Source organism: Amphiura filiformis, chromosome 3, assembly GCF_039555335.1.
Source record: "Amphiura filiformis chromosome 3, Afil_fr2py, whole genome shotgun sequence".
NCBI classification, from domain to species: domain Eukaryota; kingdom Metazoa; phylum Echinodermata; class Ophiuroidea; order Amphilepidida; family Amphiuridae; genus Amphiura; species Amphiura filiformis.
In genome coordinates this window covers 15662678-15806856 of record NC_092630.1, presented here as the reverse complement: position 1 = coordinate 15806856, position 144179 = coordinate 15662678, and the positions used below count along the sequence as shown (strand labels likewise).

Here is a 144179-nt window from a genome sequence, read left to right as displayed (position 1 = left end):
GGAAAGCCAGAGAAAGCCAAGGAAAGCCAGAGAAAGCCAAGAAAAGCCGGAGAAAGCCAAAGAAAGGCAAGAAAGCCAGAGAAAGCCAAGGAAAGCCGCAGAAAGCTTAGGAAAGCCAGAGAAAGCCAGAGAAAGCCAGAGAAAGCCAAGGAAAGCCAAGGAAAGCCAGAGAAAGCCAAGGAAAGCCGGAAAGAAAGCCAAGGAAAGCCAAGGAAACCCAAGGAAAGCCAAGGAAAGCCAAAGAAAGGCAAAAGCCAGCGAAAGCCCAGAAAAGCCAATGAAAGCCAAAGAAAGCCAAGGAAAGCCAAGGAAACCCAAGGAAAGCCAAGGAAAGCCAAAGAAAGGCAAAAGCCAGCGAAAGCCCAGAAAATCCAATGAAAGCTGCAGAAAGCCTAGGAAAGCCAAGGAAAGCCGGAGAATGCCCAGAAAAGCCAGAGAAAGCCAAGGAAAGCCGCAAAAAGCCTAGGAAAGCCAGAGAAAGCCAAGGAAAGCCAGAGAAAGCCCAGAAAAGCCAGAGAAAGCCGGGAGAAAGCCCAGAAAAGCCAGAGAAAGCCAAGGAAAGCCAAGGAAAGCCAAAGAAAGCCAAGGAAAGCCCAAGGAAAGCCAAAGAAAGCCAAGGAAAGCCAAGGAAAGCCAAGGAAAGCCAAGGAAAGCCAAAGAAAGCCAAGGAAAGCCAAGGAAAGCCAAGGAAAGCCAAAGAAAGCCAAAGCCAAGGAAAGCCAAAGAAAGCCAAGGAAAGCCAGAGAAAGCCAAGGAAAGCCAGAGAAAGCCCAGGAAAGCCAGAGAAAGCCAGAGAAAGCCAGGAAAGAAAAGCCAGAGAAAGCCAAGGAAAGCCAAGGAAAGCCAAGGAAAGCCAAGGAAAGCCCAGGAAAGCCAGACGGAAAGCCGGCCAAGGAAAGCCAAAAGCCCCGGAGAAAGCCCAGAAAAGCCAGAGAAAGCCAAGGAAAGCCAAGAGAAAGCCCAGAAAAGCCAGAGAAAGCCAAGGAAAGCCGCAGAAAGCCAAGGAAAGCCAAAGAAAGCCAAGGAAAGCTGGAGAAAGCCCAGAAAAAGCCAGAGAAAGCCAAGCCAAGGAAAGCCCAGAAAATCCAAGGAAAGCTGCAGAAAGCCTAGAAAGCCAAGGAAAGCTGGAGAAAGCCAAGGAAAGCCAAAGAAAGCCAAGGAAAGCCAGTGAAAGCCAAGAAAAGCCAAGCAAAGCCAAGGAAAGCCAATGAAAGCCAAGGAAAGCCAGAGAAAGCCAAGGAAAGCCAAGGAAAGCCAAAGAAAGCCAAGGAAAGCCAAAGAAAGCCAAGGAAAGCCAAGGAAAGGAAAGCCCAGAAAAGCCAGAGAAAGCCAAGGAAAGCCAAGGAAAGCCAGAGAAAGCCAAGAAAGCCAAGGAAAGCTGCAGAAAGCCTAGGGAAAGCCAAGGAAAGCTGGAGAAGCCCAGAAAGCCAGAGAAAGCCAGAGCTAAGGAAAGCCAAGGAAAGCTGGAAAGCTGCAGAAAGCCTAAAAGCCAGGAAAGCCAGAAGAAAGCCAAGGAAAGCCGTAGAAAGCCAAGGAAAGTCAAAGAAAGCCAAGGAAAGCCAAAGAAAGCCAAGGAAAGCCAAAGAAAGCCAAGGAAAGCCAAAGAAAGCCAAGGAAAGCCAAAGAAAGCCAAGGAAAGCCAGAGAAAGCCAAGGAATGCCAAGGAAAGCCAGAGAAAGCCCAGAAAAGCCAGAGAAAGCCGTAGAAAGCCGGAGAAAGCCCAGAAAAGCCAGAGAAAGCCAAGGAAAGCCGCAGAAAGCCAAGGAAAGCCAGAGAAAGCCAGAGAAAGCCAGAGAAAGCCAAGGAAAGCCAAGGAAAGCCAGAGAAAGCCAAGGAAAGCCAGCCAGAAAGCCAAGGAAAGCCAAAGAAAGCCCAGGAAAGCCAAGGAAAGCCAAGAAAAGCCAAGGAAAGCCAAAGAAAGCCAAGGAAAGCCAAAGAAAGCCAAGGAAAGCCAAGGAAAGCCAAAGAAAGCCAAGGATAGCCAAAGAAAGCCAAGGAAATCCAAGGAAAGCCAAAGAAAGCCACGGAAAGCCAAGGAAAGCCAAGGAAAGCCAAAGAAAGCCAAAGAAAGCCAAGGAAAGCCAAGGAAAGCCAAGGAAAGCCAAAGCCAAAGAAAGCCAAGGAAAGCCAAGGAAAGCCCAGAAAAGCCAGAGAAAGCCGGGGAAAGCCCAGAAAAGCCAGAGAAAGCCAAGGAAACCCGCAGAAAGCCTAGGAAAGCCAGAGAAAGCCAAGGAAAGCCAGAGAAAGCCCAGAAAAGCCAGAGAAAGCCGTAGAAAGCCGGAGAATGCCCAGAAAAGCCAGAGAAAGCCAAGGAAAGCCAGAGAAAGCCAGAGAAAGCCAAGGAAAGCCAGAGAAAGCCCAGAAAAGCCAGAGAAAGCCGTAGAAAGCCAGGAGAAAGCCCAGAAAAGCCAGAGAAAGCCAAGGAAAGCCAAGGAAAGCCAAAGAAAGCCAAAGAAAGCCAAGGAAAGCCGTAGAAAGCCAAGTAAAGCCAAAGAAAGCCAAGGAAAGCCAAGGAAACCCAAGGAAAGCCAAGGAAAGCCAAAGAAAGGCAATGAATCCCAAGGAAAGCCAAGGAAAGCCAAGGAAAGCCAAAGAAAGCCATGGAAAGCCAAGAAAGCCAAGGAAAGCCAAAGAAAGCCAAGGAAAGCCAGAGAAAGCCAAGGAAAGCCAGAGAAAGCCCAGAAAAGCCAGAGAAAGCCAAGAAAGCCAGAGAAAGCCCAGAAAAGCCAGAGAAAGCCAAGGAAAGCCAAGGAAAGCCTAGGAAAGCCAGAGAAAGCCAAGGAAAGCCAAAGAAAGCCAAGGAAAGCCAAGGAAAGCCAAGGAAAGCCAAGGAAAGCCAAGGAAAGCCAAGGAAAGCCAAGGAAAGCCAAGGAAAGCCAAAGAAAGCCAAGGAAAGCCAAGGAAAGCCTAGGAAAGCCGGAGAAAGCCCAGAAAAGCCAGAGAAAGCCAAGGAAAGCCAAGGAAAGCATAGAAAGCCCAGAAAAGCCAGAGAAAGCCAAGGAAAGCCGCAGAAATCCTAGGAAAGCCAAAGAAAGCCAAGGAAAGCCGGAGAAAGCCCAGAAAAGCCAGAGAAAGCCAAGGAAAGCCAGAGAAAGCCCAGAAAATCAAATGAAAGCTGCAGAAAGCCTAGGGAAAGCCAAGGAAAGCTGGAGAAAGCCCAGAAAAGCCAGAGAAAGCCAAGGAAAGCCAGAGAAAGCCCAGAAAAGCCAGAGAAAGCCAAGGAAAGCCGAAGAAAGCCAAGGAAAGCCAAAGAAAGCCGTAGAAAGCCCAGAAAAGCCAGAGCAAGCCAAGGAAAGCCGTAGAAAGCCAAGGAAAGTCAAAGAAAGCCAAGGAAAGCCGTAGAAAGCCAAGGAAAGCCAAAGAAAGCCAAGGAAAGCCAAGAAAGCCAAGGAAAGCCAAAGAAAGCCAAGGAAAGCCAGAGAAAGCCAAGGAAAGCCAGAGAAAGCCCAGAAAAGCCAGAGAAAGCCGTAGAAAGCCAGAGAAAGCCCAGAAAAGCCAGAGAAAGCCAAGGAAAGCCAAGGAAAGCCTAGGAAAGCCAGAGAAAGCCAAGGAAAGCCAAAGAAAGCCAAGGAAAGCCAAGGAAAGCCAAGGAAAGCCAAGGAAAGAAAAAGCCAAGGAAAGCCAAGGAAAGCCAAGGAAAGCCAAGGAAAGCCAAGGAAAGCCAAGGAAAGCCAAGGAAAGCCAAAGAAAGCCAAGGAAAGCCAAGGAAAGAAAAGCCGGAGAAAGCCCAGAAAAGCCAGAGAAAGCCAAGGAAAGCCAAGGAAAGCCATAGAAAGCCCAGAAAAGCCAGAGAAAGCCAAGGAAAGCCGCAGAAAGCCTAGGAAAGCCAAAGAAAGCCAAGGAAAGCCGGAGAAAGCCCAGAAAAGCCAGAGAAAGCCAAGGAAAGCCAGAGAAAGCCCAGAAAATCCAAGGAAAGCCGCAGAAAGCCTAGGAAAGCCAAGGAAAGCCGGAGAAAGCCCAGAAAAGCCAGAGAAAGCCAAGGAAAGCCAGAGAAAGCCCAGAAAAGCCAGAGAAAGCCAAGGAAAGCCGCAGAAAGCCTAGGAAAGCCAGAGAAAGCCGTAGAAAGCCCAGAAAAGCCAGAGAAAGCCAAGGAAAGCCGTAGAAAGCCAAGGAAAGTCAAAGAAAGCCAAGGAAAGCCGTAGAAAGCCAAGGAAAGCCAAAGAAAGCCAAGAAAGCCAAGGAAAGCCAAGGAAACCCAAGGAAAGCCAAGGAAAGCCAAAGAAAGGCAAGGAAAGCCAAGGAAAGCCAAGGAAAGCCAAGGAAAGCCAAAGAAAGCCATGGAAAGCCGTAGAAAGCCAAGGAAAGCCAAAGAAAGCCAAGGAAAGCCAGAGAAAGCCAAGGAAAGCCAGAGAAAGCCCAGAAAAGCCAGAGAAAGCCAGAGAAAGCCCAGAAAAGCCAGAGAAAGCCAAGGAAAGCCAAGGAAAGCCTAGGAAAGCCAGAGAAAGCCAAGGAAAGCCAAAGAAAGCCAAGGAAAGCCAAGGAAAGCCAAGGAAAGCCAAGGAAAGCCAAGGAAAGCCAAGGAAAAAGCCGGAGAAAGCCCAGAAAAGCCAGAGAAAGCCAAGGAAAGCCAAGGAAAGTCAGAAAGCCCAGAAAAGCCAGAGAAAGCCAAGGAAAGCCGCAGAAATCCAAGGAAAGCCAAAGAAAGCCAAGGAAAGCCGGAGAAAGCCCAGAAAAGCCAGAGAAAGCCAAGGAAAGCCAGAGAAAGCCCAGAAAATCCAAGGAAAGCCGGAGAAAGCCCAGAAAAGAAAAGCCAGAGAAAGCCAAGGAAAGCCAGAGAAAGCCCAGAAAAGCCAGAGAAAGCCAAGGAAAGCCGCAGAAAGCCTAGGAAAGCCAGAGAAAGCCGTAGAAAGCCCAGAAAAGCCAGAGAAAGCCAAGGAAAGCCAGAAAGCCAAGAAAGCCGGAGAAAGCCAAGGAAAGCCGAAGGAAAGCCAAGGAAAGCCGAGGAAAGCCAATGAAAGCCAAGGAAAGCCAAAGAAAGCCAAGGAAAGCCAAGAAAGCCCAGAAAAGCCAGAGAAAGCCAAGGAAAGCCAAGGAAAGCCATAGAAAGCCCAGAAAAGCCAGAGAAAGCTAGGAAAGCCAGAGAAAGCCAAGGAAAGCCGGAGAAAGCCCAGAAAAGCAAGAGAAAGCCAAGGAAAGCCAGAGAAAGCCCAGAAAATCCAAGGAAAGCCGCAGAAAGCCTAGGAAAGCCTAGGAAAGCCGGAGAAAGCCCAGAAAAGCCAGAGAAAGCCAAGGAAAGCCAGAGAAAGCCCAGAAAAGCCAGAGAAAGCCAAGGAAAGCCAGAAAGCCTAGGAAAGCCAGAGAAAGCCGTAGAAAGCCCAGAAAAGCCAGAGAAAGCCAAGGAAAGCCGTAGAAAGCCAAGGAAAGTCAAAGAAAGCCAAGGAAAGCCGTAGAAAGCCAAGGAAAGCCAAAGAAAGCCAAGGAAAGCCAAAGAAAGCCAAGGAAAGCCAAGTAAAGAAAGCCAAGGAAAGCCAGAAAGCCAAAAAGCCAAGGAAAGCCAGAGAAAGCCAAGGAAAGCCGCAGAAAGCCTAGGAAAGCCAAAGAAAGCCAAGGAAAGCCGGAGAAAGCCCAGAAAAGCCAGAGAAAGCCAAGGAAAGCCAGAGAAAGCCAAGGAAAGCCAGAGAAAGCCCAGAAAAGCCAGAGAAAGCCGTAGAAAGCCCAGAAAAGCCAGAGAAAGCCAAGGAAAGCCGCAGAAAGCCTAGGAAAGCCAAGGAAAGCCAAGGAAAGCCAAGGAAAGCCAAAGAAAGCCAAGGAAAGCCAAAGAAAGCCAAGGAAAGCCTAGGAAAGCCAAAGAAAGCCCAGAAAAGCCAGAGAAAGCCAAGGAAAGCCAAGGAAAGCCAGAGAAAGCCCAGAAAAGCCAGAGAAAGCCAAGCCAAGCCTGCAGAAAGCCTAGGAAAGCCAGAGAAAGCCGTAGAAAGCCGGAGAAAGCCCAGAAAAGCCAGAGAAAGCCAAGGAAAGCCAGAGAAAGCCCAGAAAGCCAAGGAAAGCCAAGGAAAGCCGGAGAAACCCCAGAAAAGCCAGAGAAAGCCAAGGAAAGCCAAGAAAAGCCAGAGAAAACCCAGAAAAGCCAAAGAAAGCAAAGGAAAGCCAGAGAAAACCATATAAAGACGCTAAAAGACACCGAAGGATACTAAATGACATACAAAGACATATTAGCATAATAAAGACACAAAAGGACAGTATTGTTATGTATATTATATGAATAAATGTATATAATTAAATAAAATATGAATAAATGTATATAAATAACCTTTAACCTTATGTATTATGTATATATTTGACCTTTGAACTCATTTACATACTTGTGAATTCTGTATGGGCTTTGGCTATATACCGGTAGTCTCATGTCGTGCGTCATCTTATGAATAATAATGAGAATTTTACCAAGATCGGGTTTATATGACCTAATAATAAACTGGCAACTTAGTCAAATAGGACCACCAGTATACAGGCGCACACCACTAAATAATCATTCACACTGAAATGCCGGTATATTTACCTTGAAAAATACCTCTCGTTTGAAACGTAAAGGAATTTAGTGTTATAATACCATAACAATGCTATGCGGCGCGCATCTTTAAACTTTGGCAGTGGGAAATAATTAGACTTGCCAAAGTCGTCTTGTTTATTAATTTGATAAGCATGCTAATCTATATTATTTCAATAAATAAATCTTAAAATAAATAAATATATAAATTTTTAAAAAGAAAGAAAGGAGAAAAGAAGGAAGAAATAAAGAAAGTTTGTTTTCTTAAATTGTATCGAGATCCATAAAATAAATAAATTATACAGCCTAAATATTAATAAATAAATATTAACTAAATATATAATTCAAAATGTAAATAAATCCAAGTAAGGTAAATCATCCACGGTAAAGTGCTCAAGCAAGAAGGGAGCTGAATATATTTAAATGTAGGCCCTACTTGGTATCAAAGTAGGGCCTACATAAAGTATTGTTGTTTACGTCACTGACAGTGGCGTGCGCATGAGGGGGGGGCAGGTGCGCCCCCCCCCCCATTTTTGTTGGTCATTCGGAGGATAACGCTAAAACCGCACCTTACACACCCAAATCTGACTCCATTGGGGAACTGAACAACCTGCCCAACCCCCCCTCCCCACTTTCAACAAAGGTGCGCACGCCACTGGTCACTTTACGACGTTGTTTCATGAAGGTCAGACAAGCAGGCTATCAGAACATAATGCAAAATATACCATGGTAGTCTCATGTTTTAAATACTCGGTTCCAGACGGCCCGCCAAAAGGGTATCTCATGCAGTCATGTTATGATGATAAAAACTGCGAGGTGTTCGGTGCAAACTGTTTGTCTCATGTCATAAGTGTGACATGTTTAGACGCTCAGGTAGTAGGCCTATGTTATTGATAATGAAAAGGGCAAAACTCTCAGGTAGTCTCGCGTCGTTTTTTAAAAGATTATAGGCCTAATATAAAGAGCTATCAAGATTTATCACGGAAATGAACCCCTATATCCCCAGTAGTCTCACTCATGTTATTGATAATAATCATAGGCGTAGATCTTGCTAGTGAAGATGGTCCATACAGCCCCCCCCCCCATGTTGACGCCAATAGGCCCTAAGTGGGTTTCTGAACAAATTAACCTCATAATGGCTATTTTAACCTGAAAAAACCTTTTTGCGCGCCTCGCGCGCATTTGTTCAACTTTTGTACCATATTTCACCAGTTTAGCTTCAATATGCCATTTTTTTTCGCGCGCAAACCATAATTATACCATAAACTTATTTTGTCGCTAAGGTGCGGATTCACAATAAATTTTCCAACTCAATGAACCCCCCTCAGCTCCCCAATGTCAAAAAGAAATCTACGCCACTGACTATCGCCCGGTATAATCTAAAGAAAATGAAAAAATATAAGAATATATCACGGACTATAGAAGACCCATCACTAGATCGCCTAGTTGTCTCATGTTAACAAGAGGTCCAAATCTCTCCGTTACTTTTAAAGAAGCCCCTCCCCCCTAAGCCCACCATAATATTTATTATATAGATGTATCACGGACCGTGTTAGAATTATTGATAATAAAAGGTCTCAAACTTCCCGGTAGTCTCCTGTCGTTTAAACGAATCCCTCTATGCTCTATAACATACAGATATATCACGGACATCACAAATAGACAAATCGCCCGGTAGTCTCATGTTAAAGAAAAAGAAATATATCACGGACATAATAGAGGCCCCTATATCACCCGGTAGTCTCATGTTAATGAAAAATAAAAATACTCAAGGACATGATAGAAAGACCCCTATGTCACATGGTACATGTAGTCTGTCTATGAAAAAAATATCACGGACATGATAGAAAGATCCCCTATATCGCCCGGTAGTCTCATGTTATTGAAAATAAGCTAAAATAAGAGGTCCAAATATCTCCGGTAGTCTCATGTCGTGTGTAAATGAACCCCTATGCACACGGACAAGATAAAAAGAGCCCCTATGTCACCCGGTAATCTCAGTGAAAAAGAAATATCACGGACATGATAGAAAAACCCTATATCACATGTTAATGAAAAAATATACAACGGACATCGTAAAAGGCCCCCCTATATCACCCCATAGTCTCAAGATATAACAAAGACACTATAAAAAGCCCGGTAGTCTCATGTTAATGAAAAAATATATCACGGACATGATAGAAAGACCCTGATATCGCCCGGTAGTCTCATGTCAATGAAAAATATCACGGACATGATGGAAAGACCCCCTATGTCGCCCGGTAGTCTCATGTTAATGAAAAAAATTATTATAACAAAATATTATACGGACATTATAGAAAGACCCCCTATATCACCCGGTAGTCTCAAGTCAATGAAAAAATATCACGGACATGATAGAAAGACCCCCGATTAGGCCCGATATCGCCCGGTAGTCTCATGTCAACGAAAAAAATTATCACGGACATAATAGAGAGACCCCATATATCGCCCGGTAGTCTCATGTTAATGAAAAAAATATTATACGGACATGATACAAAGACCCCCGATATCGCCCGGTAGTCTCATGTCAATGAAAAAATATATCACGGACACGATAGAAAGACCCTATATCACCCGGTAGTCTCAAGTCAATGAAAAAATATCACGTACATGATACAAAGACCCCCGATATCGCCCGGTAGTCTCATGTCAATGAAAAAAAATATATCACGGACATGATAGAAAGACCCACTCTATCGCCCGGTAGTCTCATGTCAATGAAAAAATATCACGGACATGAAGGAAAGACCATATGTATAGGTCTTTCAAACTGCCCCTATTCAAATGTTAACTACGGAAAAAAGTTAGCCTCCCGGTAGTCTCATGTCAATGAAAAACTTTATCACGGACATGATAGAGAGACCCTATATCGCCCAGTAGTCTCATATAAAAAAAAAAAAAATATTATACGGACATGATAGAAAGACCCCTATATCACCCGGTAGTCTCAAGTCAATGAGAAAAATATCACGGACATGATAGAAAGACCCCAGATATCGCCCGGTAGTCTCATGTCAATGAAAAAATATATCACGGACATGATGGAAAGACCCCCTATATCACCCGGTAGTCTCTTGTTAATGAAAATAAAAGGTCCAAAATTAAACTCCTGCAGTCTCATGTCGTGTGTAATCTATGCACACAAATCTATCACGGACATGATAGAAAGACCCTCTATTATATCGCCCGGTAGTCTCCTACACACGACATGAGACTACCGAAGTCTGGTCCTCTTATTTTCATTAACATGAGACTATCATAGGGGGGGTCATCTATCATATCCTTGATTATATTTATTCATGAGACTACCAGGCGATGTACTGGTCTTTCTATCATGTCCGTGAGTATTTTTTTCATTAACATGAGACTACCGGGATACTGGGGTCTTTCTAACATGTCCGTGATATATATATCTTTAAATATAGGGTGGGTGGGGGAGGCTTCATAATGTATTTTTACCCTGCCTAGCAAAGATATTGTCTTCTTTTACAAACTACATCAGACTACCGGAGAGATTTGGACCTCTTATTTTCATAACATGAGACTACCGGGCGATATAGGGGGTCCTTCTATCATGTCCGTGAGTATTATTTTTTTATTAACATGAGACTACCGGTCGATATAATGGGCTCTCTATCATGCCCGTGAGTATTTTATGCATCCACCGCGAGGCATACTGTTTTTGCAATGTCCGTGCTTCCGTCCGGATGCCATATCTCGGGCATGGATGGGCGGATTGACTTCAGATTTTCAGGATAGGTGGGTCATGGTCAGAAACTTTTTTGGGTGAGGTTCAAGGTCATATGCTGAGGTAAAGGTCATTTGAGGTCAGGGGCCCATTTTCCTTATTTACCTCTTTTCTTGGAGACTAGGGGTCGCATGTTCCTCAAACTTGGTGGCCGACGGTGGGTGCATCTTGACCCCAGGCAGAACAAGTTTATATTGGTTAGTGGGTCAAGGTCACCTGAGGTCATGCTGGGGTCATTTGAGGTCAAATTAGCAAAACTGTCATATGGCCATGAAACTGGGTAGGTACAGTCAACATTTAGAGCAAAATTTTTGGAAGGTCATTTTGGGGTCATCTGGGGTCAAATTAGTAAAGACTGTCGTAGGGGCATGAAACTTGGTAGGTACAGTCAACATTTAGAGCCAAATTTTGGGAAGGTCATTTTGGGGTCATCCAAGGTCACCCAGGGGTCATCTGAGGTAAAATTATTAAAAACTGTCGTAAGGGCATGACATTTGGTGGGTACAGTCAACATTTAGAGCCAAATTTTTGGAAGGTCATATCGGGGTCATCTGAGGTCATCCAGGGGTCATCTGAGGTCAAATTAGTAAAAACTGTTGGATGGGCATGAAACTTCGTGGGTACAGTCAACATTTAGAGCCAAATATTTGGAAGGTCATTTTGGGGTCATCCGGGGTCATCCAGAGGTCATCTGAGGTTTTGGTAAGGAACTGTCGTATGGGCATGACATTTGGTGGCTACAGTCAACATATAGAAATGTTTGGAAGGTCATTTCGTCAAAATGTCCGTCACATATTGGAGAAGGCTATTTCTCGGAAGTGGTGTGATGCACTTTGGTGGAATACAATTGTTATGCAGTAGATTTCGGCGCAAAATATGCAAATGAAGTACAGCTAATTTGCATAATGTGCTAATGTACAGTGATGGGACTTGGTGAAAAGGTGTATTGGGGTCAGGAAATTATAGATGCTTTTTTTTGAAAGGTCATTTTGGGGTCATCTTAGGTCAAATTCTAATATTTGTCCTTTGGGCATGAAACTTGGTGGGTATTGTTACCATTTACCGCCTATCATGTCCGTGATGTTTTTTCATTAACATGAGACTACCGGTCGATATAGGGGTCTTCCTATCATATCCGTGATATTTTATTCATTGACATGAGACTACCGGGCGATATAGGGGTCTTCCTATCATGTCCGTGATATTGTTTTCATTAACATGAAACTACCGGTCGATATAGGGGTTTTCTATCATGTTCGTGATATTGTTTTCATTAACATGAGACTACCGGTCGATATAGGGGGTCGTTCTATCATGTCCGTGAGGTTTTTTTTTATTAATATGAGACTACCGGGCGATATAGGGGTCTTCTATCATGTCCGTGAGTATATTTTTCATTGACATGAGACTACCGGTCGGGGGACTTCCTATCATGTCCGTGATATTTATTTCATTGACATGAGACTACCGGGCGATATAGGGGGTAGAAGTTCCTATCATATCCGTGATATTTTGTTCATTAACATGAAACTACCGGTCGATATAGGGGGCTTCTATCATGTCCGTGATATTGTTTTCATTAACATAAGACTACCGGTCAACATAAGGAGTCTTCCTATCATGTCCGTGATATTTTTTCATTAACATGAGACTACCAGGCGATATAGGGGGTCTTCCTATCATGTCCGTGATATTGTTTTCATTAACATGAAACTACCGGTCGATATAGGGGGGCTTTCTATCATGTTCGTGATATAGTTTTCATTAACATGAGACTACCGGTCAACATAGTGGGTCTTCCTATCATGTCCGTGATATTTATTTAATTGACATGAGACTACCGTGCGATATAGGGGGTCTTTCTATCACGTCCGAAAGTATTTTTTTAATTAACATGAGACTACCGGGTGGATAGCTGTCTTTTATCATGTCCGTGAGTATATTTTTCATTAACATGAGACTACCGGTCGATATAGGGGGTCTTCCTATCATGTCCGTGATGTTTTTTCATTAACATGAGACTACCGGTCGATATAGGGGTCTTCCTATCATATCCGTGATATTTTATTCATTGACATGAGACTACCGAGCAATATAGGGGTCTTTCTATCTTGTCCGTGAGTATTTTTGTATTAACATGAGACTACCGGGCGATATAGGGGGTATTCTATCATGTCCGTGAGTATATTTTTTCATTGACATGAGACTACCGGTCGATATAGGGGGTCTTCCTACCATGTCCGTGATATTTTTTCATTGACATGAGACTACCGGGCGATATAGGGGGTCTTTCTATCTTGTCCGTGAGTATTTTTGTATTAACATGAGACTACCGGGCGATATAGGGGGTATTCTATCATGTCCGTGAGTATATTTTTTCATTGACATGAGATTACCGGTCGATATAGGGGGTCTTCCTACCATGTCCGTGATATTTTTTCATTGACATTAGACTACCGGTCGATATAGGGGGCTCTCTATCATGTCCGTGAGTATTTTTTTAAATTAACATGAGACTACCGGGCGATATAGGGGGTCTTCAATCATGTCCGTGAGTACATTTTTTCATTAACATGAAACTACCGGTCGATATAGGGGGCTTTCTATCATGTCCGTGATATTGTTTTCATTAACATGAGACTACCGGTCGACATAGGGGTCTTCCTATCATGTCCGTGATATTTTTTTCATTGACATGAGACTACCGGGCGATATAGGGGGTCTTTCTATCATGTCCGTGATATTGTTTTCATTGACATGAAACTACCGGTCGATATAGGGGGGCTTTCTATCATGTTCGTGATATAGTTTTCATTAACATGAGACTACCGGTCGACATAGTGAGTCTTCCTATCATGTCCGTGATATTTATTTAATTGACATGAGACTACCGTGCGATATAGGGGTCACGTCCGAAAGTATTTTTTAATTAACATGAGACTACCGGGTGATATAGCTGTCTTTTATCATGTCCGTGAGTATATTTTTTCATTAACATGAGACTACCGGTCGATATAGGGGGTCATCCTATCATGTCCGTGATGTTTTTTCATTAACATGAGACTACCGGTCGATATAGGGGTCTTCCTATCATCATGTCAGTGATGTTTTTCATTAACATGAGACTACCGGTCGATATAGGGGGTCTTCCGATCATATCCGTGATATATTATTCATTGACAGACTACCGGGCGATATAGGGGGTCTTTCTATCTTGTCCGTGAGTATTTTTTTATTAACATGAGACTACCGGGCGCTATAGGGGGTATTCTATCATGTCCGTGAGTATATTTTTTCATTGACATGAGACTACCGGTCGATATAGGGGGTCTTCCTACCATGTCCGAGATATTTTTTCATTGACATGAGACTACCGGTCGATATAGGGACTCTCTATCATGTCCGTGAGTATTTTTTAAATTAACATGAGACTACCGGGCGATATAGGAGGTCTTCTATCATGTCCGTGAGTACATTTTTTATTTAACATGAAACTACCGGTCGATATAGGGGCTTTCTATCATGTTCGTGATATTGTTTTCATTAACATGAGACTACCGGTCGACATAGTGGGTTTTCCTATCATGTCCGTGATATTTTTTCATTGACATGAGACTACTGGGCGATATAGGGGTCTTTCTATCTTGTCCGTGAGTATTTTTTTTATTAACATGAGACTACCGGGCGATATAGGGGGTCTTCTATCATGTCCGTGAGTATATTTTTTCATTGACATGAGACTAGACTACCGGTCGATATAGGGGGTCTTCCTACCATGTCCGTGATATTTTTTCATTGACATTAGACTACCGTTCGATATAGGGGGCTCTCTATCATGTCCGTGAGTATTTTTTTTTAAATTAACATGAGACTACCTGGCGATATAGGGGGTCTTCTATCATGTCCGTGAGTACATTTTTTCATTAACATGAAACTACCGGTCGATATAGGGGCTTTCTATCATGTTCGTGATATAGTTTTCATTAACATGAGACTACCGGTCGACATAGTGAGTCTTCCTATCATGTCCGTGATATTTATTTAATTGACATGAGACTACCGTGCGATATAGGGGGTCTTTCTATCACGTCCGAAAGTATTTTTTTTAATTAACACCATATAGGGGGTCTTTCTATCACGTCCGAAAGTATTGTTTTAATTAACATGAGACTACCGGGTGATATAGCTGTCTTTTATCATGTCCGTGAGTATATTTTTTCATTAACATGAGTGATCGACTACCGGTCGATATAGGGGGTCATCCTATCATGTCCGTGATGTTTTTTCATTAACATGAGACTACCGGTCGATATAGGGGTCTTCCTATCATCATGTCCGTGATGTTTTTTCATTAACATGAGACTACCGGTCGATATAGGGGGTCTTCCTATCATATCCGTGATATTTTATTCATTGACATGAAACTACCGGGCGATATAGGGGTCTTTCTATCTTGTCCGTGAGTATTTTTTTATTAACATGAGACTACCGGGCGATATAGGGGTCTTCTATCATGTCCGTGAGTATATTTTTTCATTCACATGAGACTACCGGTCGATATAGGGGGTCTTCCTACCATGTCCGTGATATTTTTTCATTGACATGAGACTACCGGTCGATATAGGGACTCTCTATCATGTCCGTGAGTACCGGTATTTTTTTAATTAACATGAGACTACCGGGCGATATAGGGGTCTTCTATCATGTCCGTGAGTATATTTTTCATTGACATGAGACTAGACTACCGGTCGATATAAGGGCTCTTCCTACCATGTCCGTGATATTTTTCATTGACATTAGACTACCGTTCGATATAGGGGCTCTCTATCATGTCCGTGAGTATTTTTTAAAAATTAACATGAGACTACCTGGCGATATAGGGGGTCTTCTATCATGTCCGTGAGTACATTTTTTCATTAACATGAAACTACCGGTCGATATAGGGGGCTTTCTATCATGTTCGTGATATAGTTTTCATTAACATGAGACTACCGGTCGACATAGTGAGTCTTCCTATCATGTCCGTGATATTTATTTAATTGACATGCGACTACCGTGCGATATAGGGGGTCTTTCTATCACGTCCGAAAGTATTTTTTTAATTAACACCATATAGGGGGTCTTTCTATCACGTCCGAAAGTATTGTTTTAATTAACATGAGACTACCGGGTGATATAGCTGTCTTTTATCATGTCCGTGAGTATATTTTTTCATTAACATGAGTGACTACCGGTCGATATAGGGGGTCATCCTATCATGTCCGTGATGTTTTTTCATTAACATGAGACTACCGGTCGATATAGGGGGGCTTTCTATCATGTCCGTGACATTGTTTTCATTAACATGAGACTACCGGTCGATATAGGGGTCTTCCTATCATATCCGTGATGTTTTTTCATTAACATGAGACTACCGGTCGATATAGGGGTCATCCTAACATAACATAACATAACATAAAACTTTTGGTGCGCTGTTCCTTATGACAAGCTCGTAGCGCTTACAAAGTAAAAATAAAAACATCTTAAGGTACACAAAGCAAAACCTTAAATAAATAACATTATAGAGTACAATCCTTAAATTTACATAATACAAGTCATAAAATATAAAGATCAACAAAGTAAAACACATCATGGAAAAAGATAGGTCTTAATTGACTTTTTAAAACTCGCGATGGAAGAGGATTCTCTTATTGTGATAGGAAGTTTGTTCCATTCCCGTGAAGCACATAAAATAAAAGTCCTGTCTCCTGCTCTAAGGTGAGCCTTGGGGTAATCCAAACGAAGGAAATCATTGACGGATCTGAGATTACGGGTTGGATGATAAATATGAAGACAAGTATTCAGATAATCTGGTGCTAAGTGGTTTAGAGTCTTGTAGACGTAGAGGAGCAGTTTGTAGATAATACGCTGTTGGACAGGAAGCCAATGAAGAGCAGACAACAATGGTTGCGAATCGTGCTTGCGAGGTACATTAAAAACAAGTCGAGCTGCCCAGTTTTGAAGACGTTGAAGACGAAGGACATGTTTATGTGGAATTGAAGACAAGAGACCATTACAGTAATCCAAACGGGACAAAGCAAGTGAACGAGCAGCATGATTACAAGTATCTTTATCAATATATTTCCGTATTCTAGTTAAATTACGTAGATGAAATGTAGTTGTTTTGCATAAATTAGTGATGTGCGTTGTCATAGACATATTTGTATCAAAAAATGAACCAAGATTACGAACCGACTCTGATGGCAAGATGGTTGAATCTCCCATTTTGAGCGAAACATTGTTGATAAAGCGTGTGTTATGAGGAGACGATGCAATGAAAAATTCAGTTTTATCATTGTTGAGTTGTAATTTGTTTTGGATCATCCAAGTTTTGATTTCATATATACAGTTTTGAAGTTTTGCAATAGCATTATCTAATTCACCAGGTATCTTAGGATTACAGGAGACGTAGAGTTGGGTGTCATCAGCGTAGACATGGTAGGACACTTTGTGTTTACGGGCAATATCACCGACAGGTAGTGTGTATATTGTGTAGCCAATAGGCCCAACAATTGAACCTTGTGGTAATCCAAATGTTGCAGTTACTGGTTGTGAAAGTTCTCCTGCTACATCAACGCGAATGGACCATCCAGTGAGGTAGGACTCAAACCATTTGAGAGCAACACCTTTGACACCAAGGCGATTTGAAAGGCGTGAAAGCAATATTCCATGATCGATGGTGTCAAAGGCGGCAGAAAGATCTAGAAGCACCAATAACACAACTTGGTTTGAATCCAACGCAAACATAATGTCATTTTTTACCTTAATTAAAGCAGATTCTGTGCAAGAATGTGATCTGTAGGCTGATTGGAAGGGATCAGCAAGGTTATACAAGTTCATATGATCGGTTAGTCTGGAACATGCAATTTTTTCAATGATTTTGCCAATGAATGTCAAATTGGCAACAGGTCGGTAGTTCTTAAGGACATTCCTGTTGAGTGATGGCTTTTTCAACAGTGGTTTGATTATAGCATTATTATTAGTCTTGCTGCATTTGGAAAAGTACCAGTTGAAAGTGACGAGTTTATAATGTTAGTGATCAGAGTAAGAAGATGTCCGTTGCTCAACAGTTCTTTTAGAAACCACGTTGGAATTGGGTCAAGTCTGCTAGTTTTGCTAGGAGATTTGCCAATAAACTTTCTAACTTCCTCTTCGGTGGCAGGTGTGAGCATTGAAAGTGTGTGAAGATCGGCATGATTATCAGCGAATGTCACATGATTAATTGTAGTACTCGTAGTAGTAGTAACATTGCTATCCAGATTTGAGCGGATTTTCACAATTTTGGAGACATGTCCTATCATGTCCGTGATGTTTTTTCATTAACATGAGACTACCGGTCGATATAGGGGTCTTCCTATCATCATGTCCGTGATGTTTTTTCATTAACATGAGACTACCGGTCGATATAGGGGTCTTCCTATCATATCCGTGATATTTTATTCATTGACATGAAACTACCGGGCGATATAGGGGTCTTTCTATCTTGTCCGTGAGTATTTTTTTTATTAACATGAGACTACCGGGCGATATAGGGGTCTTCTATCATGTCCGTGAGTATATTTTTCATTCACATGAGACTACCGGTCGATATAGGGGGTCTTCCTACCATGTCCGTGATATTTTTTCATTGACATGAGACTACCGGTCGATATAGGGGACTCTCTATCATGTCCGTGAGTACCGGTATTTTTTTTAATTAACATGAGACTACCGGGCGATATAGGGGTCTTCTATCATGTCCGTGAGTACATTTTTCATTAACATGAAACTACCGGTCGATATAGGGGGCTTTCTATCATGTCCGTGATATTGTTTTCATTAACGTGAGACTACCGGTCGACATAGGAGGTCTTCCTACCATGTCCGTGATATTTTTTCATTGACATGAGACTACCGGTCGATATAGGGGACTCTCTATCATGTCCGTGAGTACCGGTATTTTTTTAATTAACATGAGACTACCGGGCGATATAGGGGTCTTCTATCATGTCCGTGAGTACATTTTTTCATTAACATGAAACTACCGGTCGATATAGGGGGCCGCTTTCTATCATGTCCGTGATATTGTTTTCATTAACGTGAGACTACCGGTCGACATAGGAGGTCTTGCTATCATGTCCGTGATATTGTTTTCATTAACATGAAACTACCGGTCGATATAGGGGGGTTTTCTATCATGTTCGTGATATTGTTTTCATTAACATGAGACTACCGGTCGACATAGGGGTCTTCCTATCATGTCCGTGATATTTATTTCATTGACATGAGACTACCGGGCGATATAGGGGGTCTGCTATCATGTCCGTGAGTATATTTTTTCATTGACATGAGACTACCGGTCGATATAGGGGGTCTTCCTACCATGTCCGTGATATTTTTTTTCATTTACATGAGACTACCGGTCGGTATAGGGGGCTCTCTATATGTCCGTGAGTATTTTTTTTAATTAACATGAGACTACCGGGCGATATAGGGGTCTTCTATCATGTCCGTGAGTACATTTTTTCATTAACATGAAACTACCGGTCGATATGGGGGGGGCTTTCTATCATGTCCGTGATGTTGTTTTCATTAACATGAGACTACCGGTCGACATAGGGGGTCTTCCTATCATGTCCGTGATATTTATTTCATTGACATGAGACTACCGGTCGATATAGGGGGCTTTCTATCATGTTCGTGATATAGTTTTCATTAACATGAGACTACCGGTCGACATAGTGGGTCTTTCTATCATGTCCGTGATATTTATTTCATTGACATGAGACTACCGTGCGATATAGGGGTCTTTCTATCACGTCCGAAAGTAGTTTTTTTATTAACATGAGACTACCGGGTGATATAGGGGTCTTCCTATCATGTCCGTGATGTTTTTTTCATTAACATGAGACTACCGGTCGACATAGGGGGTCTTCCTATCATCATGTCAGTGATGTTTTTTCATTAACATGAGACTACCGGTCGATATAGGGGGTCTTCCGATCATATCCGTGATATATTATTCATTGACAGACTACCGGGCGATATAGGGGGTCTTTCTATCTTGTCCGTGAGTATTTTTTTTATTAACATGAGACTACCGGGCGATATAGGGGGTCTTCTATCATGTCCGTGAGTATATTTTTTCATTGACATGAGACTACCGGTCGATATAGGGGGTCTTCCTACCATGTCCGAGATATTTTTTCATTGACATGAGACTACCGGTCGATATAGGGGACTCTCTATCATGTCCGTGAGTATTTTTTAAATTAACATGAGACTACCGGGCGATATAGGAGGTCTTCTATCATGTCCGTGAGTACATTTTTTCATTAACATGAAACTACCGGTCGATATAGGGGGCTTTCTATCATGTTCGTGATATTGTTTTCATTAACATGAGACTACCGGTCGACATAGGGGGTCTTCCTATCATGTCCGTGATATTTTTTTCATTGACATGAGACTACTGGGCGATATAGGGGGTCTTTCTATCTTGTCCGTGAGTATTTTTTTTATTAACATGAGACTACCGGGCGATATAGGGGGTATTCTATCATGTCCGTGAGTATATTTTTCATTGACATGAGACTAGACTACCGGTCGATATAGGGCTCTTCCTACCATGTCCGTGATATTTTTCATTGACATTAGACTACCGTTCGATATAGGGGCTCTCTATCATGTCCGTGAGTATTTTTTTAAATTAACATGAGACTACCTGGCGATATAGGGGTCTTCTATCATGTCCGTGAGTACATTTTTCATTAACATGAAACTACCGGTCGATATAGGGGCTTTCTATCATGTTCGTGATATAGTTTTCATTAACATGAGACTACCGGTCGACATAGTGAGTCTTCCTATCATGTCCGTGATATTTATTTAATTGACATGAGACTACCGTGCGATATAGGGGGTCTTTCTATCACGTCCGAAAGTATTTTTTTAATTAACACCATATAGGGGGTCTTTCTATCACGTCCGAAAGTATTGTTTTAATTAACATGAGACTACCGGGTGATATAGCTGTCTTTTATCATGTCCGTGAGTATATTTTTTCATTAACATGAGTGATCGACTACCGGTCGATATAGGGGTCATCCTATCATGTCCGTGATGTTTTTCATTAACATGAGACTACCGGTCGATATAGGGGTCTTCCTATCATCATGTCCGTGATGTTTTTTCATTAACATGAGACTACCGGTCGATTTAGGGGGTCTTCCTATCATATCCGTGATATTTTATTCATTGACATGAAACTACCGGGCGATATAGGGGGTCTTTCTATCTTGTCCGTGAGTATTTTTTTAATTAACATGAGACTACCGGGTGATATAGGGGGTCTTCTATCATGTCCGTGAGTATATTTTTTCATTCACATGAGACTACCGGTCGATATAGGGGGTCTTCCTACCATGTCCGTGATATTTTTCATTGACATGAGACTACCGGTCGATATAGGGGACTCTCTATCATGTCCGTGAGTACCGGTATTTTTTTTAATTAACATGAGACTACCGGGCGATATAGGGGGTCTTCTATCATGTCCGTGAGTATATTTTTTCATTGACATGAGACTAGACTACCGGTCGATATAAGGGCTCTTCCTACCATGTCCGTGATATTTTTTCATTGACATTAGACTACCGTTCGATATAGGGGCTCTCTATCATGTCCGTGAGTATTTTTTTAAATTAACATGAGACTACCTGGCGATATAGGGGGTCTTCTATCATGTCCGTGAGTACATTTTTTCATTAACATGAAACTACCGGTCGATATAGGGGGCTTTCTATCATGTTCGTGATATAGTTTTCATTAACATGAGACTACCGGTCGACATAGTGAGTCTTCCTATCATGTCCGTGATATTTATTTAATTGACATGCGACTACCGTGCGATATAGGGGGTCTTTCTATCACGTCCGAAAGTATTTTTTTAATTAACACCATATAGGGGTCTTTCTATCACGTCCGAAAGTATTGTTTTAATTAACATGAGACTACCGGGCGATATAGGGGGTCTTCTATCATGTCCGTGAGTATATTTTTTCATTCACATGAGACTACCGGTCGATATAGGGGTCTTCCTACCATGTCCGTGATATTTTTCATTGACATGAGACTACCGGTCGATATAGGGGACTCTCTATCATGTCCGTGAGTACCGGTATTTTTTTAAATTAACATGAGACTACCGGGCGATATAGGGGGTATTCTATCATGTCCGTGAGTATATTTTTTCATTGACATGAGACTAGACTACCGGTCGATATAAGGGCTCTTCCTACCATGTCCGTGATATTTTTTCATTGACATTAGACTACCGTTCGATATAGGGGGCTCTCTATCATGTCCGTGAGTATTTTTTTAAAATTAACATGAGACTACCTGGCGATATAGGGGGTCTTCTATCATGTCCGTGAGTACATTTTTTCATTAACATGAAACTACCGGTCGATATAGGGGGCTTTCTATCATGTTCGTGATATAGTTTTCATTAACATGAGACTACCGGTCGACATAGTGAGTCTTCCTATCATGTCCGTGATATTTATTTAATTGACATGCGACTACCGTGCGATATAGGGGGTCTTTCTATCACGTCCGAAAGTATTTTTTTAATTAACACCATATAGGGGGTCTTTCTATCACGTCCGAAAGTATTGTTTTAATTAACATGAGACTACCGGGTGATATAGCTGTCTTTTATCATGTCCGTGAGTATATTTTTTCATTAACATGAGTGACTACCGGTCGATATAGGGGGTCATCCTATCATGCCCGTGATGTTTTTTCATTAACATGAGACTACCGGTCGATATAGGGGGTCATCCTATCATGTCCGTGATGTTTTTTCATTAACATGAGACTACCGGTCGATATAGGGGTCTTCCTATCATATCCGTGATGTTTTTTCATTAACATGAGACTACCGGTCGATATAGGGGGTCATCCTAACATAACATAACATAACATAAAACTTTTGGTGCGCTGTTCCTTATGACAAGCTCGTAGCGCTTACAAAGTAAAAATAAAAACATCTTAAGGTACACAAAGCAAAACCTTAAATAAATAACATTATAGAGTACAATCCTTAAATTTACATAATACAAGTCATAAAATATAAAGATCAACAAAGTAAAACACATCATGGAAAAAGATAGGTCTTAATTGACTTTTTAAAACTCGCGATGGAAGAGGATTCTCTTATTGTGATAGGAAGTTTGTTCCATTCCCGTGAAGCACATAAAATAAAAGTCCTGTCTCCTGCTCTAAGGTGAGCCTTGGGGTAATCCAAACGAAGGAAATCATTGACGGATCTGAGATTACGGGTTGGATGATAAATATGAAGACAAGTATTCAGATAATCTGGTGCTAAGTGGTTTAGAGTCTTGTAGACGTAGAGGAGCAGTTTGTAGATAATACGCTGTTGGACAGGAAGCCAATGAAGAGCAGACAACAATGGTTGCGAATCGTGCTTGCGAGGTACATTAAAAACAAGTCGAGCTGCCCAGTTTTGAAGACGTTGAAGACGAAGGACATGTTTATGTGGAATTGAAGACAAGAGACCATTACAGTAATCCAAACGGGACAAAGCAAGTGAACGAGCAGCATGATTACAAGTATCTTTATCAATATATTTCCGTATTCTAGTTAAATTACGTAGATGAAATGTAGTTGTTTTGCATAAATTAGTGATGTGCGTTGTCATAGACATATTTGTATCAAAAAATGAACCAAGATTACGAACCGACTCTGATGGCAAGATGGTTGAATCTCCCATTTTGAGCGAAACATTGTTGATAAAGCGTGTGTTATGAAGAGACGATGCAATGAAAAATTCAGTTTTATCATTGTTGAGTTGTAATTTGTTTTGGATCATCCAAGTTTTGATTTCATATATACAGTTTTGAAGTTTTGCAATAGCATTATCTAATTCACCAGGTATCTTAGGATTACAGGAGACGTAGAGTTGGGTGTCATCAGCGTAGACATGGTAGGACACTTTGTGTTTACGGGCAATATCACCGACAGGTAGTGTGTATATTGTGTAGCCAATAGGCCCAACAATTGAACCTTGTGGTAATCCAAATGTTGCAGTTACTGGTTGTGAAAGTTCTCCTGCTACATCAACGCGAATGGACCATCCAGTGAGGTAGGACTCAAACCATTTGAGAGCAACACCTTTGACACCAAGGCGATTTGAAAGGCGTGAAAGCAATATTCCATGATCGATGGTGTCAAAGGCGGCAGAAAGATCTAGAAGCACCAATAACACAACTTGGTTTGAATCCAACGCAAACATAATGTCATTTTTTACCTTAATTAAAGCAGATTCTGTGCAAGAATGTGATCTGTAGGCTGATTGGAAGGGATCAGCAAGGTTAGTCCAGTAGGATATGAGCGTATAGTATGGAACATGCAGTTTTTCAATGATTTTGCCAATGAATGTCAAATTGGCAACAGGTCGGTAGTTCTTAAGGACATTCCTGTTGAGTGATGGCTTTTTCAACAGTGGTTTGATTATAGCATTATTATTAGTCTTGCTGCATTTGGAAAAGTACCAGTTGAAAGTGACGAGTTTATAATGTTAGTGATCAGAGTAAGAAGATGTCCGTTGCTCAACAGTTCTTTTAGAAACCACGTTGGAATTGGGTCAAGTCTGCTAGTTTTGCTAGGAGATTTGCCAATAAACTTTCTAACTTCCTCTTCGGTGGCAGGTGTGAGCATTGAAAGTGTGTGAAGATCGGCATGATTATCAGCGAATGTCACATGATTAATTGTAGTACTCGTAGTAGTAGTAACATTGCTATCCAGATTTGAGCGGATTTTCACAATTTTGGAGACATGTCCTATCATGTCCGTGATGTTTTTCATTAACATGAGACTACCGGTCGATATAGGGGTCTTCCTATCATCATGTCCGTGATGTTTTTCATTAACATGAGACTACCGGTCGATATAGGGGTCTTCCTATCATCATGTCCGTGATATTTTATTCATTGACATGAAACTACCGGGCGATATAGGGGGTCTTCCTATCTTGTCCGTGAGAATTTTTTTTATTAACATGAGACTACCGGGCGATATAGGGGTCTTCTATCATGTCCGTGAGTATATTTTTCATTCACATGAGACTACCGGTCGATATAGGGGTCTTCCTACCATGTCCGTGATATTTTTCATTGACATGAGACTACCGGTCGATATAGGGGACTCTCTATCATGTCCGTGAGTACCGGTATTTTTTTAATTAACATGAGACTACCGGGCGATATAGGGGTCTTCTATCATGTCCGTGAGTACATTTTTCATTAACATGAAACTACCGGTCGATATAGGGGGCTTTCTATCATGTCCGTGATATTGTTTTCATTAACGTGAGACTACCGGTCGACATAGGAGGTCTTCCTACCATGTCCGTGATATTTTTTCATTGACATGAGACTACCGGTCGATATAGGGGACTCTCTATCATGTCCGTGAGTACCGGTATTTTTTTTAATTAACATGAGACTACCGGGCGATATAGGGGGTCTTCTATCATGTCCGTGAGTACATTTTTTCATTAACATGAAACTACCGGTCGATATAGGGGGCCGCTTTCTATCATGTCCGTGATATTGTTTTCATTAACGTGAGACTACCGGTCGACATAGGAGGTCTTGCTATCATGTCCGTGATATTGTTTTCATTAACATGAAACTACCGGTCGATATAGGGGGTTTTCTATCATGTTCGTGATATTGTTTTCATTAACATGAGACTACCGGTCGACATAGGGGGTCTTCCTATCATGTCCGTGATATTTATTTCATTGACATGAGACTCCCGGTCGATTTAGGGGGTTTTCTATCATGTCCGTGAGTATATTTTTTCATTGACATGAGACTACCGGTCGATATAGGGGGTCTTCCTACCATGTCCGTGATATTTTTTTCATTTACATGAGACTACCGGTCGGTATAGGGGGCTCTCTATATGTCCGTGAGTATTTTTTTAATTAACATGAGACTACCGGGCGATATAGGGGGTCTTCTATCATGTCCGTGAGTACATTTTTTCATTAACATGAAACTACCGGTCGATATGGGGGGCTTTCTATCATGTCCGTGATGTTGTTTTTTAATATAAGACTACCGGTCGACATAGGGGTCTTCCTATCATGTCCGTGATATTTTTTCATTGACATGAGACTACCGGTCGACATAGGGGGTCTTCCTATCATGTCCGTGATATTTATTTCATTGACATGAGACTACCGGTCGATATAGGGGGGCTTTCTATCATGTTCGTGATATAGTTTTCATTAACATGAGACTACCGGTCGACATAGTGGGTCTTTCTATCATGTCCGTGATATTTATTTCATTGACATGAGACTACCAAAAGTGCGATATAGGGGTCTTTCTATCACGTCCGAAAGTAGTTTTTTTTATTAACATGAGACTACCGGGTGATATAGGGGGTCTTCCTATCATGTCCGTGATGTTTTTTCATTAACATGAGACTACCGGTCGACATAGGGGGTCTTCCTATCATGTCCGTGATATTTATTTCATTGACATGAGACTACTGGGCGATATAGGGGGTCTTCTATCATGTCCGTGAGTACATTTTTCATTAACATGAAACTACCGGTCGATATGGGGGGGGGGGGCTTTCTATCATGTCCGTGATGTTGTTTCCATTAACATGAGACTACCGGTCGACATAGGGGGTCTTCCTATCATGTCCGTGATATTTTTTTCATTGACATGAGACTACCGGTCGACATAGGGGTCTTCCTATCATGTCCGTGATATTTATTTCATTGACATGAGACTACCGGTCGATATAGGGGGCTTTCTATCATGTTCGTGATATAGTTTTCATTAACATGAGACTACCGGTCGACATAGTGGGTCTTTCTATCATGTCCGTGATATTTATTTCATTGACATGAGACTACCGTGCGATATAGGGGGTCTTTCTATCACGTCCGAAAGTAGTTTTTTTTTATTAACATGAGACTACCGGGTGATATAGGGGTCTTCCTATCATGTCCGTGATGTTTTTCATTAACATATGACTACCGGTCGACATAGGGGGTCTTCCTATCATGTCCGTGATATTTATTTCATTGACATGAGACTACTGGGCGATATAGGGGGTCTTCTATCATGTCCGTGAGTACATTTTTTCATTAACATGAAACTACCGGTCGATATGGGGGGGGGCTTTCTATCATGTCCGTGATATTGTTTTCATTAACATGAGACTACCGGTCGACATAGGGGGTCTTCCTATCATGTCCGTGATATTTATTTCATTGACATGAGACTACTGGGCGATATAGGGGTCTTCTATCATGTCCGTGAGTACATTTTTCATTAACATGAAACTACCGGTCGATATAGGGGGGCTTTCTATCATGTCCGTGATATTGTTTTCATTGACATGAGACTACCGGGCGATATAGGGGTCTTCCTATCATAGGGGGGGCTTTCTATCATGTTCGTGATATAGTTTTCATGAACATGAGACTACCGGTCGACATAGTGGGTCTTCCTATCATGTCCGTGATATTTATTTTATTGACATGAGACTACCGGGCGATATAGGGGGTCTTCTATCATGTCTGTGAGTACATTTTTTCATTAACATGAAACTACCGGTCGATATATAGGGGGGCTTTGTATCATGTCCTTGATATTGTTTTCATTAATATGAGACTACCGGTCGACATCATGTCCGTGGATATTTATTTCATTGACCATGTTGACATGAGACTACCGGGCGATATAGGGGGTCTTTCTATCATGTCCATGATATATAGATCTGTGTGCATATAGGGATTCATTTAGACATGAGACTACCAGAGAGTTTGACATTTAATTATCAATAAAATAAAGGGGTCTTTCTTTATATATCTTTAAATATAGTAAGTGGGGCTTCTTTATAAACAATAATTATGAAATATGAGACAGTCGACATCATATGGGGTCTTTTTTATTCGGCTTAGCAATCTTCTACACCAACAACCCGAGACTACCAGTGAGTCTGTGAGCTCTTATTATTTGGCCTATTATACCGTATAAAATATTTGTTTGTTTAATCTTGTATATGGTAGGTAGGCAGTTTTATAGAATAATGAGTGATTATGAAATAACATTCGTAGAAAAATGACCGGGTACTGAAAATAACAATTCGATTTCAAAGAGGAAAATTAGTTTCATTTATTTATTTTAACTACTTCAATGTGGCAACATCCACATCCTGACACGGCCTTGAACGTCTACGCGAATACAAGTTACACGACAGTTAGGGACGCACCAATAGATATCAATGGGGGACTGTCGACTGGGTAGGGTAGTTGGGTCGATTTGTTTAGCACCCCGGTTAGCACCTCGGTGAAGCATAATTGGAACACCTCGGTGAAGCAATTTTTGTTTGGGGGGGTTTGAACACCTTGGTGAAGAATTTTTTTTCATTAACATGAGACTCAATTTTTTGTTTTCATCGTTATTGAATAGTGAGTTCTCTATTTTCAGCCATTTGTGTGCATTGGTTAAACAACTTTATAATGTTGTTTTATATTTGCCGCCTAAGTCTATATTTTTACCATTTTAACGTTTTATATAGCACCTAAATTCTCATGTGCCGTAAAAAGCAGTATCTTTAGGTTAAATGATATAGGCCTAGTGCGTGAGTTTTTGTGCAGAATTTTTTTCAAAGGATAGGCCCTATCCATGATATTGAAAAATATATAACTCTGGTGCGTAAACATCTAGACGTATCCCCTTCTATAATCTGTGATATACATCATCATTCATGCTGACATCCTCACATCCAAACCCAGTAGGCTCGCACCAGTGCCGTGTCCGCATCAAGATTGACTCCCGTGGATTAGGCCTATCATACATGTAGGCCTATGAGTATGCTGGAACAAATTCGCGCAAAGCGCGAGAAAATATGCATTATTTTAAGCCAAACTAATAAAATAGGACGTCAATAATTATTTTCCTTAATTAAACTGTAATTTTTTCCTACCCTTGACATGAAATCTTTTCTTTGCTCAGATGGCGAGACAATTTTTTCCATAAAACTATCAAGCCCTCCCTTTATATCTTATGGTGCGTCCCTTATTGGTCTTCTCTTGCATTCGTTGCAGTGACAGAAAACAATTTGAGCCACAGTTGCAATTTTATTGTTTCCCCAAAATTTTACTACAGCCTTATTATCACCAAACATGTCAGTTGACCTAAATTAGTAAGATAATGTCAAGAATATTTCTGGGCCCCTCCCATGATCACATTTAGGCTACCGTAATTACTGGGTTTTACCAGGGTTTTACGTAGCCTACTGTATACCACGTACGTGTGATGCCTGATACCATCATGGGCACTTCATGCCAATTTTAACTGCTCATTGATTTGTGCGAGCGAGCAGCGAGGGAGAAAAATATCGTGTCAACTCTTCTAATTGTCTCTACCAATTACCTTGTAATATTATGAACTATTATTTTATTTCTAACCAAAATACCCAGCCAGAAAAACCCACTCGGAGACACCCCAGCCATCGCGCGCCATACTGTACTGCCCAGTGCCGGAGTGGTTTAATATGCCACTGGCTGACCCGAAAGTGGCCCTGATATTACTCATTAATATTCATATTAACACAATGACGTACAGCATGAGACTACCGGTATAGGGGAAGGTGGGGCATAACGGAACACTTAACTTTGAGGATGCTCTGTGACGTCACCATAAGTAATATGACTGTAAAAAGTATATGTTCAGTTGAAGTTTGTATTTACCTTTAATATACCAGTAACCAATATAACTTGAATCTTACAATTTTTTATAAAAATGAAGAAATATTTTCAACAAAAAAAATCCGTTTTGCCCCACTATCGGGGCAAAACGGAACCCCCCTATGGGGCAAAACGGCACCCTGGGTGCAAACTTATATCAGTTGTTCCATCGGTAGGCCCTAGGCCTAGTTATATGTAGGCCTATATTCAGTTACAATATTAAGTGGGCCTACCATCTCTGTGGAGTGAGTGGTTAACTTCTTATAGGCCTAGTAGGCCTATAATATGTATGACCAATATTTGATTAGAAAGAAATATTCAGTAGGCCTACCATCTCTGTGGAGTAAGTGGTTAACTTTTAATCATTAATTCTATCTGTAGGTCTAGTTATATGTCTATGTTTCAGCGAAGTGTTTACCATGTTCGAGTAGGCCCCTAGATAACGCCTACATTTCCTTGAGTGAAGACAACTTATGTCCAATTGGGGCAAAACGGAACCCATCTGTGGGACAAAACGCCCGGGGCAAAACGGAACCCTGTTCCGTTATGCCCCACACCTAGGGTTCCGTTTTGCCCCCATACCCGATTTTTTAGAAATAGGTTGCATGCATAATACATCGTAGCATATAGGCCATGCACTTAATACAGCTCATGGCTAGTACCTTCGTGTTTACAATATACACAATTATTTGGGAATCTGATATATTGAAGTAAAATTTCAGCGCATTAAACATCTACATATCTTACACCAGACGGGTAGTAATTTTTTGACTCGATCTTGCTCGAATGTCAGTGGATTGTTTCAGATAAAATTTTTGTTGTAAATCCTCGTAGCCATACTTGTGTTCCTCAATATAATTTGCATAGGCGGCAGTATTGCCAAGGCCTATTTTTCCAGGTGGTTCCGTTTTGCCCCGGGGGTCCGTTATGCCCCACCTTCCCCTATAGCAGTGTCGATTCTGTATGATACATCTACCCGAATGTTAACCACAGTCACCGTGGCACAGCATAGGCACAGGGCCGCGACACTCCGGCACTTGTTGGAAGACATCTAGTACAGCAGACAGTACATGTACAATGTGATTCTCTCATTTATAATTAGGATTACGTCATTGCCAGAGCTTGTTTATTTGTTCATTAGAATGATTGACAGCGGTGGGCGGACTATACTCTAAAAATGTGATTTTCGCATAAATTATAGGTCACTAGGTCAATTCGGACCGTCTCTTCCTCAGACCTCTATGTAGGACTCTATGGTATCTTCTCATTACACGTTCGTAGTTAGTCCGAGGTGCTCTGACGATAACACTCCGATCGCCAGGCAATCTACGTTATTGCCAGTGGGACAACGAAAACGCTACGTGAACGAGCTAGTTCGTAGTAAGACTTGGCCGGCGACGACGCTTGCGAATTACATGTCTTCAACTGCTGTATAGCATGGTATAGGCAGTTTGTACAGAGTGTCGCTTCTCTATCTTTTTTTCTCGGATAGGCATCTTTAGCATTCAGTGAAATTGGCAGTGGTTCGAACCCCGGTGAAAATTTTAGTATTTTTTATTCTTTTTACTAATGCGCTGTGCCGTTTTACAAACACGCCCCTGAATGAAACTCATGGGCATGTACCCTTAAAACATTTACCCCGTTTCGGTCAGGCCCTGGTTTCGGCTGTTAAGATTTTTAATAACGTGCTGTTCATGTTTCTGAAGTTTGCTCCAAGGCGGATCATTTTGCAAGATCAAGAAATGTTGTTGAGATTGGCAATCAGCAACTTGAGTACATATTGTACATATTTTGCGTACGGTACTTAGCATCTGAATAAGCTTGTATTTGAGGTATCAACATATGCATAGGACTAAAGACGTGAAAAGCAGCAAGAGATGAGACTGAGTGAGAGGAAGCTTAAAACCATGTCCATGTCGGGATAAGAGTCGTTACTACGCTTCGACTGACTGTCCGACTCTTCTCTGCGAACATGAATTGGGTTGGAGGTGCCAGGTAAGAAACAAATTCAGAATATTATTATAATAAATAAAGACTTCTTTCAATCTCTATTATGTTTAAAGAATAGAAAAGTTCTGGGTCTTGGTCTTGGATTGCTCCTGGACCGGGCCTGCTCCTGGACCAATCTTTATCCCATCATGAGACATGAGTCATGACCCATGCATGATCCAGTTCTATCTTTAGGCCATTGATGAATCATGCTGAGGCTATAGGTCCATTCATACTACCACAGCATTTGCGATGCGATGCAGTGCGTTGCCGCCCCAGTTGGTTTTTGGCGAGGGGGAAGAAGAGACAACTTTTTTTCTCGGGTGCGGTTTTGAACCCCGACCCTTCGGGTGCCACGCCAGTGCACTGGCCTACCTTGCCACGGGGGAGTAGCTTGCCCGGCCAAGCTTTCCGTTGCCATTTGACTGTTCGCATGATGATGCAATAGCATCACGAGGGATACCTGCTTGTGCCTACGCTTTCTGAATTGAGGTTTTTTGATGTTTGGTAGGGTTCTTGCTCAAGGTATGTGCTTGCTCAGTGGAGCAAGCACACACATTGATTGATGGTAGTAAATCCCAGCACAGTTACAACTCAACATTGTCTTGCACATTGTGAAATGAGCATACATGTTTGCCTAGAAATGATAGACATAGAAATGCCAATATTTGAGAATTATTTCAGTATCAAAATCAGTACCGGGTACTTATCAGAACAGAAGGTGTACAATAAGAATACACATTCCAGGAAAATGTTTAATTCAGTTGTTTGTTCTAACATTCTGTATTTCCACAAAACTATCAAATTTTTGTCTCCAAAATCCTATGTTACAAATGATTTTCAACGCTACACAGAAATGAGAAATAAAAATATTGTTCCCTTGGCGCAACTCGCATGTAATTGACCAAATGTTGTAAAATATAATCCGATAACAATAAGCTACAATAGCTATCAATAAGCCGTTTCCATTCAGTCCCTTTATACACGGTCCCTGGTTAGGGTTAGCAATAGCATAATTAGGGTTAGTGGTAGGGTTAGGGTACCGTAACTAATTATTAGGATTAGATTTATGGTTAAATGGTTTGGTTATGGATAGGGTTAGGATTAAGGGCTTAGATAATTATAGGTTTGTGTGAAGTTTAAGGTTAAGGTAGGGTAATGATTATGGTTTATATTAGTAGGCCTGCCGGTATTGGGTTTTCAAACATGTCGGTCGTCGGACTAATGACCCTTTGATTCAGACTGTCAACCTATAATTTTGTTCTTTGCAGTTGAATCCAAAGAATTTTTGTATATTCCTTACATTGCAGGAGTCGTATAAAGATGAAGGATGAGCTAACAAAACAAAAGGTAAGTATTGGTATTCCAGGTCAAAGTTCACTACTCAATTTTACTTCGAAAAGTTAAGACTAGAGTAATTTGTAAGGGGCTGTGCAATAATTATGATCCCTGGGGGGAGGGTAAAATTGGGGTGGGGGCAAGTAAATTGGGATCCCTAAAATTTGGCATGCGCTAGGGGGGGCATAGAATTTCTGGTGGGCTGAGAGGGGGGCAAGCGATTTTTGGCGAGCCGTTTGGAAATTTTTACCCCTGGGGGCTCATAATTATTGCACAGCCCCTAAGTCATTATTTTGATCATTTGAAGCGTATTTTATATAAAAACATTCAGTCTCATAATAACATGCTGAAATTACGGTGAAATGTGAAATTAATTACAACCAGCCTGTTTCCACAAAACCCAGAAGTTTGAGATTTGGCTGTAAAGATTAGAAAATAAGGACTAAAATTACACCAAACTTGTTTTTTTACCATTTACATGTTAAATGTTAACTATGTCAGTAAAATGTTGTCTAAAATTTGCTAAATATGTCACCGTAATTTGGACCTCTGTGCCGGAGGAAGAACATAGGTATGGTATGAAAGTTTTTATTCCCTGGATTGATAGGATGAACAAATTTTAATCTTATTGCCCAGCCTCTGAAATCTTTAAGTGTAAATCGTAGAAAGAATATTTTGTATAAAAAATCACTAAATAAACCAACTGAAGGTAATATCCAAAAGTACAAAATGTACAGAAATAAACTAAATAGTTTACTTAGATTGGCGAAACAAAATTACTTTAGAACAAATAAAAAAAAAAGAAAAATACAATATGAGAAATACATGGAAAATTCTTAACTCAATTATTAGGTCTTCACGAAAATCAATTTCTGATAAATTTGTACAAAATGGAAAAACGATTACAGATCCAAAACAAATTGCTAATGAATTTAACAAGTATTTCGCTAACATAGGTCCTTCGTTATCTTCTAGTATCAAACATACTGGAAGCGATTATAACACTTACCTTAAGAAAACTTATTTCAGTGCTAATTGTTTTATAAAACCAACGGACGAAGATGAAATAACTAAAATAATAGGTAAACTTGGAAGCAAAAAGAGTCCGGTCATGATAATATAAAATCTGATATTGTAAAACAAATTGCAAATGAAATTTCCTACCCCTAAAAATACTTTTTAACCAATCTCTTGGTAGTGGAGTTGTTCCAAACGATTTAAAGATAGCTAAAGTTGTGCCCATTTACAAAAAGGACAACCCTGAAATATTTGGTAATTACAGGCCTGTTTCTGTGTTACCGTGTTTTTCCAAAATTTTGGAACGTATTATGCACAATAGATGTTATGATTTTTTGACCAAAAATAACATCCTGTACAAAAAACAATATGGTTTTCAAACAAGCATGCTACATATATGGCTGTTCTGGATTTTGTAAAAGACATAAGTGAGGCTATAGATAATGATATGTATACACTAGGTATTTTTATGGATCTATCGAAAGCCTTCGATACCATAGACCACGATATATTACTCAGTAAGCTGTATCACTATGGTTTTCGTGGCGTATCACACAATTGGTTTTCAAATTATCTCTAATAGGAAACAATATGTATCGTATAATAATGTTGTGTCATCTAATGAAAATGTAATTTGTGGTGTGCCCCAGGGTTCAATACTGGGGCCATTACTTTTCATAATTTATATGAATGATATTTGTTTTACATCCAAATTATTATCATTTATTTTATTTGCTGACGACACAACTGTATTTCATACTGATCGTGATGTAAATGTGCTTTATGATACAATGAACTGTGAGTTAAAAGAAGTATGCAATTGGTTCAAATGCAATAAATTATCACTCAATGCATCAAAAACAAACCTTATGCTTATAGGAACAGCATATCGAACAAAACACGCTCAAATAAATGCTGATATTCACTTAGATGGTTGTAAATTAACTCGTGTTTCTACTGCAAAATTCTTAGGTATAACAATTGATGAGAATTTGACGTGGAAATCACAGATAAATGAAATTTATAAGGTGTGTTCGAGAAATATAGGTGTCTTAAATAAAGTTAAGCACTTCTTGCCAAACCAATCATTGTATCAATTGTACTGCTCCCTAATTTTGCCTTATATGACCTATGGAATATTGTTATGGGGTAATGCCAGCAAAGAGTACCTTGTGAAAATTTTTCAACTTCCAAAAAGGGCTTTAAGAATCATCTCTAATAGCTCTTATCTTTGCCATACAAAGCCTTTGTTTGAAAACTACAATACCTTAAATATTTTCGAATTGTACAACAAAGAACTGGGTATATTTATGTATAAGTATAAAACTGGTTTACTTCCTCAATCATTTGATAATTTATTTACGGAATTGGAAAGTATTCACAAATATGATACGAGAAACAAAACTGATTACAGACTCGAAATACACAAAATTAAATCTGTATTAACTTTGGGACCGAAACTTTGGAACTCGTTCCCCCGTGATATTAAAGTGGCTCGAAATTTAAATTCTTTTAAAAAGCGTTTGTCGTCTTTTCTCATGGAGAAAAATCTAAGCATATAATATATCTTTGTTGTAAATTATGTATCAGTATGTGGTACATGTATATAATTGGTTTAGGATTTGTTGAAACTATTTTTCTTATCACATCCGAAATTCTGACTTATTGATCAAATGATTTATTTTTGTGAGTTATTTTCCTACATTACCTTGCTTTTGTTGTTTGAGACATCTGTTTGTGTGTGTGTAAATGTATTTGAGTGTAATTCTTAATTTCTGTAATTCTAGTATTATATTAATTAGCCTAATATTTCTTTTAAGGTGGTGTAACGCTCAATTCAGGCTTTTGCCTTTTGTTACATCTCCGCCATCTTTTTTAAATTCTATTTTGCCGTTTTGTTAAATTTGCTTGCATGTATTTTGATATGATGGAAATAAATAAAATATGTATGTATGTATGTAAATCAGTACATTGGGTTATTCCAGTTGAAATCCATTAACCACTGTGGAGAAGATTTTGGAAATATCTTCCACAGACAGTGAGAGAGGGAGTATGTTTTGCAAATGTATTTAATCATTAATCATTTTAAAAATAAAAAAATAAAATGTAGACATTTATATAGCGCTTTATGCCGTAAACAGCCTCTAAGCGCTTTACATTTATTCCGCCGTCATTAGAATATGTCGGAACCACGTTTGCAGCCTACAAGTGGCGCAGGGTCCATCAGTACAACGACTGTGACTACCCCTAACAGCTTCCCATTGCACCTGGGTGGGGTGAGGCAAGCGAGGCAAAGCGCCTTGCCCAAGGGCGCAACACGGTGGTGGGACGGGGAATCGAACCCACGCACGTCGAGCAAGGCTCCCAGATTATGAGTCCAAGGCCGTAACCACTGAGCCACCGTGCCCTCATACTCCCCCTGTATTATGGCTTTACCTATATCTTCCACAACTGGTGTGAATATTTCAAATGGAAGTTACTCAATTATCTATTGTATTCAAAACTCATACTCCTCTATGGGAGACTTTAGCAAAATCTTCCACAGGGGTAATGTGGATTTTAAATGGAATAGCCCATTTTTATAATTGGATAACCATTTATTTGAAACAGGAATACTTTGAAAAGAAACGGTATCAGAATAAAGTAAGCAGATTGGAAAAACCAGCTTCACCGTCTAAGAAACGCAAACTATCTCTGAGCACAGACTTGCTCTCATTACAAGCAGCCAGTTTTAGCGCCAAGAAATTTAGCACAAAGGGTAAGAGTTTAAAAAAATCATCACCACTCGCTTAAATTTTGCAATTGAATATTCAATCTTTTGCCGATAGTAGTTTTCAACAATTGCGTTCCGGTGCCATTTGGCCCATTCTCCGATAAAGCGTCCAAGTTTGGTCTCGCAAATTGCAAAATTCCAACCACGAAGAATTCATGAAAATCATTCAGAATCGTAAACTTTAATAGTTTCAGAGTACAAAACAATGCATGGGTGATTTTTCAACAATACTTAATTTTTGAGCAATATTACTTGTACGCATTGGTGGTAACGTATCAGTGGTAACGTATCTGTGAAGCCTTTTCACACATTTGTCTTAATCGTGCAAGTGTAAAAACTTACCGACTTAATACTCATACTTGATCAGTCATCACCCAAAGTACTAAAGTCTAGTATGGTATTTGGTTTCATTTATCACAGCGTTTTTTCCGAGGGGAGTAGAATTTAGGTAACGTATCTGTGACGACATGAACGTAACGTCAGGATTTTTTGCCGTTAATAGACCTGATTTTTTTTACTTTGAAACCATTGTGTTATGTACCACATATATAATATAACTATGGAGCCTGCTTGACCCATCACTTATGAGAACATTCATATAGCTAGTTATTTTGACAGATTGCTATCCATTACAAATATGGTAACGTATCTGTGAACAATATTGGCGACATAGTCTCAAAGACCTGTTGGAAAAATTTAATAACCTGCGTTGTGATGTTTTATACTTTATAATTAGGGCATGATACCAGCTAATGAAAAGTACCTATAATCCAATATAATGCGCGCATGTATAGCGAACAGGGACACATTATACGGAACGCACCTTGGCTGGCGACATGGAGGAAAACAATGGATATGCATAATCAGCTTTATTGTTTTATACTTTCTAGGCATGTTAGAACCTCTAGCCTCACACATTTTAGAAAGCAACTCCTAAGTATTAGTTATATTAAAAAAAGTCATTTCTTTCAGACGAAACAAGTCTGAATACGACTTGAAACTATGGGCGACACAAATTTGGCTTTTTGAACGCTTTATCGGAGAATGTGCCATTTGTGATTGTGATCTTTCCCCTCTTCCCGGCTTCCCCCAAACTTTTTAGATTCTTGAGCACACTGAGTAAAAAAAATTGGGGTTGACAATTTAGATAGTGAAGTTAGGACAAATCTTTTCTGATTGAATATTCATTTGAAAGGATTTATTTTCATTCTTTTTCAATCTTCTGCGGACTGAAGTTAGAACAATAGGACAAATCATTTCCAATTTTAAAAAAAATCACTCTATAAAGTTTGAAAAAGCAAAAAGCTCAAAGATTATTTGTAATGCTTAGTGAAAGATATGATTTCAGAGAGAGAGGGAGAGAGTTTAATCTCACAATTTTATTTTATTTTGTTCGTTAGCAGATTCGTCAAGACCAATCAGTCAGAAGAAAGTAACAAAAGTTGATTTGGATCATTCACGTAGTTCTTTACTACCATTTCGAAGATTAGATGATGTTGAGTTACCGATGTCACCTGGGGCACCATCAAAACTCTTGTTGCAGGAGGCAAACTCAGGGTAAATGAACCAGATATAATGCGCAAGGAATTCCTGATAATTTTAAAATAACAACTTTACCCCTGTATGCCTTACCCCACTTTTCAGTAATCTTCCCTGAAATGGGCTATTCCAGTTGAAATCCTGACTCCTCCTGTGGAAGTCATGACCTTTTAAAATCTCCCACACAGGAAGTGTAGATTTCAAATGGACAGTCAGTCAGTCACCCATTCAAGTAAACCCCATTTGAAATTCACACTCCCTGTGTGAAAGATTAATGTCTTGTCATCCATAGGGGGTGCATGGATTTCAACTGAAAAAGCTCAATAAAGGAAAAGTGGGAGGACATATGACATTGACTGCTCAGTGCCAGAAGTGGGTAAGTGCAATAGCTGCCATGTGTAGATGAGTGCATATACTGTGTGTTAATTACCAAATGTTCACAGGGCAGGTATTTGCACTTCTGGCACTGAGTATACAGTCGACACAGGTGAGCTAATCACTTTCTGCTAAATTCTGGTAAACTTTCTGCTGAATCAATAAAGCAACATGGTTTTTTTTTCTTGTTTTTTTTTTTTTTGTCAAATCATTTTAAACTTTTGTTTTGTCACAGGCCAGTGGTGTAGTGTCTACTGAGGGCCCGGCATTTTGAGACTTGGTCCTCCCAAAAACTAAACATTTGAAACTTTCTTTGATTAAGAACAAACAAAAACTACTAAATCAGTGAAGTTAATGAAATTTTTCGATATATTACAGTACTTGTAATCATGGTAATATGCATTTTGAAATGAACACAAACTTCAAATCACAATTTAATGCTGGTCTTTTATGTTTTGTTCCTGCAGTATGAATGAAGAAGCTGTAAGCAGCCGCAAGAAATTTGAACCGCAATCTTCTTTCCTGATGACTCAAAAGGTACAATCTGTTCAATGTTCTGCGGCACCAGGATTCTTTTTTTTGGAGGGGGAGGGGGTAAAATCTGAAGGGGAGAATCAGACAATCTTTCCCAAAATAGTCTGGAATTTTCTGTAATCTTTTTTGATCTGACTGGGGGAAAGTCTAAGTTACAGGGTAAAATCCCCCAGATGGTCATGCCACTTTGCCCTATAAATGAATTTTGTTTGAAGTTAAACTCCCTCCCCAACTGGAATGAAACCAAGTGGAACAAAGTTACATTTCCGTTTTAAGAGTATAGAAGAAATAAAACATGTTGACCCCAGTATTGTGATTTAGCTTAGTAGAGTAGCCATGTTTCTCAAAGTTCTTCTTTTTTTCTTCTTTTCAGCATCTCTTTGAAAAACAATCTTTTCAGCAGATTTGTGACACAGGATCTCAACAACCAATATCACAAATGTCTTCAAGATTATCAACGAAACAAAAAATATGCCCAGAAAAGTTTGAAAATAGTCATGTCAACTTATCTGTAAAACATCAGACTGAGAAGAAACCAATGCCTACTCCATGCCACTTCTATGGTTCACAGCAGCACTCTTCATTGACAAGGACCTCAGATTCTGAAGAACAGTTTCCAAACAAGTTACTTCACATGAGGGCATCGGAAAATCTATTCTTTGAATTTCTCCCACAAGCGATGTCAACATTGAAAAGGCCATTGCAAATGGACGAAGAGAGTGCAGAAACATTTGAGTGAGTCTAATGTTAATAGGTTAAAGAAATTGTTTGTTGTTGCTCAGATGTGGCCTCAGTTCTGGACAATCTAAACGTTACACTGGTCCATATTTTGTGACATTTTGTTAGACTTCAGACTTGCAAGTCAACAACATTGAGTCTATCTTGCTAGTTTTGGTGACAAAATTCCACGTGCTCACATGGTAGCTTCTCAGCAGGCCCACAGTGATTTTTGCAGGCTAAGCTCACCTTAGGTTATTTCAAGCCCTGTCACTAATGATGGAAGTCATACATTAAAATGATTGAAATTACCATAAATACAGTTTTATACAAATGTCCAGAGTTAACGTATCTGCAAAGAATAAACAAAGAAAAACAAAACAGAACTACTTTTACACGTCAAAGGGTTATAATGAATTCATGGTAGGAATATACTTCTTGATATTATGATAAGTGTTTTAAGACTTTTGAACAGAAGTCTTTTTGAACAGGAGTCTTAATCACATTTCAGACACAAATATAATGACAGTCCAGCAATGTCGCACAAGTCTGACACCAGTTATGTCAGCTCTTACCAATCCACTCTGAGTCAAGATGAAGACTTTCTTGTTCCACAGGTAAGAGCAAAAACCAGATTCACAGTCAGAGCATACAAAAATTAAAACTATCTTGTTGTTAGAATAAGAATGTTTTAAGTACTTTTTGAATATAAATTGATTATTATGCAAGGGAAGTTAGAACAATTTTTTCCATCAAAATGTGGATGGTCACTCTCATAATATTGCCAGATTGATATGCAGCTGCTTTTAACAACTGGAAATCTGGAATAACCATGTATTCAAAAAATGCACGAAAATTGTTCCTGGGTTAATTTTTCTGCATATCTTTTTTTGCTGCCATATTGTTCATGTATATTGCTGTACTGTGTTTTGATGCTTCTTGGTTTTTTTAAGGCGCCGTAGAGTACCCTATAAATATGTGGGCCATTGGGAAATGTCTGTAACATCATTGTGCACATGACATTATTCTGAAAACCTGAACATTATCATGATAAGGTTTACATTGAGCCAGATTGAAAAAAAAAAACTGCAATGGTTAAAGTTTCTGATACATGTCAGTAAAAATTACCTTTTTGCAAACTGTCACCATAATTTGGACCTTTGTGCCAAGTGGCATGAACGAATTACAGAACACAGGTATAATGGCGTGAAACAAAGTTTCTTAGTTGCCCAGCCTTTTATACTTAAGTGTAAACTTATACACTGTTATCATTATCTGAATTGATTTGTAAGCCTCATACTCTTGGATATTGTTAACATTACAGGGAAACCCTACATCACCGGCAACAACTGCATCAAGTCCGTGGGAAACGGGGAGCATCTCAAGCTATGGAAATATTTCATCAGATAACACGGACAACAAGGACATCTATATGATGAGGACAGAAAGTAGAGGACCTGAATCTAGGTGCACTACATCTACCGGTGGTGAGGATACGCCTCATCAGTCCGACTCCAGTCTCACCACTTTTAGACAATATTACAGGTATAGGGTTTGCCTTGTTGAGAACTTCCCCCCCCCTCAAATAAACGCCCCCACCACTTTTTTCAACCAAGATGTTTCAAAAATTCCGATATTTCCATGCTATCTTGTGTAGTAAGCTTACCAAGTTGCTCACATGGTTGATAATAGCAGCAATAAATGGCGAAAATCTGCATCGGCAACCCGGAAGTGAACCAAAAGTCAGTGTCAAAAGTTCATAGTTCGTCATTTTAGCGTGACTTTTAAGCTTACCTAATGATTTTAATGGGAATTGTGCTAAAATGACCTCTAATAAATGCCCCCCCTTGGGAAAATACGAAATACGGTATATAAATGTAACAATATGCACATACATATTATTCCTACTGTTATTGCCTATCAGTTTTTTGATGTTTATTGATAAGCCTGCTTCTTCAATATGATCCTCTTGAAATGCACAGGATTTATACTTTATGCCGGTATGTAACATTCATCTATAAATAGAGTTGCTATCACTGAAAACTGATGGGTACCAATCATTTTGATACAGCCTGTATGTGGCTTGGTATCACCTATTCTACTTGTGAATCAATATCTAAATTCCAAGCTATCTGGTGATTAGTAAATTGGATTGTTTTTTAACACCCTGATAATAACATGATGAGTTTTCTTTGTTACGAACCACTGATCGAAATGATCACAACACAAAGCCTATGGCATATCAAAATTCGGAACAGATGAGCCCAGGCTTGAACCAGTAACCAATGGTTACTACCAGTAACAAATGGTTACTAACGTGCTCCGTGCATCACAACAGCGAATTGGCTGTAGTTCTAGAATGTTTGTTTTCTTTTCACTTGTTGATTTACTCACTTGCCCAATCTTTATCTATTTCATTTATTAATTTATTAATGTGATCAATTATATAGTATGAAATCTTTCTACTACATATTTAACACACCATCATATGCTGTGCAAGGGCCTAAAGGTGATTTGCATTGCAACTGCTGTTTGCAATTGGTATAATGTTCTTATTCCAGTCTTGTATTTTGTCCCATTGTGAACAGGAAAAAACTCAACAAGCATGCAAAGCCATCTACAGATCATACCAACAACATTTCCAGAACCCTACACATTTCAAGAACACCAAACCTGCACTTACTACATCAAGAAAGATTTGATCTTAATTGTCATGAAATGATCTCTCCAATACAACCTGTGGAAGACATCTCTCCAGTGCAACATGCATCCAAAGACAAGATAGATAGATCCTTTGCACATGCAAATAAACTTTGGTTAAAAACCAACGGTGCTGATGATAGTGATGAAGATGTACAAGTGATAGGTACTCACAGAAGCAGCTTCGAACAGTACCCTGATTACAATCAAGGAAGACTTTTTGCTTCTACAAAGTCAACTGAAGTCTGTGAAGTGGAGAAGAGCATAGAAGGGTCAGATATAAGCAGAGGAACAAACAAGATAAAGAGACTGACCACTGCGTTGTCACCTGTTGAACAAGGAACAGAGCATGGCAAGTACTTAAGGATTTCCACTGATACCAAAAAGCCAGAGGATGTCAAAGATGGAACAGAGAGAGATGTGCAAAGGAATGATGTACAGATCAATAACATTGACAATGAAATGGCAACAGAATGGATGTCATTCATTGGAGGTATGTTTTAGATGGAATTAAATTACGGAAAATACCAAGATCTGTATATATCCAAAATCAGATATTTAGCTATGCATTACTAATGATCACTTTGAGTCAAAGCAATGCCAACAAATTAATATAATTGTATAGAAAGTTTATAGAAAGTAAAATTAACAACACCCAATACAACCTCCTGACCCCCCACCCCCTGGAATCATCAAGGAGGCACCACAGCATCTTGTTGTTTGACATCATCTACACCTATGTCTCAACATCACTAAGCAGCAACAAATTTTCAAAGCAATAACATGCGCTGAAGATGCCGGTTGAGCCAGTGAAAGCAAAGTGTACCAAGAAGTTTGGAAGTTTAATTTTGCTTTCTATTAAACAAATTAGTAGTACATGTAGTTCGCACTCTTATAGAGGGGATGGGGCCCAATAGCTGCCTCTCAGTTGTTGGTACTGTGTTTACTGATGTGAATTTTTTGTTAAAATGTTAAAAATGAGAATTTAATGTCTCTCCTTTAGGTGTTACAGAACTTGAGAAAGAGACCAGTGGCACAGAAGATGAGGAATTGATGACAGCTTCCCCAAACTCTGAGGATGAGGACTCACAAGGGTATGCTTTTCATTTTTTGAACAAAAACTGGGACTCCATTCATTCTGAATTTCTGTTCTTAAAACCTTGTTTATTTTTCTGTATTGAGATTGATTTTATGCAGGAAAACTTTATAATCTTTTCAATACAGCCAGGTATGTGCACATGATTCTGTAAGTTGAGAAGACAGGTTCAAAGTCTCAATTCCCATTCCGATACAAACTGGGTGCATGAGAAACCAGGTACCAACTAAATTGATATCAAGGGTGTTGGCTCTTATTAAAGTTGTTCCTTGTTATGCAAATGAGGGAGTTTACGCTCTGTAGCTTTTACACAGAGATTTTGGGGCTTGCGCTTTGCTCAAGCCCATTTTTTCACAGGTGAATGAGCATCGTAAAAAGTGTCTACAGCACGACGACTTGGTGCGGACTAAATATCACATTAGTGTACTCAGGGAATGTATGTTATGCAGCAAATGATGTAAACAACCTCAAATCCCCCTACTGGGTGTGATTTAGGAGGGTGAAATTTGCACATGTCACTGCCAATGGTAAAGACTTTAACTGAATTAAGAATGTATAATTGAGTTAGCATTTTGGTTCTAATTTAAATCTGGAGGATCAAACATCATGTTTTAAGTATAATTGTAAAGCTCATAACTAGTAACTCCTTTCTCACAGATAAAATGTATTACTAAATTCTAATGGCAACAATCTTTCTCTCAATTTTGATAGGTCATGTGCAGCAGAAGATGAAAATAGACTGAATATAACTAGCCAAGTCCTGTTTGAGGTAAACATTGCTTTATACACAATATTTGTTTATTATGGTTATCATAGTTGGTAAATGGTAAGACTAATGTCATCTGAACTTACTGAAGATAGCACTTAATTTTTGAGCTATTACTAAGCAGTCCATTAGTAAGACATACTGTCTCCTGAAGATAACACAAATGTTAACAGCAAGTATCTACTTCTGTTAGTAAAAAGTATTCCAACAGGTCCTGTCCACTAAAGGTCCTGTCTTCTGAAGATAGCATTATTGTTTTTAGTAAGCACTCCAGTTCATTTTGGGCTAAAATTGAAATTTATATTTGTTTTTGGTGCAAATGTCAATCTAAAAGAGGCACAAATATACGTCACCCCTCTAAATTTCAATGCTTCCACCGCCACTGGCAGCCGTAAATGGTGATCCAGCTTGAGTGGGGCATTTTGCAATTACTGCTCTACAAATAAATGTTGTTATCAATTGCAGGTCATGGAGCTGGATAAGAAAATTAACCAAAGTTTAAGTGATGCCAAAATGAATGAATACAAAATGCAGGACAAAAGTCTGGAAGAATTTGTAAGTATTCAGTAACATTCAAACCACAAGTACTTAAAATAAGTGTTATTAGAGTGCAATGGTGGGTGCATGGGAGACCTGGGTGTGCCACTATTAGCCTTTTCAAGATATGGTGGACACAATAGGATGGCGTTGCACGAAATGGGTAAAGTCTTTTGAATTTGCCGGGTTTGATCCATATTGAAGACTGCCCTCCTATTGTGTAGGTCCTACGCCATTTCTCGAAAAGGCTAATGGATCGTTTAGACATGGGTAGCCTTTGTAAATTTTCCAATAAATTTAAAACTAATGTTTTACCCCAAATCCTGTTTCTAGGTGCTAAACTTGTAAATCTGTCCCTATGTAGGAGTTGAAGTCATGTCTTCCACAGAGGGTGTACCAATTTCAACTGAAATTGCCCTATGCATCTGCTTTGCTAAGAAAGCTTTGCAATGGAATATTTTCATGTTTTGCTTTTTTGTTTTTATTTTTCATATATAGGATTCGCAAACACTTCACCAGCTACAAGCAAAAAGGTCCGTTGTAGACAGTTTGAAGATGGATACTCTCTCTAACACCAATGATGCAAATAAGAAGCATACCAATTTGACAACCATCAGGACAGAATCTATAGATATCAGGAAACCCAAGGTAGACTTGGATAAGATTATGCAAATCAAGATGTCATCAGATGCGAAGATAAAAAGTGATTCACATCATAATTCCAGTGATGCGGAACATGGTATATTGGAGTCAAAACAAATTCAAGATCCAAATGAGAAACATGTTCAGAGTGATGCGAAAGGGTTAGTAATGTTTTCAGATAGAGAAGATTTGGTCCACTCCTCAGCTGTGGTTAACAATAACAACTGTATACCCCAAGCAAAAGATACTGAAATGTGTTGTCTTGAAGCTAGCAAAACTTTGAGGATGATTGACAAAGATGATAAGCATCATGTGATAAATGACAGTGATCAAAGTCAGAAGGATCCATCACCAGCGAGCAACCTTAGTAATTTTGAAATTCAGTGCCCTTCAATTCTTGGTATGGATAAGGAAATTCAATGTCAGTTGATTCCAGATTCGAGATCAAACACACAAGGTGCCAAAATTGTAGCATCTGAATCAGAAATTAATCAAGGTAAAGGTGTTACTCATACTTGCACACAGACTGATATGGATCGTGCTACCAGTTCAACGAAAGCTAATGGTGTAGATGTAGGAGTTCAATGTTTGCCCAATGAAAAGAGTCTAAAGGAGCTTGTTGACTTTGGAATTCAATGTGATATGTACCAATCCATCAACCTGACTAGGAGACAAGTTCACTCATACGCTGGTGGTAGAATTAATGGAAGAGAACAGCAAGCATATGGACCAACAGATGCATCAGATATTTGTTGTGTGTCATAGAACAAAATGTTCAAAGTATAAAATATTTTGGTTCAATATTTTAATGCAGAATTTAACTGTTTTTGTAATCTTACATAATTAAAATTTTTAGAACTCTGCACAATGACAGCATAGCTGGGCTACGGTTCATTATTCCAAAAGTTCACTACTCGGAATTTACGGTAAGAATCATCATTCTGAAGGACTGTTATTCTAAAGATTAATGACACTTCTGAGTAATATAGTCCAGTCAAAGTGGGTTTTGACTCACCACTAATTGCAACAGAATTTTGTTTACTGCTATGAATGTCAGAGATGTCCCCTGAACAGCATACAAAAAGAATACCAAAATATACTTGGTGGAAAGGTAGTTTTTGGTGGGAAAAGGTCATACAGGGGTCAAACTTCAAAATCGCCCCAATCATTTTAAAAACCATACCAAATTATTCCTCTAGTCATAAGGATTCAGAAAAAATATAGTTTGCCTTATCTGTGATGTACGGTTCTTGAGTTAGAACCGAAAAGGTCAAATGTTGGGTTCAACAGAGGTCAAAAAACTAAAAATTGTCTGATTTAAACCAAAATGGTCTCAAATTGTTCGTCTTGCAAACATGATTCATTTAAAGAATATTTGCACTGTTTAGGTTGTTTAATTACATGCGTAACATCGAAAACTAGGTCGGGGTCAATAGAGTTCAATGGTCAATAACCTCTTTTACCCTGCTACCTTGGTAACGAAACATCCAAGATATGGCAAACTATTCTTATTTTGGAGTGTTTTTAAAGGACGAACACATTGAGACCATTTTCAAGGAGATCGGAGCATTTTTTCAAAGTTGACCCACATGTAACCCAAAATTTGACCTTTGACCTTTTTGCTTATAACTTGAGAATGGTACATCACAGATATGACAAACTATACTTTTTCTGAATCCTTAGACTAGAGGAATACTTATAAAATAGATAGTTTTTAAAAAGATTTGACCCCTGTATGACCTTCTCCCGTCAAAAACTACCTTTCCACCAAGTATATTTTAGTATATTTTTGATATGATGTTCAGGGGACATCTCTAAAATGTATAAAAGTGAAAAAAATTCTGTTGCAATTAGTGGTGGGTGATACCACAAATTTGTTTAGATTGACTAGACTAATAACAGTCCTTCAGAGATATGATATGGCCCGAGCGGATTTATTGGTTGAAAATACTGCAATGTTAACAAAAAAAGGCTTCCCAGTAACAAGGGCTTAACAAAACATCAAACATGCAACATTTACTCAAGATCTAATTTGATGCATGGTGTGGATGATAACACATGCTATAATTGCCACACCATCCATCATTTCATAACACCCATAACATTAAGTGCACAACATGACAGGGACTTGTCAGTGTGGAAATGGATTTCGTATTTAATGATGGTGTACTTAATTTATTCTTACAAGCACATCAGATTATTTAAGGTTATAAAAAACATTTGAACAACATTTGCAAAATTTGTAATGATATTTGACTGTTGACAAAAGATTTAAAAAAATAATATGGTAACTTTTGTGTATAAACCTTTGTAAATGTTGAAGAAAAAAATGTTTAAAAACATGTTTAAAAACATTTTGCTATGAATCTTTCAACAAGACATTTAAAGTTATTTAAACATTTTAAAACTTTGTAAAGTGTTCACTAGGTATGTGCTGTAGGTATGTGCACTGCTTATACATTTCCTTGATCAAATTGATTGTATTAAAAATCTATAGTGTTGGTAAATTAAAATAGAATATGGATCAGATTTGTCAAGTAGATAAAAAACATCTCACCAATTATAAATGAAGATGATTTTAGAATTTAAAAAATTAATTGCATTTTCAAAATGTGGTATTCAATAAAAACAAAAGTGTAACAGCAGCACCCAAGTCTGAACGTCATGATTTACTATTGATGTAGCGTGTTTTATGGACTTAGGAAAAGTTTCAATTTATATTGTACCCATATGAAATTCACACACCCCCAATGACCTTCCCACACAGGGGGTCTAGAACTAGATTTCGCCTATTCAGGTAGCCCCATTTGAAATTCACACTCCGTGTTTGGGAGGAGATTAAGGTCATGCCTGTCATTGGGGGGTGTATGGATTTTTAAATGGAATATTCTCATTTCAAAGTTTACTAGACTCCGAGTTAGCCCCGGCCCACCAACTCAACCCAAAAATGGCAACCATGAGAGTTACCAAATAGTGCAGAAAAGGGGTAATTTTTTCACCAGTAGCAAGCACCGCGAAATTGGCAAAATGGGGTATTTAATTTGTACTGTCCATGAAATTTGACCGTGAAATCAGCAAAATAGGGGATATTTTATTTGCACTGTCCGCGAAGTTTGGATAAAAGGGGTACTTGAGAAAATCCGGTAATTTAATGTCTATATTTAGTGTCATTGAAAAGAGGGTGTTTTAAATTCTAGTCATTGAAAAGGGGTGTTGAAACTCTAGTACAAGAAAGGGGTTGTTTTTGGCAAAATTTTGTCCTCGATTTTGCATGAAAAAGGGGGGGGGGGTAAATTTGATGAAAAATCATTGCAAAGGGGGTCTTTGAAAGGTTTTTTTTACTCTCATGGTTGCCAACTTTTTTGTTGAGTTGGGGGCCAGGGAGTTAGCTTCCTTTTCTAGAGCTTGTGCTACAAAGGTGGATGGCTATAAATATCTTGGCCAAACAGTGAAGATGGAGGACAACAACAGGGAAGTCTTCATCAGAATCAAGGCAGGTTGGAGTTTCTTCGGTAGATAATCTATGCGATAAGTTTTTTAAATAGGAACCACATACAAACAAACAGAACTGTAAACATGCCATCAATATTACATTTTACACTGCATTTTATTACACTGAAATGATTGACATTTTGTTCTATTACAATGCAGATTTTATACAATTTTGATACATATGTAATTATTGTTCAATTACTCAGAACAAGTTTTGTGCTTGATATCATGATACTTGGGAACCACATGAATTCAACCTTGAGAAGCAACTGAAGGTACAAAAGCTTGCAATATGATAATGTAAATGTAAACAGGATGAGCTTGTGTTCACAGGCTGGACTCTCGAGTGCCCATCTCTCTTTCGAAGCCATTGGGCCAGACTCCATTATAATGTAGCTGCGGGTGAAGGCTACATCTCATCCACAGCGAGTTGGTTATCTTCCTGGTATTAAACAAAGCTGGTATCTGGGTGGGGAGTGGCAATAGGGGTGAAGAGCCTTGGCTAAGTTTTCAACATGTTGATGCTGCAGGGACTCGAATCCACAACCACAAGCTACCTTGCAATTATAAGTCGAAGTCTTAAGACTGCTGCGCCACTGTGTGTCCCCAATGTGATGTATATATGCAATATGATGTATATTAAAATATTAAAAGCTCCCTAATATCACAATTTTTGCAGTAATCAAGCTTATGCACCCAGTTGACCTGTGCAGTCATAAACCATGTCTACTCTTATAATTATGTGAGTAATGTAAATATTGGAAGCTCTTTTGGACATGAGCTAGTTTGAAAAGATTCCTCCCCTTGAAAAAATTCACATCAAGGCAACACTCAAAAGCAAAGAATTGTGAAGAACTTGCAGATATTTAGCACTTCTGTTCCGACCCTGTATAATTGAACTCTAACCCTGTGAAATGTTCGTCACTGGAATCTCCTCTTAAGCCTAATTCCTCTTTTTTGGAAATTTCTCTGAGGCAAAATTTTAGCTTTTTCTTCATTTTCAGCCCATTTTGAGCATATTTCAGTGCTTTTCCTCCTTTTTCAATAGAGGTCACTCACACCCCTGCACTGATCTTTGCACCATAAGTCTTAATGAAGCAACTCAACCCCTGCTAACTTTCATAAAGATCCACAAACCAACTCTTCAAAATCAAATCCAACAGCTGCTTTACTTCAACTATTTATATCATGTACATAACTTTAATTACCTACACATTTTTATTATCCGTAAACAATACATAGAAAAATATACATTAACCTCCCTGCCCAAACTTGATCAAAATTTCATTAATTTCATTACATACAAAATCACAAATATGTGGAAGTTTTATATAAAATGATGCACACTTGGTTAGGCTTTGGAGTTCACCAATTGATTTATAACATACAAAGAAGGCACCACTCTAGTACAACTGGTTTTGATCTTACACGCTTGCAAAATGGGAAATTTGTTTTTGTCACAGTACTTTTTACATTGTGTAGCAAGAATTCTATTAATATTGGTCTACAGACTACATCAGCATATTATTGGGCTATTACAGCTGAAATCCATAAACCCCTATGGAAGACATGACCTTTATCTTCTACACAGGGAGTGTGAATTTCAAATGGGGTTACCTGTATGGGCGATTCCAGTTGAAATCTACACTCCCTGTGTGGGGGAGATTAAGATCATGTCTTCCCGGTCTCAATTTTGTTAAGGCCACTGGGCAAAGACAAAGAAGGGCACCAAGGCCAACAAGTAATGAAGAAGTTGACAAATATCTGAGGGCACCAAGGCCAACACTGAAAAAGGGCAGGCCTTGGTGACCTCCCGGAGTCCCTGGAATTTGAGCCCTGATGTCTTCCATAGGGAGTCTTGTGGATTTCAACTGCCATAGCCCATTATGATTCCAAAGTTCAGTGGTCCTATACAATTGATTTACCTACATCAATTATCCGCAAAGATGCAAGATGAATGAAACACCTGCCTGCTGAATTGATGTAATACATAGATCAATGTAGTAGTTTGGTCCTGGCATGCACCTATGGTCCTGGTAACGGCTATTCCAATTGATATCCATACACCCCCTATGGAAGATGTGACCTTAACCCACAGGTGAAGTCGCCCATTCAGGTAACCCCAGTTGAAATTCACACTCCCTGTGTGAAAGATTAAGGTCATGTCTTCCATTACAGTGGGTGTATGGATTTCAACTGGAATAACCCAATACACCAGCTTAATTTCATTTTAAATTCAAGAACACAGTGTCTAGTCACATACCAGAATTAATGTAAACTGGCAATTTAGTATGAGACTAGAATATCGTCGAGAATCTGAATCAAAATTATCTTGCACAGATTTGCATGAACCAAAATTGTTCTTGTATGTTCTTATTTTACATGGAATTAAATGGTACAGACAAATATCTTTTGCAAGAGTCAATTTTTGATTCAGATATTGTAACAGAATTCTACTACTGTCGTAACTGGCCTTATGGAATACATGAAATTGTCTGCTGGCTCTTAAAGATGCACTTCCATTCACAGAAATGCTGCATTATACATTGCTACAAAACAAATAGTTTGCATTCAAATAAATTAAAATACTATACACCAATCCGAGAAGCGTTTACTGTATTTGGCCCTCTATTGACGGCAACACAGATGTACCAGAGCGGGAGATTTAATTCGTAATTCAATACTCATGATTGTGTATTGAATATCACTGTTGTGTACAATTCCGGGTACAATTCTGTATAGCACACAATAAATAATGGATAGAACCCCCGACCTCGGGACACCGCAGTTTTACATCGGGGACACCGCAGTAATGGCGAAGTCGGATAGGTGTATATTGTATTTGTATAGTATTCACTATATAATCTACTACTCTACTTTTAATATAGATCTTGGATCTGTGTTGTTTTTAAGCTGTGGTCTACAGAATGCAAAAACAAAAAATTATTATCAATATTATCTCACAACACATTTGTCCAGTTCCATGCGATTACAAGTTAAATACAATTCACTGTATGAAAACTGTGGCAATCTTATCTTATACCAGTATAACACACTTTCTTTTTATAGCTTGACAAACACAACTGTTAAGCTGAATTTATACCTGATCGCTTTTGCAGTAGAAAAGTGATTCTCACGCATGCTCAGAATTTATAGTTGACTTGCTCTATGAAAAAGGTGATAAATCCAGGCCTGATTACTGGTAATTATCCCCTTTGGCCAATTTTACTCACAGCTGGACAAGTCCACCCCAATGATAAACCACAGTCGACAATCCAAAAGATAGAAAATTGTTATGTAATAATGTTACTGTTGGCACACTTTTGACACCATATTGATAGCTCTATGATAGGGTATCAGCAAGGAATAATTGGAGGGATTGGTTTTGATAGTTATTCCTTTTTCGTAGAGCAAGTAGGGTATACTTCCGTTTTCAGAACGTTGAGGCAATCAATTGGTACCCATCTTTTTTGCAAAAACAATGTCGCTTTTGCAGGTTGAAAAAATTTCAACTCCCGAGCGATGCCGCTTGTCACATGAATGCATCAACCAATCATTTCCAACCAACTGGATCTATTATTTTGCTCATCAATTTACCTTTCTCGAACCACTGAATTTTGGAGGTGAATTAATTCAAAACAATAATAATCATTGACATAAACCATAACCATAAAAGCCAACCATCACCTTATTACGCTTCAATGCCATCTGCAAAATAACACCACTCCTAAAGGACTACAAATAAAAGTGAATCTTTCTACAAATTGAAATAATCATTGACAGTAATGGATGCACAAAAAATGTATTTTATGGCGTTAGAATATTGTAGTTATTGTATGCAATTACGATCGCTGCGATTAGTATAAATGCAAAAGCGACAAGCGATGCATCACTAAATCGCAATCGCTCATCAAGCAAGTAAAAATTTAGCTTTACAGTAGTGTACAGCTTTATTCCATGACTTTAATGATGTCAAATGTGAAATAAGACAAGGTTCCCAAAAATTCTTTTCAAGAAGCAAGTGATAGGATCTTGTCCACTCTGACTGAAGTCAGACACTTCAAATTTCAAATATAGCAAAACTTAGGAGTAGCTATCATAGTAAATGAGGATTTCGTTGGCTGTTTCAAATAAACGACGTGTCAACATGTAATAAAGTATATATGTTGATACGTCGTACGTAAAACAGCCAACAGTTTGGCCAGTTTATAGATTATCCCTATTTGTTCCTGCAAATGTTTCACATGATATATCATTTCAGTTCTTTGGTGATATCGACTTATTTCAGCGTTAAACTCCGAAATGTCCGAAGTATGACAAATGAATGATGTTGCCAATGAAAGCACCTATGATCTACCCAAGACCATAGCTAAGAGAGCCATGCGTACATACATTCCATACTCTGCTTGGCGGAAGTAGGCAGCTCGAGGGTCAGAATCCACAGCAGTACTGGAATGAAATGAAAAGAAAATATTACTTGGATACTTGATTTAGTTTCTAACTTAAGGGATCTAGAATGAGCGTTATATGCTTTCGACAGTATTTTTTGTGGGACATGAGAGCACCTCAGACGATGTCGAATTGCATTCTGAATACTGAAGCATGTCTTTCTGATATCAAATAATTTTCATTTTTGAAATTCATGATATAATACAAATTTTATAACAAATTATTAAAATTTGATATTTTTCAAAAAAAAAAATTTCGAAATAAATTTTATAAATCTAATGATATATTCTTAAAGTGTATGTAGCTGGGAGGAAAAGCAGGCGATCAATTGAAAATTTTGACCTTTTATATTGAAGATATGGATTTTTTTTTCCCAAAAGACCTATTTTTTTTGGTGTTTTTGGGAAAAAAAATCCATATCTTCAATACGAAAGGTCAAAAATTTCAATTGATCGTCGGCTTTTCATCCCACCTACATACACTGTAAGTATAAATCATCAGATTTATAAAGTTTACTTCAAGTACTGTTAAATATCAAAAATATCAATTTTGAATGATTTGCCATAAAATGTGTATTACATTGCGAATTTCAAAAAATCAAAATTATTTGATATCAGAAGGACATTCTTCGTATTCAGAATGCAATTCGATGTCTGATGTGCTCTAATGTCCCAAAATAAATACTGTCCAAACGTTCATACCCCTTCCCTTAAATAAATCTAATAGAAGAGTAACCATTACCATTTCATTTAATCCCATGAGCATTAACTGCCAATTATCAGCCTCTAAAAACCATTTTGATGTCTAGGGTTCAAATCCAGAGCTTTTTTCTCTGGCTGATCTGCCAATGCATGTCATGTTTCCATTGTCATTTCATGTTAAATTGTGCTAGTGTGCGATGCGTGGTTCTTCTTTCCTCTTGTGTTAAGGATTACGATTAAGCATCATTAGTTTGATCTTGTGCGCTAGTTGGTAATGTTTGAATGTTTCTATGTTCCAGTGTACGATGTGTAAGCCTCTTCTCTTGTTTATTTTGATTGGGGTTAAACTCAAATGTCCGAAGTACAAGGGGGCTATATCATGTAAGAATAGTCATTTAGAGATTATGGTGAAAATTGTTATCGAGTTATGAGGATAATATTGCAGTATTTTCATAGGCAGTAATATTGCCCATGCATGCTTAGTGAATATATGTAACTTTGCCTGACTTACCTGATTTCATTGATTCTTGGCAGAGGATGCAAGACTATCATGTTCTTCTTGGCACGTGTCATTATATGGGGAGTCAAGATGTAACGGTTACAAACCTGAAATGATTAACAAGGAAATATACATAAATCTCAATAACAGATTCAACAATATAATCACAAATTTACAGCTTTTTGGGAATGTTTTGGAAAACGTGTCCAAAAAAAACTGCAGTGTAAAAAAACTGAAGTGTAAGTGCAGTTAACATGGTAGTAATTAAAAAACACTGTTATCAATGCTGAATTTCAAAATCAAGATTAAACAGAAATCAACAGAAATCAACAGCATGAAACGGAAATTTATGTAAAATAATGGTAATCCCATTATATCATTATTAATCAACTATCACAACAAAAGAATAAAGGAGCATTTCGTGATCCAGTCTCATCCCCCACTTTTCTAAATAAAAAAAGGTAAAGATTTTTATACCATCGGAAACTTCAGGCAATTCGCTGTCGTAGTGCACATTAGAGTATGACTGTTTCTAGGTGAACTGGATCACCCTTTCTTTGTTACGAACCACTGATCGAAATGATCACAACACAAAGCCTACGGCATATCAAAATTCGGAACATGTGTATGAGCCCAGGCTTGGAGCAGTAAACAATGGTTACTAACATGCACTACAACAGTGAATATAATGTTTGTGTCCAGATTCATTTGCTTGGCAACAATATTGTTTATGTTCTGTTAAAGAAATTACAACACATTGGCCTATGGAGCATTGTGTAATACACATAATCATGCATCACTTGCAAATGCAAAATTGGAATCAACTGAAATTCTACTGAAAGAGGATGTTGGATTCACAAAATACCCCTAAGGTGTGCACAATTTGAAAATTGCATTTGCATACCCTGCTTGTAAGCAAGAGATCCAATTTTTAATCTTACGTTAATTGAATAAAGATGTAAAGAATACACAAAAATAAAAGGCAGCAAGTTTGACAATTGTCCAATCCAGAACATTCCAAATCACAGGCATGGTATCAAACTGCAGCAAATTAATTTTTCCCAGATGTTTACATCAATCTTAGTATTTTTAAAGTCCAGTAACACAAGAATAGAATTTTTTTACAGAGTTTATGTTTGGTATTATAAAAGAGTGTGTTTCAAATTGAGACAAACACAAACAAACTCGCACATGGTGCTACCCAGAAATGTGGAAGTTAGTTGTTAGTAGAAAATGAATTCATCATGAGGCTAAGTTAGCACCTGCCAACATTGTAAAAATAAAAATCTGTACAGGGTGCGCGCGACCCGGGGCGCGCGAAGCACAAGCTCACCCGTAACGGCGCATACTTGCCAACCTTTGGAACTAAGCGGTGTCTAATTAGAGTGAAGTGAGAAGCGAAACAAAACTTTGGAAAAAAGAAGTTATAGACCCTAAATTACTTGTTATTCAAGGTTGGAAAAAATTTACATTTTTTTTTAATTAAATTTTTTTGTGTTTGGCAACTTTAGAGAACCACTGGACCTATTCTGAAGTGCTAAGATCATTCACAGGTAATTTGAAAAAAAATTGAAAAAAAAAATTTCGAAAAAATTACAGTTTGTTAATCCTTAATATGTATCACATATTATAGATGCATTGGTTTTCCATGCATTTATAATATGTGCTACATAAAGAGGTAAAAATTGATTAATGGTTTGCATATTAAAAATAACAACTGTAATTTGTTCGTAATTTTTTCCAATTTTTTTTAAAAATTAACTGTGAATGATTGTATGAATTTTTTTTTTTTTTTGCATTTTCAAAAATCGGATTTTCCCGATTTTTGTGACCTTTGACCTCAAAAATCGGAACGGTTGGCAGGCATGAGTTAGTTACACTGCCAGATACCTATTGCTGCCAACCCCAAAGGTACACTGCTCCCCAACTACTTGGTGGCTACTCAAGAGCACCAGTGCAATACCAATCCAGTACCAGAGTAAGCACTGTACATGCATGATTCCGATGTGTGTACACACACAGGTACTCAATTGAAGTAGCTAGGAAGCAGTGTACCTTTGGGGGTAGCAACAATTTTAGGTATCTGGTAGTGTATGATTAAATTGAAATGCAACACCATAATAAAAAGAGGCTGTTATTATCTATTCCAACTACAGTGACAACTCATTAATTTCCCTGGACCTTTGGATGCATTGAAATAGGTAAATTTAGCAATTTTCTTTGAAAAATCAATATAACTAGGCTGCAGTGCTAGTTTTCACACCCCTCCAGTGAAAATAGACCTAATCCTACCCAGGAGCATATGCATGAGGTGTCACTGGAATTAAGAACAGATAATAGTGATGTTTGATCAACGACAGGCACGCTCAGTAGTCATTACCTTCTCATCACCACCACCATTTACCATGCCTGCAAACTAAACCATAATCAAACAGGCAATATCAATGAGATTATTCAAGGATATGAGCAGCTTACTAAAATCTGGGAATGAACAAGTAAAGCGAACATGCCAAACACTTGCTCGGGCGCAATCGTCTTAGGGAACATGAGGGAACACAGGCCACAGGAATCTCACCCACTACAAATTTTTGTTTGCTCTTTTTATGATGTAAAAAAAAACTAGATGGACCGCGGTTCTCGGATGTCGCGGTTTTCGACGCATAGCGTCGACCGTGATGCCTCCACCAAAGGAAGTGATGTGGCACTCACAAGTTGATACAAAGCTTCAAGCCTAAAAGAAGAAACTGAATTTGACCTTAGATGACCCCAAAATGACCACCCAAAAATTTGGCTCTAAATGTTGACTGTACCTACCAAGTTTCATGCCCATATAGTAGTTTTCACTAATTTGACCTCAGATGACCTCTGGTGACCCCAAAATGACCTTCCAAAAATTTGGCTCTAAATGTTGACTGTACCCACCAAGTTTCAAGCCCATACGATAGTTTTTACTAATTTGACCTCAAATGACCCCTGGATGACCTCGGATGACCCCAAAATGACCTTCCAAAAATTTGGCTCTGAATATTGACTGTACCCACCAAATTTCATGCCCATACAACAGTTTTTACTCATTTGACCTCAGATGACCCCTGGGTGACCCTGGATGACCCCAAAATGACCTTCCAAAAATTAGGCTCTGAATGTTGAATGTACCCTCCAAGTTTCATGCCCATACGAGTTTTTACTAATTTGACCTCATATGACCCCTGGGTGACCCCAGATGACCCCAAAATGGCCTTCCAAAAATTTGGCTCTAAATGTTGACTGTACCTACCAAGTTTCATGGCCATATGACTATTTTTGCTAATTTGACCTCAGATGACCCCTGCATGACCTCAGGAGACCTTGACCCACTAACCAATACAAACTTGTTCTGTCTGGGGTCAAGATGCACCCACCCACCAAGTTTGAGGAACGTGCGACCCCTAGTCTCCGAGAAAAGAGGTAAATAAGGAAAATGGGCCCTCTGACCTCAAATGACCTTTTACCTCAGTATATGACCTTGAACCTCACCCAAAAAAAAGTAGCCAGAGTTTTTGACCATGACCCACCTATCCTGAACGTCAATCCGCCCATCCATGCCCGAGATATTGCATCCGGACGGAAGGACGGATGGACGGACATTGCAAAAACAGTATGCCTCGCGGTGGAGGCAGGCATAAAAAAGCCTAAAAAAAATAAAACAAACCCAGAAATCCAGTTTAATCCGAAAAATGTACATCCCAAATCCTTTTTAGCATAGTAACAAACAAGGGATTGAGCATTGTGCGATGTAAATTTATCTCATTTGGGCATAACTTTTAAGGGATAAGGTTTGCAATCGTGCTACACAGCTTACTCAGTTAGTTGCTCCCCCCCTCAATACCCTGGTGAATGGGCTATTGACCCCTGACCTCATTGGGTGGCAAAAAAACCTGTTTTACAGACGAACAAGCTTTTCAATTAGGATCAGCCAGTCTGAATTTTATTCCTCAAATGACCCTAAAATATCACCAAAAGCTTGAAAAATCTGAGAAAAAATTTTGGTTTTTTGCAAACATATTTTGAAAATTCTGATTGTTTCTCAAAATCAATTGTGGCTCAAAAGTGGCTGATTTTACATGATTTCAGAATTTTTTTACAAAATTCTCCCAAATTCAATATCTGTGTCAGTTGGGCCTGTTTTTTGTTGTTGTCTTAACAACAGTTTGTTGCTCAATTAGGTCAATTCAATTAATTTCAATTCATCTTCCTAATTTACCAAACCTTTTGTTTCTTTCTGAAATCAAGAATAACAAAAAATAAGCAACTATGTGCAAAGTTCTTTTCTAACATCTAAGCATAACCTTACCTGATTGTATTTCTCCGCAGAATCAAAGCGTTCCTTCTGAATACGAGTCACATACAGCACATCTGTATCTGGCAGCGCATCTTCTATAGTAAAGTACTCCTCCTATAAAAGTGAAAATATCAATAAGTGTCAATATTCATTCACCAGTTCAAATCATTTTCCTATCAATTTGCTCTTGCCCCCATTTCCCCACAATACCAATATACATCATATTTAGAAGCTATTTTTTGATTACACATTCCACCCACCTGTGCAATGTTGCGATCTCTGACGTAATCCTTCACCTCATCTGGCATGCGTAGTTCCTCTGGAGACACATAGCGTAATGTCACATTGTACAATGTCAGAAGTCGTGCCAAGGAGTGCACAGTGCGGCCATTTTTGAGATCCCCAACCATAGTGATCTGAAAAATTGTAATAAAATTTTGAAAAGGCACACTGTTACTTCCAAAAATTGAATATGTAATGAACAATTTACTCACTATTTCCGTCACACAATCAACAGCCTCATCCCCCATTTTTATTCATCAAAAAATGAGATTTTGGGATCAGAAGAAAGCTTATATTTTTATCATTACCCCCGTGAAATTTAACGCCCGAGATATGTTTCGTTTAAATGGTGTGAACAAAAACCTAGTGATTTGTGGTTACCACACCGAAAGTGTATGTACTATCCTATGGGGCATTGTTCTACACGTTTCTTCTCATATCAAAACCGCTGCAGCAATGCAACTCAAAATTTGGAAACATATTGTTTTAGTGGTAGGCCTCAATCTCAGATAGATAATACATGAAAAATTGGACCACGCCTCTTTAATCCCTGTAAAACACATTTGAGCTCCCACTAAAATTTTCCTTCCTTTCACACACCACAAACTCTTACAAAAACCATTTGGTCACCTTTGAAGCAAATTAAAGGAGGATTTCGTGATCCTAGCATCCTCTTTTTATGACATTTTTCAGTAGATATCCACGAAAAAAGCTTATTTCCAAAATTGCAGTTGATTCCGATTTTGCGTTTGCGAGTTATGCATGATTATGTGTATTACCCTGCTCCATTGACAATGTGTTGTAATTTCGTTCTGGTGCACCAGAACGAAATTCAAATTTGGCGATATTTTTGCTAAACGAATTAATCTGCAAGAAATATTTGGTACATAAACATTATGTAGCCAGAGGTATCCAGTGGTGTAAAAATCTCAACTTTTTTTGGGTCTACTCGGGGATGAAGCTGTGGATCACGAAATGCCCCTTTAAGCAAATTCTTTTCAACCGACAATACTTACAACAAGATTATTGACTGTACCAATCTCTTCCCTGATGGTGAAGATATCCAGCAGGGCCTGCGTGGGATGCTCCCCTACTCCATCCCCGGCATTGATTACAGGTTTACGACACGCCTTGGCAGCATTCTCTGCCGCTCCAGGAGATGGATGGCGATATACAATGACATCCGCATAACCTGACATCGTTTGCACAGTATCTGTAAAAAGTCAGAAACATACAGGCATCAATTGACAACTGTAAAGTCAAGTAATATACCCTTTCTATTTTAGTTAGGTAAATTGGCATGCAATAATGCATTGCATTTTTATATCATTTAAAACCATACAGGGCTATTCCAGTTGAAATCCATACACCCTATGCAAGACATGATCTTTTCTTTCCCACACAGGGGTGTAGATTTCAAATACAGTCAACCCATTCAGGTGACCCCATTTGAAATTCTCACTCCCTGTGTGAAAGATTAAGGTCATGTCTTCCATAGGGGGTGTGTGAATATCAACTGAAATAGTTCAATGTCATGTGGTGTAATGGAAAAGAAACTTGTACCATCTCATTCTAAATGCTCAATTCTCATGCAATTGACTAAATGAACCTATGCATCTTTACAACTATCTCGCTTTAAATCAGGGAGTGTGAATTTTAAATAGAGTTACCTGAAATGGGCGACTCCGTTTGCAATCTGCACCCACTTGCCCACTTGTGTGGGAGATTAGGTCACGCCTTCCACAGGGGTGTATGGATTTCAACTGGAATAGCCCATTCCAGACAATGTATTAATACTCACCATTCAGTGTTTCTCCCTTCTTGTGTGATGACCAAGCCTCATTAAACTCAATCACACTGCCACCGAGACGATGCATTGCTGCTGCAAATGAACAGGCTGTACGAGTACTTGGCTCATAGAACATATTGGCCAAAACCTTGCCCTGCACAAGAAAACAAGGTTTACGTTATAGTAGGCAGAAAGTAAAAAAACTGTTGTTTGTGACTTTATTAGAAATGTAAGTGTCTAGAATGCGTCCGCTATTTTGAAATGAAAAAGTTTATCTCAAGGATTACTTGCATGGTTCTGTTTCTCTTTTCATAGTTCGATTACATTGTACAATTTTTAATATTTTGGCTGCTTCGGTCTCAAAATCCCCAGACAATTTGTCATGACATTAAAAATAACACTCAAATTGAGATAAATTGATGTCTAACCTTGAGTACATGATCCACAGTCTTATCTTTCTGTATCATCAGCTTCATGCTGTGAGCCACATTGAACAGATGGTGAAGCTGAAAAACAAATTCAAAACTTAAAACATGTTTAAAAGCACCCATATTTTTTCTGGGAGGAAGATTTTATTATATTATTTAAGCCTGCATAAACTGAAAAACTACTCCACTGCCAAATATAAGGTTGGTCTTGAAAACTTCGTCAAAAGTATGTAAAAATATACAAAAGTATGTAAAAATATACATACCGGTATTAAGAATTGCAAACACTTGACAAATCCATCTGTGATGTCAAATTTTGGTAAAAATGCTCAGTTTTGGAGAAAATGCAAAAAAAAACCAAAAAAAAACACCCATTTTTTTTTACCCCCAAACTTGCTTTTATTTTTTCTGGTACTTTTTTTTTAGAAAATGTTTTCAAAGCTGTAAATTGCATTGATAGATGTCTTGGCACATTCTGTAGACCGACATTTTCTTTTCTTTTTATTAATTTACTTATTTTGCACACACAAAAAACGGGCCTATTTTTAGGTTCAATCGGGTTACAACAATTTTTTTTGTCTAACAAAAATTTGATTATGTTACCTGATCCTTGGTGAGATTAGCAGCAGTAATGATGGGCTTGCCAACCAGTGTGTGTGTCCCCAATGGAAAGACCGGTAATGCTGCTGCTACACTCTCCATGAAGGTATGTGCGGCGGGTGTGGTGCTCTGTGATGGTGGTGGAGTACCGTGATAAGATCTTGACCCTGTGAATGGCATAATTGGAGGAGAGATGTTCCCATCTGACAAACAAACAAATCAATTGAGTTCATTTAGAGCATCGTGAGAAGGATGAGTTAACTGAATCAGGAAGAAAAACATGTTACGTATAAATATTTTTCACTTTCTTCTTGTCTTTCCTTAAATAAATTTTTTAAATGATAGTAAGCAATCCATATAAAATCACCTCCAGCAGCTTCTTGGATCCTGTGAACCTTGGGTGGCAATTGGAACTTATCCCCGCGTCTTGGTATCCCTGGTGATCCTGGAGCGGAGGTAGGCGCTGACGTTGGTAGAGGATGAGTGGTGAATGAAATCTGTGGGCTGGATCTGTACTGTGAGTGGCTCGTGAAGCTGAGGTGGTACTGGGATCATGCCATCTGGTACAGTACGGGCATCACGACCAAACCCAGGGGCTACTAGCACCTGTAAATACAGAAAAAATGATAACATGTATGCTTTTACGGGTGCTTGTCCTGATTCCAAAAGTTAATTACTCCAAGGTTAATTACTCAAAAGGGGCATTATTCTGAAAGGTCAATACTCCATTCGAGGGGTCATTACTCACAACTTTTGGAATAACGACCCTTCAGAATAAAGACCCTTGCCATAGTGACCCTTTCGTAATAATGAACCTTCGGAGTAATGAACCTTTGGAATAACGACCCCTCGGAATAACAAACCATAATCGCTTTTACCGTAGACGGCTGGAAATTTTGGCCAGATATTGTCAAGTTTCATGTTAACATATTAAATCCATTCGGATAATGTACAAGACAAATGATCTAGCCATTATAAAGATTGTTATTAAACCATGTTGATAATAATTATAAAAAATATTCTGCCTAAGGCACTAGATTTAGTTGAAAACTATTTGTTAATCTGCGATCCCATCTGATCCACTCAGTAGGACATTTTGACATTTCAGTTCATATCATTATACTAACTAATTACCTAAGCTTAACAATTTGAAATCCCTCGGTTCCTGGCATACTGACTGATTTGTCCCTGGCATACCTGCTTGCAAAACTTTTTGTATGTCCATTTTCTTATATTTCATATTGCTTTTTGCTCTTCATTTTTGCCTATATCTCAATTTCATTATTTCCAACTTTGGTCTGTTTGGATCAGATGTGTCACATTGTAGAATTTAAGCAGTAATAAATATTCAGTTTATAGTGGGCTATTCCTGTTGAAATCCACACACCCCCTATGAACGACATGACTTTAACCCTAACAGGGGGTGCAGATTTTAAATGGAGTCACCCATTCAGGTAACCCTATTTGAAATTCACACTCCCTGTGTGGGAAAATAAGGTCATGTCTTCTACAGGGGGTGTATTGATTTCAACTGGAACAGCCTGATGTGTAAATTATCAATTGATGTCAATTACTGAGGTTGACGACAAAGCGCACATGACTCAAACAACAAATCGTAACAGAACAAATTTAAACTGGAATAATTTGCACCATCATCAATTAACAATACCATTTCATTACAATATACTGCACTTGTACCAGGTGATTATTTCATGCATGTTTCTGAAGCCGCTACTATATGGCTAACAAATACACAGATTGGCTTCATAATACTTTGATCGCATCATGCAATGAGCTATATTGTACAATATGTGATATACAGTCAGCATTTAGAAGTAATGCTATAACCCTTGTGATATGAGGCCTTTGTGAAAATAGGCAACTACAATTTTATAGACATGCATTTTTTAAATGTCTATGAACCCTGTAACCATGTGGGACTTATTACTAGGTTACACTGTTAAGGATCTATAAATGGAAAGTAGGGCTGTTGTCGAGTAGAATTTTCATTGTCGACAATTATCAAATCGCAAGATCTGACATCAAAAGCAACAAAGCAATACATCAATGAAGACAAAAATATTATGTTCAGAATATTGGGATTGTAATGGAAAGATAATCTGCACCACTTACATGTCCGAATGAAAATAGGAGACTGCTGCAGTTATTTCATGGTAAATAATGGCAATGTTAAGCTTATCTGTAATAACTAGTTTTTGTCGACAATTGATCCATGCTTGTCGACAATCAGGCAAATTGTCAACAATATTGTTGACAACCGGCTCGTCGACAAACAGCCCTAAAGTGAAGTAATGATTTATAATATGAAATACACATTAGGTTACTTAGTATATATAACTAAGCAACAGCCTCTAATTTGAATTAATATATGTAATTGTTTAGCAGTGGGTAGATATAAGAATACATTTCTTTGCATTTGATCAAAGCTAATATTGTGCTCGAGTAAATGTGGGAAACATGGATAAGCATGCAAAGAAATATTTACATAACAAGTAACCTGTAACCAAATTACTGAATTCTAACAAAGAAGGAAACCTGAACAGATTGATCTGTAGTAGGTTTTTAGCTATCAAAGCAAACTAATAATAGCTCATTCCAGTTGAAATCTACAAAACCCCTATAGAAGACATGACCTTAATCTCCCACACAGGGGGTGTAGATTTCAAATTTCATGTCTTCAACAGGTGTATGGATTTCAACTGTAATAGCCTAATGATGAATAGCAGGAAGAGGGAACCAAGGTAACACAAACAAATAAAGATTGCAATAAGACAACAGTGTGAACCTTAGATGGCGCATCTCCGGCATCCATGCCGCCAGCAATTACTCTGGCATCTCGGCCAAATCCAGGCTCAACCAACACCTAGGTGGTATAGATGGGGTTAGAAAGGTAGAAATGGGAAGAGTGTATACATCACTATTACAGACAGACACAAAAAGACTTCTGGCTCACTAGCTAGGTACTTGGGGTGAGCGGGGCAGGGTTTAAAGAATTTTAATGGGTCTAAATTATCAATTTTCCTCAACAACAAATTTAAAAAAAAAACACCCCTGTCAATTGAGCAGACGTTACTCAATTTGCAGCGACTAGTTCAGAATGGGAGGGAATCATCACCACTTTTTTCATTCAAAACTAATTTCACAAATTTATGAATAGACACAAAATTAGGCAAGTAACGAATACACCAAAAGAATGAATACAAAGTTGTTTATTGTCTTTTTCAGGGTACAGAATGTTGTTTTTAATTCTACCAAGAAATTGTAAATTCAAAAGGTTTGGTCAAGAAATTTCAGAAGTACCTAATGATCTTCTGCAGCAGGGCTGGTAACTTTTATGAATAAATAAAAAAGGGGTTTGAGGTAAAACCTTCTAAGGTCTTCATCACAATCATCTGACAACTTTGGCAGAACCTTTTGCCAATCAATTTTGAAAACTTTCCCACAAGTACCTGACCTGCATCATGGTTGGTAACTGTTATAAATAAATGGCCCCTCAGACTTGTGTCCACATAAAGGGTTAAGGTATAACCATCACTTCACAAGGTCTCCATCACAATCATCTGAAAACTTTGGCAGAAACTTTCGCCAATCAATTTTGAAAATGTTCCCACACATCCTCTCACCTGTCCATCAATGTACGCCACTTCTCCTCTCAAGACAACACGTCTGACAGCGCCCATCACACGGCGACCTGCAAATGGTGTCCACTTGCTCTTGGTGTATGTCATGTACTTGGGAATGGTCCAGACTCTATCCAGATCCACTTCTACGTAAGTGTCTCGCTGCTCGGGAAGTCCAAAGATGCGTCGTGGGTTGGTGTACAGGCGGGCAACGATATCCTAGCATGCAAGGTACAGAAGTATTAGTTAAATTGATTAAATTTACACTGGGAAAAAAAGAGCACAGCTTATATTGAAGTTACAGTTATGTTGAAGCTACATAAGTTTGTCTGAAATTGCTCCACATAAAACAACCATTACACATATTCAAGTGAGAGGAAAGATTGTCTAAAAGAACTCAAGATCTGTTCATTGAAAAACCCATTGAACTCAAGACCTGTTCATTTACCTGTTCAAGTTGAAGTGTTCCAAGTTTTTCTGTTGGGCTTTTGTTCAAGATTGAGGTCATTTTTATGGCGCTGGGTTACCAAGTTCTTGGGACCTTTTTGGACATCAAGACGCAGCACCCTGGATCACTTTTGAATTAATTTATTATTAAGACAGAAGTGTGCACCTAAATGGCATCATCAACTTTGAATTAACTGGCTGTGGTGTTACAATTTTTTTTTTAATAATATGGAATTTCTTTCTTACCTCAATGGTCAGTTTGCCCTCATTGACAGCTGTAAGCAGCAGAGGCAGCATGGTCTCCAGTCCTGGGTAGCCTGGTGGTGCATTGTCACCCTCCTTCTCCTCAACTGTGTGGGGTGCTATAGTAGTAATATGTCCAAGTAAAAGGAAAGCCATCATTATCACAAATCTTTTGTTGTTTTTGAAGAAATAACCGAAGCAATATATGGCTCAGAATAAAACATGTTACATATATTCAAGTGACAGAGAAAAAATTGTCTGAATAAAAATGTGTTCAAACAAAACCTAATTTCAATTGAATGAACGTAAACAATCATATTTCAAAGGACAAAATATGGGCAGGGCCAAAATATTGATCAAACAATATTATTGGGCATATCAACCACTCTTCACTTCTATGTCATGCAGGCATTTGTCACGCTGTGTTCATAATGAGCTATTGAATTTAAAATCCACACTCCCCCTGTGGAAGATTTTGGAAATAAACTGGAGGGAGAATGAATTTCAAATGGAATTAGCACATTCGGCATTTCATACACCCTCTAAGAAAGATTCAACCTAAATCTTCCACAGGGGTAGTGTGGATTTTAAATGGAATAGCCCATTTAATTGAAATTCTTACTGCAGACAACACAATCTAATTAGAACCTTTTGGGTACAGCATATTATAGCACAGAAATCATCCTTACCATGGTCGGTGGCAAAACAGTCTATGACATCCAAGTTTTCCCATAATGCCTTCTGGTCATCTAGTGTTGCAAGTCGCGGTCTAACTTCAATCTTGGATGAGCCCAGAGTAGCGATGTCATCATTGGTCAGGAATAAATGATGCGGCGCCACTTCACACGTAACCTGCACCCCAGACTGTTTGGCCAAGCGTATAAGCTCAACCTGAAAACAATGGTTGGTAAATTATAAGATTTGACTTGCAACTGAGAAGCAAAAAAGTCATTCCTGATTGCGACTCCCAACAGGATTGAAAGTTCAGCAGTAATTCATTTTTTTTTTGCAATTAGTCCCAGAACAGGATTCAAACATACATGTGTTTGCAGTTTACTCCCGACAGAAATTGAAAAAGCACAAAAATGGTATGTGTTCTGTACCTTCGGTTCACAGATTTCTAATGATTCATGTCTCTTAATATAGGGGATTTGGTATGGAAATGAACAGGTTTATCATCTTCTGGGACCTGGTGTGACCATAAAGTCACATGGGAGTAATCTTACTGGAGCGGAGAAATATATAATTATGTGGTATGATTGGGTGGGAGTCATTAACCCTAACCGAACCAGAGCTCACTGAAGCTCACTATTAAAACCACTGTTCGTGCATGATTCCATGTGTTGCGATGACACTATCAGCTTATGTCATATATACCCAGGGAATCGCTGGCCCCGTGGCTAGAGGCTGGTGATCTTCTGGGTGGCATGCTAGAGGTCCGAGGTTCGAATCCCAGTGGCAACTTCTTTGTTCATCTTCTCTCCTTTTTCATTCCTTCTTTCCCTTCCGATAGCCAAAAAAACCATGGTTATGGTCAAGCTAAACTGAGGTGATTGTGTAAGATTCTCTAGAAATCTTGTACGGGACTTTCCTAGATTTTCAAGGACTTTCATACATTGCGATATATGGGAATGGGATCAGCACTAACTTTTTTTTCTATTGACCTTTGATACTCTACAGGTAACTGCTGGGGGTACTTCTTTGTATATGTATTCTTCCATGACAAAAGCCGTAATATTCCAATTTTATATAAATCTAGTTCACCATTACTAACCTGTTCCTTGGTTGATACGTGGGCTATATGCACAGCTCTATTGTAGGTGGTAGCTAGGAAAAGCACAGCGGCGGTGGTATGACCCTCGGCGTGGCATACTATAGGCATGTGACGTGGCCAATTCTCAAAGTGCTATGTAAACAAAAAGTACTACATTAAAATCATGAAAAAATCGAGGGATGGTTAGTATTGCTCATAACATAGTAATTATTGTCCGCATTGTGATTATCTGATATCAACATGAGCATATTGTTGCAACTTTAATTTGACATATCATAATTATACATCATGAAGCATTATATATGCAAGACATTCTAAAAAATTCAGTTGGCATCCCGCTATCTCTGTGAATGTCCCATCAATGAGAGCTTGAAAGGCTTTTTTCATGCATTATTAACAGGTTCATGATGCATGGGACATAATGTAAACAATATCATTGTGTATTATGAGGGAATATTTGACTTTCAATAACTTTTTTTTTCAGTTTCCCACATTCTTTAGAGAATTACCTTTATTCTTTGGTTTAACTCAAGTTCGACAGTGACAATGCTTTTTTATGGTTGCCCTACAAGCGTGCTAACATTCCCTTGTATGCGTGTGTGTACACTCTAAGCGACATTTGATACTGCAACCCGCAAAATACGCACCTACGTCACTACGGAACTTGAGGCAAACAAATGAATAGTCTGGTAGTCTACTCACCTTTTTCCATTGCATTAGGCTATCTAGCCTCAGAGTGGTGAACGTATCATTAAGGTACATCTTCAGCCCCATAGAGCCACTAGATATCTTGGGTATATCTGCGGAATTGTCAGCACTGGCACCAAGATACAAGGCATAGTCACATCGAGCACCAAGTCTTGCAAGCTAGCAAAAAAAAAAAAAAACAATCATAAATCACCAAACAGTTAACCACAAGACTGAATCTAATTCAAATTTTGGCAAGTGACATGGATTCGCAAAATTTTCAGTTCAAAAATATTGTTTTTTGTAGGCCTTCATGTATCAATTTCATGAAAATTACATGTGGCAAAGGTGAAAATTTTATGCTTTACTGATTTCCTGGATCACTTCTTTTCATATTACTATTTAGTTTATTTATATAGCTCACAACTAGACAACCCAAACAGTTCTTTAGATGAAAACAATTATTTGATGCTTCTTTGCAAATGTTAATGAAAGGAAATCTATAAAATCTTGGAATTTTGCTACAAAAATCAATATGAAATAACATCACTATTTGTTCTTTAAAGCTCAAACTAGACAACCTTCATATTTCTCTACATGAAAACAACTATTCAATTCTTCTTTGCAAATATAAATAAAAGCAAATCTTCGAAATCATATATGCTGCTCCCAAAATCGATAAGTAATTCACCAACATTTTTACCTATACCCCCTGACCATGCAGGTGTTGACTGCAGATGACAAGCTCCAAACTTTCTTTCAAAATTCAAAAATTTCAGAATTGTACATTTGAATGACTATATTTGGAATCAGAAAGAAAAATGCATTAAATTGAGTACAAAAACAAGCCCTGTATTGGTTCAGTGGTTCTTGAGATAGCTCAATATTTTGAGAAAATATCACAAAACTTTTCATGTTGAAGCCTAAGGCCAGCATGCAAAGCATTAAAGCAAGCTTCCACATCAGTAACTTTCAACAAATGCAACAAGTTCCCACCCTTTATCATATTTGTTGTACTGACCTTCTGAGCTAGCAGGAATGAAGCGTGGTCTACGATAGCCGGGCGTGTGTTGGGCATGGCACCAATCATTGTGATACCGCCCGCTAAGGCAGCAGCAGTTCCTGATGCAAAGTCCTCCTTATGTGTTGCTCCCGGTTCACGCATGTGTGTATGGACATCGATCAGCCCTGGTAGGCGTACTACACGGCTTGATGTCATGCAGTCAATGTGGGTCTTCAGTTTTGGTGATCCACCTATACGCCTCAGAGCCTAAAATAAACATATTTATTCATCATTAACAAATGTGACATTTGATCCACTCAAAATTTTAGAAAATTTAGAAAATTAATTAACAAATGTGACAAGAAGTGTTTGAACAAGTGTTCTTGTGCGCTTGTCTAAAAATCATTGGGGACAACCATGATAATCTATGCACTATAGTAGGAATTTCAATTGAATGAACGCAGCTTTCAACAGCTGTACTCGATCCAACCGCGATCGTATATCACATATTTCAAACTACAACGCAAACGCACAACCTTGGATACAATGCTAACCAATCACGAATGCGTTGGCATGGTTGGAATCACTTCCGCATTACTCACGCAGGTCGCACACGCTGGCGTACATCGCGCAGTGTACGCAAAAAAACGTCACACTATTGAAAGCTGCGTTCATTCAATTGGAATCCCTACTATAGTCCGACGGACCACCACTATATTTAACCTCCAAATTTGTGATTTATACCTTCACTATGTAACAGTAATACACCAGACGATATGTTAATTTTCTAATGTTTTGATTGTATTTTTTGCTCCTTATTTTTGCCTATATCTCAATTTCATTCTTGCCGACTCATTGTATGATTTTATCAGATGTCACAAGTAAAGTAGGTTACTTCTAGTAATAAAATAACAAACTTTGTATTACTTTTCTTCTGTAATTAAGCAAACCATCAACTGCTTAAAGTCCAGAAATAAGTTGGACAAAATAAAGCAATAAACCAGATGTAACAATAACCTTTCAGAATATATAATTTGATTGACAAATAAAATCTGCTGACAACCTCATCAGGTGTTCTCAAAACAGGTAAATTGCAGAATTTGCACCATTTTGATGAACTTCAACCATCAGAATATCATCAATGCATTTTGTGGTCTTCAGAATTCTATCACACAAGTTAGAAGTATACCTCAATGAACATTTTGGCTTTTTTGACATTGGTGATGAGTGGGAATTACACAAGTTACACATACCTCAATGAACAATTTGGCTTTCTTGACATCAGTGATGAGTGGTATCTCCTTGTCAACAGCCATCCGTCTCGTCCTGTATCCCTGAGTGACAAACGATGACGCTCTTCGTGTCCCAGAATTCCTCATAGGTAGATTGATAACCATGTCAAAGTGTTTCTCAGCTAAGAAGTCATGGATGGTCTGCTCACCATTCTTGTCATCATTGTCTTCAAATGGCCAGTCAACAGATTGGATCTGTATTATATAGTGACAAATTCACATACAGTTTAAAGGTGGGGATCTGATTTTTTTTCATAATTTTGTTTTGTACTTTTTCAGAGGGGAGGGGCAAAGCAACTTTTTTTTTGGGGGGGGGGCAAAATTTGATGAAAATTGTCAACAATAGACCTAAAAAGCAGAAAAAATGCCTATCTGTATATATCTAGTTTAAAGGTGGGCGATCTGATTTTTTTTCATAATTGTGACCATCCACTATGAACCCAGTGTGAAGTCGCCAGTGCTTATTCAGAGATATGGACCAATAAGCGTTACAGAAATTAATCGAGGGGGCACGGTGGCGAAGTGGTACAGGCTCTACCTGTCAACATTTATTATTTTTTTATTTAGAAAACAAAGGTATTTCAAGAGCAAAAAGTGACTTTTGAGCACATATTTCCTAACATGGAAATATCTACTATTTCCATGTTTCTATAAGCAAGTGATATATCATTATAAAGCTTGTTTAATAATGATTTCAACTGCTAGTTGACGACCTATACTATTAAACACTTACCCTGATGCCATGTTCACTATAGAAGTCCGCTGTACCGATGCTGGCATACAGATTGTAGTTCAGATGCTGCAGTATACGAACTGATGAGAGCAACTCAGCTTTGCTCTACAGAAAAGAAATTGTATAATATTATTTGATTACACAATGTTGAATGACAGGAGAAACAAAAGGATCAAAACCAGTCATTTTTGTTATTCTCATCTGAACCAAATTGTGTTTTCCTACTTGATATTCCACCACATGGGAAGAGGAAACCGGGATGGCTGCACACACTGTACTTACAGTATGCCCAGCACCTCCTGGAAGATACTGAAGGGATGCTGCAGCCAAACAAAATTGTTTCGCTTGCCCAAGATCGCAATAGTTGGAGAAAGCTTGTAGTCGCCTGCTCCGCATCCGACTGATGATGATGATTATATTAAAAGGTTCTGACTGAACTTGGCTGGTTGGTACACGTATGGGGGTTGCTGGCAAATCTGTTAAGACGACAGTCATCCCCGAATGTGTCTAGTATAGTGTATTATATACCTCATATATAGATTCCTCTCATCTGATTGGTTAAAAGTGGAGTCATTAAAATAGCTGTGCCCCCTTTTTTGTCTCAAGATGACGTCATAAGCAACTATGCCTGGGGCATAGATTCAACTGTGCCCGATAAATAATTGAATAGTCGCAACCCCGAATACACAGGTCGTTCGTATACATTACGCACCCACTATACGGTCGGCATTGATTACAGTGTTGTAAAAGAGGCTAGCGGTCACAGTTCGCGATGAATTTGACCTCTCCTTGTAATTGCAGACGACGATCTTTCACTGGCCGCCGTAGTGAGTGCAGTGATTGTTTACAATCTGTTACATGTCAAGGATTTATACCTGCCAAATGTCACTTTTTAGACAAATTACTATGACCTGGAGACTCCGCAGTGTGTGATGTTAGCACAGAAACGGTAGGGTTGTTTTAGATATGAAATCGGTAGATATCGTTCCAAATTCTGCACCCTTGCTCTTGCATACACTGTGTGCATTTAAGCCTAAGGCCTATGCAGTTAAAAGCTTGTAGGCCTTGTCAGTCAGGAAATCTTTTAACCAATCAAATGAGAAGAATCTATATTATTCGGTATATAAAACAAATATTGACTGCTTAATATTCGCGGCACAGTTTAAAATTATAGGCCCTAGGTGATGTCAAAACCATGACTATGCCCTCAGCTTCGCTTCGGGCATAGTCATGGTTTTGACATCACCTCGGGCCTATAATTTTAACTGTGCCCCTCATAGCAGTCAATATGTGTATACTATGCAATGCATACAATGCTTAATGTGCAATAATCATGTGAGACGGACCCCAGCAGTGTCCAACTATGCAGGATATTTGCGATTTATTCCGTATTCATTAGTGTTAAAGATTTAAGTAAATGATAAAGATTTAGGTTCATGCAAGGTCAGTGGCCACGCAGAAAGCCGTATCGCAGACAAATATCCAGTTACTACCAAGTTACCACAATATAATTGCTTTATTCCATGTGGTAGTAACTGGATAGTTGTCCAAGATTCTGCTCACTGCAGTGGCCACTTGCATAGTTATATGCGGTTGACAGATAACTAAATTTCTTGCAATTAACTTGCATCATAATAGATTCAATCTGGTCTACCATCTATTCATCTATCCTGGTATGAAAGTCAAAAATTGTGTGCTCGGGAGTGACTCGAAAGACCATTTTTAAGACCAAAATTCAATTTGATTATAACCAAAAGTGGTAATTGATTTTTTCCCGAGCTCACACACAAATGGGGGGGCAATTCTGTATCTTTGTCCGCTGGGTGCCACAACCTCTATCTATGGCCACAGCTTATTCTTGAAAGGAAATCCCAATGAACTATCAATGTCTGTTCTGTTCATTTTGATAATTCTTTACCTTGTAGCTTCCGATACTAAGAAGGATGTTCTTCTTTGGAATGTGGAATCCGGTGCTAATCATAGCTTTGAGATAGGCCTCATATCTATCCTCACCAAAGCATGCTACCTCACCAGTGCTAGCCATCTCCACACCAAGTAGGGTGTCGGCACCGGCCAGACGGGAAAAGGAGAACTGTGGAACCTGAAAACGGGCAAAAGCAGAGTCAAAACAATTGTCATAAAATTTTTTAAGGGTACATGAAATTGCCGACATATTTTACTACACTGTGCATTACTAATATTGAATGGCTTTGAGTGCGACACAAGAATGCATTGCATGAGATGGAAAAATACTGCACGAGTCGTAGACGAGTGCGAGTGCAATATGTTTTTATCAAGTGTCCGTACATTGGCTCCTGCTTCTAGACCATGAAGGCCACATGCAGGGAGTGACGAGGTGGTCTGAATTAAAAAAATATTAGGTGAAAAGTATTATTGGACACATAATTGGGCTATTCCAGTTGAAATCCTCTAGTCCTATGGAAGATGTGACCCCAGTCTTCCATACAGAGAGTGTGAATTTCAAATGGGGTTACCTGAATGAGTGATTCCATTTGAAATCTACACCCCCTGTACTGTGTTGGAGATTAAGGTCATGGTGTGTGGATTTCAAATGGCATAGGCTGGAATACAGGGTCCGTTGGATTACGCCAATTAAATTATTTTCTTTCTAAGCTTAAGAATTTAAAATACAATGTGATAAAATGATTTACCTTGACTCCAACTTTGCCATTTCCATTCAGCTCAGGAAGAGGCTCCACCCTCTCACCGACAATCACTCTGGTTGCCAAGGCAATGAAATTATGACCCAGAGTCTTGGAGACGAAAGGGAAAGACCGTGAGACTCGTAAGTTGCATTCTATCACCTTCAACTGGTTGTCCTGTTTGGGAAAAAAGGAGCATTTTATACAATGAAACAATAGTATTATTTTCAATATGAGGACAGAATAGTGACTAGACATTGGAATGTTTACACTAGATCCCACAATGCAAATTGACTAAGGCGACCTTCAGGAGCAGGTATTGTTTGCATTTTGCAGAATATGTGCAGAGGCCCACTGCATGATGGGATAATAAGGATTTCTTGATAGGTACATGTTCTGCTGCAACTGTTTTGCCAGACCAACAACATCCGTCTTTATTGATTGGTATACGGGTATATGCCACAGCTTTGGGGTGCGTTTTCATAAAGTTTGGTAAACCGATCTCCCTCATATACCAACAGTGCTGGATCATACATGGAAATATTTTGACTTTACCTTGGCAATGAGCTGCATGTTGAATGGTCCCGTCACTTCTAGATTGCGACCTATTGCAGCGGTGATTGCATAGATCTTATCTATGGTCTCCTGGTTGAGATCCTGCGGTGGTGTCACCAGTGTGGCATCACCCGAATGCACACCGGCATTCTCAACATGCTCTGATATGGCTATAGCTACAATATGGCCATTGGCGGCTACAGCATCTACATCAATTTCCTGTGGGATGGAAGATGGAAAGTTTCACTTGACATGCTCAAAGAGGATAACAAATAATTCAACTTTGGGTATATTTTGCATGGTATCAACTAAATCATCCCGACATCTCAGAAGGCTTTCAAAACCCAACCACTGGTCTACTGCCAACACCCTAGCTTAACCTGCAGTTTAACCATGTTTTATTGTTTCAAACAATAGACACCAGGTCCAACACCAGTCCTGCCAGGGTCCAATTGATTTTTGAAAACCATTCCCAAGTCCATACAATAAATCATGCCAAGGTTGCAAAGGTTTTTTATAAATATCATTATGAGTTTAACAGACAGCCGAATCCGGATTAGTCTTTTGTTAGATTCATGTCAGGCACAAATTATTTTTGAATTGCCGAATAAGGGATCAGCGCTTTAGCTCCAGAGGGCAGCATATCAATTTCACAAGAGACGAATATGGATTCGGCTGTCAAAATCATGATGATATGATATTAATTATGCAGTCTTCTCTTAAATTCAGTGCAATAAATTAAGCAACAGTGAGCGAAGTTTTTGTTGTTGTTTAATAATTAATTAAATCAAAGTTAACATATCCTAAACTCTACCTTTGCTTCCAAGATAAATTTGGAGATGACCACGGATGCTCCTTGCTGACGGCAGCAGCAGTACCCAAAAACGACTCCAAGTCACCGTCCGTGTGTGCAACATTCATTGCAGCACCGCTTAGTACATATGAAGGCCGCACCAGACATGGGTATCCAACACGTTTGCAGAACTTGACGGCTTTCTGAAATGTGAACAATAAACGGAGACCCCTTGATCTGTTTGATTGCTTAAGGGCCATATATACTCCAAATATTTGACGTAGAATATTTGTTCCACAAGTATTTCTTATTCATTCTATTTCAATTCATATTCTAACATATGTTTGTTGATGGAAAATCAATCATATTTAATGTCTAATGTCTGGTGGAAATATATTATCAATTTTATGTCATTAAACATTTGTTAGAAGTTTATACATGCCTGGACATAGAATGGGAATAGATTAAATAATAAAGGCATGTTGAATCAAATAGTCTAAGTCGAAGTCGAATAAAAAAAGTATCCGCAGACCTTATGGTACTGGTAGCCTTATAATATCACACAGGTGGACACTGCTATGATTTTTGAAGAGGTATTCAAGTAGTTTGATGAGAGAGGTGTCCAGTTCAAACCTTACTAAATTTACACTATTAATTTGGATTTATTTGCTTCTTTGCACTCATATCCAGAAACCTCTGCCATTGACTTGCAGTAGTCTAACATGACAGCTGTGCTGAAACCTAGTAGTTCTGCGGTTACTTCACACTGGAATCTCTCCTCTAATTTTGATATCAGCAATAATTTGGACATTATATATATGAGCATCATATATAGGAAAGTGTTTGCAGTAATTTAACTGGACAACATACACAAAACAAGTAATTTCCAGTGCAAAGGCCTACATTTATGTACATGTACTTGTTAAAGACCAATAATAAAGAAGGACAACAAATAATGACCAGCAAGTCTAATTTAAATATATATGTTCAAAAATTCTTCTAAACAAACAAGCCTAAAATTGTTTTTAAAAACTACTCTTTTACACATGGAGGGAAGATCAGAGAAGTCTGCAATCTCTCATCTATTGAATAGTAAGGGTAAATTGAGGTTCCCTGAATGTACACAGTCTTTCTGATTTCAAAGCTTACCTCTATGCTGGTGAGTTCTTTCCACAGTGGCTGTTGAATTCCAATGTTGTCTAACATCCGAGAAAATTTGAAACGATTTTCTGCATTATCAACAGACTCAGGCGATGTCCCTAGCACACGGCACTACAATACAAATATAATGAATGATGGAAAAGGATTTACTTTTATCCATCTATAACTAGATTACAATAGCAGCAAATGAACAGAAAGCAAACAAGTGGTTTTTTTTGTGCTATCCAAATGGCCAAATCCATCTTTGTTGTAGATTATACACCAAACTGGTCTATTAATTACGGTAAAAGTTGAATTTTTTGCGCGATTAATGTTTCACGCTTTGCCAATTTTGAATTGTTTACTTTGTTTCAAATTCGCGATTCTAAAGTTTCCTTACATAGGTCATATACAAAAGGAATATCTTTGCGCATTGTTATTTTTGCGATAGCCGCTTGGAACTCTAAAAGCACGAAAATAAATGCAGCGCGAAAATCTCCACTTTTACAGTACTCTAATTATATAGTTCAAAATTTTTAACAGGAGGTGAATTTATTGTTCGTAAGACTTTCTAACAGATGTGTTTTCTGTTTTATTTTGGTTTTCCTGGACATTTTAAAGTGCCTCAGCACAGTCCGAGAACTCTTAAAGTGAGATGGAACATAATTAACTTGTGATCATCAAGTACCACACAAAAAGCTGGAAACTTGTGAAGAAAGTTTGAAATAGGATATAAATGAATAAAAGAGCAGAAATTTGAACCAGGAATACCAAAGTGGGAACTCTGGATCATGCCTCCACAAGATGGCACTGGTACATTGTACTAACATTATACCAATTTCTTTTTGATCAAATTATTTTTGAGAGAGAGCAACTTACTCAGGGATGTAAGAAGGCTTGAAGAAAAAAACATGAAAATCTGGGCTGAAAATAAGTAACAGTGCGTAAAATGTTGACAAAAAAAACTCTGGAATTCCAGATTAATCCCAGGCTTACCTGTCTTCTATGCAGTGGCATAGCAATGTTGTTTGGTAGTTGTCCTCCCATAGACAAGATGATGCCTTCTGGGTTCTCCAATTCATAGATGTCCATGACGGTCTCAAATGAAATCTCATCAAAGTACAGTCTGTCACACACGTCGTAGTCGGTACTCACAGTTTCTGGGTTGTAGTTGACCATGACTGTCTTACGGCCAAGCTAGATGGGGGAAACAATACAAATACATAACAAATTCGTTATTAGGTTCAGCGTTGGTATGGTATGGGAAATTATTGTGCAACCATAACCTAACAAGTAATAATACTGCATACAGTAATCAAATACCACCTTTCAATGTTATTACCCCATGCAGCAATCTTCTGTTGTCCCAATTTGAGCATGTCAGACATTCAATGCAGAATTATAAATAATTCACTCATCCAGCCAACACCGATTCTCATTACGGCTGAATAAAAGAGGTTAGGCCAAATTTAAAAAAAAAAAGGTTTGTCTCAAATCTCCCGCGCATATTAGTTTATTCACCCGCATTAGTAAAAAAATTCTTCTTCTTTTCTTTCAGAAAAAAGTGTAAAAAATATGATCGAAATGCCGCTTTGACAATTTTAGACCCCTGCTCTAAGATTACTTCACTTCAATACAATGGAAGCATCACTTTATTGTTAAATACAACACTTCATACAGTAGAATATGACTTTGAGGTTTTTTCACATTTGAAAAAAAATCTTTGGGAAAAAAAACATTAAAAAAAAATAATAAAAATGCATTTCGCATTAGTTTTTCAGAGTTGGAGAGCTTTGAGACAAATCTTTTTTTTTTATTTGGCTTTAGACTGTAGCATGTATATTAGGCTATCCCAGTTGAAATCCATACACCCTCTATGGAAGACATGACCTTAATCTTCCCAGGGATTGTGAATTTCAAATTGGGTTACCTGAATGGGTCACTTCATGTTCCATAGGGGATGGATTTCAACTGGAATAGCCCAATTTGCATAAACATGTACGAATAGCTACAACATAAAACATGTGTACACAAGCTGAAAGTTGCCCTCAAATACTGCATAAAATGCGAGCAAAATGCAATGCAGAAGTGATACCTCAAAATGGACAGAGTAATTTTGCACCGTACACACTTTAAGATCTTACCTTACGCAACTCCTGTATACAACTCACAGCACACCAATCAAACTCTACACTGCTGCCGATACGATAGACTCCTGACCCAATCACCATAGTGTAACCCCCTGGGAAGTCCAAGTCATGGTGGTGACCATTGTAGGTCATGTATAAGTAATTGGTGGTTGCAGGCCACTCAGCTGCCACTGTGTCAATCTGCTTGACGATTGGTAATATACCCATCTGTTGACGCTTCATGCGCACATCTAGCTCAGTGCTGTGGGATGTATTAACATTTAAAAAATAATGAAGGAGGTGATCTATGCTTCACATTGTCAAGGTGTGAAGTCGATCTGATTCAGACTCCACATCGCACACAATGCGATGCTATGATGATTTAAAACATCGCAGCATCTCACGATTCATTGTGTGTAATTGCAATGTTTTAGAAGCATGTGGGGTTTGCATCTCCTTTTATGGTCATTCTGCCGACCTTGACTTTTCAGCAGCCAATCACAAGCGATATTGCAGCGCAATACGATCAAGTTGAACTCCATCACGGACCCAAATTTCCACCACGCGATGAGAATTTTCACCGTCAAGCTCGTAAAACCCTATCTCAGATTTCAGTTTTTATAGCGTCGCATCGCGCTGCGATGTGGAGTCTGAATCAGACTTAAGACAATACAAGACAAAATATATGGGAGGATCAGAAATAAATGATGCAATACTGAGTGAGAAATGATGATTTAAATGACTTTAATATTTAAAGAAAACATAATGCTTATTTCTGACTTCCAGTCAAAATAAAGAACTACAAACTTAATGCCTACTAACTTCAAAATTGATATATTTATACAAAATCAGAAATTTTGTTCTGTCATTTTCATAAAGCAAACTAGAGCGGTTCTCGGGCTTCGCGGTTCTCTGCTTTGGTGGTTTGTTTTGGTACTGAATGGTACTTGTGTTTGGGTGATCATTGATGGTGTTTGTGATTGATTGGTTTAGGTTGGGTGATGTATGTTTTGTTTCTGTTCAGAACCTTGTGGGGATTTGGCGAGTCGATGGGTGTGGGGTAATTAGTTAAATGTTTGTAAGAAGGAAAGTGAGAGGTTAGAGAGTTAAAATGAGGTAGACGGTAGAGGTTTGTAAAGGTTGAAGGGAAAACATAGGAGCATGGACACTTGGCCTGGTGAAATAGTTGTTGAATAGAAGTTGAATGTATCGCTAACCAACCAGTGTGAAAACGTTCATGCACTTGCTATTGGAGCCCGGGTCAACCCCCCTTGGAATAAGGTCCAACCTGATGTTAAAAAGATCCTGAAGGAAGAGACGGATAACCACTGGAAATCTGTAGTTGAGCCCCTCTTGAGCCAGGGGGAGTTTCCGAAACTGCTTGAAACATGTAATTCCGATCTGTCTTGGAAATCCATTACGTTTTCATTACCAAAGGGTGTGCTTAAATTTGCAATCAATGCCTCCATAGATTCCTTGCCATCATTCACCAATTTGAAAAGATGGGGAAAAAGGCTTACGGACAGCTGTCCACTTTGTCAGGGGAAAGGTACTCTCCTGCACATTTTAAATAATTGCCAAAATATGCTGGACAGGTATCTATGGAGACACAACAACCTCATCCGTATTTTTCTTTCCACATTTCAACAGTCGGAGGCATTTCGTAATTCTCATATTAAAATCTATGCCGATCTGGAAAATTATACCATAGGAGGGGGACCATACCACCCAATATCATTTCCACGTCCCAAAACCGGACATTGTGTTATACTGGCCTTCTGACAAGCGAGTCATTCTCTTTGAGTTGTCGGTACCATTTGAACCAAACATCAGTAAAGCTCATTACACCAAACTTGATCGCTATTCTTCCCTGGTTGCCGACATCACTAACCATGTATGTAATATACCGTATTTCATGAGTTTACGCAGAAAAATGCGCATGCGGGAAATGGTGATATCATGAGTTTGCGCATCCCAAAGCTGCTCAAACCCAGCAATTCCTTGATATGCGAAGCTCTTAAAAGCTGCGTCCTTTTGGGATTTCCTGAGTTTATGCATCATGCTCAAACTCGGAAATCTATGTTTTTGCTCGTGCTCAAACTCGGAAATCTATGTTTTGAGCATCTGCGCATTCATGGAATTTCCTAGTTTGCGCATCGACCTAGTCTCTTTTGCAGTCGTTTTATAAATAAATAAATTAGTATATTTTAATCATGTTGAAAGCTCTGATGACGTTCAAAGACTACGAATGGCAAATTGTTAAGAACAAAATTTTTAAAAACAAAACAAGAAACAGTACCGTTTGCGTGCCTCGATTCATTTTGATATATCATATATATATAGGCCCTATCCCGGGACCAGTATATTGGGCCTACACACAAATATTCCCACTCCATATGCCTACATCTATGCATGCCGAGGTTTACAGGTTGATGGTAGAGTCTTTTGATGTTGGATAATGTAATATTCAGACTAAAATAGCCAAAAGGGTTATTTCACTTTAGTACCTTGTCATGTAGGCTTTTTTGAGTTATTATCGATATCTGTATTACTAAGTATTATTTGAGCATTTCATTTCAAAATACTTAGTGGATTATCCGATTTGTGTATAGGCTAGTGTGATAGGATGCATCATTATAACCATATAATTTCGGATCGTGCTTGTGTGAAAAACGCACGTACATAAAAGTCAATTTGCTTAGCCGAGTGTCATGTCATGATCACGAGTCTTATATATATACTAGTATATATATATAGGGCCTACTTTTAGGCCCGATGCTACTTTGCCTTTTGAAAGATCTAGCACAATTATCAATAATATTATCATCATATCCTTTGTTTTCAAAAATGCTGATAATTTTTCAGCTGATCTTTTAAATCTTTTGAGGAGTGTAGTATAGTATTAAGCTACTTGCGGTTCGCCATTATGCACTATGTGCGGGAGAGCCTCGAACTGGCAGCATACATGAAAGGAAGAATTATGTAACCTTACACAGAACGTTATGACTAGTTCAATTCCCATTCATGTATGCTGCCAGTTCGAGGCTCTCCCCACATATACATAATAATGGCGAACCGCAAGTAGCTAATAGGGTCATTTAGTGAAAAGCTCAAATCCTCTGACTCTTTCATCAGCATGTTCAGAGGATTTGAGTCCTTCTTTAAAGTTTTGAAATGCTAAAAGTCTATAAGTATATCCTTTCCTGTGAGTGAGTCGTTTCTTAAAGGAGCTTACGTATTGGAACAAAGTTGTGCATATTTAGACCATGGTCTAAAACATACTATTTTGGGTTTTTCAGGGCCATGACATAATTAAGATTGACAGGTTACATCGGCGTTCTGGACCATCTCCTCCTCACACTGTGGTGAGTTCCCGGTCATTGGTTACAGCTCGATATATTATTAGGCCTATATAGCCTAGTACGTACATGCATGGTCTTTTGGTGAAAAGCTCAAATTCTCCAATTCTTTCCTCGAGTGTCCTTCTTTCTTAAGTTTCTTTCCATATTAAGGTCTTCATTTCTTTCTTTTCTTTAATAATATTTCTGTCTTTGATTATTTTTTAAATTTCTTTTCTTTCTTTCTTAAATTTCTGTTTTTCTTTCTTAAATTTCTTTTTCTTTTCTATTTCTCTTTCTTTCTATCTTTCTTTTCTCCTTCAATTTGATAATGGTGTGCAACTGTCATGAGCCCGGGGTCAAGAGATGAAGTCATTAAATGTAGGCCTGCGATCATTTTAATGTCTTTCAACACATGCCTCATGCGGATTTTTGACATTATTTAATGTCTAAACAATGTCAAAGCTTCAACTGGAATCGGTCAACTTAATGTTTGAAATCACCGGAATAGACAAGGAAATCTTTCTTGTTTAGCATTTAATTAAATGTTTACGAATTGATCGACAATAACGTGTTTAGTGATATAGGGCCGGTTTTGATTTGATTTTAAACTCCAGAATTCGTTATTTTTCACGCGCGCACATAATAGGTCTTCCCTATCTAGGTATATCAAACACTCAGTAGAGATCAGATTTGGAAGCCAGTGGTCCAGTTCATCGTTTGCACGATCAGGCTGGCATGATAGGGTCATTTGGTGAAGAGCTAAAAGCCTCTGATTCTTTCACCAAGTGAAGACCTGAGCGCAAGAAGACCGTAAGTCCACTTGGCCCCTCAACATGTATACAAAAAAGTTACATTATAGTTTCTTAGGGTTTTATAATGTTTAATACATGTTCCAGGGTGAAAACATCATGAAAGGTTGTGAAAGATTTGTTTTGCACCCTGAACATGTATAAAACATTACCAAACTATACAAAACTATACGAAACTTACGTGATATAGGTGCTTTGATTTCTATTTCTGTATTTCAATCTTTTTTCGTGCACATCATTTCCCCTTTTAAACTATATCAGAAAAGGGTATTACAGCACAGCTAAAAGAGAATAGTGTGTGTTTTATGAGAAATTGCAAGAACCCCATAAACAAAATGGTTCTTTGGCCTTTGCAAAATCTTTTTCATGTCTATAAATGGTTCTTTCTAGCATTACATATAGGCCCTACCACCAAATTCCAAGGCTTATCATATCAAAACTACAATACAAAATACACACCCATCCGCCTTACACAACCCCCACACACCCACCCAATCCTACAAACAAACACGCGGTATTATAGATGTTGAGCGCAGAATGCGGAAAAATGCATTTTGAGCTCACCATATAAAGCATCACAAAAGCGTCTCATCACATAAACTAACCAGCACACCCCTACTGTACACTCACCCCACACCCGCCAAACAAATACTAAACACGCACATAAGCAATCTAGGCCTACATCATTAATGGATTTTTAAGCGCAGAATGTCGAAAATAAATTTGAGACTTTATAATAATGCCATAATGATAACTACCGGTATTTAGAGATCACTGTAAATGTCATATCACAAAACATGAACGTCTCACCATAACAACTTATATACAACCCTTTTCTTCTTTCTTTTTTCTTTCATGCGTTTCTATCGCCTTTGGTGCACTCTGTTTTTCCCTTTATCCCCAATATAATTATACTTGAAGTATTTCACACACCCAGATTTGGACAATTTGTTTTATTTTCTTTTTAAAATGCACATAATTATCATGATCATTTAGGCCTATATGGTCAAATCACAAGTTTTAACAGATTGTCAAGTTCAAAATAATATTTATAATGTTCTTTCCTTATTTCTTTCATGAGGCCTATAAAAAATAAAACCCAAATCACGATAGGCCTATGCAAATGATTGACATATGATTTATAATTATGCTGTATAATTAATCTGTATCTCGTCTGTCAATCATTGTCAAATCAATGGCGATGTTGATTAAAGGGCCTATTAACATAATTCGGTAAGTCATACAATGTGTATAATACGCCGTGATTAGCCGCACGCCGAAAACGGGAAGGTCAACTTGGCCATTAATGGTAAATTTTGCATAAATTAAAGGTCGCTAACCCCTGATTGTCGTTTTATTTGCAAATTACTGATTTCTAGCAAACACCACACCTATATTTATTATAATATTAATCACGTACTTATTTATGAAAAAGGGTACAATCTAACTATTCTGAGAGTTATTTTGAATATATACCAATGGATAGGTTTATTCTACATACGGCATTGCGCGGTGCTCCTTTATTAAAAGGGAAATCCCTGTTTGGACACGGTCAACATGGTAGAAGCGCTTATAAATCAGGCCTAATTCTTTGTTGAATAATAGTATTTTCACGTCACGAATGCAACATGGCATTCGCCTGTAGGCCTACATAATAACTTTAGAATGTAAATTTGATAACTACATTATCAATTATCAGTTTCACCCGTATAGGCAGGGACAAATTTAGCGGTGGCCCTGCGCCAGTGGATTTTGCATGCGCGTATTTTTTTGTGGGGGAGCTTTTAGCGCCAGCCCACGGGTAAAAAGCAGAGGCGGCCAAAATGAAGGGGCGGCAAAAACAGGGGCGGCAAAAAGAATTAGTAATACAAAAGGGCGGAAAAAATTGATAAAGCATAAATTTTTTTGAAAAAATGGTACTTTAGGCCGTGTAAAATTAATATTTTGGTTCTCGTCCCTCCCTCCTCAATTTCTGGGATTTGTCAGATTTTTTTTTTTTTTTAGATTTTTCAATTTTTTAGACTTTGGAATGATTTATGAAATCTTCATACATATAAATAAGTTTATTAGAGAACAAGCATCACTTCCAAGTCTTTTTTGTGGTACTCTAGGGGTTTATCCTCAGAATCTCACATTTGAAAAAAAAAAAAAGGGCCTCATCGTTCCTCGAGCACTGTTGGAGAAGACCGAAAACTACTGACAATGCTAATTTTACATTGGAAAAAAAAAAAAAAAAAAAACCTCCTCCCTCATCAATTCATGAAAATCCTCTGGACGAGAACCAAAACATTAATTTTATACGGCCTTACATCAAAATTTTCAGCTTTTAAGGCGATAGCACCTGAAAACCACTTTTTCAAACGACGGAGAAAAAAATTGGGTCAACCTTTTCGGGCTGTTGAGGAAGGGGCGGCAAAATTGAATTTTCTTCAGCCCCCCGGGGTTGGGGCGGCCACGGTACGCCACTGTTTTGAATTGGGCCACTATAACTTCCAACAATGCTGACCCGACGGGCCACTAGATATTTGAGCCTGATATAACAGTTCTCATATGAGACAAGATATAATCAGTGATTGACATAATTTGACACAGTTTCTGCTCCATTTGTCACCTGTGTGCAATTTATAGTATTTCAGATATTAATTCTTATTCTTGCATTGCATGGAAATTGGAAATAATTATATGGCCGCTTCCTACAGACCCGTATACATTTTTCAAAGAGGAAAGTTTGAAAGTTAATTCGAGTAGGGTATGCAAATGTCTTCCAAATTCTACTAGGTGGAAAAATTTTAAATGAAATGGCAGGGATGTGCCTCGGCCATGTTAAAAGTAGGGGGCATTCAGGTCAAATGTACAATTACAAAAATATGGGGTCATTCAGTACACAACCTGAATAAAAATGGGGTCATTCGGTATGAAACTTTGAAAAAAGGATGGTCATTGGGGTAACAAAAAGTAAAATGGGAGTCATTGAGTACAGGATTGCCAAAAGAGTATCATTAAGTACACCTAAATAAGTGCCAAACTATAAAAAAACCTGGCCACCTTGGAAATGTTAAAAATCTGATTATTACTGGTGGAGAACACAAATACCACCTAAATTTGGGAATTAAAAGGGGGTCATTGGGTATAGAAAAAAAAAAAAAAAGGGGTCATTGAGTGCATGAATTTTTTTTTTGAAGGGGGTCATTGGGTAATAGGTAGGACCATAACACAAAAAAGGGGGTCATTGGGTACAAGCCGGTTTGAAAAATGGGGTCTATCCCGAGGCACATGATGCATATCTGTCATGGAAGTGCCCCCGGGTTGTTTTTTTCATTCTTTCTAAATACTATCCCTATACTCCAACATGTTCAGCATTCAAACATGTTTACAAAGTGATTGCATTATATAATGCGTTTAGTGATAATATATATTTCCTTTTAAACTTCATAGCTCGTTATTTTTCCTGTTCACGCGCCCACATAGGTCTTCCATATCTGGGTATATCAAATACCCAGATTTGGAAGCACAGAAGTTGGTCGTTTTATACCGTGTGCATGGTCAGGCTGTAGACTGTATAATAGCATCCTTTAATTAGACAATTAATTCAGATCTTTGTAAAGGGGTGACTTTCTTTTTCAAATAAGAAATAAAATATATTTCTTTCTTATTTGTTTTCTTTCTTTCTTTCTTTCTTTCTTTCTTTCTTTCTTTTTTTCTTTCTTTCTTTCTACACTACAACATGTTCAACATTTAAACATGTTAAAAAAGTGATTGCAATAATGTGTTTAGCGATATATTTTATTTTAAACATCATATAACTTTCGTTATTTTTCTTGTTCACGCTCTCACATAGGTCTTCCATATCTGGGTATATCAAATACCCAGATTTGGAAGCTTATAGAAGTGGGTCGTTTTATGCCGTGTGTATGGCCAGGCTGTAGACTGCATGCCCTATAATAGCATCCATAAGGGGATGACTTTATTTTTCAAATTAAAAAATAAAAATAAATTTCTTTCTTATTTATTTTCTCTCTTTCAGTGACTTTCTTTTACTTTTAGTCCACATTTTTAACAAAACATTGCTTTGTCTTTTTGGTGTTTTTTTTCTTTCTCTTTAAATACTATCCTTCAATATACTCAAACATGTTTACAAAGTGATTGCATTATATAATGCGTTTAGTGATATATATATTTCATTTTAAACTTCATAACTCGTTATTTTTCCTGTTCACGCGCCCACATAGGTCTTCCATATCTGGGTATATCAAATACCCAGATTTGGAAGCACAGAAGTTGGTCGTTTTATGCCGTGTGCATGGTCAGGCTGCCCACGCAGAAATTTTTATGTCAAATATATATCAAAAGTATATCAAAAATATGTCAAATAGCATTTTGATACAAATTTGATATATCAAAACTATGTCAAATAGATTTTGACATAAATTTGATTGTATCAAATATGTATCAAATTTAACTTAGATTTTATACTGTGTGTCAAATCTATGTCAAATGTACCAAATGAAAAATATGAGTGTCAAAATTGTGTCAAATTTTACTTAGCCATATTTTTCTGACAATTTTATTATGTCAAAATTGTGTCAAATCTAACTTAGAAAAATTTTCAGAACAAATAACTATGTCAAATTTGTGTCAAATTTTACTTAGCCATTTTTCTGACAATTTTATTGTGTCAAAATTGTGTCAAATCTAACTTAGACAAATTTTCAGAAAAAATAACTATGTTAAATTTGTGTCAAATTTTACTTAGTCATTTTCCTGACAAATTTATTGTGTCAAAATTGTGTCAAATCCAACTTAGTTGTTTTTCTGAAAATTTTTATATCAAATTTGTGTCAAATTTTACTTAGCCATTTTCTTGATAATTTCTTGTGTCAAATCCAACTTTTGTTATTTTGAATCATCATTGAATTAAAAAAAAATTATAACCAAACATGATCAATAGAGATATGCGTTTGATGATTGACAATAAACAAAAGCAAATTATTCACTGTTTATTGAAACCGATATCAAATATAGGTTGATGATTAAAAAAAAAAAAAAAAAGAATATCTGTGTACCAAAATAATATGGCTTTGAAAGTCGCATTTTCCAGGGGGCAAGACTTCTCAAAGGGTGTGAAGAAGCTGTCCCTACATTTCTTTGGCAGCTGACAGCTGCCCCCCCCACTTAAAAAAAATACAGAAAAGGATCAACTTGATTTAAAAAATGGTATCATGTATGATTTTATTTCATCTCATTTCAATTGATTTTATTATTTATTTCTTTGTTTGCACTCTTGTTTTTTGGTTCGGAATTCTTTTATTATTTTTTATACCAAAAGAATGTCTTCAGTATTTTTTTAATTGCCCCCCCCTAAAAAACAGAAAGAAAAAGGTAAATTAAATAAAAAATGCAAAAGATTATTATTATTATTATTATATTTTGTTTCTTTATTTTTCATTTTTTTTATTTATTTATTTATTTATTTATTTATTTATTTATTTATTTATTTATTTGGTTTAATGCTCTCTTTTTTCTGTTCAAATCATTTTCATGCATAAACAATTTGTTGATTTTTTTAAATGCAAATTTGTTTTTATTCTGATTTGTTTCCCCCACTTTTTTTCTAAATACAAACAATAAATAATAATAATAATAAAATTAATCAGAAAAATGCAACTATTTATTTATATTATTTGGGGGTTGGTGGGTAATGTTCTTTTTTATTTCTTTTCATGCCAAAGCGTTTCTTTTTTGATGCCATTTTTCTGAAATTTCCCCCCTTTCCCTCCCCCAGGTTTGGCCTAATTGCCCTAACCAGAATTATCCACTCTTGCTGGGGCATAATTATCGCACAACCCCTAGAAAAATTTTTCTAGCTAAATAAGTTTGAAAATGTTAGCAAAAACAAAATAATACAGAACTCTGAGGTAGCTACCCAACCCCTTTTAAAGGAAGTTTTGTTTAGTTTTTCAAATTTTGTGTGATTAGTCTTGGACCCAGACTGCATAAGTTGCCAGATTTTCACTAAGCCAGAAACAGACTGTGAATAAGACTACTACTAGTAAACCAATATGGCAGCCCACAGGAAAGTTATTATTTAACGGCTGAAAGTATTTTTTTAAATTATGCATTATGGAGGTCATTTCCTCAGCAAGAAGTAGTGTACATGTTTTGGTTGACCATTGTGCATTTATTCTCAACCAACCGATAGCTGCTTAAATACTGGAAGGAAGAGAAAACAAGCAGACAGCATGCATGCATTGCAGCAACGTAAGTTTTAATTTTAAATTTAAGCTTACCTATTCTAACACTAACATGAGTTTATACACACTGAACAGCAAATTATATGTGTTGTTGTATCATGCGGGCAGATGATTGTCATTGAGCTAGTATATTGCCAGTCTAGGTGTGTGTGTACTGCACCCGGGTACTGTACAACAGAAGCACACCACTGCACTGGCATTGTCTCTGCCTGTGAGTGTCGACATTTTATGATTTAATTTGAAAAATTAAAAAAAAAAATTAAAATAATTTAAATTAATTATTCTCTCGGACTCTGTCCGGGTTGTTCCATCTATTGCCATGATTGCACTTACCCATTCCTCATGTCTGTGAACATGGTGAAAGGGGACACCCTCGCGGAATTTCAGTCTATAACTATAAAATCAAGAGGTGCACTTAATTTTACGACGTTTTGTGATTGAGTGCAATGCCAATTGGTACTATTAAACATGTCCCCTTGTGACCGAGGTCGCAAATATGGAACAGCCCAATGAGATGAAACGAACTAATCATGCCGACCGTTGCTCGAGAACTCTAGCCAAGAATTTGCTCACCGATAGCTTCACATTCTAGGCTAGAGACCTTTGCATTCAAAATCTAGTCGGATTTGCTGAAGCATGACACCGTGTAAAGCAATGGAAGTTCAGAAGTAAACAAGGCCGATCACGACAGGCGATTGCATCAAAAATGTTGCTAAAATTACACTTCAGCAAAATTTTAAACTGTCCAAAATACGCACATGTTGCTCAAAAGATACAGTTGACTCATCGAAATAACTTTCATCCAAATTTCAAAATCAACAGAATAAATAACCTCCGGTGTAAAAAATTGCACCGCTGTCCGACCGAAAAACCATAGTAAAGTACTCTAGCATCGAATGCGTAACTATCGTGTGCAAATTCGAAGCTAGAGTTCTCGAGCAAGCCGACCGAGAGAATAAGGTACCGCAGTAAACCTATTTTTACCACATCATGCACTTGGCATGCATTGTCGTTACATACTCGCAACATACATGTACGAGTACTGTACGGTACATTGAACAATGAAAACCGAGTCGTGATGATCAATGAATTCCATGAAAAGATACGATCGTGGAAGATGTAAACTGCATGAATTTTGAGAAGTCGATCTAGCCGCAAATTTCAGACATATTTTCCATGTTTAAAAATAAAAATAAAAAACAAATCTCAAAATTTACAAAAAAACACCATTCACCAACATAAGTGCTGATGCTGTTTAATATTATTCAGATGTCAGAAATTATGCTTCCAAGTTTCAAAGGGTACCGTATTTAAAGTAAGCTTTGGAAACCCTGTGGCTTCAACCCTAGAACTATATAATTAAATTGCTTTTTATTGGACAGTAAAAGGCATTCGTATTTGATTCTTGATTTTGTTTCGATCAAGTATTTTTTAAGGCACAAAAAGATTTACGGTACCGGTACTACCAAACTTCATTTTAAATTTCTTTTAAAAAAGAAGTCTCAAACCACATTATTACCGTACCGTAGTACTACAGAGAGATCACATGAGTGACGGACAAAGTTTACAGCAACGGGTCTGAGAACCAAGTCTAGCATGACATGTACTGTTTTTGCATAAAAAGATAGATTCCTATAAATGTTACTAGTTAGCCAAACAAAGGTAAAACAAAGAAAATTGCGATTTCATTCCAGCGCCTACATGTACAATGCGCGTATTAACTCTCTGATTGTGTGTAATTTTACGTGGAGCTGGGATGTACAAACAAGACGTAAGACGCACATGTGCCAGAGCAAATCGCACAAAGGAAAAAAGAAATGCTGCATGGTCTGCAATTGATTTAATTTTTTTAGGATATTTACGACCGTGTCACCTAGACCCAAAACCTAAGTTTGAGACTATGTCATGTATTTGTCAAGAGTAATTTATTTAAATTTCATGTATTTTTTTTTGTATAGGTTCTGTGCTCTGTGTCAGTCTGTGGGCTCTCTGTGATTCCGTTTAAGCCAACATAATACTGTAGTCTGGAGGAATTCACTCAAATACCAAAGGTAATTAAAAAAATGTGTGACGAGATCGACAGCCTCAACCCCCTACTTAATCCTACTCAAAATGGAGATTTTTGAATCGGAAGAAAGTTCTTATTTTTCCCATATCAATCCCAGTGAAATTTTAAACCTGCTAGTGCAATTTAACTTTTTAAAAGTCAAAACTTAAGGGGCATGGTAAAATATTTTGTGTTCTTTTTTTCTATACATTGAGGCGTACCATTAAAATAATTGTTTACAAATTTTGAGTTACTTGTAACTTGTTCCAGCGGTTTTGATATGAGAAGTTTTGTTGGTTTAATTAGTGGGGCTGGGGCTATATTAAACTGTAAATAAAGTAAAATATTTTTATGATCCTGAATTTCTCCCTGGTCAACGCAAAATATTTCTTCAGTACTTTCAGAAAACTATATCAGATGTGGGACAAGCGAAAATATTCATTTTGCTAATTGAAGTTTAACTAATCAGTAACTCTGTACAATTTGCTTTCAGTTAACTGCTGAAATATGACCCAACTGCAGCAGGAATAGACTTTCAACAATGGCAACTCACCAAGAAGAAAATGCTGGACTGCCTACATATCAGCGGTGCAAAATGAGAAGTTACGATGTTACACAAAAAAGTCATGTGAAAAAAGAACCTTGTACATGTACTAAGTTTGCCTCCTGTTAAAGATCATGTATATCTCATCTCATGCCCATGAAACTTAACTTTAAGGGCCAACATTTTAAGAAGAACATTTAATTGAGTTGTTTGCTGGATGGCTACCTATTGCTAGTGATGCTTATTTTGTGTGTAAATGACATCTGGATAGACTTAAAATCTCTATACTGTGAAATAGGGCTTAGATTTCGTGCCAGTTTGCGAGAATCAAAAACCATCCGAGTCGCTTCACTTACTGCATGATTCAATGAAAGAAATTGATTCTCGCAACAAATATTACGAGAATCGATTCAGTGATTCTCGTCGAATCTGAGGCCCTGGAAATGTAGTCGGTATGGTCAGTAAAATGTTTTTATGTTTTTAATCTGTCATCAAACCTCAACCCTGGTTGAAACTGAGCAGTTTTAGTAAGAAAATAGTAAGTTTTGACAGGTTAAAACATTTTAGTTTATTTACCGAAGTTACCAAGCCTGTTGATCTTGTTTCAATTATATTATGATCAGTATTTTTTGAAAATCTGTTTCTCAAGTGTGCTGCATGTACGTATTTAGATAAGAATGTGCCTTGTTTTAAAAATTATCCAGTATCCCTTTCATGGTTGGTAAGTTGACAGCTTCAAGGTGTACACGTAGCAGTAAACTAAAACAAAGAGGGTGCAAAGTCAAATTTTACAGTACAGCCTTGTGAAATAACTTATCACATTATTTTGTAAGTACTTGAAAGAAGAATTTAATTGCTTTAATTATATCCAAGCAAAATAGCCACATGTTCCAACCATCAGGCTTGGGTGACCCTGTTTACACACAAACGAGGTTCAAATTTGACTGTCGCCTTAAGGCTCTGTGTGCATGTATACCCCCGGGTGTAAACAGGGTCTTAGATAACCTGTAAAAGATAAGTACCGTACACGTAGGCATCATGTTTTGCAATGATTTCTTATGGCTGGCACATGTATTTTTGCTAAGAAGCCAAGTTTTGTACTGAATTGTGATCTGTAGCACATGTACATTGTGCAAGTGTAAATTACTTTATGTATTAAGGGGGTACTACACCCCTCAATAAATTAGTGACTATTTTTGCATTTTTCTCAAAAACTAATAACACCCTGGTAACAAAAGTTATATATATTATAGGGGCAAGGAATCCAATTACTACACTGGAATTTCAGTGACCCAAGACAAGCGGTTCGAAACTTGTGACAGAAAATGAGGTACCACTAGGATGTACCTCATTTCCTATCATATTTACTGAACCGTTTGTCTTGGTTCACTGAAATTTCAGTGTAGTAATTGGATTCCTTGCCCCAATAATATACAAAACTTTTTTTTACCAGTGTGTTATTATTTTTTGAGAAAAATACAAAAAATAGTCATAAATTTACCACAGGGGTGTAGTACCCCTTAAAGAGATTCCTAATTGAGTTCTTCAGACTTGCTGTTACTTTTGCATTTGAGACTTCTTTCGTTTCCACAGTACAGCAGGTGCAGAATATTAAATACCAGTACATTAAATACTAAATTAAATTTCATGTTCTGCGGTGCGGTGTGCGCCATTTAAGTGTAAATTATAATTTAAAAAATATATGCAAAACAATTTTGATATCGAATTGGATCGATTTATCCCATGGGTAAATATGGTCAAGCTACGAGTTTAAAAATAGTGGTTGAGAGGTACATTTGTAGAAGTGTAAATAGTATATCAATAAATATTGGGCGTAAAGCATCCATTTCTATCATTAATATATTTTCATCAATATTTTCAGTGATTTTTAAACTTGAGCTTTAAACGAGAAATTAAGCCCCTCTGTGCCCCCTCACCTCTGTGGTGCAGCCATGTGATCACATTCTGGCATACTTTTGGCATAACCAAGAACTATGTCAAATATGTATCAAATTTATTTTGACACAAATTTGACATATCAAAAGTATGTCAAATATGATCCTGTTTGACACAATTTCACCCAAATCTGAATATTTGGTGGCATTTTTTTGCCCTCAAGTAGGATTTCCAATAACTTTTGGCACTGACTGGAAGCTGTGCATGCAACATGGTGGAAAAGGATTCCCTGTGCTGGCTCACCTCAACGGCAGCTCCTGAGCTCCACCACTGCATTCACATCAGTGTGTAAATATATGATCACGATTTGACACAATTTTGACATAACCAAGTACTATGTCAAATATGTATCAAATATATTTTGACACAAATTTGACATATCAAAAGTTATGTCAAATATGATCCTGTTTGACATAATTTTGACACAAAATTATATTTGACATGATTTTGACACAAATGTGATTTGACACACTTTTGACATAGAACTATGTCAAAAATATGTCAAATTTTTTTGATACAAATTTGACATATGTCAAATTTGTGTCAAATTTGTGTCAAATCACGGTCCCAATTCTTATCGTTTTTGTTTGACATGATTTTGACATATGTCAAAATTGTGTCAAATTTCGGTCAGGGTGTAGACTGTATAATAGCATCGTTTAATTAGATAATTAATTAAGATCTTTGTAAAGGGGTGACTTTCTTTTTCAAATTAGAAAATTAAATTATATTTCTTTCTTATTTGTTTTCTCTCTTTCAGTGACTTTCTTTTAATTTTATTCCATGTTTTAACAAAACATTGTTTTGTCTTTTTTAGCATGGATGTTATGAGTTATTGTATAATATTAAACAGTTTTGAACTGATTTTCTTTCTTTCATTTGTTTTTCTTCCTTTCTTTTCAACTAAAATCGGACTAATTATTATATTTTCAAGGGCGGATTCGTTTGTTTCCTTTCTTTTCATCTAAAATCGGGCTAATTATTATATTTTGAAGGGCGGATTTGTTTGTTTCCTTTCTTTTCATCTAAAATCGGGATATCGAAAAGACTGAATGGACAGGAAACCCATCTTTTTTTTCTATTCCGCAAGTTTCTTTTTTTCTTCCTTCCTTAATTCTTTTTTTTCTTTTTCTTAGTACTATAAGCACTATCCCTCAATATACTCAAACATGTTAAACATTCAAGTTTAGTGATATAGGGGCTTAGAAATGTGATTTCATTTTAAACTTTTTTAAATCTTTCGACAGCCATGGTGTTACCGTGTTACTGTCTATGATTTATTAAACATTTTCATACAAAAGAAAGGTGGCTGATTTTAATTTTTTTATCAATGATAAGAATCTGGTTAAATTATAGAATCCATTGATTTTATATATATTATACAGATTCCATTGATTTATAATAGCACCCCGGTGAATGATTAATACCAAAGAATTCAATATCCTAGCCATTCAGCTATTGTTCCTATTATATAACGTGACATCGCGCTAATCACCTTGTCAAGTGGACAATTGTTATGATATCCTTTCCTGTATTGTTTATCATTGTTTTATTATTATAACCAATATAGTTCCCCAAAAAGGTACTTATTTTGTTAGATGAACAACTAAGTAAATAATAATAAATCAATAAATTATCAAATATGTTATGATAATAAATAAATAAACAGCCTATAAATAGATAAAAGATACATTATAAATACATAAGTAACAGAAGAAAGAGAATAATAATATAAACAAATTAAATTCTCCAATGTGACTTTTATTATAATACAAATAGTCCGGCTTATATCAATAATAAAACCACAGTATATTTATAATAATATTAATAACACTAATAATAATAATATAATAATAAGAATAATAAGAAGAATAAGAATAATAAAAATAATAACAACAATAATAATAATAATAATGATAATAATAGGCCTAATAATATACAATTCTGATGATAGAAAGCAAAATTAAATCTTCAGAGCAATAATTTCCTCCGTTTTGACAGTTGTAGGCCCTACCGTCCGTGATCATGATGCTCATTTCAAGGAAATTCCTAGTTTGCGCAGGCTGCTCAAACTCGGAAATTCGGCTGTTTGAGCATGCGCATATCAAAGAAATTCCCAGTTTGCGACGCTGCTCAAAAATCGAAGTGCGGCTGCGCAAACTAGGGAATTCGCTCAAATGCGCATCTTAATTAATTACGTGCGCAAAAAGTCGAGATATCACTGAAATGAGCATGCTCAAAGTCGGAAATCACTACTATGCGCATGCAAAAACGGTGCGTCCTTTCTTGATATCCGGGGTCTCACATAACTCCACTAACGCCGGGTACTGTTGCTCACTTGTTGCTGTTGAAGTAGGCTCAAGAGGCTTCATTGACGCGTCGCCGACAACAAGAATAGTGTGACTCGTCTGTCAAAAGATCTCAATCTTCCCACAAAGTATTCTGATCTCAAGACCCAGTTGATTAAATCGGCGCTAATGTCATCTTATTCCATTTTCATCGCCAGATATGAAACATCTTGGAATGTAAATGAAATTATTTAACTTTTTCTTCCGCCATGAGTATTTCCAACTTTGTTTATTTATTTAAATGTTTGTATTTTTGTCCTGCCTTGCCTGCAAACGGAATGGGTTGCAGTAGATCTGGGCTTTATATGTGTTTTTCTTTATGTTGAATAAAGATGATTTATATATATATGTTTGTTGATGAATGAGACCGATTTGACCGAATTAATTACACGTCTGTCTGCAGTGGATACTTTGAAGGGAAGTGACGGCCCGGGTTGCCAAAAGATTTCAGCCCGAATTATGGGTCAAATAATCGAAAAAGTCGCCCAATTTTTCTCTTTACCATTGGTTTCTATGGGACATGAAATGATCGAAGTCGCGGGAGCCAATGTTGAAAAGTCGCCCAATTTTTTTTTTCTTAACCATTGGTTTCTATGGGACAGGAAATTGTCAAAAGTCGCGGGGAAAATCTTCAAAAGTCGCCCAATTGGGCTACCAAATCGCGGGTTTGGCAATCCTCACTCACTGACGGGCGCATGTGACGCTTTCTTTGGCGTGGTGTAAACAAAAACATGGAATATAGCATAGGCGTGCGCAACATCATTTAAATTAATTATTATTTACCGATACAACATTGTAGGCGTTTCAATGTACAAAAAACTTGTGTCATAGCGTTACGTAATCGCTATCATCATCATCAATTCGCTCAACACGATGAGTCATTCATCAAGTCAAGTACCAATTTCCTTGATGTGTTTATTATACAGGTTTGGGCAAAATCGATTTTTCTTTTATAATATCCCGTGGACGGCAATGCACAAAACGTACTACGCCATAATATAAATAAGGCTAAATAAAAATAAAATGATGTTTCCGGTAACATGCTCTGAAAAAAATTGGGACGGAAGGAAGGAAAAAAAAATTATTTACACATACTGAAATTTCACCCAATTTAACACTTGAAGGCTAGCCAATAGAAAAACAGTATGACTCGGGGTCTCAATCGCAAAAGCTCTTCTCATACTACACAAGTGTGTCGTACTGTCCAATATCATTTACCTACTCTCTGTCATTCACTGTTCTTGTCTATATATAAAAGCTTTTTCTGTTTGTGCAATTATAGAAAACTGCTACATACAATTTGGAAATTTATGCAATACAAAACACTAAACAGATAAAATAATATTTTGAAATGACCATAATTAGGGGTAGAAAAAAGTAAGGAGTCCAAACTCCAAATGGACCCTCTTATCTTAAATCCAAAAATAGGGGTCCATAACCAAACTTTTGGGATCCAAAAATAGTCAAATATAATATTAACTTGTAAACAGTTAATGACTTGAACGTGAAATCAATAAGTGTAAATCAAACCAATTTTTTTAGTTTACCTGACTTGGGGATCAAATCTCGACAGAGGTTTCTTGCCAATACAACATTTTACTAATTTGACCTCAGATGACCCCTGGTGACCCCCAAATAACCTTACCAAAATATGGCTCTAAATGGTGACTGTATCCACCAAGTTTCATGCCCATATGACAGTTTTACTAATATGACCTCTGGTGACCCCAAAATGACCTTCAAAAAATTTGGCTCTAAATGTTGACTGTACTAACCATGTTTCATGCCCATATGACAGTTTTAACTAATTTGACCTCAGATGATCTCTGGTGACCCCAAATGACCTTCAAAAAATTTGGCTCTAAATGTAGACTGTATTAACCAAGTTTCATGCCCATATGACAGTTTTAACGAATTTGACCTCAGATGACCTCTGGTGACCCCAAATGATCTTCAAAAATTTGGCTCAAATGTAAACTGTACTTACCAAGTTTCATGTCCATATGACAGTTTTAACTAATTTGACCTCGGATGACATATGGTGACCCCGAAATGACCTTAAAAATTTGGCTCTAAATGTTCACTGTATTAACCAAGTTTCATGCCCATATAACAGTTTTAACTAATTTGACCTCAAATAACCTCTGGTGACCCGAAATGACCTTAAAAGAATTGGCTCTAAATGTTGACTGCACTAACCAAGTTTCATGTCCATATGACAGTTTTAACTAATTTGACCTTAGATGACCTCTGGTGACCTCAAAATTACCTTCAACAAATTTGGCTCTAAATGTTGACTGTATTAACCAAGTTTCATGCCCATATGACAGTTTAACCTAATTGACCTCAGATGACCTCTGTTGACCCCGAAATGACCTTCAAAAAATGTGGCTCTAAATGTTGACTGTATTAACCAAGTTTCATGCCCATATGACAGTTTAACCTAATTTGACCTCAGATGACCTCTGTTGACCCCGATATGACCTTCAAAAAATTTGGCTCTAAATGTTGACTGTATTAACCAAGTTTCATGCCCATATGACAGTTTTAACTAATTTGACCTCAGATGACCTCTGGTGACCCAAAATGAAAAAAAAATTTGGCTCTAAATGTTGACTGTACTAACCAATTGTCATGCCCATATGTCAGTTTTTAATAATTTGACCTCAGATGACCTCTGGTGACCCCAAAATGACCTTCCAAAATTTTGGCTCTAAATATTGACTGTACCCACCAAGTATCATGCCAATGTGATGTGACAGTTTTACTAATTTGACCTTTGGTGACCCCGAAATTACCCTCCACAAATTTGGCTCTAAATATTGAATCTACCCTATCAAGTTTCATGCCCATATGATAGTTTTTACTAATTTGACCTCAGATGACCCCTGGATGACCTTGACCCATTAACCAATACAAACTTGTTCTTTCTCGGCTCATGATTAACCCACCCACCAAAAAGTTTGGGTCAAATAATAATTGCCCTTGTAAAACAAACTGGGACATCCCCATACCCCCCATTTAACATGTGCTTAATATCTGTATCATCCAAGTATCCTCATCTTCAATGCAACGTTCACTATTTATCGCTATGGAATTATATTTACATGTTGAAAAAGGTAGGCCTAGGGTTGAGTTTCTTGACGGGATAATATGCAGGCCTGGGCGAGCGGCATGAGAAAATAAATGTTGGTTAATCCTGAAATCTGCCAGGTTAGTTATTTTTATTTTTATTATATCGGTGCTGACAAAATGCACAACTTCCTCAACGTTTATAAATTGAAATGAACAGTCTTTTATTCATACTTGATAGGGGTTTATCGTTGAGTGTCTAGGACAAGATTACACAATTTTTCGCCTACATCATTTTTAGCATTTTAACTTTTTATTACTTGCTCTTTTTAATACGAGCTTTATGGGAATTAGTTCGACAACAACACCGATTTAATGAGCGTTAGGCCTTTGTCTTATAGTGTTAGGCCTACTATTACCGTTTTTATCAAATTTTGGCGGACACAGACAAAATACCCAGCAAACACAAAACGTTTTCGACATCATTCGCAAAAGGTTATAAAAGGTTGTCAGAAAACGTTTAAATGTCGGGTTATATAAAGGGTATATTAAGAGTATAAAACATTTTCATAACCTTAAAAAACATTTTTGATAATCTACTGCTCAGCAAACAAAAATGTTTTACAGAAAACGTTTAAATGTCGGGTTATATAAAGGGTATAAAAACGTTTTAATAACATTCCAAAAACATTCTTGAAAACTTGATACAAAACATTCTAAACAGAATGTTATTTTGGGGTTGAAAAAATATTTGCGAAAAAATGTTTGCCCAAAATATTTTCAATAACGCTTTAAAAACGTTTTCATGACCTTTATATAACCCGACATTTAAATGTTATTAAAAGGTTTTGAAAAAACATTTTAAGAACATTTCTGTGTTTGCTGGGTTCAAACATTTTAACATAATGTTATTTAAGTATTGACACAATATTTGGCAAAAATGTTTGTAAAAATAGTTTACAATAACATTTTTTGAAAACATTGAAAAATATTGTTGTATTGTGTTTTCATACAAAACGTTTTAAAACGTTATCATGACCTTTATATAACCCGACATTTTAATGTTATTAAAACGTTTTTAGCTAAACCAAAAGCCAAAATATAACTTATTTAAAACGTTTTAAAACGTTTTTGTGTTTGCGGGTAGTTCAATAGTTTTTCAATAGTTGTAGGCCTACTTAATATTACGAGTCCTGCTGCACGCTGTTTTCATAAATAAAATAGGTGTGCATAGGCCTAGGCCTATATCGCGATAAATATTATCTATCAATTCAACTGTATTTCTTTAATCATTGAATGGCAGAAAGTCGGGGGAAAATAAAATAATGTGATTTCCAACAACTTCATATCAGAATTTCGACACGACGACTCTTGAAAAATTTTATTTTTTCCAAAAGTGGCATAAATTATTTCATGTCAGAATTTCGACACGGACGACTCTTGAAAATTTTATTTTTTCCAAAAGTGGCATAAATTATTTTTTTTATGGCACCAAAAAGAGGGCGGGCGGGTTACGAAACCTAATTTTATTTTTAGTAGGCCTAACAAGATGAGTCATACATCATAGTTTATTGGTATCACATTGATACAACCTGATTGGTCCCCATATTTTACTGCTAGAAAGCCGATTGGTCAAAAAGCCACTTGAACATTTGCCCACACATTGATCAGCCACTTTGACCTTTTTATCACGACTTGATCACGCGCCACGATTAGTGACAAGTAGGTCTATTAGGGATTTTACGATTTCAATATTACATTCGCATGGACGGTCATTTTTTTTTGGGTCGCTAGGATTCTAGCGCAGTAGATTTCTTGCAATATTTGGCTTATTTACCATCCAATTTATATCCTACAATGTACGTGTATATCATTAGCATATCATGCGAGCCCAACAAAAATAGTTTTTTGAGGTTTCTGATCGTCACGCTGAAACACTTTTAAGGACACAATTTCCTCCTTTTTTCCTGCCTTTTTGTTTTCTCGTTGTTAACGACGTAACTGATTAGTCTTGACCCCATAGTGCAACGTCGATGTATCGCGAACATGACTTGAAGACAGAAACCGGCTGTAAAAGAGGTGGGTCATCTCGCGAGATCTTGTGACTTGCATTGTTTCATCTCGTAAGGTCGATGGCTCAAAAATTATCTTTGAAGTATCACAAACAGGCATGAGAGTGAGGAATTTTAAAAAAAGAGGAAAAATGGCGAACGGAGGGAGCGTGGCGACGGAGTATCGCCCTCACGGCGGGGGGGTCCAGGGGCCGCTTAAGGGCCCCTGGTGGGGTCCAGGGGCGAAGCCCGTCAAGGGGTCGAGGGCGGAGCCCCTGGCCAGAGGGCTTCTACACTGTAAAAACCCTATTGAGACCCTCTCAGGAGAGCAATTTTACAGGAAAAAAAGACACATAAATGAAGACAAAATGTTTAATTTGAATGAAAAAATAGCACTTTTTAGTACAATGTGAGTGAAAATCAAATACTTACCCTCACTTTGTGACCTCACCTAATTTGACCCCTAGATGACCTTTGACCTCAAGACCCTTCACCTCAGCCCTAGTCCCCATCCACTGATCATTGTTACCAAGTTTGGTTTTAATTGGCATAGCAAATGTATACATAAAAAAATGTGTTATGCGTTTGGATGATACAGCGATTTGAAATTTCAACTGCCTATACTTTTACATGCGGCGGCCATCTTAAATTGGCCATATTTACTTAACAACATGACCGATGAAGCCGATTCTTGGATATGTGATGCACAATTAAAATTCGATTATTTTTTGACCTTTGACCCCTACATACCCTTTGGCCTATATAACCCCAACTTAAATCAACCCTAGACTTTGGCACAACCATGTGAGAAACGAAATGAGGTATGTGCCTCCTAAATGATAGTCAACAAATTCAACAATACAATGAATGACATGCATGCATCAGTGCATGAAGATACAAAAAATGACAAAGAGTTTTAAGCTTAATACCTGGAAGAACAGTGTTACTCTTCCTCATCTTCAATATCTTCTTGTGGCTATCATTTCCCACGTGGTCAACTAGAGCCACGCGTCCCCTCATTGCGTATTTGATCAATATCACAAACAATGCAGAAAGCAAAACCAGGTTTCTTGAATGATCAATCTTATGCAATGCGACAACTTCTGCCCGGTTGCACTGTGTGTATGATCCAGCCATTCCCACCGCCATAAGTTCTTCACCAGTGGGTCTTTTCGATCTTCTTGAATAGCTAGCTTGCTTGCAGAAGTGCCCTTTCTAGGAAATCACAATCCCTCGACGCCATACTAACTCTTTGGTAATGTTTTTAGTTCAAATATTTCGCTTTCGGACACGATTGTTTGGATTTTATTCACCCGATCGCATCTCTTTACAGACGAAATTCATGACACGAAATCATCTTTAAAAAAGTTTACTATCGTCGGGTCAAAGGTCTTTTGCTATATAGCCTCATCCCCAAGCTTGTGGGTAGCCCAAGTGCACGATATGTTAATCTTTAGCGTCATCAAGAGTCTGATGGTGAGACTACTTTTGCTAATATTCGATTCCAGTCGTTTATCGCGAGTAAAACATGTACAATTCAGACGGGATTTCCGCGATTTACCTAATACTTGAAAAACGCGGAAAGCAGCTATTCTCGCGGATTTGGGTCATTGAAAACGCGGAAAATCGCGGAAACGCGGAGATTTCTCATGCCTGCACAAATTCCAAGTGTAAGGTACTTGGATACATTAAACAGGATAATTATGATTTAGAAATCAGATATGTGAGTACCAATTTTATATAAATTGACTCAATTGCAAAAAAAATGTTGCTACGTTTGTATAGATCCCAATGACACACACAGTGGCATAAGCCAGTCTCTGTGTACAAACGGCGCATACACGAGACTGGCAAGTCTATACCACATCGTTTTAACTCTAAAAGCGACCGAGTCAATGGGGGATATACTATCATGACTATTGGGCAACTTCCACTTGATTGGCCCTCAGCCAGTCTGAGATAGAAGTATAAATTAGTAACCAATGGCAACGGTAGGCAAAACCGGCTATGCACGACTATGTGCACGATTATATGGACCAACCTCTGGTTGGATCGCACGGAATACAGAGTTGCCAATGCAGATTAATAAGGTATAATATTGGGTGACTTTGTGAACGTCCAACTAAATTAGTACAATTCTGAATACTTCGTTATTCTTTTTGTAGATGTCGTCTACCATTCAAATTTAATAGGTTTCATCATTAGCACACACTTGACATATCCTGAAAGTGTCACTGAAAAAAAATACTTCGCTTTGTCTGCTTTTTTGTATACAAGAAACACATGAGACATCTGTTTGTGTGGACTTTGTGCAAGGAGCCCAAATCCCCACAATAATTGGCTATCAATTAAATGAACACTCAACTTATAAATCTGAACATCAGATGAAATTAGAAAATGCAAATATTCATACAAATCCTCAAGAGAATTCAACTTTTGAAAGAAAAAAAGTATATAATTAGATTACGACAAGCAAAACTTTTTTGAATTGAGACTTTTGCTAACACTTAATGGATATTATTTACAATCATTATGACACCCAATACTTAAGACCAACTTATCAAAGAATTTAAGAAAATCAAAATTGAAATCTAATTTGCTGGCAAAATGACCATATATCCCTTTAATTTAGGGGTTCTCAATTATATTTCATTTGCTATAATTTGGTTCATCTCAAGTTCGGTAGTGACGTAGGTGCGTATTTCGCTTGCCGCAGTATTGAATCGCACGCGTAAAGTTAAACGCCCTGAGTGTACACACACGCCGCAGGGGCGGTTTGTCAGCACGCTTATGCGGCGCAAGAATCACTGAAAGAGCATTGACGCGTCACTACCAAACTTGAGGTGAACCAAATTATAGTGAGCCATTGAGGGCCAAACTCATTTCAAAGATTTGTGTTTGAGGGCCAAATACCCCTTGTTTTGCTATGTTTACTGTACATGTCAGAGCTGCTAAAGGACCAAACACCACTGGTCCACAGGCCGGTCGTGCCTACGGGCCCCCTATCGAGAATATCCCTGCTAAATCAAACAAGTCTATAGAAAAAAATCGTAACTTGCTAACCTCTGGATACAGTTTGCTATCTGTACATCAGAGAATCCCAGCTTCTTTGCCAGATGGATGTGTTCACGCTTCAGGTCAACACGTCCCTCTGTTTCCAGCATGGTGGTGCAATCCACAATGTTACGGAATTTGTGCAGGAACCAGTGGTCAATCTTGGTCAGCTCGTAGAGTTTCTCAATGGTGTAGCCAGCCTTGAGGGCTGCCGCCAAAACGTAGATGCGTCGATCGGTAGGAATTTGAAGCTCCTGTAACAAGAGATTAAGAAGTCAAATAAGCAGATTCAGCACAAAGCTGAAACACATAGCCAATCAGGAGAGCCGTTCGAAAAATACGAGGAATGCATAAATATTGTATAATTGCACTCACACACAGTTTTGTGTTCTTCGCGCTTTGCGTTCGGGTCTTGCAAGGATTGATTAACTTTTTTGAAGGAGAATGCATTAATATTGATCAAATTTCTTTGTTATAAAAATAGCAGAAATTGCGAAAAAATTGTTGTTGTAGAACATGTTAATAAATGCGGATCCCTTGTTGCTTGAGAGATTGGACACAGAAATGCACTTTTGCTGAATTTTGATGCGCCCAATGCACTCCCCCTGTGAGAGTTGTGCATTTGATGATTCAACATCTCAGTACATGTTCATGATTGAGTCCAATTTCTCTCATAAAGTAATATGCATTTATTAACCTATAATTATCTGCATAAACCACAAGACTGGCATGCTAAAGTGAAGATTAAGGGGTACTACACCCCTGTGGTAAATTTGTGACTATTTTTGCAATTTAATAAAAAAATAATAACACACTGGTAACAAAAGTTATGTATATTATTGGGGCAAGGTATCAATTACTACACTGAAATTTCAGTGACTCAAGACAAGCGGTTCAGTATATATGATAGGAAATGAGGTACATCCTAGCGGTACCTTATTTCTTATCATAAACAACAAACTGCTTGTCTTGGGTCACTAAAATTCCAGTGTAGTAACTGGATTCCTTGCCCCTATATTATACATAAATTTTGTTACCAGGGTGTTATTAGTTTTTGAGAAAAATGCAATAATAGACATAAATTTATCGAGGGGTGTAGTACCCCCTTAATGATATTAACTGTGATTTTGTGATTGAGCATATAGTGTTATTCCTTGCCAAAACAGCAGACTAACTCCACATTTCTTACCTGATCTGAGACGGGCTCCACATACGAATCAAATCCATCGACATTTTCATTCACCATTCGCAATGCCTTCTGGAATGCCTCTTCAAATTTGCGGCCGACAGCCATGACTTCACCAACACTCTTCATTGAGCTCCCAATCTAGATACAGACAGAGCACAATTATGATATATCATTCATTTGATGATTGTTGAAAAAACCTTAATTTGCAATTTCTTACCACAAAAGCCTTTTAAACTTTGTAAAAGTTACAAAGTTTTGTAAGTATGAAGTAAAGCTAAAAAATACCATACTGCTTGCAACATAATATGCAATTATGCATATAATTCTTGAGAAAAAGAAACTAATGCTATCAAAACTAATGTGCAACAAATGTTAGAATATAACCTAGTATAATGTAGACTTAATTTTCAAAAGAAAATCATTGGACTTACAGAAGTTACTATTTTCAAAATGATTAGGGTTTATAGATTAAATCTAAATTGATTATATAGGATTTGCAGAAAACACATTTCACAATTTATTAAGTTTCTACAATGTACCAGAACAAAACAATTTTAAACTTGTCAAAAATTATGAAAGGAAGAAAGGCTACGTGCAAACACAAACACATCACAATTCTTCAAAAACTTTGTCAGACCCGAGTTAACACATATCAATCTGAATCTATTTGTCATAATATTGTTTATGTAATGAGCATTTTTTTAAAAATATATGATACATAGCATGTTTGGAATGTTATGGAAAAAACAATAGCATTGGTGTTTAGACAAAATGACAATAAATCATGTATTTTTATTGCACAAATCCTAATTGATCCCAACGTTAGTCATTTAATGTCCAACCCTGACAATACGACATAATGCTCATGAAAATGAGCCTTTGATGGCCTCGGAGTAGTCTCGACCCCAAAGGTCAAAATTCATGGATATATATGGTCATTTTCACAGTAAAGGGTGTAACTTTTGATTTTTAGGGTCAAAATTTCAAACCACTTAAACTATATGTTTCTGTTTACTGAAATCATGCATAGAAGTAACTTAAATTCCAGTAAAATAATGTTTCAAGGCTTAAACCTTTTGATTTCTAATAAAATATTTGACAGTTCCATAACATTTTGGTTAAAATCTAAGAAAAAATGTATTTTACATAAGCTCAGAAAATTATGACATGAAAGCTGGAATATATGTGAAATCCCATTCCAAAGTAAGCCAACAGATATAAGTTACATTTTATACCATGTTTTGCTATGTTTGTTATTGCAGTTTTGAAATTTTTTAACATCAAGTGTCATTTACAATGGAAATTTCCCAACCTTAAACATATTTTTTAAGTTTTAATTGGGTTCCTAAAATAATTTGAATGTCTAACTTCATTTACAAATACTACTTGATGAAAGGAACCTCCCAGCCAAGTTTCACAGAAATTGGAGTTTTTTTTTAGAATTGGCAATTCAAGCGATTTGTGTTTCGGAGGCTTCAGTTAACAACACAGGTGATCATAAAAGTAAAATATTTGGCTAAATACTGCAAGTTGACATGAAAAAATAGGTAAAAATATCACAATTACCAATTTTCATGCTTTGCTTCTAAGTATTGAATTTCAGTTGTGACAAAAATTAAATTATCACAGCAAGTCATTTTTTTTTGTTTCGGAGGCTTCATGTTAACAATGGTTAAACATTGCAGAAGTAGTTTTTTGAAAACAACACTGTTGGGATCATCTAAGCTGTTATTTTCTTGTGTGTATTGAATCAATGATTCTATGCGGCAGATATTGTAGATTTATCACATGTTAATTTTTTCACCCATTTGTTAAGTATGGTGTTAACTTGCATGCGAAGCCTCCGAAACAGGCTTTTTTGGGTATCAGTATATTTGTCAAACATTAACCATAATATCAACAATTTTTTTAATTTATGACATTCTGCACATATCAAGTAACAATTACAATGCAGATATCAGTATGAAACACACCAATTTAGATGTGCATAGATGATAATTAATCTTATTGTTGTTTCGGAGGCTTCATTTGGGTCCCATTTTCAAACAGTGATATATATCTCCACGATTTAAAAAAAAGTGACTTGAGGATCTACTTTGCTACATTTTGATAAATAGATTGGATGAGCTCTTTAATTAATATTTGCCCAAGCTTGCTGAACAGTTTGTTTCGGAGGCTTCAAAAAAGTTAACGGAAAATCGGCTCTTTGAAGTCAAGATTTTATAAAAAATTTTAAAAGCTTGCAAATCGAGTAATTTTTGTTACCCATTTCAAGTTAAGATATCAACTGTTATGAATCAAGAAGTGAAGAAATAACCAAGAATTATGAACCAAAGCTATACCCACAAAGTTTGTTAACAATTGTTAACGGAAAATGAAGCCTCCGAAACGACAAATATCGAAGTCCGGTTCTCAAAAATACAGGGCTGTTCAAAATTAAATCTAATGTGGCAGTGTTTACTGAACATATGACCGTACTTTCAGGATAAGAAAAATTATCCATGAACTAACTGAAGAAAACACAGGGTTTTACAAAAATGTTACTGTTTTTATAGTTTTTCAAAATGGCAATATTAAGTAAATTTAAGCCTGCTAAAACTGAACACAGTAACTCCCAAAGATGATTATGCTACCCAAGGTAGCTGCTAACTAGATGACTTATGTGGCCAAAAATCATGGAATTCTGTGGCTTTATAAGAACACTACGGATCAAAATGTTAAAAATCCAAAAATGACCATATATATAAAAAGCAATATGTGTAAATATTTAAATGATAAGATATGATTGGAATAATACTTTATCTGGTGTAAAGCAAAAGCATCACAAAATTTGTAATGGTATCCCAAGATCTTCAGAGTTCTGCAAACAAATTTAATGCAAATTTGAAAACAAATATCTTTATTTCCTGGAGCAGCTTGAAGATTGGAATGTTCTTGGTCAATGTATCACTTTTCAATGAACTCTTTATTATTTGTTTTGCTATGTGTGATGTTACTGAAAATGAAATTTTTGTGAATGCAGAGCTACATGTATGAAGAGATATTCTGTGTCAAAGTCATAATTTCCAAGACAACTAGTATGACTATCACTAGCCACGTTTTGGGAATAATAATCATGTAATTCCCAATTCTAAAATACTCTCATAATGAATAGGCCTATACATAAAAAAAAAATTACTTGCAAAACACAATTAGCCATGTTAAGCAACTGATGTCATTAAAGACTCAAATTCACATCAAAGTAAAATCCACACTACCCTGTGGAAGATTTTGGAAATATCTTCCACAGGGAAAGTATGAATTTCAAATGGAATGAACACATTAGGAAGCTCCATTTGAAACTCACCAAGTCACCATCCCTCTGTGGTAGATTTGAATCTTTCTCAGAGGGTGTATGAAATTAAATGAAATTAAAACGGAGCAGCCTAATGTGTTTATTCTATTTGAAATTCATACTCCCCTGTGGGAAGATATTTCCAAAATCTTCCACAGGGTAGTGTGGATTTTAAATGGAATAGCCCAATTCATGCTAATCAAATCAAAGGAAATTAACACAATCCAAATCAGTGATATCATGATACATAATTGCACTCAGGGAAAAAAAGGAGCACAAATTTTAATTAATTTTAAATTCATGGTAAAAGGGTTAAACTCATACACCTTTTTGCCTTATAAGGGTCATCCTACAAAATAAAATGACAAAGACAAACTTTTTAAATGCCGAGTATAAATACTGCTGAAAAGAAAAAAAAGTGTCATAATGCTTTTATTTTTCAGGCTGGCCCTTTTAAGGCAAAGGGTGAATCTTGAGTTAGGCCCTTTTACCAGTTGCCATTTCACCCTTAATTCCAGGCTGTTCATAAGCCATTGAAAAGCATGTAAATTTCCTTAAGCTTGGATTAGCTGCCCTTTCAAATCCTAATTCAAGATGGTGCAAGCAGTGAGGAAACCACAGCAATCTTTTAAAGGAGGCATGACAAACTATACCTGACGGAACTTTCTCGTCGCCTAATGAAGAACCCACATTGGTGGAATCCACAAGAAATATGAAACAAATCACCATAAATCACAAAAACATTAAAAATAAACAGTGCTCAAAATAATCCAAACTTTTCAAGGCCCATGGGTCTTGAATGGTAAAATGTTGGCTGGTCTTACAAGCCTGCAAGATGACACTTTGAGTGGGTCCACAGTGATTTTCACACACATTAGGCCTAAATGTGTGAATTATTTTAAACACTGTTAATCAATTTGAATACACCATTCTTCTAATTGGCACAATTCTCTCATAGATGGGGTAAATATAGCTTGGACATCGAATCACATAAAAATTGTTTGTTTTTATTTTGCATGATTATTGATATCGAAGGTATTTATCCCATTTACAGCTGAATGGTGTGTGCCAATTAGAAGAATGGTTTATAAAACAGAAATATAAAACATCTTTAAAATGCAATTCACCTCACCAATTACATTTTCACTTTATCTAAAGGAAAAAATAATCAGAATAAGGATCTTCTTACAGGTTGAATGGAGCTCCCTCAAGTTTGCTTTCAACCACAAGAGGGTGGGGAGTGATGCGACTTTGGTGCAACAAAGTCTGGCTCAACTCTTGCAATATTAATGACACTAAGATGTAGTAGCATTTGTTTTTCAATACATTATTTGTCGAGTTGGCACTGCAACAAAGTTGTGAATTAAATTAGTCTTGATAATTTTTTGATCTAGGTAAATCCAATATTTGATATTTAATCACTTTTCTGAGCTTTGATGATAGATTATGTCATCTTGATCAGATGTCCAGGCTCACTGCACTTCCGGCGGGTCTTGGCAGCCTCGTTCACACAGTTTGGAGTTTGTTTGAGCAGCGAGTCATGATCCAGAGAATACATTCCTGTCTCTATTCATGGATGATTTGTCCCACCCCCCTTCCTACAGGAGGTGCAGTGAGTCAATTATTTTTGATTAACCAAGATATCGCCCAAGCCTGAGCTAACTTCTGTCGTTTCCATTCACAAAAAGCTACACAAAGTTCCCCCTCACTTACCTTGTTGCTGACTTTAGTAAATTTGGCGAGATCCCATCTGGGAATCTTCACCACACAGTAATCCAGACTGGGCTCAAAGCATGCTGTTGTCTTGTTGGTCACAGAATTCCTGAGTTTAGGTAGAGGTAGACCTAGTGCCAGTTTGGCAGCTACGTAGGCTAGAGGGTAACCGGTAGCCTTGCTGGCAAGGGCAGAGCTCCTTGACAATCTGGCGTTCACTTCAATAACATAATACTGTGGGGAAAGACAAATGAGTATACACTTCAACTAAAACTGAATTTTGATTTTGATAGACATCAGATTCATTTAGCACAGAGCGAGAGTTATTTGCAATGTTTTATGATCAAATTGGCCTATAAATATTTAATTAATCGTTTGGTGGTCCAGTAAGACAAATATTTTGTACAAAAAATCTTTGATAATCATTTTAAGTGCCGAAAAAGGAAGCAGAGAGTGAATATTATTTTACACATCTTACATACCTCCTGAGACTCTGGGTTGAGGGCATACTGAATGTTGCACTCGCCAACGACACCAAGATGGCGGATGACCTTGATGGCAGCGGTACGAAGGATGTTGTACTCGTTGTTTGTGAGCGTCTGGCTGGGTGCGACCACAATGGACTCACCAGTGTGGATGCCAAGTGGATCAACATTCTCCATGTTACAAACCTGAGAAAGAAGGATGAACATGCAGTGAAACTATTAATAATCATTTACTAATGCATACGGGTACCAGTGTGGATGCCAAGTGGATCAACATTCTCCATGTTACAAACCTGAGAAAGAAGGGCGAACATGCAGTGAAACTATTTAATCATTTACTAATGCATACAGGTACTGTGTCCTCTGCATATTTTAAGGGTGGTTTTTTTCGGGGGAAACGTAATGAAAAAAATTTTGTATTAATTTTTGGTGAAAATTTCTCAAAGTTGGTGAATTTTTTAATTTTTTAAACGGATCCTAGATATTTATATCTATTTTTCTTTACTCACAATTTTTTTTGTAACGTTCCTCGAAAAAAATGTTCTCCAAAATTGAGCATTTGTACCCAAATTTGACCTCACAGTCTTTGCAAATTCTAAAGATGTAACTTTAATATACTTTAGACCAACAATTTAGCTCAAAAAGTTTCTATAATTTTAAGACCACCCTTAATAGTCTTCCTAAAACTTACACCATGGGCACTACGTACCAGCCAACTTACCATTCTCTAAGAACTATTTTGATTAGTTACAGAGGGGCATATAATTATACTTTGACCCAATCAGAGATATGGAAAGTAGTGCTGAAGAAGATGTTACGAGATCTGTAAGTTCTTTTTTTATTGCTTACTTAGATGATGGTATCATGAATATTTTCGGGCCGGTAAACGGGTACCCGCCCGAGATTACATTACCCGGGTAGGAAATACCCTCCCCGGGTACCCGAAATTTTTTTTTTTTAAAGTTTTTATTTTTCGGTTTTGTAGTGTCCCTGGACCTAGACCTAAATGCTAGGATCATTCATGGTTGACCTAAAAAAAAAAAAAAAAAAAAATTTTCAAGATGTTTTGTATTTTTAATATGAAAATTGATTATTTGTATTCATGTCATAGTCTATTAATGATTTCCAATTGCATTGAAATTTTTTTTTTTTTAAATTTCGGTACCAGTTACCCGAAAGAAAAATGCGGCGGTACCGGGTACAAAATTACCCGAAAATGCCAGGCCTAATCATGAACCAATCATAGACATTGTGACTTACCGTGATGCAGTTATCATACGCATCTCTCACCACCTCATACTCCACTTCTTTCCATCCTTTGAGGGACTTATCCACTAGCACTTGGCTAGTGTGTGCAAAGGCAGCTGTGGCCAGCTCTACCAGCTCTTTCTCATTGTAAGCAAACCCTGAGCCCAGACCTCCAAGGGCAAAGGCTGCTCTCACCAGGACTGGGTACCCAATGGTATTGGCTGCTGCTACAGTCTGTAGGGGAAAGGGAGAGAAAATAAGTTATTTCACACAATGAAACCAGTAGTGTAGTGGTGAAAGGTCACATCAATGCTAGACTATGCCATAGTCGATTTTTGATAAATAAAAATGTTATTAATCATGATGAACGCATTCAGTTGAACTCGAAATTATACTGATATTTAGTACATCAAAATACTAGCCTAGTATAAAATGGTTATGAAAAACGTTTAGGCTATATAATTATATTTGTGACAGTAAAAGTAAAGTATAGGCCCTACGTAGGCTTATATTATGCAACATATCATAATGGCATAATTATAATGACACTTCAATACTGAACAATTCTAATTTTAGAATCTGCCAGTTTATTATCCGAAAAACCGACTATGGACTTTCACTTTTAAGCAGAACTTTACCCAGGGACTCACACACTGTCAATCATACTTGTTTATCAATAAAATCTAACCACAAGACTAAGCATGGTGGTACAATACGCGCTAGATGCATACGTTCATCCACCAGCACAAAAGCGCCGCATTCCCTAGATAGTTGTGTACCATGTATAGTTATAATGGTACCAGCATGGATTTCTTCCATGGTACCAGTACGCGTCGGGAGGATTTAAACAATAACGAGATCTGGGCGACCAATCACAAGCCAGATTCATTTTTAAAGATGCATTACATCATCACCAATTTTAGTTAGGCCAGAAATTGGCCTAACTCTCAAGGCAAAGTCAGTAGTCCACTTGGGAAGCTAACAAACAGAGGCGCGACGGTGACTGAAAAGATCAGTTGTGAAAATCTATCAATTGTGCACTCATTAATTAAATCAGAGTTTTAAGCTTTAATGTAATAGCCAGAGTAGTGCACAATTGGCAAGTGGACTACGGAGAAGTCTACATCAATGCAGGCATTCGCCACTCTGTGCTCATTCAACTGTCTTTCCAAGTATAGTTGTGTACTGGGATTTTACAGCAGGGTGCGAGGACCGAGACGTTTTGGAAAAGTAAAGCAGTTTCACTTGGCTGATGATAGGCGACTGAGTAAGTTTGGTAAAAAGGGATATTTTATGTGTCAATATTCACTTTTATCAAGAGTGCTATATGCTTGGCTTGTTGCCCAAAAGTGGACCAAAAGAGTGCCTTTTGGAAAACACCCTTCATATTACTCACCTCTTCTACAGTGTATGCTGCAGCACTGGGTGCCACTTTCTCTCCGATCTCATGCATCTGGTCAGCAAATATCTTCCTGTCCTCTGTGATCTCTATGGATCTGACGGGAGTACCAAGCACCTTCACATTATACTTCTCCAGGACACCCATGTTCTGAAGCTGCACACCGCAATTTAATCCTGTCTGTCCTCCAAAAGTCAGCAAGATGCCATCGGGACGTTCACTCTCAATAACCTACAAAGAACAACTGAGTTTAATAAGTCCACAATTCGGCAAAGTCATACCTCAATCAGGGTAAGTCGTGCAATGGGTGTATGAGACCAAATTTCTGATGTTTATATGATCCAGGTCCACTCCCAAGTAACTTCCAAAGACTAGACCAATCATAACATAATAGGGGCTCAAATGCGCAGTCAGGCCAATGATGGCCCCAGTAATTTGTCAAGTGGGTGTAGTATGACCCACTACATGTGACAACCGCTTAGACATCATGGGGACATCTCTTCCCTTCATTCCAACTTGCTAAGTGAGAATACTTTAAAATTAGACTACTTGTTTATTGAGTGCTTTTGAGGAACTTCCTTGTCATCAACCAATGTTGTTAGCTCTGATGTTTTCTTGTAACTGCTTAGAGAAACTTGCTAAGTGTTTAGGAGTATTGTACATTCCAATTACCTCATCATTTTAGTATTTAGTGTGTTCCCTATACTGATGATCAGATTCTGCATCCCTGGTAGTTTAATCTTACCTGTGCTACATAATCAGCTGTGATGGGTAAGAAATAGATCCTGTCTGCCATACCAACTGATGTCTGTACTGTGGCTATGTTGGGATTGATGAGCACTGATTCAATACCTTCCTCCTTCAAAGCTTTGATGGCCTACAAAAGGATAAGTGAAATTCAATCAATGCAATTCTTACACTATTCTTGCAGTGCTTTGCTGCTTCTGCCACATTTACTGATTGGCGGCAACCAATTCTTCACATCTTCTTGTCTCCACGATACTCTGTTCTTTGCCAGATGCTTTGCATGTATGGAGAGGAATCCTGTTCATTCTATGATATGATCGTTTTTCCTCTGCCTCAATTTCACTTGCCTTCAAACTTTTCCTTCCAATTATTTCTAGTACAAAGGGACTGCCACTTCCTCTTTGCACATGGCTAAAGTATCTCTTTTTTCAGACTGGTCGTATTCCCTATACTTTGATCAGCTCTTAATCGGCGGGAATTATTAGGCTTTTACCACTACGCCAAAAAGTAGACCCATGTTAAGAGTGATATAGTTGATCTGTCTGGTTTATATTTTGCGTGTTAAAGAAAGTAGACAAAGTATAGGACTTCAATTAATAATTTGTAATACTTCAGGCGAGATTTCACAAAAAAATTCTCCAAATAAAATATATTGATACTAATCCGATTACGAGCTGATCAAACTATAGAAGCTGTCTGAGTTCACCCAGGTTAAATACCAGTTTTCAACAGAATAATTCCTACCTGTGATCCGGAGTAGTCAAATTCTCCGGCCTGACCAATGGACAACCCACCCGAGCCAAGAATGACCACCTTACGAGGCTGGTTGGTAGGGGTAGGTGTGCCTGGCACCGGTTTGAACATCAGCGCTGTCTGGATACGTTCACGAACAGACATCCTACAATCAAACAAAACATTTCACTTCAGCAAAGTCGATCAGCAAAATGGAGTATTACGCTACAATGGTTATGTGTAAAACTGGAATGCAACATCTCTAATATTAATTATGAAAAAGAAATACAAATTAAAACTTACTTCACAGCAGCCTGTCCACTCTTGAAATCACGTACAGTATCTAAGAAAATATCAAAAAGAAATTCTAAATCTCTTGGTCCTGCCATGTGCTCTGGATGGAATTGCACGCTGAACAAGGGCTTGGTGTTATGGACGATGCCTTCATTGGACCCATCGTTGGCATTGGTGAACAGAATCGACCAATCGGACGGCAAGTTTACTGGGTTGACTGCAAAGCCGTGGTTTTGCGTAGTGATGTAGCAACGGCCTGTTCCATTGTGCACACAGGGTTGGTTGTGACCTCTGTTGCCATATCTAAAGTGACAAGTTGATAATAATATATTTGTGAAAACTTTCAATGGTAGCCTGTTGGTAACATTGAAAAAAGTCTCACCAAGTCATGTCCCCAGTTGTCAATAGTCACTTGTTTTTCTGAGAAAGGCTATAAAATGTACCTAAGTCAAGTATTTACAGTGGTCTTAGACATCAACTCATAATTGCGAGGTAGCGCGAGGTCGTGGGTTCGAGTCCCCCCAGTGTTAACGTATTGTGCATTAAAGCAAGGCTCTTCACTCCTATTGTCTCTCTACACCAAGGTGTAAAAATAGGGTCCGGGAAGGTAACATTATTTCAAAAGATGTCCCATTTTCCATCTACGACATCTATTTCAAATGTCTTAACATACTTACTTCATTTTGAAGGTAGTTGCACCAGCAGCCAGAGCATTGAGCTGATGTCCAAGACAAATACCAAATATAGGCTTGGGGTTGTCCTCATTTAACACACGTCTCAAATGGCCTATTGCCTCCTTCACCATAGATGGGTCACCGGGTCCGTTGCTCAGAAATAGGCCATCGTATTCTGCAAATGAGCATACAGTTTATGTCTTTATGCTTGTTTCTGAGTTTTATTCTGGTACTGGAAACAAACTTTACATGAAATTTTTAATTGTGCTATTCCACATGATATCCATAACTCCTATGGAAGACATGACCTTAATCTCCCACACAGGGGGTGTAGATTTCAAATGCAGTCAACCATTCAGGGTAACCCTATTTGAAATTCACACTCCCTGTGAGGAAGATTAAGGTCATGTCTACCATAAAGGGTATATAAATTTCAACTGGAGTACCCCATTTTGCACACAAATATGACCATTTCACACGTTCATCTCAAAATGAGTACAACTACTCACATTGAGTACAACTACTCACAACGTGTCTGTTGTGTGTGTGTAAACCTTTCATACGCATACTTTTATTTACCACATACAGTTTGCAAAAGCCTACTGGCGCATTTCTAGAAAAGTGGAAGGCACGAAAGAGAACATTTCTTACCTTCACTTTTGAATGGATAGTTCCAAGGCACCACCTTGACGCATGCGCCTCTCTGGGCCAATTGACGCACCTGGTTGTATTTCATCCCAACATCGAGAGCTAGAATCTTAAGAGACCCGCTCTCATTGTAGACTTGGGGTTCCTGTTATAGGAGTAGAGACAAACATAAATGTAAATTCATAACCTCATTAAAATACGCGAAGCCTGTAATCCAATCAAAAGAAATTGATTGCCTGACCGCACACTAATTGCGAGGTCATTAATAACTCACAATGACTCCGGACGCGCAACAATGACTTCTGCGCGCGCGTGCGTGTATAAGGTACGCATTATGGCAACGCACACACGCCTACGCGATGCTGTCACGCTTCTGTGATTGGTAGCTCTTGTTGTCGGCGCGAATGTTATATTCGCCTGGTTGATTTTTTTTTTTTTTTTGTAGGGTAGGTCACAACAATGATTAAAACTGGTTATATTTAACAGCGTTTTATGGCATAAAATAACATAAAATGACATTTTGATTTGTTCAAATATTAGATATGACGGTAATGAATGACAATACCGCTCCCTCGGAAAAATACCTCAGCCCAAAACAAAACCCTCCAATTTCACACAATGACCTCAAAATAGATGGTGCGCAGTTATTATTGTCTAATTATAATGCTGAGATAGCAAATCTGTACAGAAAATTGAAATGCAGGGAATGGATATCCAAAAGTTTTGCAGTCCTAAAAATTCATACTCCAAACATCAAGAACATTCGTAAACTTTGAGCAATCGATAATGCAGGATTCTGAAACACATTGTTTCATGAGGTTGATAGCAATTTACTGGTCCCTAATGAGGTATACGATACGGATGTAAGTCATGTGCTGTCGTAGTGCATGTTAGTGACCATTGGTTACTGCTCCAAGCCTGGGCTCATACACCCGTTCCGAATTTTGATATGCCATAGGCTTTGTGTTGTGATCATTTCGATCAGTGGTTTGTAACAAAGAAAGCGTGATCAAGTTGACCTAGCATTGGCAACGGTCATATTCTAATGTGCACTACGACAGCGAATAGAAAGAAGCATGTCCTCACTAGTTGTCTTCAATGTACCACCGGTGTCCCTATGTCAAAGTTCACTTACCTTTACTGACACCTCCGAGACCAAATTACGCTCATTTGGATCCTCAAATTTGATCGTTTTCGGGTCCGTCCCATCCACCACAATCTACATAAACAATCATAATTACTATGGATAAGACATTGACAAGTGAAATCAATCTGCTCTTTCAATAAAAGAGATCTTCTTTGAGATATCTTGTACTCTACTGATAGTGAAATTCATTTGAAACTTGCTGAAACCTAATACTGGTTCAAAATTTAATGTTCACAAGCTATGAAATTGTATCACTTTCCAAGTACGGTATACTGACAATTTTCCCATTTCATAAAACTGTGACTGTGAGATCTTCTAAAAATTCTAAAAGTTGAGCTTTATGAAACAGGAACCTGAATATACATTGCAGTTCATTTCTGTGAATTGACAAACACTCACCTTCCCAAGCATTGTTCCCGTTTCTCTGATTTTTTTGGTCAGTGCTCTTGTATCAATACCTACAAATTAAGCAGATGTGAAAATACGATCATTTATAATATATAATATATACCGGTAATATGTAAAAACTACAGAATAGTTTGTAACATAAAATCTTCAATAGATTGATCCATCAATCTGTCGATCAAGCGCTATTATAATGGGTGAACAGGTGAATCACTGATCAGGGTGATAATGATATTTTTTTCACTTTAAGGGATCTGATAGCAACGTTTGCACAGTGATTTTTGTGGGACCTAAGAGCACACCAAATTGCATTCAGACTATGTGGAATGTCCTTCCAATGTCAAATAATTGCTATCCGATTCCTTAAATTATAATTATGTCTCAATCTACATGTTGTATATTCACCGTCATAGTGTGACGTCAAAATTGATCATTGCCAGGTTCACACTATCTTTGTCTGGAACCACAACCAAAATTATCACAACACAAAGTCTATGGGTTGCCAACAGGCACTAGCAAACCACAGGTGAACCTATTAACTGCGACATGTAGAAAATAGCTAGACTATAATCACCTTGTATAGCTGGAATGTTGTGTTTCTTGAGCCAGTCTGAGAGGGATCTCACAGCAGCCCAATGACTGTATTCCTGAGAGAGCTCGCCGACAATAAGACCGGAGACATGAATTTTGTTGGACTCAAACCATTTGAGGAGACCATACTCATCTTGATCATCTCCAGGGATGCCGTAGTTACCAATAAGTGGATAGGTGAGGATCAGGATCTGTGACTTGTATGAAGGATCTGTTAACGATTCCGGGTAACCCACCATGCCAGTCTGGAAAACTGAAAAATAAAAAGTTTACAATTAGCATTTTTAACTATAGGCCTATTAATATCACAGTCCCTTTTTCACAAATTCCCCAGACAGATCTGGGTTTCCCCTCGAGGATTTTTTCCAGATAGTTTGTCATAATTCCTTAAGGGCTGGGGTATGAACGTTTGGACAGTATTTATTTTGGGACATCAGAGCACATCAGACATATCGAATTGCATTCTGAATACGAAGAATGTCATTCTGATATCAAATAATTTTGATTTTTTGAAATTGCAATTTAATACACATTTTTTGGCAAATCATTAAAAATTGATATTTTTGATATTTGGCCCATTTCACGGTTAGGCGCCACTTTTTGATTTTCAACATATCTGGCCTGGTGTGTAAAAAAAATAATGGGGTTACAGAATTTACTGTTGGTGATTTTTCATTGTCTCTGTATGGCCTACCTCCATTAGCTTAATCGGCCTTTCTAGTTTTATCTTTCAGGGCGCACAGGGGTCAGAAGTGGTCAAAAAACACATTTCACTAGCAACCTGGAAACAGACATTTATTTTCCAATGCTGCCACTTTTAACTATGTTGAGCCTACCAGCTGCTTTTGTTGTTTTTATGTAGTGAACAAGTTGCACTATACAGCCATACATGAACGAAGTATTAGTTGTCAGTTAAACTAGCATGAGAACCATTTAAATTTCTGAATTCGGATGTGACATTTTCCGTTCACATCTATGTACCTTATTCAATGTGGAATAGATCGACTAATACTTTACATGAATGGCAAACTAGTGTGTTTTAGTAAAGTTCAGAGTCTTGTTACTATTTGTTGAACAAATTACACTTGTTGCTCTTAATATGTAGATACAGCGATATTTTGAATTTTTGCCAACAAATTCCGTTCACAATTTTGTCACATCCGATTAATTTTCCAAATAGTATAATTTATTAACAAAATGTGGCAGAATTTTTTCTCCTTGATTTTTAAAAATCTCCTGCTATGAGCTATCTAATGACACCATTTAATGAAAACTCCTTCATCAACTTAGCTTGCAGATGTCATTTCAAAGTTTCCGTTCACATGTGTCACATCCATGGTACCTGTCACATCCAAAATAGTTTCTTCAAAGAACTAAGACAGGAATGGGACTAGGATGCCAGTTTGAAGTTATTTCATTACAGGTTTGTGGGGGATCAAAAGGCACAACAAATCTTTAATTCAGTATGCCTTCTTTAATTGTGACAGGAGATTCAAAAAGCTTCAATTTCCGTTCACATGTCACATCCTCAAAATTAGTAGTTTTAGGCCAAAATACTTAAACAACATGATATTTGACTTTCTAAAATAGGTTTATTATTTTGTACATGTCATATATGATTATTTCAAAGCTTTGTCTTTGTCTTTAGAGGACAGTTTTGTATACAATTTACAGAAGCGGATGTGACATTTTCAATTGTGAACGGAACATTTCAGTAAATTATAAACATTTCGCTTGTCAAAAATATAAAGGGTCAGGAAAAACGTTTTAGCATTGCTCAATTCAATAGAATCTCACAAAATATATGTGTTAGAAGTGCCCAAAGCTTATATTTTTGACAAGCAAACTGTTTATCATAATGAAACATTCCGTTCACAATTGAAAATGTCACATCCACTTCTATAAATTGTAAACAATGTTTTAAAATGAACACTAACACAGGTTGATATGTTTCAATATATCCCATTTAATTCACTGAGTGTGTGAAAACTCTTTGAATCATTATTTTCTGAAACATACTCTGCTTTACAGTGTGTGGTTTCCGTTCACATTGACATCAGTCACATCCTAAATTGCACAAACATCAGAATCTTGAATTTGACCTGTGTTTTCAAACTGGCTGATATTATTTGTGAACATTACCCATATTATGACCTTCAAAGCTGTGCAATATCAGAGTCATTCATTGATTATTAAAATTGTTGAGTAAACTTTTTCATGTCAATTTCCTTTTTACCACAAAATTACATTAAAGTGGCCATAAATTTGTCATTACACAACAAAATTTGCCCAAATTTGGTCAGAAGGGAACCTATGACATACTTGTTTATTTTAAATATCTATGATATATGTATTGGACAGTCAAAGTATAAATATACACTACTCAATATTGATCAAATTTGTTAAAAAATTACATAACATGAGATAATAAATCATAATTTTCTTCAAGAAGAAGCGAGATTTAAGCTGGGAATTGATATTTTTATGAAAATCTGGTCTTATTTGGAAAAGAAAACCCCTATTAAATTAAATTTAATCCATTTTGAAAATTTCGAGTTTTTTTCACTAAAAGTGGCGCCTAACCGTGAAATGGGCCATTTAACAGTACTTGAAGTAAACTTTATAAATCTGATGATTTATACTTAAAGTGTATGTAGGTGGGATGAAAAGCCGACGATCAATTGAAAATTTTGACCTTTTCAGTATTGAAGATATGGATTTTTTTCCCAAAACACCAAAAAAAATTAGGTCTTTTTGGGAAAAAATCCATATCTTCAATATGAAAGGTCAAAATTTTCAATTGACCGCCGGCTTTTCCTCCCTGCTACATACACTTTAAGAATATATCATTAGATTTATATAATTTACTTCGAGGACTGTTATATTATATATCCCTGGAAGACGAGGACTTGATCTGCCACCGATGCCACTCGCCTGCATGTGCCCAAACTCCACTACCGCTCTTTTAAGTCAGCCGCTGACAAGGCTTTTGCTTTCACAGCTCCTAAGTTGTGGAACCAGCTACCTGTTTCAGTCCGTTCCTCCAACTCTTTGCCAGTGTTTAAAAAAGGGCTGAAAACATTTCTGTTTTCAGAATTATAATTGCTTTTTATTGCATTTGCTTATATTCTGTCATGTTATTGCTATTATATTTCTTGCTATGTTGTTTTGAGCGCTGTGATCATTTGAAATGGCGCTATATAAAAGCCTATTGTATGTATGTATGTATATATCAAAATTTGAAAAATATCAAATTTTTATAATTTGTCATAAAATTTGTATTATATTGTGATTTTCAAAAATTTAAATTATTTGATATCAGAAAGACATGCTTCGTATTCAGAATGCAATTCGATAGGTCCGAGGTGCTCTCATGTCCCACAAAAAATACTGTCGAAACACAATAAACGCTCATTTTAGATCCCTTAGGCCAATGAAAGTTAATTCCGAGTTTATCGTCCCTTTTTTTTCCCCGGTTGGTGAGGTGACTTTTTCATTTTTCATTATTTCATCAGATTTCATTATTGACCTAAAATGCGTGTTGATTTAAAGCCACACTCATACATGTTGTTTATAAACATGTTTTTATATGGGTAGGGACTAGAAAAGTTAGAAAAGGACCTCATTTTGCTTTCAAGTTATGAATTTATATGTTTTACAAACAAAAATATATGTTTCCAATTGCTAAAACTGGTGAAACACTGATACTTTGAAAATAATGAATTATTTTGGCATTTTTGAAAATTTGACGCTGGTGTTTTTGGTTACCAAAAAGTGACGCGGGCGGGGGACGATAAACTCGGAATCGACTTTCACTCGCCTTAAGTGACTTTCTTTGTTTTTTACATTCATGACAATTGAAACAATTACATAATTTGGGGCTGGCATTTTCTTTACAAGGGTGGGTCCAAAATATACTGGTGGGGGGGGGGGGGAATAAATTTTTGGAAAAAAATAAGGGGGGGTCATAAATTTGTTGATGACCAAAATGTAGGGAGTCACAAGATGACCACAGTCCACATACATTTTTGGTAGCACTTGTTAATAATCAAAAACTTAAAAAGACGGCTATTTCAATACATGAATACAAGTTTAGCCTAGTATGGGTAAGGTGGTCACTGTGTATCGGTGGTGGGGGGCATATTTTTGTTGCCAAAATAGGGGGTGTGGGGGTCGCAATTTTATTGATGCATGGATGCCAACTTTTTGTAAATTTAGGGAGCCCCCTTCTAATTAAAATGCCTGCCCCCTTGAAATGTTTTGAATGCACTATCATCAAATGTATAATCATGTGAATTGCAAAATTGTGATGTTGCTATTGCTTTCAATTTTACATGTACATGTATGTAAGCTTAACCATTTTGAGTACATGCAATGCATAATCGATTTTGCTTTAAAAATCACATTCCTATAGATTATTTTTGATTTATCATACATATGAAAACCCCGAGATGAAAATTGGATTAAAAAAAATAAAATGAACACGGATATATACCATGCTCACTTCAAACCGCATGATAACCGCGCGAAATTAAACCCCGTACCCATACAACAACAACCCAATGTCCCTGTCGACTTCGGCTTACAAAATGATAGTGTCTCGCCTCAAAATCAGACAGAGCAGTATTCGAATCATCATAATTATTAATTATTGATCTTACCGACTTCTCCTGGTACAGAGACGCTTGCTCCGAACAACTCTCCTTCATAGCTACTTCCATCTTCTAAGAATAGTGTTGCTGCCATGATTTGATACCTTCGACAAGACTTTAAAAATTGCGAAAAAATTGGCCCTGTTTCGGTAAACACTTCGGCCTATCGATCAGCTGTGTTGAAATTTCCCGCGAGTTGACAGCATGCACAGCGCGCGCCGGTTGAAGGTCGAGTGAGCAATGCACTGATAAAAGAAAGAGTGATGCGATGGTTACACACGTGGAAAATGTGGCAACAAATTTTCTCTTCGTACTTCCTAGTTACTGCAGAACACGTCTTAAAACTTCAGATTGTAGTAGAAAATATATATGGTAAAAGTCCGTCTAAATATGAGCGCTATTCACTGATTTCGAAACAGTACTTTTTCTTCACAAATGATGAGCATCCAAAGAAAAATGCGAGCACTGGAAAGCGGCCATGACGGCTGGCCGTCAAAATTGTATAAATACGCATGTGCAATTCCAAGAAATGCATTATTCATTACTTCGTCAGCTAATTTTCATAAAATATAAATAGAACTGATAGAAGTGCCAAATGCTGATCATGCCTGGATCATGTTGAGCACCTGCCTTTGTTTCTTTCCCGTGCGGAAATAGGCCTACGCTTGGATTCTCATGAACCATCATAACATGACTATTCCCAAGTTAATCACAACAAGAATATAATTTGTTCTCTTTTCTTATCGGAAAAAAAAATAGATCTTTCTTTCTTTCTTTCTTTCTTTCTTTCTTTCTTTCTTTCTTTCTTTCTTTCTTTCTTTCTTTCTTTCTTTCTTTCTTTCTTTCTTTCTTTCTTTCTTTCTTTCTTTCTTTCTTTCTTTCTTTCTTTCTTTCTTTCTTTCTTTCTTTCTTTCTTTCTTTCTTTCTTTCTTTCTTTCTTTCTTTCTTTTTTCTTTCTTTCTTTCTTTCTTTCTTTCTTTCTTTCTTTCTTTCTTTCTTTCTTTCTTTCTTTCTTTCTTTCTTTCTTTCTTTCTTTCTTTCTTTCTTTCTTTCTTTCTTTCTTTCTTTCTTTCTTTATCACTATCGGGTTTATAATCATGATAATACCCACTTAAGGGTAGACGAGGTATTGTTGTTCGAAGCAACCTAAAAATCGATTTTCATTATCTAGATCAATATATTATTAAAAATTAACACCTTGATGTTTTGCAAAAGTTCATTCTACAAATCGTATACTTTGCAAACTTGCTTAATTTATTGTTGTTAATGAGTTATGTACGTTTTACAAAAGTGTTGTTGTTTCAGCCCTCTTTACAACGTAACTCAAGAACCGCAGCACCTATAAATGTATATCTGTGATATTTTAATTCTTCTACACACTCGCTATGAATTGAGCTATGCAGTTTTTGCCAAAGCTCACTACTATTCGTAAGATGCTGTGAACTACCAAATCACAACAGTTTAAAATAATTAATCTGCTACAGTCTAAACGCTCAAGTTCTTTTAAATAGTAGGCCTACAGGCAAGATTTTGATCATAATTGAATATGTCATGCTAATTTTGATAATTATTTATGAAATATAATAGATTAAATTCCGATTTGCAAAAGGTGTACTGAAAAGAAAAGGTATTTTGTTATTTTTGTATATTTATTTATAAATATGCTGTGACAATCAACCCCAAAGACTTGTACAAAGACTAATTTCAAGTTGTATAGGGTAAATTGGGGTAAATGGAACGCTTAAGCAATAAATCACTTTCTGTGGTCAGGGGGTATCCATATTATGATTTTTGTTTGTTTCAATAAGTAGATAATATGTTTTTACAACTTGTTTTAACAGATAAACTCCCATTTTATGGCTTTTTGTTTCTTGTATCGGTCCAAATACATGCATGGTCATGGTGTTCCAGTTACCCCAACAAATTGGGGTAAATGGAACAGTGATGGGTAATTGGAACAAGGGCCATTACTTGCAAGGAGCCTATCATTCATAGCTATATTTACATTGAAAAGACATCAGAATATTTTATTTAACATATATTTTGTGACTAAACAAGATTAACAAAAATAATTTTGTTTTCATGTTTTTTTATAAACATGGTAAAATACCACGTAAAAATACACTTTCTCTCGGTACATAACATAAAATATGGTTTTCAGATTTTTAAAAAATCAACAGGAGGCCTAATCTACCATGAATTAGTTATTTGTAGTAGGCCTACATAATTTCATAATAATTAAACCAATTAGTAAAAAAAATATTAACATGTTAATATATTTGAAGTCAGTCAACCGTGTTCCATTTACCTCAAGTGGATCTGTTGTGGGGTAAATGGAACACCAAACTAATTAATTAGCTAATTAGCATTAATTTGCATAATTTCATCATTAAAATCTGCTATTTTATTGTTTAAAACATTTATGTTATTGTAGATAACAAACATATTGCTAATATTGTAAGACAACTCTCAGCAGCACAACATTCAAATATTTAGGAATCAATACCCTTAAATTAGTAATGTTCACTGAACCGTAGCACCACTTCATGGTCAGTGACAACATTTGAGATTTTTTCCACTCAAATACCGAGTAAACCCACGCTTGGGGTATGAAACGAAAGCAGAACGTATGGCGTTGGGGTAAATGGAACACTCGGTATGATGTTGCCCATTTTTTTCTTGTTTGAGGGAATTGTATTCTCAGCGTTCCATTTACCCCATCGTTCCATTTACCCCAATTTACCCTAGGCCTGCATGGATTTTAATTTTTGGAAAACTCATTTTATAATCTCTTTTATAACCAATTATCAAAACTAACATAAAATATTAAAATTATGAGCATATTCTACAGTCAAGATTTTGAATGCTTATAGGCCCTACTCCCATTTTTTATTGTTAAAAAAGAAATTAGGCCCCTACCCTGTTTTGCCAAATAAAACCTAGCGATATTCTAATCCTTTGTTTAGTTCTAACTGAAAGTCCCAGGTGAAAGTCAAATTTTAATATTTGGTCAAATTTGGGAAATAAGGGCCAAAAATATGGATAGGGCGTTTTTCACATGACAATATCAAAGCCCATTTTTGTACATAGACTACTCCCTATTCCAGAAAAATACAGCACTATTGTTTTTAGGGATTTAAAAAATATTATCAAGTTCTGCCAAATGAAACATAGCTTAATCCTAATACTTTAGTTAGTCCTAACTGGCAAGAAAAGAAAAAAAAATTCACTATTTTACTAATTTCTTGAAAAAGAGCCAAAAACATGCATTTTCGGCATATTTTCTGACAATCGAGTTACAAAATCAAAGACTTGGAACAAGTCTAAGCATTCAAAATCTTGAGTATAATTATGCCGAAATTTTGCCATAATTTCCGCTGTTTTGTGTTTCTTTAATCAAATGATTGGTTATCAGAATGAATATGACTCACTCCAAAAATTAGACTGCATAAACTGAAATTAGTCTTGGTACAAGTCTTTTGGGCTTGATTGTCACAGCATACGAAAAACACCCAAAAAAACGCATGTTTTTTGGCCCCCGGTTTTGGCCCTTATTTCCAAAAATTGACCAAATATTACTTTTATTGCCAGTTAGGACTAACTAAAGGATTAGGATTTAGCTATGTTTCATTTGGCAAAACAGGATAATATTTTTTTTTTTTTTTTTAATTAGTTCTGTATTTTTCTGGAATAAGGAGTAATTTAGTTATGCATTCAAATTTTTGAAAGAATTTTTTTTTTTTTATAACCAATTGTCAAAAATAACATAAAATATTAAGTTTATGAGCTAACTCTTAGCCTATATAGGCCTACTCAAGATTTTGAATATTTAGACCTGTGACCAGTCTTAGAATTTTGTTACTATACAATTGTAAGAAAGCAAGCAAAATTCGGCATGTTTTTAGCCGGGGTTTTTAGCCCACTTTCCTTCAAACTGCAAAATAAATATTAATAAATAAATATAAATAAATAAAAAAATAATACGGGTTTTTGACACATTTTCCCTCAAATTGTAAGAATTGATTTTTATTGACATTATTAACACGGTTTATAGGCTTAGCCTAGGGCCTAACTATTTAGCAATGTTTCAGTAGGCCTTCCGTCCTATGATAGCCTACATTTAGATTACACTTGTAAGGGGGGGGGGCTGATGCAAAAAATGTCATCGCAAAAAATTTTCACCCCCCCCCCCCTTTACAGACCTCAAAAAATGTTGACATGAAAATTATGGGTCAACCCCATAGAAAAGCATTATAAACTTAATTTTTCCAGGAAAATTTGTGGTCATTTTTTTGAGCCCCACCCCCAGGAGGGTCACAAAATTTCAGGGCCCCCCTTCTTGCATCAGGCCCCCCTAACAAGTGTTTGTCAACGGTCCCTTCTTTCGTGAATCGAGATGATTGAACATAATAGGCCCCTACGTGAAAATCTAGGGGAGACCGGGGATGGAAGTTACGGTAGGCCTATAAATTATGTAGCTTTATGTGTAGGTCACTATTAAACTGAATATATCCCCGAGTGATGACCTGTAATTCTGCCTCATGGGTTGTGTTATAATGGTTTATGTGTGTAAAACTCCCTATGGGGATAGTTGTTACACTGTAACAACCTACCACACTAACAACCTACCCCAATTAGGCCTACATTTTACATAATGTGTTGAACTAAATTTTGTTTCAATTTTCAGGTTTAAATATTTCATATGTCTACTGTGTATTTTGCTTTACCTAGAGCTGTAGGCCTAATTGTTCTACTATTAAAATTAATAATGCAAAGAACCTGGAAAAGGAAGACAGCGAGGGGGGAAACACTTCTTATAGTCAGGGAGTGAGAGCCCTAGATAGGGTGTCTGCTGGAATTAATTCCTCAATCGACAATTTTTGTACTGGTAGACGTGGCTTTAAATATTCAATCACATATCCAAAATCGGCCAAAATCCACCCTAGGCAAAAAAATCTACAGGCATTAGAAAATCACTATTTTTCAGTAAAAATGAACAAATCACGAACGCTTCCGACTGTAAGCCGCATTTTCGCAAACATGGTCAATGCGTCCGCGCTTATCGTTTTGTATTTGCGTGCGAGCTATAAGTGAGCGTATTGGCGTTGCGTACTGCGTAAAACCGAATTCAAACCACAGCGTCACGCACACAACACACAAAGTCGGTGACTAATTGATTGACGTGTAATTGATTGACGGCTTGCATTGATTTCCGGCTATAATTGCCCTGTGATTGTCACCTGTTATACATGTAGTGTGCCCTTAAATGACGGGAGTTCCATAAAAGGTAAAAACTTTTAATTACTTTTAGTTATTCTTTTAATATCGTAACTAAGAATAAAACGGTCCTAAAACGTCACGTAACCACGATTCGTTGTTCGTATAATGATAACAGTATGTAGGCCTATACACTGTAAAATATTACCGTTATTTTTCGGGACTTTCCCGTAAACTTTACGTTATTTACCGTAAAAATTAAATACTATTTCACTAAAAATAGGCATGTTAGTACCGTTTAGACTGTAGTAGTTTAAATTTTTTTAGGGTGGGTGGGTGTGTAAAGTGTTGCATCTTCGATTTTTAAATACGGTAGTAAACAGCCCGGGTAAACAGCCGTATTGTCCCAATATATTGTGTTTAAATGTAAAACAACAGTAATTTTAACGGTATACTGTTGCCAACACAATTGCCAGGTATTTTACCGTATAAGACATAAGTGATTTCTACTCTACGCCTTGGGGAAAGAAATACGAGCTAAAGGGCCATTCCTGATGGAACTAAATTCCACTTTAGACCAGGTCTAACTTTAGACCTGGTCTAACTTGTTTGTGCATACGATTAGGGTCTAAACAAAAACAAACTTAACAGCTGGAGGAACGCCCGGCCATAATGTAATTATATTTCTTTCCGTACAAAATGTAGGCCTATCTGACTTTGCGAAAAAGATCTTAAAGTATATAGGCCTATAGCCTACACCAGCTGGCGCCGCCATTGGTTATGAACACGATTTATAGGCCTACCTTTTCTAGTGTATGCTTTATATAAACCTTTTCGAACCTTTTGCGAATAATATCGAAAACGTTTTGTGTTTGCTGGGATTATTATAGGCCTATCATAATTAGGACCTCTATTCCGTTTTTTCTTTATGATAGAATTGGCGGTTGCAGATGATTTGAAAAACTAGGCGTGGATTTGCATGCAGTATTTAGACTACTTTTCTAAAAGGCCCTGCTGACGATTGTGAGAGTATACATCGTTGTTCCCGTGCTGCAAAATCAACTGTAAATTTGAAATGTATATAGGGCCAATTGTAAATTTCAAATGTATATAGGGCCAGTTGTAAATTCAAAATGTATATAGGGCCAATTGTAAATTCAAAGTGTATATAGGGCCAGTTGTAAATTCAAAATGTATATAGGGCCAATTGTAAATTCAAAATGTATATAGGGCCAATTGTAAATTTAAAATGTATATAGGGCCAATTGTAAATTTAAAATGTATATATGGCCAATTGTAAATTCAAAATGTATATATATGCCCAATTGGAAATTTAAAATGTATATATATGCCCAATTGGAAATTCAAAATGTATATAGGGACAATTGTTAATTCAAGATGTGTATAGGGCTAATTGTAAATTTAATAGGCCAATTGTAAATTCAAAATGTATAGGCCTATAGGGCCAATTGTAAATTCAAACTATATATAAGAAGTTCTGAAGAAGCCATCAACCAGCATGACCACGTGGTCAACTGAAATAGGCCTACGTTATTTATATTGTTGGAAGTGGTGAAAGATGTCTGTTATCCCATTTTTGTACGTTTTTCTAAGTTTGTAAATCTCAAAATTATATATTATAATATAATATTATAAAGTCGGTTGTTGATTTGTTACAACAGTACAGTACAGGCCTAGCGCCTATAGCTGTAACTTCAATATTTAAATATTATTTTTTAATAGGCCTATGTAAACCTTGCCTATTTGTTTTCACAAAATCCACTGTAAGAAATAAATAAATACGGCATTACTCGTTGACTGCCGATAAAACGCCCAATAAAGACTTAGTCACCGGACCGCGCCGGCCAGTTAAAGTACATGCCCTATCACACCACTCCACACCATACATAAATTCTCCCAGTCACATTTCCCAAATATGAAATTAAAAAATTCAAATTTTAATTTACTTCTTTTAAAGTTTGGCAGAGGCGGGGTTCGAACTCACGGCGCAACGCTTAGTACTCTATGAGCCTAGCGCCTTAGACCACTAGGCCACTTGTCTTCTTGTTATTCATCTGAAACTTATTTAAAAATATAATCGCAACTTCAACATAGGCCTACCACGTGACAAGCAAAGGCAGAAAACGTATTATATTTTGGAATTTTATCTGCTTAAAACATTAATGTGTATTATAATAGAGCTACCATTATTTATATTGTTGAATTTTCAAGCGCATAGAGACAATTAATACGAGCGTCCTATGATACATACACAATACATAAAATCGATTTTGATCTTCGGCATTACTCGGTGACCTCCGATAAAACGCCCAGTAACGCCGGTCAGTTAAAAAAAAATGCTTAAGTACATGCCCTATTGAGATAAGCAATCCTTTTGTGATATGTCCATTCATCCATATAATAATAGCAATCAGATTTTTGGATGGATGTTTTACACAGTGATTGGAGAAGAAGCTATGTAAATAATCAAAAGTACATGTCTACAAATTGCCAAGGACAACTCCTTTTGTCAAAATTGTTTTCACCATGGAGCTATTAAATAGATGGAGTAGAAATAGATTACGTAACGCATTGAAACCTTGTGCCGATTTGAAATCTGACAAGCTATTCATCGAAAGGTACCTTTTGTTTGGGACAAAGGGCTTCCGCCATTAAATCGGTAAGCTGACCCGACAGTGTATTAACGCTTTACCTAGCAGGCTACTGTCAATAAGTGATCAAACGAAAGGCGCGTGAAAGCGACGTCTGGACCGAAAAGTACCTTTTGTTATAATAACACACAAGGATGTGATTGAGTAGCCGTAAGCACAAAAAGCACACATTAGCCGCTGAGTACAGTTCGTGATCACCCCACTGACTTCAGGTGCTTCATTTAAATAAATTGAATGCGCTTGCTGAATGATCATCATACATCAAGCATTCAAGGCTGCCATTTATGTCTATAGTACTGTATAATGGTAATAGCTATACGTATACATGTAACAAATAATAAGTATACCGGTAAAGGCCTATATAAAAGTTGTTTCACAAATTGACATTTTATTTTAAGAAGGAGAATGTCATAAAGAGTGGCGTACTGAAGGGGGCAGCTCTTCTGTGAGAGGTCTTGGGAAGGGATGAGGGAGGAAGAGGTGAAAGAGGGGATATGAAGAACGAGAGGGGGTTTGGAGGAAGAGAGAAAGAGGAAGAAATGAAGAGAAATAAATAAATAGAAGTAAACAAATAGAAAGGTAAGGTAAGAAAAATGATAGGAATGAGAGGGGGCAAAAAGTAAGAGGGAATGGAGAAGGGAAGGGAGATAAGAAGAGGGAGTGATACTTCAAGGAAAGAATAAGTACAGAGAAAAGAAAAAGGAATGAAAAAATGTAAGCATTATAATAATTATTATAGAAACTAAACACGGCCCCCCCCCCATAGGCCTAACGCTAACAGCACTATAGGCAGCCATTCGATGATGTCAATGCCTTTATGCGTTACGTATTTAAAACGCCCAGTCAGATGTATTTTACACCTGCCAAGCGCAAGTCACCCAATTTCGAAAATTGGACGTTGAATGTACACTCTCAGGAATATGGATTGGCAACATTTTCCAATATGGCAGCGCTCAAATCGGACACAATAGAACAATAGACCATTCAGTGCGTTGGTTTTCACCTATTGCTCAGTATGTTAATTAATCCGATTAATTACGTAATTTCGCCAGCGTATGATATATCAGTACTAATATGTAGGCCCAAGGAGGTTAGATATAGAAAGAAGAGGAAATAGATTACGTATCGCATATTGGTCCTTTGTGCCTATTAGAGTTTCCGCCAAAGAAAAAAAAAAAAAAAAGGAGGAGGGGGGAGAGAGAGGAGAGGGAGACCGATGGAGTCACAGGGCTCTAAATTACATAGGCGTAGATCGGGGGATAAATGCCACAATATTTTGCCAGGGGGATGGCCAATATAATCACCCCCCCAATATTGACGCCTGTGTATTGGTTTGTGTCGAAATTAACCTCATATTTGGCCATTTTATAGCCACAAAATGCCATTTTAGCGCTTTGCGCGAATTTATTCCACTTTTGTCCCATATTTCACCAGTTTAGTTTCAATAGGCCTATGCTAAAATTTTCGCGCGCATTTGTACCATAAGGTTCACTGTACTGGGTACTTTTAAAAAATCCTAACCTAACCTAAACATAACTTTAACCCTTAGATTGGAGCTCTACTAGAAGTAAAAATATAGATAGTGAACGAATTTAGTATTTCTATATCTATGTGAGAATGATACAATAGAGGCCCTGCATGAAATTATTGATTGGCTCCAAACAAAGGTTTTCAACCGGTGTCCTTCACCGTAGTTATGGCGGAGTGCAGTCCATTCAATCAAATGTTGTCATCAACCTATTTGATCGTAGTGCAGGATTATGTGTGTGAGACGAACTGTCACGGTAGATTGCAATCATGCTTTTGTTGAATGCATTTGAGTAGTCCGCCATATTTACGGGATGATACGTCGCATGCAAGGCCTCTATATGACATGATGAACATAGTCATTGATGCATCAGTTTTAAAATAGACTAGGCGGTTACCCATATTTGGCGGTTCTCGGCTGGGCGCGATTACCAGGCTGATGGTGACATGCCCATATGACAATTTTACTAATTTGACCTCAGATGACCCCAGGGTGACATTGGATGACCCCAAAATGACCTAAACTTATAACTCTAAATGTTGACTGTACCTACCAAGTTTCATGCCCATATATGAGCTTTTACTAATTTGACCTCAGATGACCCGTGGTGACCTTGGATGACCCCAAAATTACCTTCAAAAAATGCTGCTTTAAATGTTGACTGTACCTACCAAGTTTCATGCCCATACGACACTTTTTAGTAATTTGACCTTAGATGACCCCTGGGAGGGGACCCCGTGGTCAGATGACTTAACGAACATAAACATCTTCTTGCCAGCACAGAACTATACCCACCCACCGAGTTTGAGCCCTGTACGACCTAGTTTCATGCCCATATGACAGTTTTTAGTCATTTGACCTCAAATGACCCCTGGGAGGGGGGGGCCCTGTGGTCGGATGACTTAACGAACATAGACATCTTCTTGCCAGGACAGAACTACACCCACCCACCGAGTTTGAGCCCCGTAGGACCTAGTTTCATGCCCATATGACAGTTTTTAGTCATTTGACCTCAAATGACCCCTGGGAGGGAGCCCCGGGGTCGGACGACTTAACGAATATAAACATCTTCTTGCCAGGACAGAACTACACCCACCCACCGAGTTTGAGTCCCGTACGACCTAGTTTCATGCACATATGACAGTTTTAGTCATTTGACCTCAAATGACCCCTGGGAGGGGGCCCCGGGGTCGGATGACTTAACGAACATAAACTTCTTCTTGCCAGGACAGAACTACACCCACCCACCGAGTTTGAGCCTCGTACGACCTAGTTTCATGCCCATATGACAGTCTTTAGTCATTTGACCTCAAATGACCCCTGGGAGGGGGGGCGGGGTCGGATGACTTAACGAACATAAACTTCTTCTTGCCAGGACAGAGCTACACCCACCCACCGAGTTTGAGCCCCGTACGACCTACGACGGCCTCACATTAGCAGTCACAGACAAAACCTAAATCTACAGAATATATCCATTACTCGTCGATACTCGAAAGAGCTCAAAATAAATAACTTAGAAAATTTTCTTGATGTCCTTTAACATGTTTTCATAGTTAACCATCGTTAGCCATGGAAATCTATCATGAGAACTGACCGGTGACTAAGTCCGATTTATTGGGACGTTTATCGGCAGTCAACGAGTAATGTACATCTAAAACACACTATAGCTGTCATATTTTGTACGTGTTCTTGCTACATGGTTTGAAATAGACCCAATGCAGGTTTACTGTTTAATTTGTATAGGTTAAATATACACAGGCATATCGGTAGGCCTATTGTAGTGTTTCTCGTCTCAGCCCGATTCCTTTTTTGTGTTTTTTTCAATTTTAGTCTCAGCTTATTATTTGGAAATTCAGTTGTGATGTTTCTTTAGGTCTTGCAATGAACACTTTTGGAAGGTTTTGTAGCCTACCCCCGGGAGCCTACTTCTCAGAACAACAAAATAACTAAATCCTCTTCCTTTTTACAGACATATACGCTGATACAGCGTAGGCCTATAATAAGTTTATTTGCATTTGCACCGATTTTGCGATCAAAATAAGAAATAAAAAAAACAACTTTTCCTCTTTGTTGTTTTAAAAACTCGGACGAGCAATAGGCCTACTTGGCCTTATTTATTACAATTGTGGGTCTTTAAAAGCTTATCAATTTTGAACCGTCTATAGGCTACGCATCTATAAAATTATCAATGATTAATATTTAATTCCATAAAGCAGGCAGCGCAGGTGCATAATTAATTAAATAGGCCTATAATCATTTAGACTAATAATACATACTGTTGTATAGGCCTACATACCTTTGAAATAATCTTGTAAGCTAATATGCTGAAGATTCCAACTAACAAACGCATTTCGTTGGTAAAACAAACGTAAACAGGTGAGTGGTATTTGCAATCAACTTTACTATGCTGCAAACCGTGTGTCAGCGGAAGGATAATAAATAAAATGTGAGTCAGCGCGGTAAACGGTGTATGCGCACTATACGCAAAATTTGTCGCTCATGTGTCAGCGCGTAATGCCGTCGCGATAGCCAAGTGCGACCACGCTTCGCAATTGTATTTTGATTTACGTCTTCGGAATTAAACTTGCCCAAAGTTAGAATAAGTGCAACTTTCAAGGGGTTATAAAAAAATTTGCCCAAAGTAGATTTTAGTCGATTTTTGTTATACAATACTACAATATACTCTGCATCCATTGATACAAAAATCGTCGATTGAGGAATTAATTCTACCTAAACTGCCTTCACTCCCTGACTATTAACGTAATGGAAGCTGCTGCCCAACGTGTGTTGGAATCCGGGGTTTGGAATATGGAGGTTCTTTGCGAGTTGCAGCGGCTGACCATAATATAAGAGCATCATAGTTGAATATAAATGGAATAAAATGCTTCTAAATGCCTATATTTCTGTGTAAGTGCAAAGTGTTGTCAACACCTTGAACATAAAAAATGGGGGGGGGTGCTAATATTTTTGTTATTTCCCCAAAAGCTATAGGCATACCCCAAACTTGAAGCATGGAAGTAGTCCGATCCGGGGGGGGGGGGGAAGTAGTAGAAAGATAGTGTTTGCAATGTATGATGACCAAGAACTTCTTAGGGGTGGTGCAATAATTATGTGTACCCCCGGGGTGGTGAATTATAGGGGGGGGGGGGGCAAAGATTTTTCGGCAGGCCAAAAGGGGGGGTGCAAGCATTTTTTGGCAGGTCGAAAGGGGGGGTCAAGCGATTTTTGGCAGGTCGAAAGGGGGGGGGGGAAGCAATTTTTGGCACAGATATTTTGGGCACCGTTTCTATATTACGCCCCCGGATTAGGCCTACGCCCTAAAAAGGCGAAGGAAAACGTTAGGAACATGTTCAAATATGCAAAATTTCCTGCTCGCTGCGCTCACAATATGGTAAGACAATTTAAGGTTTTAAATTCGGGTTCCCCAAAATCTTGCATGTGTAAGGGGGGGGGGCAAAGATTTTTTGGCACGCCAAAAGGGGGGGGCAAAGGTTTTTTGGCCAAAGGGGGGGGGGGGGGGCAAGGGATTTTTGGCAGACCATTTTGAGAATTCACCACCCTGGGGTACACCGTTGCACCACCCCTTAGTCTTAAAATTTTAGAAGCAAAGCAAAAAAAAAAAAAAATCTCCAAAAATCGGTGAGGGCGGGGACGATATAGGCCCTACATATTTGCAATGGGGTAAGTCACCATTCGGTATCGTATTGGGGGATTTAGTAATGCAATGGAGTAGGCCTATTGAAGTGACCCACTTTACCACACTGTCCCACTTAACCCCATCTTACCCTACATGTTATTTATTTTACTTGAGCTCCTCTCTATAGCTATGGCCCATAAAGATAGGATCGTAGAAGGCCGTGGTGATTTATATCTTACCTAATTTTGTTATTACATTTTGTTACATTTTGTTAGAAATTTTTAGTTTTATAAAACTCCTGTGTTATACATGAATGTGATATGTGTACATGCAACATGCCAAAGAATTTTAACAGTCCATTTCCGAGTGCCGGTCAAATAGCCGCATACAAGCAACGAAGTTCAGTAAAAGGTCAGTATTGTAGGAGTAAACCATTTTTGGATTGTGCTTCTAGAGATTGTGTTGGCCCATCCGTGCTCTCTGATCATTTCAAAATGGCGTCCCTCATGGTAGCAAGAATTGCCGGAGTAACTGTAAGACGATGTGTTTTACGTCCAAATGTGAGGACGATGGCAAGAGGTAAAGTATTTTGAAGTTGTTGAATTTGCTTTTTCAGAATATGTAAAAAGATCTACACAAGGAAATCGGATTTGGTGAGAAATCGTTGTTGAATTTTGGCCTAGGAGATACGTGTGTTCAAAACCGGTCCAACGTACAAACCTGCATGCTTGCTCGAGAAACACTAGCCACGAATGCCTCGAGCATTCGTGGCTAGTGTCCTTTCGTATCTAATTTCGGGGGGGTAAACATATTACGTAAGACCACATAAATTATAATGACAATACAGCATGATAAACATACCCTGAAATAACCCCGCTCTATCTAACTTCACTTACCATTCTGTTACTATACGTGTTGGTGGCATAATTCCCAGATAGTATGTCCCATTTTAAGTGTACTCACATGAATATTTCGGCACAATTTGTGATAAAAATCGCTCCCTTCTTTTCCGGTGATCGCATGTTCAATGGATAACACGTGAATAGTAGGACTCGTCAGCTCTGGCCCATGCCAACTCGACCACAAACTAACTCGGCCCCTGTATCAACCCACTTGGGTTTTTATGTGTAGATGCCATGTTAATTAGAAGACGAATGTGCTGTGGCTGTGCAATGATTATGAGCCCCCGGAAAATTTCCGAACGACCCTCCAAAACCGCTTGACCCCCCCCTCGTCCTGAAAAGTCACTTGTCCCCCCACTCGCCCACCAAATAATAACTTGCCCCCCCCCTCCGTGCCAAAAATTCCCTCTACTTTGTACTCTTTTAAAACAGATCAATCAAAATTCCTTTTTGTTAAATTGTCCATTTATGATGTTACTAGAGTGCGGTGTAAAGTCACCACAGAATTAGTTCTGTGAAAGTCACTCACATAGGGCGTGGTGTACAGTCACTTACGGAGCACAGCCAATTACATTGTTTGTCTTTATTGCTATGTACCATCTACCAGGGTGCGATCTAAAAAGTCACTCACATAGGGCGTGGTGTAAAGTCACTTACAGAGCACAGCCAAAGCCAATTAACTTGTTTGTCTTTATTGCTATGTTGTGCCGTATACCAGGGTGCAGCCTAAAGTCACTTACATAGGGCGTGGTGTATTAAAATCACTTACGGAGCACAGCCAATTAGCTTGTTTGTCTTTACTGCTATGATACACCGTCTTAAGTCACCTACAGCACCCTGAATAGGGCGTGGTGTAAAGTCACTTACGGGACACAGCCAAATATGACGGGAGATGGAGAGAGAGGAGAGCCAGACATGATGGAGGCTTGAGAAAATAGGGACGATACTGACCGTGCCCCCCCCTCGTATGCTGGCTGCGCGCCTGGGTACCGTACAGGTCCAGAGCCAGCCATCGGTACAGGCGTATACGATGGCGGAAATTGGGACTCGAGTTCGGGTTCGAAAAAAGTCTGAGAACTGGATCGAGGGAGGGATTTTGAAGGTCGGGTTTGAAGGGAGAGAGAGAGACAGAAATAGAGTGAGAGAGGGATTGAGAAAGAACTGAGAGAGGCGCAGTCGTGAAAGTCACCCAGATTTTAAAGTTTAATTTTATTTAAACCTCATGCTAAAAATGTATACTGTGTGTTGACCACTTTTCTTCAGATCTTCAATCATTAGAGATTACAACACTATACAAGTTTGCACAAAGTACATGATCTGATCGTTTATATGATGGCTTTATAAGTGTCACTTTTTAAAACAAAAAACTTTTTAATCAGTGGGTCACTGTTGTGGGCGGGGCTAAAAGTAATAGCCAGCCAATTACCTTTTCCCATTTGCTTTAGACAATTTTGGTAAGTGATCTAAATCAATTCCCAGTTTCCCACGCTATTGAGAATGTGGCTAGACATCTCGGCACCTTGCCATGGTATATTTCCTGGGAAAGTCCGCTTATTTACAATATTTGCGGTGAGCTTTTGCGAGTTGAGCGGTTAACATAAAGCGATGGTTTGGTACTACAGTCATGGTAGGGGAGAGCGGGGAGTGTTCGCCCTAGGGGCAGGTTCGCCCACCCCTTGTTTCTCAGCACTACGGCTATCGGGGAATTTGGTGATGACAAAATTAGGTGACATAGGTCATTATAAACTTCTCATATTAGCTACGTGACATATAGGGACGTGTTCATCGAACTACAGCCAAAACAAAAAAATTACACCAAAACGTAATTTTTTCTTGCATTAATAATGTTGTATTATCATTGATACATAAATACAGATGGTTTTAATGGAAATCTGTATTGGGAACATATGGGATTTGTCAAAGATTTAATGCAGTTATAAACTCCTTATTCGATTTGTATTTTTCATACCCTGAAGAAAATACAAAAATGTACATCGGGGCACGTTAAGCCCTTTTGAGGATGGGGCATGTTAGCCTATATCTTCCCAGGCGGACTTACCCCAAACTGGAGGCGGACCTGCCCCATCAGCGTATTATGGAAATAATTTATAATTATACCATTAAACAAGGTAAAACTGCTGAAAAGCATGTTTTTTAAAGTTATATGGTATCAGTATTACTCATACCACCGTTAATGTCCTAATCCATAATCTCCCCGAAGTTGTAAACATGATACGTTTAAGCTCACTTTGGACCCCTACATTTTACCCTGACCCAACCCCTGCAACAAATTTAGTGACTCCCCAGAAGAGAATGAATGCTCTGTATACTCTTGCTAAATGTTTGCATTTAATATGTTAATGTTATGCAATGTTTAAACCTTTTTTGTGATTAGGGTGAACTTACCCCACCATATAAGGGCTTAACCTGCCCCAATATGGGGCAAGTTCGCCACTTTGCAAAACTTTTTGTTTGCTCTGCCCTGTTGCTATTGTAAGGCCTATAGTTCTGGGATTGTGGCCGTATATAGCTAAGACATAGGGCTTTCACGTGGGCTAATCAGGTCATCCCTAACATTAAAATTGACATCGCTAGGCTGGTCAGAAAAATATAGGGCGAACACTCCCCGCTCTCCCCTACAATTTACATCATGATCATGTTGACGCATTGTTTTGTCTCACGGCGAGGTAAGGGGCGCACCATTAGATGCTCGGGGGTAGGAAGTTGGGATCGGGAAGTTTTTTAATTTCATGCATTTACACACAGAAGGTGGGGAAGTTTTGGGTTTTTTTAGTGTTGGTGGGGAAAATTTTTTTAAATATTATTTCATGCATTTATACACAGTTAGTTAGGTGGGGGAAGTTTTGGGGTTTTTTTAGTGTTGGTGGGGATTTTTTTTTTCTTGCACGTTTTTTTTTCTAAAAAACTTACTACCCCCTCCCCCGAGAATTCTAATGGTACGTCCATATTTTTGCCAATAGTAGTTTCTGATGAGGAGCATTGTAGACACCCGGTCAGTCGTGAGCAATTATTTTTTTATTTTGAACAAATTGGATAAAATTACTTGAGTCGCAAGGGTTTTACACGGTCGGTCGGGTTACCAGAAATTTTTGTTTAGCCTTATATAATGATGAAAAATGAGCAAATTCGCGCAAAAAATTGCTATTTGAAAGCTATATGAATATGAGGTTCATTTTTCTGCACTAACTGTGACATTTCCACCCTTGACATCAACATTTTTTTTTTTTGCCAGTGGAACATTTTTCTCAGCAATCTACCAAGCCTCCCCCCTTGATATCTAATGGTGCGCCCCTAAAACGTGGTTTTATACAGGGACCGAATTTGCATGTGGTCGAGTTTGCCTTGGTCGAAATGCCCTGGACTGGTTAATCGATCGACAAAAATAACAGGTGTTATCTGAATGAGGTAATCTCGTACCTACTAAGTGACTGTCCAGTCATAAATCACCAGAATTTACGTGTGTACAATTATCTCATAGGTTGAGATTATTTTCCACGATGTGACAGCTGCGATAAGCAGCACTGTAAGCAGCGCTGAATTAGGCTTCATATATCATCTCATTTTTGAGGATCGTATGTATCAAAGATGTCAAAAGGTAGGGTTGAACTTAATTAAGCTTATATGACACGCTTATGAAAGTGTGTTTGTGAACCATGAAGCATTTTATCTATGTTTACATGCCGGTGCAACTTTGTGTATCGGAAGCCCCCCGATTTAAGATACGAAAGGACACTAGCCACGAATGCTCGAGGCATTCGTGGCTAGTGTTTCTCGAGCAACTGCATGCATGCATTGAGTGAATGCATTTAAAATATACATGTACATGTATGTACGTGTGTATGTGTAGTTCGAGGTTGCTGAGATTATCAGATATTCTCCAATATATTCATGTAATGGGACGTCGATATATAGTGTTTTTGGAGCCTGTACGTATACATGTATACCTGCACCACAACGACAAGAAGCGGCTCGCAAAAAAATAGTTTTTTCGCACACTCTCACACTATTCGCACGCACATTTGACATTAGACCTGACCTAACTTAAGTATTTCCACCAAAGTTGGCGATAGTAAGACTTTTACTAGTTGAAGCTGCCGACTCAACCATATCCAGATGCAGATCATGCATGCCATGCATGATCTAGGTTAGGGATGTTCATAACATTTTGAAGTTCAATATTTTTAGCTGAAAGTTCTTTCATTTGAAAGCGAATTAAATTACCTAAACAATAAGGGGTCAATCATGTTTCTAGTGCATATACTTTTGAAGTTACAGACAAAAATAGTGTCATCAAATTGCCCAAAATTTTGTGTATGAAATTGTGACAGCAGGCACATGTACATGCACACTATTGTATGTGACCCCAGATGACCTCCTATTCCTTAGGGGAGATTGGGGTTAGTTGAAACATTTTTCACAAAATCGTCTTTTTAACGCAATCCAATTACTTTCAAGAAACACTAACCATATCAGTATAAACATATACATACATGCTACAAATACAGCCTTAAACTTTATTGGACCTGCTTATGATTATTCATATAATCCAATTTGAAAATTTGAAAAAAAGTGTTTCAACTAACCCCACCCCTGGGGTAAGTTGAAACATAGGGTGGGGTTAGTTGAAACACGGCTTGTAAAAATTTCAAAATAATTATTATTGTGTTGTTAGGGTTATACTTCCCTTGAAGGCACCCTTTAACATACAATCAGTGTGAAAAATGAATAAATAAATATGTGGGAGTGCGGGTCAATACTTTGGACACAAGGTGACGAGTGTCACCATGGACCAAAATATGAGAAGCCTAAAATATTATAAAATGTACTTTCTGTGTGCACTTTTTGCTTGTATTATTGCTTTTTAACCATATTAAAGTAATATTGAAGAAATGGTAAACATGTTACAAATTTTTAAAAAGTCAAATTTTTAACCATATTTTTCTATGCGATTTTCACGTGTCAACTAACCCCACCTCAAAAGTTTCAACTAACCCCGATGCCTATTTTTACATTTCAAAGTTCATTACACAAAATAAGAAATACAATAAAACTTTTATTTAACATTATTCTGGGACTTACTACTAGTGCTTATGATACTCAAAAAATAATCCCTGAATCTTCAAACAACATGGAGATAACGATCTTTTCTGAGGGGTATAAAAATTAGTCAGTAAGTCAAAAACAGATATTCCTTTCCCAAGCCAACACTGGTGGGGCATCAGTGCTGTTGCTAATTTGGTGGATGACCCTTACTAATACCTATTACTAGGTGCCAGTATTTTACCAAATTAATCTTTTGTGTCAGAAAAAAAATACAATGTTTCAACTTACCCCGCGTTCCAACTAACCCCAATCTCCCCTACTGTAAGAAAGCTGTTTTGGATGGTCTTGATTTACACACAAATTGCTTTTGAGCTAAATCGAGCGTCGACTTGGTGGAACATGGATTGCACTATGTGATAGTTTATGAATCCAGTATCATGCCAGTACCAACATAAGTCAACATCACTTAGGTTTTGGTTGTCAAAATTAATTTTTAGTGATTTTCTCCATTGAGCCCCACAGTAAAGCCATTTTTTTGGACCGTACATGCACATTCCACTTCCCTATGGACGAATAGCGCCACCTATAGTGTGTGATGTGAGCTAGCCTACCTAGGTATGCTAGGTGAATTCAAATTTGCCATCAAACTGCATCATTTTATATATCAAATTAAAGCCTTTGAGTAAACAAAGCCAAAACTGAAAACCTTTTTTTCATAGCACTTTCCGTAGCAAAGTTACATCTTGTCAAAGATTGACTTTCATCAAACAATGTCAAAAAGATTCAGCTAGCAAAATTCCCCAAAACGGCATTTCGGGGGAGTTTCTAGATCTTAGTCTCATTATGACAGCTTTTTTTAATGGAACTGCTATCAAAATCACTCTAAAATTCCATGTGCGAGTGACTTATCACCATAAAAAATCATATATTTGGGTCAAGTGAAGTACATGTATAGAAAACATATTTATGTAGGTTTCTTTCTTCGGGCACAAGTTTTAAATTTCTATGTAAAAATGCATTGACATTATCGGCGAATTTGGCTGACTAGCAAAATTATGTGTTTGCCTGGCATACCTACATGATCTTACTTAGTACAACTTACAAGGAACTTATACGATGTCCTTATTCACAAACTGATACTATCTGTCCATCGTATAAGACTGTTACCGTACGGCAATGTGGTAAAGGAATATTACACAGTCAAGAATAGGCTCCATCATTTTTTATTATGATCCTCCCAGTCTCCCAAAACATCAAAACATCAAAAGCGTTGCACTTATACTTACTTAAGGCCGTATAAAATTAATGTTTTGGTTCTCGTCCAGAGGATTTTCATGAATTGATGAGGGAGGGAGGTGTTTATTTTGTTTTGTTTTTTTTCAATGTAAAATTAGCATTGTCAGTAGTTTTCGGTCTTCTCCAACAGTGCTCGAGGAAACGATGAGGCCCTTTTTTTTTTTTTTTTTTTCAAATGTGAGATTCTGAGGATAAACCCCTAGAGTACCACAAAAAGACTTGGAAGTGATGCTTGTTCTCTAAAACTTATTTATATGTATGAAGATTTCATAAATCATTCCAAAGTCTAAAAAATTGAAAAATCTAAAAAAAAAAAAAAATCTGACAAATCCCAGAAATTGAGGAGGGAGGGACGAGAACCAAAATATT

At 37.7% G+C, this 144179-nt stretch overlaps 4 protein-coding genes and 1 long non-coding RNA gene across 5 annotated transcripts in view; 4 read left to right on the top strand and 1 right to left on the bottom strand.

Annotated features, from left to right (window-relative positions):
* Positions 1-31017: 31017 nt before the first annotated feature.
* LOC140147083 (regulator of DNA class I crossover intermediates 1-like) lies at positions 31018-38764 on the top strand. The gene is made up of 5 exons (XM_072168854.1): positions 31018-31074; positions 32379-32418; positions 36034-36181; positions 37600-37753; positions 38578-38764. The coding sequence occupies exons 1-5, from the start codon at positions 31052-31054 to the stop codon at positions 38762-38764; spliced, it is 552 nt and encodes a 183-aa protein (XP_072024955.1). The 5' UTR covers positions 31018-31051.
* Positions 38765-39021: 257 nt separating this feature from the next.
* LOC140148107 (uncharacterized) lies at positions 39022-46135 on the top strand. The gene is made up of 8 exons (XM_072169964.1): positions 39022-39379; positions 39873-39978; positions 40686-40906; positions 41950-42554; positions 43065-43155; positions 43869-43926; positions 44389-44478; positions 44959-46135. Exons 1-8 carry the CDS (start codon positions 39084-39086, stop codon positions 45865-45867), a joined length of 2376 nt encoding a protein of 791 aa, XP_072026065.1. The 5' UTR covers positions 39022-39083; the 3' UTR covers positions 45868-46135.
* A 6233-nt stretch (positions 46136-52368) lies between these two features.
* Positions 52369-123989, bottom strand: LOC140148106 (multifunctional protein CAD-like). Its single transcript, XM_072169962.1, is given in 42 exon segments — positions 52369-53043; positions 54256-54350; positions 56624-56659; positions 58577-58678; positions 58825-58980; positions 59863-60059; positions 60648-60789; positions 61064-61141; positions 61667-61866; positions 62031-62170; positions 62172-62269; positions 65308-65523; positions 65998-66113; positions 66684-66885; positions 67769-67900; positions 68471-68635; positions 69477-69725; positions 70712-70945; positions 71484-71588; positions 73402-73584; positions 74156-74323; positions 74702-74920; positions 75516-75547; positions 75550-75697; positions 76644-76766; positions 77631-77831; positions 78779-79025; positions 104246-104490; positions 105426-105563; positions 110473-110706; positions 110955-111143; positions 112218-112439; positions 113602-113835; positions 114350-114481; positions 115096-115249; positions 115387-115680; positions 116055-116226; positions 116703-116844; positions 117835-117918; positions 118246-118304; positions 118826-119095; positions 123504-123989. Coding segments are annotated over 42 exon segments (6741 nt in total). The 5' UTR covers positions 123589-123989; the 3' UTR covers positions 52369-52940.
* On the top strand, positions 88974-93210 carry LOC140148105 (uncharacterized). The gene is made up of 3 exons (XR_011858443.1): positions 88974-89171; positions 91123-91215; positions 91705-93210. It is a non-coding gene; the product is annotated as an uncharacterized lncRNA (long non-coding RNA).
* Positions 123990-136980: 12991 nt separating the features above from the next.
* The window catches only part of LOC140148104 (cytochrome c oxidase subunit 5B, mitochondrial-like), a 15330-nt gene continuing 8131 nt past the window's right edge, over positions 136981-144179 (top strand). The window contains exon 1 of the mRNA XM_072169961.1: positions 136981-137127. Coding sequence (XP_072026062.1) covers positions 137043-137127 — 85 coding nt within the window. The 5' untranslated portion in view covers positions 136981-137042. The remainder of the gene's footprint in view (positions 137128-144179) is intronic.

Excerpts from the sequence above, each read along its gene's own strand:
- LOC140147083 (XM_072168854.1), top strand. The coding sequence starts at position 31,052 with ATGAATTGGGTTGGAGGTGCCAG. Across the intron at positions 36,182-37,599 it reads CAAGAAATTTAGCACAAAGG|ATTCGTCAAGACCAATCAGT; the intron begins GTAAGAGTTTAA and ends GTTCGTTAGCAG. Across the intron at positions 37,754-38,577 it reads TTGCAGGAGGCAAACTCAGG|TATGAATGAAGAAGCTGTAA; the intron begins GTAAATGAACCA and ends TTGTTCCTGCAG.
- LOC140148107 (XM_072169964.1), top strand. The coding sequence starts at position 39,084 with ATGTCTTCAAGATTATCAACGAAACAAAAAATATGCCCAGAAAAGTTT. Across the intron at positions 39,979-40,685 it reads AAGACTTTCTTGTTCCACAG|GGAAACCCTACATCACCGGC; the intron begins GTAAGAGCAAAA and ends TTAACATTACAG. Across the intron at positions 43,927-44,388 it reads CTAGCCAAGTCCTGTTTGAG|GTCATGGAGCTGGATAAGAA; the intron begins GTAAACATTGCT and ends TATCAATTGCAG.